At 39.0% G+C, this 137,290-nt stretch overlaps 1 protein-coding gene across 2 annotated transcripts; it reads right to left on the reverse strand.

The window, feature by feature from the left end:
• Positions 1–8,556: 8,556 nt before the first annotated feature.
• Positions 8,557–112,630, reverse strand: tox2 (TOX high mobility group box family member 2). 2 transcript variants are annotated; one of them, XM_059329240.1, is made up of 10 exons: positions 112,101–112,630; positions 75,831–75,923; positions 57,105–57,164; positions 39,174–39,461; positions 21,963–22,229; positions 20,286–20,516; positions 14,655–14,735; positions 10,227–10,625; positions 9,435–9,583; positions 8,557–8,703 (listed from the first exon to the last, which is right to left on the reverse strand). In XM_059329240.1, exons 1-10 carry the CDS (start codon positions 112,191–112,193, stop codon positions 8,661–8,663), a joined length of 1,704 nt encoding a protein of 567 aa, XP_059185223.1. In that variant the 5' UTR covers positions 112,194–112,630; the 3' UTR covers positions 8,557–8,660. The 2 variants fall into 2 exon arrangements, with proteins under 2 accessions (XP_059185223.1, XP_059185224.1); XM_059329241.1 differs by lacking the exon at positions 21,963–22,229.
• Positions 112,631–137,290: the final 24,660 nt, after the last annotated feature.

The raw sequence follows: 137,290 nt of genomic DNA on the forward strand, positions 1-137,290 counted from the left end.
GCTCACAGTGACAAAACAATCTAGTTTGTCCTCAGTACTCAAATTAACTATTTTACTGTATATTATCCAAAAATGTGACAGTAAGAAAGGAGTCAGAAAAGAAATCAGCCATTACAGCACAGACTGGGTAAAAGAAGTGAATGTAGTCACAATGATTTTTTGAACCACAAGTGACCATATTTGGGCGAGAGGTTGGAGCTGGGGAGGAAGATGCTAAACTATCAGCTAAATGTTAACACTAGCTAGCTTGGTTATTGATTGATTCATTCTATTAAGCGTCTATCTGAAGCTGACATTGGACAAGAGGTGAGTTACACCCTGGGCAGGTAGCCAGACTATCACAATGCTGACACATAAGCCCTTAAAAAAAATGACATTCATACTTCTGCTGGTGGTGTGGTGTAATATTGGCTTCCATTCACATTGCAATCCGGGATTGTGGAACAAAGTGGGAGGAGACAGTAGTGGGGTGTAACAGAGCGACGGCAGTATGTGTAAAATAAGCAATGGCCGCTGTGAGTGCATTTAAAACAATGATGGTGGAAGAACTGCCCATCGTGCTATTTCATGATGTAGAGATTCTCAGCAAAGTTGTTCTGCTGATGATTAAAAACTGACCCTTTTTATTTTCTGTCTTATACAGATTTTTGTTATTCTGTACGTCTGGGATTAGGAGGTTTAAAATATGAATGATAAACAATGTAAAGCTGTTTTTGTTTTAGAATTTTTCTGAATCCTTTATTGCAAAAAAAAAAATAACGTTGGTCACGTATTTTCCTTCTTGCTGGTACAAAGCCTGGATCACTTGGTACCGGCTGATCACGCCTCTTGGACGTTCAGATTCAAGTCTTGATTCATTTCAAATTCTCATTCATACCTACGGGTGATTTAAAATTGGAGACACAGGCTGACATGGGCAGAACATGCAACTCCACACCACAAAGCTGCAAGTTGGATTCAAACCTGAGGCCAAGGTGCTAACCACGACATCACTGTGATGCCTACCCTTGTGTACCAATATGTATCTTTTTGAACCATCAGGCTCACTGCATGGGAGAAACTGATTCTTTTCTCTGCACAAATGAGATACATGTATAAGCTTTTCTTTCTTCACTAAAAGTAATTTGCTGTCGCTTTTTTGCTATAAGTAGATAAGGAAAGAGGCCATTTTCATAATTCAATCACTGGGTAAACAGGCAATAACATTTTCCAAATAACAATTAAATGCTTTTATTTTCCTAAATGATTTGTGTGTGATAATTAAATGAGTAAATTAAGCAATGCTGTTTCAAATGGTACCATAGCACAGACAAAGTGAGGAGTAAGTCAGTGAAAATGCACTGTGAAGTTACATTAACTGTATATTGGCAAAGCATGTTCCACAGCTTGGTTGCTATGGTGCCGATTTTAAGAACATGGACCTTTTTCACCAACCAAATGCTACGACTGTCTATTATACAACATGCCAACATGCTGCACTATATTCAATTGAATCCTTTCCCAATCTCATCTCCCAGCCTATTTAAATAGCACTACATGCCATGTGCATGACAAAGCTGAATACCTTACTTCCTGAGTAACTATTTTGTATTTTCATAACAAGCCTTTAATCCCAAACATCTGGACCAGAACCTTGTTACACTAACACAACCATTTCTCTCTAACACTCCCTCCAACATGCAATTATTGGAGGATCTAAGGTGCAGCATGTGTGGGCGATATTGCTCAAATAGAGCAGCTGGGCGTTTAACACAACATCTGAAATGACTGCATATGGCTGGTCCCGTTTTTGTGGCTCTGGTGTGAGGTGATCCAGGGCATAAAGAGACCTGACTTTCACAGACGACTGCAGGGGTGATGAGAAAATAGTTATGTGTGTGGTTCTCAATCTGACTCATCTCCACTTCAAGTCAAGACTTAAGAACTGCTGAGATGGAGAAATGTGAGGCACTATTATTTTGCCTCTTAGTCAGTGAGCACAGTGGTTTCTCTTCAGGGATGTGGGCTCCTGCCCCGTACAGCCCACAGCCAAATGAGAGAGAGAGACTTTACTTCTTATCAAACAAGTCTCTCTTCCGGCCACCATTTACTTAATGCTCTTTCTCGACCACGATGTCCATGTGTCCGGAAAGATCAAAAGTCCAATATCAGCCTGTTCACTACTCATCTCTTCCTAGTAAGGTTTATGCTGGACTGCTGAAAATCACAAACTTATCTAAAAGAGAACCCACAGCTTTTTTAATTCAACCTTTATTTGTTTTATGTTACTTAAACAATCTATAAAATATTGCACCTGCTGTACTCATCCAACAAAGACTGCCTCCAATAATAAATGGGTCATGGGTTTATCGCTTTTATTTATAGGGCCACATGTTTTTGTGGTTTTTTTTTTTTGTGGGTTTTTTTTTTTACACAGACTCTTATGCAAGCTTTTAAATCTGGTTTTGGTCCCTATCAGATGTAATTTAGCCTATTTAGCTATTTAACCACAAAACATTGACACTAATGTTACTATAACTTTGTTTGCCAGCTGTTTGGTGCTGCTGTTTGTTTATAATCAATTTTTAGAGATATTTTACTAAAAACAGCAACTTTCTGAAGAGCAGTGCGGGTGATTAAAAAACTGTAAACAATTGGCTGCAATTAAGGTCTGCAGGACTGAGATGGGTGATAAGTTAGCAACTCCTTCCCCACACAAGTATCACAAGTGATCCATTTTCTATTAAAGTGGTTGATCATGGTTACTTAAAGGTTATATCACTAATGCTACTTGGTTATGGAAACACTGTAAAATGGTTCAATATTCCATTCTATCTGTCTATCTATGATGGACTGGTAAATCTAGAGCTTTGTTTTCTCGGTTCGGCTCATTCTTCACCATGATTGCCTGATACAGTGCGTGCATCACTGCTGACGCTGCACCAAATTTGGTTAAATATCTGAAACTGATAAATAATATCAAGGAGAGAAACACCTCAGTTGTAGGCTCAACCTTAAAAAAATAAAATAAAACATGTAAAAATAATTGCTTGCTTGGGGATTCTCATGAAGGCCGCTCCAGAAATAAAACACAGATAGCTGTATTTGCACAACTTGCCAGCTTGTTTAATTGTGATTTCTGTGTCAGTCACGTGTAATGAAGCAGCTGTGTGTGTGTGTGTGAACATGAAACTATTTTCTAATGATTGTGCTGTGTATCAGACAGAGAAATAAGCCAAATTGATACTGAGACATTCTAATTTGGTTTAACCCAGTCATAGAGAGACATCACCTCATGTTTCACAATGAATCTTAGGGGGAATTTATATGTAAAGAATTGCACCCCTGGTTCTTTAAAAGACAAAGCAACCACTTAAAAAAAAGTATTATCTGCAATATCAGCAAAACAGGAAATGGACTAAATTTGGCCACCGCAGGCAGCACCTGATGATCATCAAAGCTGACATAGCGTACATGGCGGATTACGTTAACATCTACAGGTGTGAAACCACAAGTGTACTTTATGTTGTGTCCTATGTGTCACATTTTGTCACCTTCAGTTTGCAAAGCTATGAGAAGGTAATCTGCAACTGGCATGTGAAATAATGATAAGCAAGGTTGTTCCAGATCTCTGTGATGAGATTATGATCAATTTACAACTTTTTCTGACTCGCTGAATGAGCTTATTCGACGTGTTGCAGCATGAATTCTGTCCAAATACATTTTTTTTGTGCCGTACAGTCAGCATATAAAAAGGACTTAACTGATTCTGAACACAAAGCGAAACCCATTTCTTGTTAAAACCACCCACATTTCCTGCTGTTTGTTGCTCCACCGCAGCACCAAAGTTGCAACTGAAACATTTTGCCTGTATGCTACAGTGGCTGGTCTGTGAGAGGTTTTGTGTGTTTGCTGCATGTGCGAGTCTTTAGTTCACCCATAACACTGACCTTATGGCCTGCACCACTTTAAACTCAAAGCACATAAACTCCAGCTAGCTAGTTGTCTCATGTGGTCAGATTAGCTATTTATATTCACACGAACATGAGAAGTAAGCAAATAAAGTACATTTTGGAGAAAATAAAAGGCTTTTGACAGAGTGGACCTTAAAAACCTGTTGGTGGTGGAACATTTCTTACTGTTGGCTGAGTGACTTCACATACACTCACACACACTGAGGTTGACCTCACATTCATCTACACACACACTCAACCTGTTGTACATGCAAGGTTGTATTTTTCATAATCAGTAGTATAAATAAATACATGATCTGGCAGCCTTGAACAGTTTCCAACACTGAAAAACATTTAGCAGATCTTTTTTCTGAGTTATTTGGTCTAACATAGTTATATAAAATTGAATTTCTAGGAATCTTGACACATTAATTTAACCTCAATAAAATAATTTGTTTGAATAAAAGGGAAAAAAAGTGTTTTCACATACACGTTCGACCATTAAGTTGTAATAAAAATTTTTTTTTTACCTTTTTCAATGAAATGATTGTGACAATGTGATTTATTACTGACAGATAAAGTGTATATCTTTACAAAACTTTATTAATCCATCTCTTCCAAAAATATTACAATGAAAATGAAATCACAATTAACAGAGGATTGTGTCTGAAAACAAAATTATTCCAACTTTATGGGTGACCATGTATTTGATATAGCTTGAAGAGCATCAATCATATACAGATCCAAAAGAATATACAAATGAACCTGGATTCATGTCAAAAATATGAAATATATCACATACAAAAAAATAGGTGAGGTGCAATATGTAAAATATGGCCAGATTTGAATGCTTACACATTTTCAATCCAACAGGTCAGAAGATTTACCAATTTAGTATCCAAGTATAGTATCTATAAAAGTATATGTATAAGTTTAGTATCTTGAGTTTTGGTGTTGATGGTTAGAAAAGCGGGGGTTTTTTTTCAGTTTTTTTTTTTTTAGAATATTATGATGCAAAAGTGAGGTTGACCTTTGACCTTTTGGTTGTAAATGTCATCATTTTATCCTTTTAGACGTGTGTGAAATTTTTGATTTCTTCATTACTGAATTCTTGAGTTATGGCCATGAACGTATTTTATGAGGTCACAGTGACCTTAACCTTTGACCTCCAAAATTGTATCAGTTCAACCCTGAGTCCAAGTGGACGTGTGTGCAAAATTTAAAGAAATTCTTTCAAGGCGTTCCTGAGATATCACATTCACAAGAATGGGACAGACGGCGCGGAGACATAAAAAATGTAAACCTTTTATTTGTTTGTTTAACTTTTCTACCCATAATACTTTGCTTCTGGGTAACTTATCTAGTCTGATGCTAACTGTAGGATAACAATGTCATCGTTACAATTAGTAAATCATGCAATTTTTGAAAGGCTGCCCCCTATCATGGGGTCAGAAATTACACATTGCATCTTTAAATGATTACACCTTTGATCCAGTATGAAACAGTAAGTAAATAGAGATTTTGCATCACTTTCACTGTGCTCTCTTCCAGATGGATACCACACCAACCTTGTCTTTGTCAACCAGCCTGTTATTACTGATGCCATCCATTTTGTCACTGCAGTGGTTTTTTGGATTCTGTGGAAACCAACAAGACCGCTGCTGTGTTCACCTCTCCTCGATGGCATCCTCCACCATAAATTGTAGCTTTTCATTCTCTGTTGGCCTCATGACTTTGACTCTGAGACGAGGGATGGGATTAAGGGCGCTGACGGGAGTGTCAAAGTGATACCGTCTTCTCGCACTATTTACTACAGTATTACTACAGACACGACTGCCAGCGCATCTGTGTATGACAGAGAGAAAAGGGAAATAAAATATTGTTACGCACAAATATAACGACAGCTAGAGAGGAGAGGCAACACCCAAACACAGAAAAGATAAGCAGATATTCACACAAACACATGACTGTATGTACACAAAAGGCTCAGACGGGGCTGTGAGGCTGAACCCAAAACCTCTTTTATCTTGCATTGCATTAAGAATGTATGACTGTGATTTTCATATAATGTGTGTCATATCACAAAGTGGCAGGTTCTCCAATTGTCCAATAATGATCTATTTGCCAATTCAATACTATTGAGGAAGAGACGGCAGGCAGACGTAGAATGAATAAAACATTGAATGGAGGGATCGTGACAGTTCCGTTTCAATCTCTCCTTCTCTTTCTCAGAAAGTCTCTAAGAAGACTCGTGTGCAATTGGGGTAAAATCAGTACTTGGACGGTTGCCTGAGTTTGTGTGCACATTGCATTTCTCTGTTCTCTTTATCTCACACTAGACGCCTACGATGCACCACTTTCACAAGCAAAGCAAACGTCTTCTCGCATCTGCTCTCTTGTTTGTTAAGATAGTTTACTGGCAGAATCCACACTGGCTGGTGTATCTGTATCCATGGCTAATTAGCTAATGCCATCGGAGCCTTGAGCTAAATATAAATATAGGATACAAATGTGACCCTCTTAAGTGCAAATACACTGCAAGGTACAGTAAGTTGGGGGGTGTTGGTGGATCTTTAAAACAACGATTACCATGTGTTTAAAAAAGAAAAAAAAAGGTGTGATCATCTCATTAGAGAAGAAGACAAAAAGCCTACAGGGAAATTAACAGGCATCAGGCATAATCACTTTTAAACTTTTTTTTATTATGCAGGTTTGAAATAAAAGAAGCATTGTGACACAAACAGATGCTGCTGGCAAGGAAAAAAAAAAGAGGAGCAGCACCCAAAATGTAAAAAATAAAGAAAAATCATTGTTGTGGTCATCATCATTTTTATCAAACCAAAAGAAAATGAAACAATAAAATAAGAATAAAAATACACCTCCATTGTAAGAAGCAAAAGTGAGCTAATTTTCTTTTATAAATAAGAAAACCTGTCAAATGGCTGATGGGCAACTAGCGAAAACAATATATTGATAACCATTTAAAATATTTATCATTACTGGCTTTACAAATAAAATAACTACAATTGGCAGGTTTTTTTTTTACACAACTTAAAATGTTATAGTTCTGTAACAACTAAAACTGAAATTATGCTACAGTAAAGAGATAAATACAGATGTCTTTGTCAGCAAAATGCATTTCTGTTAATCACACAAAAAGTTAAAAAGATGAGATCAACACAACCAAACACCAAGTAGAAACTTATAAAAATCACTGTAATGTGGATGTGATGGCTCCATTCACATATTTCATTACTTCACTTCTGCATGTCGAGGAGACAAAATTGACATTATGGTCAGACAAAATAAGAAAAGGGAGGTGGGGGGCATTTTGAGGCTATATCTTTTTTTTTCCACCTGCGACATTATATCTCATTTTATCTCACAGCGTTTCTTTCTCTTTTTCTATCTCTTTCCTTTCTATCTCTCACCTGGCTCTTTCCATTTAATGATCTGCAGGACACATATTGTGTATTCAGTTTTAGATTGAACTTTATTGGAAAAAAACACACCAGTGAGCACAGATTTAATGCAAGAACAAGAGTGTGAAATACTCCTCTGAAATCCAGCTGCACAAGGCTGTTAAAATTCACGAGAAAGACTCGACACTTGAACACTGAGACACTCTTGCACGCAAGTGTGTGCCCCGCGCGCATACACACACACACACACACACAAACACACACACACACACACACACTCAACTTCACACGTCATGAATGGGGTACATTCTAACGTCCAGACACACACACACACACACACACACACACACACACACACACACACACACACACACACACACACACACACACACACACAAAATGACTTACATGTAATATTAAAGAAGAAACAAATCTATCTGGACTTCCAATTCCCAATTTGATCCCATAAAAGTGATATTTACAATCACACTGTGACAGCTCAGTAGACCTCAACAGGTCTTTAATATTAAAAAAAGATTCTTTTTGTTTTGTTTCTTTTCCCCACCCAAGCTTTTTGTATCAATTTGCAGGCCCTTAAGCAAAGCTACCATAACATCAAAGCCTGCGCTGAACCTACTAGAAGTTAATATTTTTCTACAGTACAGGGCCCAACGCTTATTGGCAAAAAAAGAGGAACAATTTTGCAAGCCAGAAATAAATAAAACAGCAACAACAACAACAACGAAAAAAAGGGGGGAAAAACACAAAAGGAAATTGAAATGATTAAAGAAAAGAGAGTATTTTTTTCTTCTTCTTCTCATTCTAATTAAAGCTGGATGGGGTCCCTGAGGGGACTTCGATGGTGACACAGAAGAGGAGTGCTCCACAGCCCGGTCTGTATCGGCGGTAAGGGCAGAGACACACAACTCAAGAGAGGAGGATGAGAGCAGGAAGGAGGGGAGGGGAGGGGAGGAGGCCTTATAAGTGCTTGGCAAATGTTTTAAACAGCAAGAGGACTGCTAATACATTAAGTGGTACAGACAGCAGTCATCTAGTCAAAAAACTCTGGTCACAAATTCTTCTACGAACTCAGAGAAATAATAATTACATTGACAAAAAAAGGTGGTGTGATTGGGGAGGCGGAATGTGTGTGTGTGTGTGTGTGTGTGTGTGCATGTTACTGTATGTTAACTGTGTGTAAGTGTGTGCATCAGAAGAGGGTTGAGGGGAAAGGGGTGAGGGGGATGTGGGGGGTAAGAGTAGACTCCTCGGTGTCGTATTTGTCGACAGAGCATGATCTTCAGTTTCAGGTGAGGTAGAGTGGCTTGTCCCTGCCAATCATGCTGCCACTGGAGAGACGAAATAAAAAAACAAAAAAAGAACAGGTTAGGTTACAAACAAAGACAAAGACGGTAAGAGAAAAGAAGAATTCAAAATAAAAAAGAACAGAAAAATATATTCCCCATGATTTAACCCGAAACACCCGTTCTGTTAGCTTCCAACTTAAACCTGTAAATTAAATGCAACATTTCATAACACTTAAGCAAGAACACTTAGAATATCTCTCTGTGCTGCAAGACTGCACAGCCTGCCAAGCCGTTTAGTACAATAACAGTGAAAACTTGTGTTAGGAACATCTGTTTTTTACTGCTGTCTGACAAACACATGACAAGCTCTATTATCTCACCATTACCTCTCCAGCTGTCTCCCCTGCCTCACTGGAACAGAGCTGACAATTTTCAACACTTATATTGTGAAAGCAGCGGGAGAGACATCTGACAAGCCTATATATGCTTATATCTAAAGGAGGTCTGGTCAAAGACTTGGAGAGGTCTGTATCTATCCATCAAATTCCACCTGGAAAAACTTAATTAAACATCTTGGCATTTACATTTTCACACTATATCTATTTTACTTTTCACATCAAAAAAGAAAATGTCCATTTGGTTGAACTAATTTCCCTGTTTCCATTCAAAATGTCCTTCAAGACTACGTGATTTGATGAGTTTCTGTGACAAAGGTTATTGTAGAAAACAGACTGTGGGAAGCAAATAAAACAGCCTTCTCTGTCTCCACTGACCTGCAGTGGTTGCCACACTCCCGATTGCAGTATTCACTGTCCCAGTCATGGCTCTGAGCCACTCCAGGGCCTGGACCAGGGCCAGGGGCTCCTGGAGACTGGGAACCCCCAATGCTTTTCTGATACTCTGACTGGAGGTGGGAAAAACCCTGGGGAAAGAAAGAAAATTAAGCATCTTAAAGGTGACATATTATGCTCATTTTCAGGTGTGTACTTGCATTTTGGGTATTTTCTAGAACATATTTTACATGCTTTAATGTTCAGAAAACACTTTCTTTTTTAATACTGTCTCTCTGAATATATCTGAATTCACCCTTTGTCTAATATGCTCTGTTTTAGCGCCTGTCTCTTTAAGTAAAAAAAAAAGCCAAGTCTGCTCTGATTGGTCAGTGTTACTGAGTCTTCTGCACCTATGCCTTTGGTGTCTCTGCACTGTCACTGCAGCCGGGGAATGACTGCAACAACACTGTAGCAGCACTTTCTACCTATATACAGTATAGTTGTGACATCACAAAGTTACAGATGTCTTGATGGCTCATTAAAAGGCACAGTTTTTGGATGTGCATTAGTATGTGTGTTTAGCATTTAGTCTTTATAGAGCTGGATTGTGATTAAAATAAAAGTACCGTTTAAAGTTTACTATGAATGAATGAATGAATGAATGAATGAATGCTTTATTTCGGTTACAAACCCCCCCCCAAAAAAACAAACAAACAAAAAAAACAGACAACAAAATGAAATCATGTTTTTACAAAAGAATCCATCAGACTATGAATTTATTTTTTGCTATACCTGCTGTCCAGGAGGAGGGGAGTGAAGAGAGGCCTGCAGGCCCATCTGGTGATGGGATTGGACCTGCTGCATGCGGATAGGCTGGTTGAGGAGCGAGCTCTGGTGCAGGGAGAGCTGCTGGTGGGGGTGAAGGGGTGGGCTGATCTGGAAGGAGGAGGGGGGAGAGGCACTAATGCTGGGCAGCATCTGCGATTGGCTGAGTGTCTGCGACAGGGCGTGGCGAGGGGCGTGTCCTGCGTAGCTCTGCAGGTCGGCGAGAGGGAAGGCCCCGGGCCCCAGGTAGGGCGACGATGGCTGTGGGGGAGGTGGCACACTGTACAGGGGCGGGTTGGCTGGCATCATATGTGGAGAAGCCTGGCTTGTTTGGGCACTTTTTGTCTCCACTGGATCATTATATGTCTAGGGGGGATGGAGGAGAAAGACAAATGGTTACCAACATTGAAACAATACCTTTAGCTTTAATTAAATGATGATTCCAGTTTAATACAACATGGATCTTAGCCCGGAGCTGGAACGATTTTCATGAAACTTGGCGTAAGGGTGTGATATCAGCCAAGGAAGAACCCATTACATTTTGGGGCTGATCCAGCTAGTGGGGTGCATACACTCATTATTTCTCTCACCTTCATTAACTCTACAAGATAGGGCATGGCCTTGGCGGAGGTCTGCACTCTCTCTATTGTGAAATGAAGGATTTTTGTGTACTAACCTCCAAATAAAGAGGTTTTGACAACCTAGCTTAACGGTTGACTTGTTTATAACCGTTTCTTGTCCTGTGTGACTTAATTGATGTTGCCAAGCTACTTCTTTGATGAGAACAATGTTATCTTAATCTCAAGAAATGAAAATACTGTAAGATCCCAGCTGTTCCAGAAGCAATTATCCTTTATGGATAAATTAAGTATTCAGTGAAATATTAAACATGTGCACCTTGCTGAAGGGTTTATGAAATGACTGAGATTTAAATATTTAACATATTGAAATTTGAGTTCTTATTGAAATGCGGATCTTTAAGATTTGTGTTATTTCTTTTTTGGTGTAAATTAGCTGTAGTAGTTTTGCACTGCAACTCCCAGAAGCAAGAAAGTATCGCCAGTGTTTTACACCTCAAAACTGCTTCTTGTACATACTAATATGTGGATATTATAGGGGATATTTCAGTGTGCAAATATGTTTTGAGACAGATATGAGCATGCATACAGTGGCTGATGGAGCTGATAGTCACTTCATGATAAAGCTGTTCCATATTTTTTTTGCACCTCTTCAATCCCACAGAGACAGCTCTCTCAGGGGAAGATTTCAAAACAATATGTCAATGAAGCAAAAGAAAAGGAGCAGCTGGCATCGGCAAATTCAAAGACAATCATTTAAATGAAATGAACTGAAACGTGACAGCGCTCCTCATCCAAGAAACTTTAATTTCATGTGAAAATCTTCTAAATGGAAGTATTGTAACATGCACTAACTCTACGCTATTAGTATTTATAGTGTGTTTAGCCATCGTGGCTAATGCTACCCACGGCCTTTATTTATTTGTTCCACACAAACCACTGTTGATGCTCAAACACCCGACACACGCACACATTTATTCTGCAGGTCTTTCTGTCTGCCGTTTTTTACGAGGCGGTGTATGTATGAAATACATCTAGTGTTTCTCATTAACTGTCAGACGGGCTCGAGTGATGTGTGGTGGTCTGCTATTTAGTAATGGCTCACATCCATCCCTCTGAACCCATGAAAATAATCAATGGAACGGGATGGAGGGATGGATAAAAGAGAGGGTCAGACACATTTGCAGGGTCAAGTGGAAAATGAAATACTGAAGAAATGGTGTGAAAGGAGAAGGAAAGAGTGAGAGGATGGGTGTGATTTGTTTCACCTTATTTTAAGGGGACGTTTTAGAAGGGTGTACTGCAGCACAATAATGTCATATCCATCAGAAGAAATATATGAGCATTAAGAATGTAAAGACACTATGCAGACAATTTATTCACAATACGTAAGTATTTTACGATTTAAAACGGTAAGATAACAAATTAACTGCAATACTCCGTTTAACCAGTAGAGGGCGATATCTACATTTACCTTCCCTTGATCGGCTATTAAAATTGAGGATTCACCATCTTGTTTCAAATCGGACATGTGGCAATCATGCAATCAAAATGTGAAAATAAAATAAAATAATTTTTTACGTAACTTCCGTTTTTTACGTAAGTTATGTGACTCACATCACCCTCTTAGCTACTTCACTTCCAGCATTTCTAAACTGTCTTTTACATGGATCAGAATGTTTTTGCCTTAAGCCTATGTCGGTGGATTTGTAGCCTAAATTCACTGAAACTGTGAAACATATGTGTATGTATAATGACGTGTGTGCTAGTTTTAGAACGCTCTGCTCTGTACTGTGAGCTGCCAAATGCTCATATGGGTCATTTTGACAAACGCTTATATGTGTCGTTATGGGTGGTATTGACAAACGGTCTATTCTGTTATTTAATTTGGAGATCTTGTTGGATTTAACTACTAGCATTGCTGAGAATGCACCACAACTTTGCCTCGAGGAAAACATGGTCATATAATGAAATAAATAAAAACAGTGTGCACTGCACATGTCGAAAGATCTCATCTTCAATCTAAAATGTAGAAATGCTGACGTTCCTCAAAAAGAAAAAAAATTTCAAGCTAGGAACACTGGCCACTTCTGTTTATATGAAGATATATTCTTTTTAATTTGTTTTAAGATTAAATGTAGTCTTTGTTAATAGAAGACAAAAGACAATTTTAGTTCAGCTTTTACAAAAAAGGTAATATCCATTTTTTAAAATAGATAATACCCTACCCCAGAAGTAAAAAACTACTTTTTTAAGGAAAGAAGAGATAAGAAATGTCTGCCTGAGAACAATCAAACATAATCTTTTTTACTCTTTTGCCTTTAGTCTCATTCTGGGGGAAAAAAATCATGTAAAAATCATATTGTGAAGCCAGTGTGGTGGATTGTATCGAATAGTTAGCTGAGTGTATCATTACATCCCTGATGGACATTTCATGTGTTTAACAAGAATTTATGAGGATTGAAACATTCATGAAAATTGTAAAATCTACCCCATAGTGTGACTTTTATATAAATGTACTTTACTTTCACTTTTTCTACATTCTGCATTTGGGAGCTTTTTGGATTCGAATGAACACAAGAGAAGTGCCATGACATACAGTGGGAAGCAATCAAACTTTTGTTTTTTCTTCTTCTCCCAAACAAATGGAAATGCATAACCAAACAAAAAGGCAACAGGTGCACGCCGAAGATGTGAATCCTTCAAATGATACTCCAATTACCTCCAATTCCACCCACCCCAATTCACTTTGAAAAGACTCCTTCATTGGTAATTAAAAAAAAGAGAGTCGCGTTGAATCATGAGATTCAGTCCTGCATTCTGATTGGCTGGTCCTGAATGAGTGAGGAGGGGTGGGGGGGGGGAGGGGGGAGGGCTGCAGGTTTATTTTTGTTAGCCAGTTTTTTGACTGGCAATCTACCAACATATAGTATCAATCAAGCCTCTGTATAGGAGCTCTGACATGAATGTCTAATTGCACCAAAGACAAGAGATGAGAATAGTCTTTTTAGTTGAAAGTATGCCACAGTGAAGAGGCTGATGAATTAACTATTCATGCCTTAATCAAGGTGCTTGTTTTCGGCCCATGAGCACGAGAGGAAGTGTGGCACTGGTGCGGAGGGGGGGAGGGAGGGGGAAGAGGGAGGGGGAAGAGGAGGAGCTTGGTATATGCTAATGCAATTTAGAGTTGTGTTTCAAAAAACAATGCAGAAATGAAATGCGGTGCACCAACAGATTGAAACGCCCCTGTTCTGTGATAACTATTGTATAAAGCTGTACAGATGTACAAAGAATTTGGGGAACATATCACACCAGTTTTTTAGTAAAAATCTGAACTTTTGCAACGTGTCTTTATACAAACACGTGCAGAAAGGTTACCTGCAGCAAAGTGAGAGTAGTAAGTGTGAGCAAACCTCCGCCAGCACATTAGTGACCCATCAGGGAGGAAAGAAACACCAGGAGGATGGAAAATGATAGGTAATGCCCACTTCTATTCTTACATGTGCACACTGATGAGCGCTCACACACAGACGTGTACTGTTACTTTTCATTTCTCCCCAGGTTGCAAATTGGGTGTGTTTGAGGCCTAATTTTCACTGTTCTGCTCTGAGCACACACACACCCTCCCTCACTCTCACACACACACTCACTCACTCACACACACACACACACACACACACACACATATGCACAAACAGACCAACCTCCCTGTGCACCCTTTCCTTGGAATAAGAGTGAGAGGAATTCTCTGTCTAATTTATCATCCCTTATATCGCCGCTGACCCATGTATATCAAAGATGTGACCCCCGTGGTTACCTTGGAAACCAGACTGGCTCTGTAGGCGGCCAGGGCTTTCAGGTACTCCTTCTTAGCAGCCTCTGTTTTCCTCTTGTAGCTCTGCAGGAGCAAACACAACAACAACAACGATTGATTACAAGGTGATGCCAAAGGCTAAAATGACCCTGTGGTCCACACCGACTGATGTGGATGAGATTTTGGGAGTCATGGTGTGATTGTGTGACCCAGCGGTGTGCTCCGTGATGAAAAACATATCAAATACATTCATTGCACAGTGATCAAGTCAAGGACATTTGGTCATCTGCATGATGCTGCTGCTGCTGCTTTTGAATCGTTTTATTTCTTCAAAATGTCCAGAAAGAAATGCAGAGAAAGCTCAATAACGTGAAAAATGGAGTTTGAAATATTAGAGCAAAATGAGGAGTGAGAAGCTGTTTGTCATTTTGTGTGTTGCTTTTCAGCTTCTTCCGCTATTAGGGCTGTTGCTCATGTCTTAATCAGAGCTGTATCCCAGCAAATCATTCAGACGAGGAGGGGGAAAAAATAAAAGAATTCAAAACAGCATTAGCAAAGAGGCAATCTCAAGCCTTCTGAATGAACCTCAAATGATGCGTTAAGACAGGGAATTCAAGTTAATGTCATCACATGTCACTCACAGGCTCTTTATAGCTGCCATTGCCTTTTTGATGCGGGGAAAACAAGTCGCAAAAAGTCCACCCTTAAATCGAAGAGGAAGACTCAGATCTCAGCTCTTCTCTGGTGCATTTTAATATGAAGTGTGTTTGTGTGTGTGTGTGAATGCAGCGGGTAATTACTGATCCTCAGTGAGAGACTGTCTGTGGCTCCATGGACGGGGTCATTTCTTTCAAAGAGGTGGGGTAGAATAACCATTAAGCATTCATGTGTTGCCAAATGCACAAAGGCTGGCAGCTGCTAACACATACAGTCAATAAACAAACAGACATACACACAGAACAGCAAACAAACCGGGATGAAGACGGATACAATCTCTTGCTCAAACAGCTGATGTTTGTCCTCTCACTCATCCCTATTTACAATATTATTATTATCATTTCCCCTCCATGATATGTACATTCAGGGGCTTTGGAACGAGGCTGCGTTGAATCAGGAGCTCCTCAAAATACAGGAATACACTCAATTTATATTAAAAACAGTAATCCCCATTAAGAGATGAATTACAGTTTTTAAAAAAAGGAAAAAAAGAAGTGACAACCTTACGCCTCACCCCTTAAATATTGATAGAGGCATGGCTACCCCTTTAATGAACCCCAAACTTCTCCCAGCAGCTTTAATTTCAAATCAATTTAACACAGCTAATGATTCACGCAACGACGGATACTTTTAAATAAATTACCATGCCTAAGGATGTCTAATTATTCCAAAGTGAGTGGATTCATTAGCAATTGAAGCCGTCAGAGGCTGCAGGTCAGTATGAATTAAAAATAACAAAGCTGCAAGGGGAGAGCATATGCCTCCATCGTAATCCTGACACAGAGGTGTCCCGCCTGAATTAGCCTCTAATTGTACCTTAATGAAATGTTCTTGTTTGATAACCAGTTAATTACAGGAGACAATAACTCCGTACCCTGCTGACACTGAAGGGAGTGATTACCCCAACGACCGAAAAAACCGAGCGACCGGTGAGGAGAGGGAGGAGGAGGAGGAGGAGGAGGAGGAGGAGGAGGAGGAAACAAACGGGAAGAAGGGAAGGTGGAGAGATGAGAGGGATGAAAAGGAAGGTAAGAGAGGAGAGCACAGCAAGCTTAATATTAAAAAAGAATAATTAAAAAGAGAAAAAGAGGCAGAAACAGACAAAAAAAAAAATAGGTAAATCTTTGGAAAGATGCTAAAATGTAGCCTGTACAAGGAGTTTAATATCAAAGCACACAGTTTAAACAAAGTGACAGTGTTCTTTTTCTTCCATCTCTGACCTTTCACCACTACACAACTCCAACACAGCAGAGTCAATTAATAAAGCTAAGGTCTGTCCTCTCTCCTACCCAACTCCATTATCACTGATCCTCCCCACTGCTATGACAAAAAAAAAAAAAAAACAGAAAAAAACCCAACCCCAACAGAAAATTGATCTTAATCTTAAATAACAAAAACAAGAAAAATGTTCTTTTGTGTTTCTAGGGCAGCTTTAACATGTAGTCACCTTGAGGAATAACGCAGCCCAAATAACGCATTGATCTTGCACTATAAAACAAAGGCCTTCGGGAATTAAAAAACGCTGTATAGCATGCAGGCGTTGGAAAAACATCTTAATAAAAAAGAGAATATGAACATAAACATAAATAAAAAGAACTACTTTGTTCTACCAAACTCAAGGGCAACACTAGAGAATACACAACAACACAAGCGAAGTGGGGGGAAACGCACACTGAAGCTCAAAAAAGAAAAAAAAAATCACAAAAAGGACACAAATCACAACAACGACACTTCTGATCGTTTCTTCAATAAAATACAGCTATAAAACATGCTGCCTTCAATGCATTTATGTGAATTCTGCTGCACGGTGCGTTTGAGAAGTACTATAAGTAATTGGAAACAGGGGCCACGTTCTAGTTAAAACAAAGCTGTGTGTAGGGGAAGGGCTGTGTTTACATTCTGGTGCTCCTGCATGGCTCCAGAGGGTCTGACTGCGACATTATAGAACACACCTCATCGGTCCTATAGAGATGACGTGACAGCCAGAAAAGAAAAAAAAAAAGGCATAACTGCATATATATCAACAAGCCGAGAGCAGGGAGAGATAGAAACTGAAGCTGTATATTGAAAACGTTAGAGGTATGAGACCCTGACAGGAAACGTTTTCATGCTAAATGCATTTTACTTGAACATTACTGCTATAATATGTTGTTCAAATCAGAGACAGAAATTGTAATATCCTTTGACTTTAATGAGTATTAACATGCAGTAGCTGAATTGGTTCCACCCTGTAAATACATGGTTATCAAGTTTATCCATTTGTTGTGCAGGAACAAGTGACAGTGCTAGTCACAGAGAATAATTAGAGCAATCACAGTGTTATTGCCCAGACAGGGTCCTACATTTCATTCCATAATGACATCATTACCTCAAGTTAATTATGTGTCCTGTGAGGTGACACGTTTGATTAAACACACGAGTGCACAAACAAATAAAAAAATTAGCTGCGGAATGGCACAATAAATGGGCGGATTTTGTAATGCTGGAATTGCCCTTTTTGTTAGTTAGTCGTCTGTGTTTTCCAGGTAATGCAGTGAAGGACAAATGCATTCGGAAAAACAGAGACAGGAAGAAAGAGAGAGAAAGAGAGAGAGAAATAGAGTGAGGGAGAGAGAGGGAGAGTGTTGCATCTACAGTGCAAAATCTAAGGTGAAAAAGAAGCCGGGACACAAAGGGTTAAGAAGCACAAACAATAACATTTCAGGAGCAGATGTCCTTGAGGCAAAACCAAGGACAAGGCAATTGCTAATCTTGTATTCCCAGCATGATCAAATCACCAGGCAACAGATATAAATAAAAGGACAGGAAATGAGGAATTCACATTCAAGGGTGTCAGCGCCGAAATGAAGATTCATGGTGAAGAGCCCCGGTGAAGGCGGCAAAAATTAACTGCAAATAAAAGGGACAGACGGCCTCCAAAGTCCAGCGTATAAAGTAGGTTTGGTGGGAGAAAAACACACACATACTAGATAGGGTCTAGTCGACGGTGGCTGGGGCTGAGGAGAATGGGCTGCACTTTGTCATGGAGACAGGTGCTTTTATTTGACACCCAATAGGCTGCACCCTGACTGGATATTCTAAAAATATGAGTCTGCGCATGATCATCAGACTGTCTCGTTTTCCATTCATTTCACACCATCATTTGTTACCACAAACACATAGAAACTCCTTTTGACTTTGTCTGTTGGTCTGGAATGCTGAAATGAAATAGAAAACGTGCTGGATGGAAATGTCTTAAACTGCACTAAATGTTAATGCAGGTCCATATGCACAGGTCAGGCTGTAATAAAATAAAATTGACTCCTGAAAATATTCAGGGAAATTCATCTACACTGCTGATGGTAATAAACTTTCTTTCCATATGTGATTTTCACTGCACTGAAATAGGATAATAGTGTATTTCTACCAGTTGATTTTGCACGGTTGGTGCATGCAAAGCATTGGACGTATTTAATGTGATTCACTGTCATGCAAGTTGTCATTATGGAGAGAACAATTATCTCCTATTAGAACAATTTTCTGGAGCTGCACCATCATTCCACTCCTTAAATACATATTATTATACAGTTTTAGCACACAACTTACAAATAATAGTCAGTAATGTGCTTTTGAAATTAATCTACCCATGATTTCTGGATAGATGTACACAATATGTTCCCTAGATGCTTCAACACTTATAAAAACTAATTGACCAAAATTTAAGTTAAAACCTTCTACTTGGCTACTTGCCATGTGGCTATAATAACTAGTCAGAAGGACAAAATATTGTGAGAAGCAATACCAAACCTGCAAGCTATCTTGTTAAATCTTTTTAGCTGCATGACACAGATACATAGATACAATCAGAGTCTCAGTTTGCCCACAGTGTTACAAAAGAGAGCCTCACCAAGCTGTGAACAATCTGCTGAGTTTATAGTATGTGCGGCAAACCTGACCTGTAAATTTGCATGACCACGACCTAAAAAAATGAACTGAGTCAGACTAATTTTATTTATCCTGCAGCTGATCTACTGCCTTTATTTTCTATTTTACTCTAAGAATAAGACTTGAAGCTAGCATTAGAGGCCAAAAAAGGCTAACTGGGGTAATGAATCAAGTGAGAAGTAGTATCATTTTCAGATAGATTTCTTAACAGTCTGACTTAATTTTGTAACAAGGGGAGTCTCCCCCTGCTGGTTATTACATAGAATGCAGGTTAAAGGCAGTTAGGCATTCATTTCACTTTTCAGACCCAAATATTGCTGCTTGGTAAAAAAAAAAAAACAGACTACCTTGGTACAGCTAGCAGCTATAATGAATATGTTAATATTATTAATAGACCACATGACCAGCTGAAAGTGAAAGGGGTTGCTTGCATTGATGCAGCCACGGAAAATTAGCACTAACTTTGCAGTTCTCCAGCTCTATAAAGCCCTAAAATGATTCTTATGGTTAAATGTTTTGGCGTTCCAGCCCACATTTCTGGTGGTTTGTTCAATTTCTTTTGTTTGCAGTTGCAGCAGGCAGCTATTTTCAGCAAAAAAAACATCTCTAACCCCTCTCTTTTCTACTTTCACAGCATCTAATATTAGACTGATAAAGTTAGCAGCTAGCTGGTGAACATAAGAGCCAGCTGTTTCCGTCAGGAGTTGGTTGAGACCAAAAATGGAGCTAAAATTAGAGAGAATATTGGACTTAGTTTCACCATGGGCCAGAATCATGACTCCAAATGAATGTTAATGTTGTGCTCTATCTGCTAGAAGTGTAAATAGGCATTGCGAAAATCCCCCATATAAACAAAATAGGTGATGGCTATGTCAGTGTTATGTTTCCAGTCCTTGCAAATGACCAGACCCTTCTGTCATAATTTACATTGTCATGCTTTAAATATAAATATCAACTTACAATAAAATCAACATGTACACAATATCAATCTACCTGTTTCTGCTCCTCTCCCAGTCCGTCCCACATGGAGGCCACTATCTTGGATACGTCTCCAAAGGTGGCGTTTGGGTTCTGTCCTTTAATGGCTGCCTGGGTGTCTCTGAAGAACAAGGCGTAGGCTGACACAGGCTTTGTAGGCTCATTGGGATCCTTCTTCTTCTTCTTTTTTTGGGGTTTGGGCTTGGGCTTCATCATCTCTGAAGACGGCCGTTTCTCGCCCGTGATCTGAAAGACCATCAAAAACACACAAAAAACAAAGCGACTTATTGACACCGCAGAAACAAGGCCTGCTACTTCAACTGGAGTGAATAATTGCATCTCTGATGAACGCTTATCACATTGGGTCCAGGTGAAGCATGTAAACTTCATTAAATCCATAGTTCAGACTCGCTTGAATATTGCTGCAATGTTTCACTGGCAGTAACGCTTTGACGCCTTCTTTCCTGCCTTACTTTGTCAAAAATAACATCTGTTAGTTGAATTTATCAAACCTTTTCAAATCTTTATTTTTCAGTTGTTCAGCAAGTCATAAATTCTGACTCTTCATGCTAGGGGTGAAAGGAAATTTAAATCGCCTGCTGTATCTACTCTGGCTTTGATGTGGTCTCAGAGTGAATTGGAGAGAGCAAATGGAATTACTTACTGATAGAAGAGATGGTAATCATTTTTATTCACACACAGTGAGAAGCACAGCAGAGATGTATATGCAGGGAAATATATTTTCTTTAACTAAAAGATCCCCTTCTTGTTATACTGTATCACTGCAAGCAAGCATTTAAATACACCGATGAATCTGAAACACTGTGGATGTGGCAGATTCAATTATACACTCACTCACATTCCCCTGATAGAAACGAAGCAAATCCGCAGAGACATTGGTTGGTGGGCAATTTATGAAAGCAGTTTTACAGATTTACATAAACCAAACGAATGTAAACAAGTGTCCTTCTCCTCTCATTTAAATGAATGAGTGATTTAAATGAAGGAGTGGTAGCTTTCAAACCAGACTGTGTATAACTTCAATGACAAAACAAGATACGATTGCCAACACCTTGTATCAGTGTTGTGATCATCAACCCATTAAAATATCACATCTGTAAATAAAGTGTGTTTCTTCACTTTAGAAAGAAAATGTACAATATATCTAAAACTACTTAATGGGAAAACAAACATACAAACATGCCATGGTGGTAATGGATAGTCAGCTATTTGCAGATGTGTCATTGCAACAGAAATTTGTCTTTGAGGATGAAATTATCTTGCACAAAAGGACCAAAATGAGATTGTGTTTTTGGAAATGTGCTGCTCAGAATCAAGAAAAAAAAGGAACATTTTAATAACTGAAACCAAATCAAGTTGGTTTCTACACTTAAACTAAATTTATGAAGTGAATAATTTGAGTCAATTTTCTTTTCAAATGTGACACCACACTCCACAACACCATTACATACAAAATAAAACAAAATAAAAAAAGCTTCAGTTCAATCAACAGCAAAATTCTGCAACTATGTGAGTTTTTCCAGCCAACCCCAATAAAAAGCACAAGCATAGCAGCCCTCAAATTCCTGTTTAGACTCCAGTAAGCATGCAAACCATCTCTGAGAAGCACTGCCAAGCCCCTCGCCTCCTGCTACACTACTACAAGCCACACAAGCGTTGCTACATCAGTACCTTTGAATGAGGATCAGTCTCCTCTTCCTGATTGGAGCTGGAGGGGGAGGGTGTGGCCGATTTACTTCCAGGAGGTGAGGGGGAACCATGAGGCAGTGCACTCCTGCTGACATGAGGGTTTAGCTGGGTCAGTGCGCTCATGGGGTTGGGCAGAATCGGAGGTGAGCTGTTTATCAGGGGGTGGTTACGGGCGGGGTCATAATGAGCGCCATCTTGGTGCTGGTGATGGTGTTGCTGTTGGTGGTGGTGCAAAGCCATCTCCTGCATCTGGAGTGAGAGAAGAACACCAGCTTTACTATCTTCTCCACTCAAGGTAATAAAAGTTTGCCAATTAGCCAAATATGCAAAACTTAAAAGTGGAGATGACATCTTCAAATTTGAGAAAATATGCATGTATGTTGGACAGATATGTTGTAATGAGGGAAGCGTGTCTGTTTAAAGAAACTACAGACAAAAAGCACCCTCTTACAGATCTCATTGTTGAACTGACGCTGGTGTTTAGAACACTCTCACTTCTCAAGACAGTAACAGGCACTATTTTCAAACTTGCAGTTTCATGGCCAAGTAAATCTATGTGACTTTTTTTAGTGCCTGACTTTAGCACTGACCTTCATACAGGGGCACATTTTGAACATAGGTAATAAGGTGATTAATTATCTCGCTCTAAAAAACTGCTAACATATATAGTCTGTCATCCCCAACCAGCCAAGACAACTCACTCAGACAGTAAACGAGACATACAGTATACTTTGCTGCCTAAAGGCTAATACCATTCACCAACCAGACAAGAAAAACATGAATACAGGCACTGTGACAACATTCCCATAGTTTTCTGAAGGCTCATTTTGACGCCTGCTAGCCTTTGGGTTTATGGCGTGTGTCCATATTTGCATATTAGTGGAGCCAGAAAATCTAGATTTTCAATGCATTGGAGCTGATGAAAACAGCAGTCATAACGACTCGCTGTGATAGGCTTAGACAGCTGTCAATCAAGCAAATGTGATGTGATCTGATTTTTTTAATTCAAAATTATTTTGAAATCGTTGTCAAAATGCAAACTAGAAAAGGTAAAATGAGCTACTGAGAGCTTTTAAACAGAACAGCTCTATTACAAAAGATGACACATTACAAGCTGCACCAATGGTATGAAATAGTAAATGCTTTCTGTCTGCAAAGTAGGCGCGGCTGCTTCTCTGCACCCATCCAAACACCTCATTTGGAAGTGTTGTGAATGCCAAATCAAAAGTCTAACATATAGCTAACAGCCGTATTTGGAATTACAAAAAATGTGTTAGTTAGTTAATAGTTACTTAGTCAGTATTATATAAATGACATGACAGCTTGAAGTGATTTTGCATATTTTAAAGTAATTATTTTTGACTTTCTGGCCCACAATTTCACTGTTTTGGTTTTGAGAATTACACAAAAGAGTCACACAATCCCCAGAAGGCAGATGTTTTCAATAAAAATGCTCTAAAAGCTCACTGTACACTTCCTGTTTAGCACAAAATGCCAGACAGGAGCAGATCCAGATATTTTTCTTAGCAGTTGGTGGAGACCAAAAACGGAGCTAAAGTGGAAGTAAATATGGAAATTATATTAATCAGATGCTTTTCCACATTTTTGGGCCATTAGTGGAACTATACCGTAAGGCAAATGTTGCGTTGCTTCAGCTCTCTATTACAGTTAAAGGTACAATCCATAATTTATACCAACTTCTATTTACTTCTAAAGGAAATCACTAAGAAGTGCAACAAGGGCAGGTCCTAAAGGGTCATTAAGACAGTGACCTGGTTAGTGTTTGGGGAAAGACCCTTTGTTTCTGAAAAATAAGTTTCATAAAGCGAGAAATCTCAGCACCCTGTGAAGCAACCATTGCCTCAATGGCATCGATCAACAACTGTATTAACCCCCCACGGATATATTATGCTCACTGTGTGTTATGATAGACAGAAATATCACTTACTGGCATGTTAAATAACACCTTTTACAACACTTGAGGCCCACAAATAGAAACAAAAACGGTGCTCTCAGCAGGAGAACGACCCCTACACGGAGAACACCCTTCAGAGAATCAGACTCTCTGAAAGTTCTGCTCTCAGCCGACTTAAAAGATCTTTAATAATAACTACATGAAAGGCTTTTCTTCAAGATTCATCAGGACAGAACATGAGCACGGACCAAAGGATGCTTTTAATGTAGGCATAAATGGGAATGTTTGGCAATTTACAGATCAGAAAGTGATGAACTAGCATTTGTTAGCTCTTTTAAACATTTATGAGTTAAATAATACATTACACATTAGCGAATTGCTAAAAAGATCAAATTGAAAAGGCCCTAGCATATGAGGTCTTGATAAACACGAGCAGAGGTTCAAAGATGAAGGCTCGGCTCTCTAATCATAATTGGTCCCAGTAGATTGCTGGAATAAAAATGCACAACAAAGTAATGTTGTACGAGGCTCTGGCCTGCTTTTGAAAACTCATAATATTCACACGACATTAGATTCTGTGTTTGCCTCAGCAGCTGCACACAAAAGGCAGTCATGAACAAAGGCATTCCTTTTGCATTTCAAATAACCAAGCTCTAACCTCCCCCATCCACGGCAATCTCCAACTTCCAATCATAATTCAAAACACCATCACTACACTTCTTAAAACATGAGGAAATAGCTTCAGCAAAATAAGTAGTAAGACAGGGGAGGAAAAAAAGAGGAAGAAAGGGGAAAGAGAAGGAAATAGAAATCCATTAATTTTCCATTTTCCATGGACTTGCTCTTTAGGGTCCTCACAAACCAAGAAGCATTGAAAAACCAATTAATCAAACATGAATGGCCTATCATAGCTATAGCAGACGCATTTCCATAGCAACAGCCTCCAGGCAAAATTGTCACCCTTTAATCTGAGCCACACTATGTTTAATATAAACAAGAAGGAGACATGCAGAGCAGAGGAGTTCACAGGGGGAAGGCACTGTGGCATCGTGGGTAACGGGTTTCAGCTTTGTAAGAGTAGAAACAGAAAAAGGTCACTCGGAGATGTACATAAATAATTTTTAAGAGCCTATTTTCACCTTTTTCTTGTAGAGGACGGTGGAAATAGTAGTTGGGGGTGTTTCTTACTATAGAAATGAGCCAAAATACATTCATTTTCATATAATAAATTATTGTATTTCTTGATTTCTTCTGCCATTCTTTATCTTTACTCTCATTTTTCATAGTGTTGACTCAATTTTCATTAGAGCTGAGTGCCCTGTCCTTACTAATCAAGCAGTAAGTCACCACAAAATATGGAAACAAATTTCCTGTAAAAGTCTAATGAAACGTATCATCAACTCGCTACAGTTAAATCAAAGCAATGCACAAAGACACAGATTCTGAAGAAAAAAACATGTGCATTAGCTTATTACAGTTACTAAAAGCAGCTATATACAGATAACACCTACAGGACTCGTGCTCATAAGTAAAAAGCACTCCCACTGTTAAAGTCCACTCCTAATAGTCATTGCTGTGTAATTTTTTTTAATGTCTCCAGGTGCTTTTAGTTAGTGCTTTCACCTGTGTGAGACAGAAAGAGCAAGAAGTTATCACATAGCGCCATCAAGCTTGAGCTAAATAAGGCGAGCGGCAGACGGCTGTACAAATATTATGAAAGAATCTGACAAAGGTTGCCGGTTGCCATAGGTACTGTATGCTAATTCCTAATGGTGTCATCCAAATGGCTGGCCAAAAGAGGGGGAGAGCACTGTGAGTAACAGGACTTGATTGGTCACTGCTCTCTGCCTTTAGTGTTTAATACATACTGACTTTTCATTGACTCTTGACACAGACAGCCTATAATACTGGTTTTAATTCATGACTCAGTCGGTGACGCAGCAGGAAAAGTATGCCATGATGTTATTTTTTGAGTGGGTTAAACCTCATAGATGGTTATAGGATGAGAAAGCTAGCGGTTTTAATCTAAGTTGAAGTATCTTAGTCAGTTTGCTCATCTTTCTCCATGTGTTTTGTGGTGCAACTATAAACCAATAACTGCCAACTTGAGCAATGCAGTGCCCTAAATTTACATTTAGCTATATTTAGATTATTTATAAAGTTGGATTCTTAGTTCTCTTGGGTATTGTCATAGCTGTGCTTAACCTCCAGCAATTTAGTTGTTTGTTGTAAAGCCCCAGGAGATCAGAGTCTCTCATAAATGGAGAGGAGGAGGAAAAGTAAGAGGAGAGGAAAGAGGACGCTGGAACAGAGAGAGAGAGAGAAGCAGAAAGACATAACAGAGGGGAAAAAGTAGGGAAAGACACACAGAAAAAAAACATGACCTAAGTACTAAAATCCATCTCCAGAGTTAGCAAAGGGACAGTTAGATATTGCTTTGTGGTGATGAGCAGCCAGGCAGACCTAAACTGTGATGTAAAGCCAGGAAACTCAGTGTGAACGTGTTCCTCTGCCATCGTTACGCCTGTCGTGTTTGTATTCACATCTTGTACATCATAGTCAAATGGGAGTCAAATAACAAAGGCTTTCCAATTATGTGTAGCACATTGTGTGTGAGATGGAATATCACAAAGCCATTGTTCCCCTGCTCCTGCTGACCTTACCTTTGAAATGGTTTCACGGCCGCTCCAATTGCCTGCACCATTTGATTTAGCTAAGGGGATTTGACCACCAGCACAGAGATGAGAAAAGGGGAGAAGAGAGCCCTATACAGCTACAAGGAGAAAGAGGAGAGGGATCCACACCGGAGGAGAGTAACAGCAGCTAACCTTGCTCCGTCCTTATGATGATTATACCAGAGTGGCATCTGTTTCATCATTTAAATAAGCAGGTTGATTGCTATGCAAAGGTTTTATTGCCCTGGCATCATAATAAACCGGTCTATTGATGCTTAAAAAAAAAAATCAATAAATGTTTCAACTTGTATCATCATCTTAGAATAAATTAATTAATTTTCAGCATGTGTCAGTTTTTAATTAAGTGCAGAGTCAATTCACTTTTAGCACAACTAGAATGTAAATGAAAGGTGTTTGCTTACGATAAAGATTCTCCCCAAGAACGGTGCATGATAACGTGTAGTGTTTGGAGTTTTAAAGAAAGATTATGTGGCTTTAAATATATAATATCTCCATCTCTATTATTATAAAGCAGGTCTAGGTGCTATATGAATACTGTGACAGTATTAAAATGCTCAATGCACACAAACCGTATTCAGACACTGTGCCTTTAAATGAGCCTTCTTACTTGTGTTGTGATGTCACATTCATACTATAGAACTGAAGCTAAAGTCCTGTCACAGTCATTCCCTGGCTGCAATGATGGTGCAGAGATGCTGATTGTGCACATTTGGAAGAAAAAAAAACGACCAATCAGAGCAAACTGAGCTTTTTCTCGAGGGGGTCTTAAAGAGACAGGCGCTAAAACGGAGCGTTTCAGGCAGACGATGAAAACAGGTATATTTAGACGGACAGTATGAAGAAAATATAGTGTGTTTTGAAACATTAAAGTATGTAAACATGTTCTAGAGTATCAGCCTATAAATGATCATATGTCCCCTTTAATCTCATTGAGATCGCCCCTCTGTGCCGACCCGCCCTGTTTGAATACACGGTGATCAATGCTTCTGAGTCCTGAGACTTTCCCCTCCTCACTCCCTGCTTGACTGGAGCCATCTTGTTTAGAGTGATGGCTCACTCACACAGGTTCACGGCTGCTATTGTAAAATCACCCAGCGTTTAATTGAAACAAATGACTATAATAATAGAACATTATCCCTGCAGGCACCCAGCCATGACAGCTTTAATTAGAGGCGCGTTCAAGACTGATCCTTCAAAAGCACAGCCGCCGCGCAACACGGCGGTAAACACGCCTTTAGGTGGGGAGCCAACCCTGGGCCTCGCAGCCCTCAAAGCTACTTCTCATTCACCCCGAGGGCAAAGCACTAACAACTCTGTTCCTCAAAGAGCCTTCGAGCCTCCACCCCTCCCTCCCTCCTCCTCCTCCCTCACTCTTTCTCCCTCTCTTCTCTCTCCCTTCATCCATGTCTTCGGTTTATCAAGCTTATATATACCCAGGAGGGTCATTTACACAAGCTGAGGAGAATTAATAAGAGAGTGGATTTATGAATCATACGCTACTTAAGTATGAAAGCAAAGGCAAAACGCCGCTGCTGCCTTCTTGTGACATCAGACAGATGCTAAGTAAGGAGATATGATGGGCAGCAGATGCAGGGATGTTTAAGAAGAATAAACACGAGTGTATCTGTCTCGGCTTAATTGGATGATTTAAAAAAAAAGTAGTGAAGATTACTTAAAAACATATCATTTAATAAGACAAGGAGACTTTTTTGATTCAGCTGTAATATGATGCCATGATCCAGGTGTACTACCAGCCAACTGCATTTAGCAACACACTATTAAAATCTCGTTTTTATTTAACAGCTTGGCAGTCGCTCCATGTTGCCAAAACAAGACACTATAAGGTCATTTCAATCGTTCCAATTACATGCTAGTCAAAAAGGAAAAATGTGAAATACTTGCTCTTGCACCTCCTGCGCTGAACTGTGATCAAGTAATTAATCTGGCAGAAAAACAGCAATACCTCACAAACTAACAGCATAAGGAAATAATTACGAGTTTCAACGCAAACTTGAAAAGAGAGAAAAAGCAATTTCCAAGACCGTCTTAAGCAGGCACACTGTTGAAATGGACTTTGCCACTATATCTCTCAAAGCCAAACAGAGTACGTGCCAACGCATTTGATATTTTCATAAAATACCTAGGAATGACTTCTTAAGTTGTGCCATACAGATAAATGCTCAAATAAAAGTTATAACAAAAGTAAATTGCAAAAACCTTTGTGATGTACTTAACAACCTTTTTTCTGATTGTAATTTATTTTATTTTGCTTGGAAAGTACCTAATGTTTGCTGCTATTATTAACATTATTATTACGTTAAATGAAATGAAAGGATAGCTGGAAGCGTTTTCACAAAGAGGCTGATGTCCCCGGTTGTGATTGACTGTTGGTTTGAAAAGTACTGTACCACCTTGAACGCCTCTCAGAGTGAATCTGTGGCAGCAACAAGGCACTGGTTGATTTGCAGATAGTAATGTCATGATGTCCCCCTCGGCACCATCCTCCATGTTCCTCATTACTGCTAATGTCAGAACCTCCTTTGCTTTTATTTCCTCTCTCTCTCTCTCCCTCTTCCTCTCTCTTGTTCCTCAGTCTTTTTTATTCTCTCTCTCACTGTCTCTTCCTCCCCCTGCCTCGCTCCCTCTCAGCCCGGGCGTGTCTCGGAGCTCACCTCACAAAGCACGGCGTCAGAGAATCAGAGCCTTGCCTGACATGACATGTAGGAGACGGTTGTGAGGAGCGGTAGGGACACACACTCTTGACAGCAGAAGGCACGGCTCCTCTGCTCCCACTAATGAGACTCCTGACTGCCGTGTCAAACACACTTTGTGTGTATATGTATGTGCATGTGTGTGTCTGTGCGTGGGGGTGTGCCCGCGCTCGCACAACGAAAAAATGAACGTAGATGCAGAAATAATGAACACAAAAACAAGAAAGAGCACACAAATGAAACGTAGGGGTATACAGTACTGCATGTGCCACACAAGTGCAGGTCATGGCGAGGTGATTTTCATGTGTGTCAAAGCCATCTTCACCTTATTCTCCAGCTTTGAACTGTAACAAATGCTGCAGACGGCGGATTATCGAACAAATTAACTCACTGATATTGGCATGGTATATCCAGGGTTCTCACAAAATCAGATTTTCACCACACAATTATAGAGGGCAATAGAATTCATGATAATATTATAGCAATATCTAGAAAAATCCAACTCTGATTTTGTTTATTGTGCATTTAGTCTGTTTTTTTGGCAAATTAGTGCCAAAAAATGAAAGAGAAAGCGAAACAGAAATAAACAGGGATGATTTAATAGGCTCTGGATTATGTACATTATTAACATGATATCAATATTTCATGTTTTAATTATCTGGTGATCGCCAGTACTGGTACAACTGATCACCTTTAAGTAAAGGAGGTCTGAGACTTTATAAAGTCGCGTCACTTTAAACAGCTTTTCAACCAGATTATGTCTCCACACAACCAAATGTTGGATTTTCTGTGTCAAGTTAAGTTTTTCTTTGCTCCAAATACAGCTCAGTAAAAAATAATACCAAAACAAAGTTGAACATCAAACTGTTCTAAACTTGATTTTTCAATGTTCACCTGCTTTTAATAATCAAAACAGACACAAAATTCCCAAATAGAAAATAATTTGCCTCAAAGGTGACATATGATGCTCATTTCCTGGTTCATATCTGTACAGCCCAGATTTTTAAAAAGTTGTGATGCTGTGTAAAACATCTAAAGACAGAAAACATCATATTCAGAATGTCCATATACAGTTCTGTACAAGTTTCCCAGTTTGAGCATTAGATATCTTGTCTCTGTACTTTATTCAACTGAATGTCGCAAAGGATCATTTTCATATCTCATACCCTTTTTGAATAAAGTCTTTTTGTGATGGCCACACCTGCAGCCACACGGTAAAATGGTGGTAACTCTTTGTTTCTTTCACTTTAAGTTCCCTTTTCCTGTTAAATTATATTTTACACATAAATTACCAGAAACATTTTGAGTTCATATAATGTCCACTTTATTTGAGTTATCTATTTCCAGTGAATATCAATGTTCAATGTGTATGTGCTGGATGCTGTGCATACCTTATGAAAAGTAAGTGTTTTATCTACTTAATCTCACACTATATGAATACATACTTCCTAAGGGCACTGCACTAGTTTCTTTGAGTTACCAGTTCCTGGGAGTCACTCTGACAGGCAAAAGGGAGACTCAGCTCATTATCTGTGATTGCCAATTGGGCTAAACCATGTTCCTCCTGCAGCATGGGGGTAGATATAGTTTTTTTTCTTTTCTTTTCTTTTTGGATATTAGTGTAACTTCCATCTTAAAATTAATATTTTTATTTATTCGTTTGACTAGGTTGCATAAGGTCGGTGTGTGTTATTGTAGTTTGTTTGTCGCTCTTTGTTTGTAAATTGTTTAATGTCTGACCTACCTTGTGTGTGAACATGGCCTGATCAGCCACTACATATAAGTCCCCATTGTGTCTTGAGACCAGTCTTGCTAATTTTTTCTTAACATCCTGCCTTAGATTAGTTTTGTTTTGTTGATTTTGTAACTATTTTTGATTTTTGGAAGATTAAAAAGACATTTTTTTGCAATAAGCCACCTGTGTCTTTCCCTTTTTTTCTGCTCTGTCCCAAATAGTCCGCTCTGATTGGCGCGAACTAAAAATATGGCGCACCTTTGCAAAAGTAGTTCTCAAACTGCGGGTGGAGATGCTCAGATTTGGGCCGGTATATTCTAAAGAGCCTGCATGTCACACAGGAAGGTGAGCCAAATTTTGAATCCCATGTTTTCTGACCTCGGCAGTCCACAAGAACTGGTCTGCCTTACTTCAGTTTGTGGGTTGGTAGGGACTCTGTGTGCGTGCACAATCACGGAAGAAGTGAGCTTTTCGGAATAAGGCCTCTCTAAATCCTGTAATTGCTTCAGCTTACTTTGTGTCTTTGGTAGGATCTGGCTGTGACAATCATCTAATAATTTCTTCTACTTGGCATGATTAAGGACGAATGCTACCCATGAATTGTGCCTCTTGGTGCTGGATTACAGTAACACAGCACACAACGAACTGTGTTACATGAATACACAAAGTGTTTTAATCACCCTGGCTGGCTCGAGCCACTCTGGTGCACATTAGCAGACAGTGGTAGTGTTGTGATGAGCTGGTGGCTGGTGGCACAGCAGGGGAGACGTCCCTGAGTGAGATGACATGGGACGGCTCTCCGCCGCCACCAGGGCAGAATATTCCTGGTGGTGAAAGCAGAATGAGCTGATGGATGGTTGAGATAGGGCACAGTGCAATATGGACACGATTTCATGGCATGATAAATCTCAGCAGGGGCCCGTGGCTAAGTGTAATATGAAATCCCTTATCTATGTATCTGCTTCATAACACCGGCTATCTGCTGCAGCTGAATCTGCCTTTGTTTCTTTAGCTTCTGTTCTTTGCTTGAATGCCACTGTTGATCACATCGACAGTACGGAGGAGGACGCTGACAACAACATGTGTGTGATAACACATCTTTTACTCGGTTGTTTTTGAAATACGATGTGATGAATTATCTAAATTGAAAGTTGTCACTGTGGAGATCCTCTTCCATTACCTGTGATCACACTGATAGACGGCGTTATTAGAAGACATTTTGCATACACTCCATACTGTTTGTACAAAGGAAGTTTACATCATACCTGCAATCTAAAAGAAATGCAATTTGTCTCTCCGAACTGATCCCTTTTAAAGTTCAGTGTGTGTGTTATTTAACACCATCTCTTTAGAATTTCTGATTAAAAAGAAATAAATTAAGTCGGCACCTTATCCTCTGATTAGCTTAATCCGATAGGTTAATTGACTTTATCAGGGTGGAGAAAATAGATGAGCTGCCGCTCCAGACTGCAATAAAAATCCCCCCAAAACGATGAAATTGGAAAATAACCTATATTTCTTTTAAGATATTTCTTAATATACAACTACAGTTTCATATCACATTGCCAGAGAAATAAGGCACTTTCTCCCAGGAGATGAGAAAAGAATTGAATTTTTCCTTATCGGTCATCTATTTTTCCACAGAATGCTATTACTTGCTGCCTGCCGTTGCTAAGCAACAGGAAATATTAATAGGACCTTTTATTAGCTAGGCTTTACCAGTGGAGTACTAAAATGAGGAAGTGGAAAACATGAATGTGTTACATAAATCTCTGAACCTTTCAGGGTTTGCACAAGTCTCTGTTTGTCCAGTGATTTATGGCTGTGATGGTTCATTTATGGGAGAGGGAGGTGTGAAATGCCAAATGGAACATTAGCCTAAGGGACAATTTGAAAATAAATAATCACAAGAAAAAGTGAAAAAAGGGGGAAGCAGTTTAAAAAACAGCCCTTTTTCCTTTATTTTCCTGCAGATTTCAAGAGGCCATCAAACAAGCAAGCGATAGTTTTGTTCCGCTCGATGCATTGATCATTCAAAATCATCTATGCCTGAATCAACATTAGAATAACTAATACAAGTCCCATTCTGTCACTGGGCTTGTTGAACTGTGGTGGAAAAGCGACAGACATTCCATCATTTTCCGCAGACACTCTAATCCCTTTAAAAAATGACTGAAAATGAAGGTCTTTCAAAGGAGAAATAGGTTTTCTTCATCTGAATGAAAAGTATAGAATGAAGCAAAGCCTCAAAGAGCACGAAGTCTTTAAAGGCAAAGGTAAGACAAATTTAAAGTCCATATTGGAAAAAGTCTAAACACATTTAATTACAACATTTTCTGAGAAGTCACTTGATAACAGTCGAGGTGAGTCCTATTCATTTTCCAGCTTTTAAGAATTAAGATTCTTCTCTATAAAAGCATCACCTTATCTCTAATCCACCTTTTTCTCTGTTCCATGTTTATACAAAAACCAGCAGGTGTACAGTATGCGATAATACGTTTGCTGAGACCCTCCATCAGAGGGAGAACACATTAAAACACACCTCTGCTCTCTTATCATTAATTCATCCCAGCTTGTCTGTGACAAGTTCAGTTGACATTGCAGCTCATATTTCATTCACGCAGGCTTGGAGAGCGAGCACCTGCCAGGAGCACTTAATGCCTCGCGAGTAAAAGAAATAAAGAAAGAAAAGAAAACACAGGCATCCACCCAATTTAACATGACAATCTGTGTGGGATTAACACTTGATAATTAACCTCAACAACTGAAGATAAAGAGCTTGTGAGGAAATTCCTACATTTAAATGTTGGTAACAAAAGAAATTAAGAGTATCAATTTGAATATGAATACAGCCGGCAGACCACCCTCATTACAAATAAAGTGACCCTCATTCAGGCGGATTCACGTCTTGTATTCTGGGAAATAACAAATGAGATAATACCTGGGAGTTTGATGGAGCTAGGAGCTGCATATAGCTGCTAATACATGGCAGTTACGCATAACATCCCCTGGCTGATTATACATTCATCATCTGTTACATATTCAAAACATCACACCAGAGCCAGTTTGATGATGGCTAATATTGCATGCATCATTGAGGAACATGAAAAAAACTTAATCAAAGATAATTTATTCCAGTCGCAGGCACAGGTCATATGAATTTGAGGAGCATTTTAAACATAACATAATTGAATATGAGGCCTTTCCATTCAAACAGATTGCAGATGTCACAGCGCAGGCGTGAAGCTAATATATATATATATATATATATATATATATATATATATATATATATATGTATATATATATATATATATATATATATGTATATATATATATATATATATATATATATATATCTGGACGATAATAAAATGCTTTAGGCAAGTTTTGGTGTAAATAAAGACACGACGGACAATAACAACAACAACAACAACAACAACAACAACAACAACAATTAGGCCATTTCACTAGTGAGTCCAGAAATTATTCACAAGCAGCAGAGCAGAGATGTGTATCTTTCTGGCCAGTATTGATAAGATCAATGCAACCTGAGCATGGCTATTAAATGTCTAATGTGTTTTGGAACTTGTAGATGCTATGACAGTGGGGGCATTAACGGAGAGGAAGAGAGAGAGAGAGAGACAGACAGACAGACAGAGGGAGAGAGAGGCCCTGCCAAGTGCACCAGAGCATCAGAGGAAAGAGCTCTCTGAAAGATATCAGGTTTGGCCAGGAGGGGCTTCAGACCGCAACACACTAACCATCAGCAAAGAAAAAAAAAAGTTATGAATTAAAAATGCTTAAGAGCTTTACAAAATTAGGTACAGTCAATTATGTTCTTTCGTTTTTGAGAGTCAAAATTAAAAAGTGACCACCTGGTTGGTTGGGAATGTTCAACTCGTCGTTCCTGCTGATTTAAACCACCTTTTAAGGATTATGCTGCCAATATTCGATTGTTTCGTGATGTCAACAAATCCCATGAACCAAAACCAACATTGTATTGATCCTACTAACAAGTGTACAATTATTTTAACTATTGATTCATCTGCTGATTATTCATCTAACCCTAAACAAACCTTAATTAAAGGTATACTATGCAGGATTTCCCTAGCTAACAACAACAATGGAAATCCTTCTCAATCTTCACTTTTAACCCACTAGAAGTGTGTGTAGGTGTCTGTATCAAGACCTTGCCCTCAGCCTGTATTTTCTAGTTTCTGGGTGTCATTGTTTGGGCAAAACAAGGTTTTCGTTCACTTTCGCTGAGCTGGGGAGGAGGGGCCAAGTTTAAATGTGTTTACAAACACAAATCGATAATTCCTGCATAGTTTGCGTTAAATGGTTAGGTTTGTAAAATGTCAGAAAATGTTGGAAAAATGCCATTAATCTGGGTTCCAAAAAACCCAAGTTGCTTTGCAATCCAGTAAGCAAAAAACAATCCACCTAATTATCTTAATTGACGATTTGATTCAGACTAATGTTCAAATTTTTTTCTCAGGTTTAATTTCTATGAGTGTTTCGCAGCATGCAGTGCTGTGGAGCACAAAAATAGCACACACATCAATTTTCATACACTTACAGTTCCCGGTTAAAAAAAAAGGGAATTTAAACAGTAAATAAATGTACATAAATGCTGGTAGTGAAGTAGTTACGAGGGTGACTTGAGCCACAACAACGCAAGCTACATAAAAAGTAATTTACTTTTGTTTTCAAACGGGACACAAACCCCGTTCTCCTGGGTGAAAGTCCACTGTTTGTTCGGGGAGAACAGTCTGGATATTACATAAAATTACAGTGCCCAGCCATTTTAGGGGATTATGAATTAAACTACATATTTGTAATTTCAGAATGAAAAAATGGGGTTATGTCAGAAAACCCCAGACAGAGTAGGAAAGATTAAAAAAAAAAATATTTGAAACCGAATAGACTGTATTTGGTCTTTTAATGCGACACGTAGATAAGAAAAACACAGAAAAACTGATCGTATTCTCTAATATTCTCTCGTATTTATTCTGCATCTGATAGTTGCCATTGGTCCAGAGCATCCACACCCACAACCCACTCCTTTATCCAGCCAGAGATCTAAATCTGAACACCATTTAGTCCCACAGTTCACCCAAACACCACAAACAAAAGCACACACTATCTATTCTGTCTAACAGCTATGATCAACTGCTGCCGTAATACTGCTCTACTTTACATCCTTTTTGTTATATAATCGCCCTATTTACTTTATGTTTATATTGTTGCACCTGGAATGGAGTACTTTCAAATGTCCTCATACTTGAATCACGTAGGCACGCATTTAGAAACCAGGAGCTCTCAGCCTTTTGTTGAGACAGAATAACCTTATTTCACTCAACTGAATTATCTCGAAAATATCTAATAATGAAATCCAGGAGGTACAGAAAACTGGAGGTATATGCTCATTTTGAATAAGAGTTACCTCTTTCCTCTTTGCAATTTCTTCTTGCTTTCCTCCCCACAATGCCCCCCCACCATCTCCCCCCTCCTCTGTCCTCACCCCCTCCTCTCTTCATCCAACTCTATTGCACTCTTTTCATTGCCCAGCTCACGTATTGAATCTGCCTGATGAAAACAGATCTCACTGCAGCACCACAATAGAATGGCTGATGCAGGAAAGATGAACCCTAATGGATTTTTTTTTCAATGTGCTCAAGATTGAATATAAGGCCTGACCTCCAGATGTAGTGGATCCATTTCAACAGCAGAGATATTGTTTATAGTGAGGACACAGAAACACACGGGCACCCTTGGACACACACAAACAGTGCGTCAACGGCAGCAAAAATCCCTTTTCGATCTACATATGGCACTCAAATACTGTATTTTTTTGCACACGAAAACTGTCTCAAATTAGAATTAACCCTCGTTATTTATCTATCCATGTCAAGTGAGTATTCATTATGATAGAATCTCGTGTTTGAACTGCAGAGTTTGCTTAATTACTCTGCTCAACAGACTGTGTCAAGGTGAGGCTCCAATTTAATAGACACTCCGTTCTCAGCACAAATGAACCTCTGCTACGGTTTGGTAGTTTCGCCAGGCAGCCTATTTGACTTAGAAATGTCTGAGTTCGCTTTATATGCTGCTCTCTTTTTTGTGTTTGAAGTTGAAGCACAGCCCTGAAAAGGTCTCCTATATGTTCAAGAAGCCAGTTAGAAATATCAAGGTTTGGGAGGTTAGAACATTTTTTAAAGATCACTGATCATCTGGTTAAAAGCTGTAATTTCTTTTTGGCTTTTTCTTGATCTATTTGCCTTGAAATGACCCTGAACGTAAACTTAATTTGGACAAAATATCACATTCACAATATACTTTGCACTCATCTTTGTGTCCGCCCTTTAAACCTCCAGGTCTGCAGTCATGGCCATCTGTACTGTATGATTTTTTGATTACATGTCCATCGTGTGTCATTTTAAACATTTCAAATCTCATGCATTTTTATCACACAACCTGAAATACTCTCTATATATAATATATATATTCACACTATCTATTAAAAGCACAGAGTGTGGCCCTTCTGTAGCCGTAACAAATATCCTGACTGCTGAGAGAAAGACTGGCCAATCAACCACTGTCTCCACAGTAAAGGTCATGACCAAAATGTGAAATGAATATGAAGATAAATGACACATAAATCCAATACCTCGGGGGAATATTCCAACATTATATATAATATATAGTATGTTTATATTTCAGATCTATATCAAACTGTATTTTGGCTATGTGCTGACTGCTATTTAATCTAATCTCTTCTGTTTATGATAACCATGAGAATACATTATGCAACTGCCTCTATTTAACTGTATATAATAGATCATCTTTTCTTTTAATTACCAGATAACCTGTCATTTCTGAAGATGTGAAAACTAACAATATAAAATATGTACTATATAACGAACTGTATGCAATCTATTATATTAGCAGAAAGGCACAGCTGTCGGGTGTATATGTATCTTTTTATATCTCACTCAATATCACGTAAGTGATGAAGGAATGATTTTCTGACCTTCAAACCCTGAACACTTTGCATATGTTAATATCGTTGAACATATGTGCTCTTTCTGTTCAAAGTAATTTCACTGAGATCTCAGTGCTGCAATCAATAAAAAGCATTCACATCTGTCCATATTTTCAAGGAAAACATTGAGCTTGAATATGTATATTACTCAGTTCACCTCTGTTATAAAATTTACATTTTAGTCACTGAAAAGGATCCACTAATTTGAGCTCATTTTTGCCATGTGGAGGAATACATATACAATATGAGGGACTGCTTAATGAAGACCCTTTGCTTATTGCACCCTATACATTATGCTTCATGCATAAGCTTTACATACTGTATATCATCTGTTGTGATAGAAAACTGCTCCATTTCCTGCCATTCTTGTGAATGCAATTACAGTTTGGAGATGCTAATTTGTGGAGGTGTAGTTCTGTGTGGAGCTGAGGGAGTAATCAGCGCGTATTCATGTTTGAAGGCTTGACAGATTGACCGATGCATGCTGTCGAGGTAGATATGATGCTGATGGATTTACCCACAATCCTTTTCTCCATGCATCAGGAGCTGACATGGCAACCGCTTAACAATCATTCAGTTCCCCTATTTAGCCCGCTTCTTCACATCTTGAAAATTACATTTACCTTATAGGCTTGTAATCTGTTTCGTATTAGAGAGTTCTTTTTTTAAACGGCTGTTTTGGATGTTTTTGCAATATCCAAAAAGCTTTTTAAAAGTCAAATTCGTTCCATTTCTCGTGTGCTCCATCATCTTTTTTTTTTCCTCCATAAATTGCAGTTTTGTATCTGCATCGGTGTATGGTGTCTGTTCGGTGTTTGCCTTCATCACCTCCTGAGTATCTCCCACAAAAAATTACTTCTTCAAAGTCCTACAGTTTTGGTATAAGCCAGCACAGTTGAATTCACACCCCAAACTAAAAGGGCTTAGTTTAAGTAAAAACCCTCTTTCCTCTGAGGCATTAAATAACTTTTAGTTTTATTAAAGGCTTAAATTGTCTGAAACATTTGTGACCATTACTGAAAATATCCCAGCTCTCTGGTGCTACGGGGTTCCCCTTGGACCGGGTCGGTCCCTGCAGTGCTACTCACCGAGGGCATTTGGCTGGAGACGAGGTGGCTGTCCTGCGCCAGCATGTTAGACATCATGAGTGTGGGCAGCTCTGGGTAGGAATACGGGTTGATGAGCCCATTGTGTTGCAGCGAGTGGCAGAGGTAGCCTGTAGAGTCGTGCTCCATCAGGTGAAGAAGAGGAGGCTCGGGGTGGTTGGGTGGAGTGATGGGGGGGATCTCGTAGTCTTCGTCCCCGGCTCCATTTCCACTGCCCGAGCCGCCGCCTCCACCTCCTCCCCCGCCGCCGCCACTCTGACCTGTGTAGCTCTGCAGGAGAGACATAGAGAGATAAAAGTTTAAGGAAGTAATGGATATCCACAGATCAAAGTCATCACTAATTTCTACATGACACTATTCCATATGGGCTGCAGATGTAGACATTCAGTTTGCAGTGATAGAGGATAGATAGAGATAGAGAGGAATAGCTATTTCAGGCGCCAAGAGTTCAAAAGTCCTGTTCATTTCCTGCATGTTAGGGAACTGGAGCATTTCCAAAGCTTTGATGTGTATAAAACTCTCTCATTAGAATCATCAACGTCTCAAAAGATGAGCATTGTGTTTTAAAGTATCTAGTTCTTTGATAAGAAGTCAAAGATACAAGCCAATGTAAATAAAATTTGATAACAAATCCAAATACACAGCCGCCCATAAAATTAATTTTGTTTTCATACACAATCCTGTTAATTGTGGTTTAATTGTCAATGTGACATGTTTGGAAGAGATTCATTAAAACAGTTTTCATAAGATATACACTTTATCTTTCGAGAATAAATCACACTGTCACACTCATTTCACAGAAAGAGGTAAAAAATATTTTATTCCAACTTTATGGGTGACCGTGTATATTGAGCAATTTAAATCATTATGGGTCGGTTTTGGATGGATGTGGCAACTATGGTGAGTTTTGCCCCCAGCTGCAAAAACAAAGCACTCTGAATTCGAATGTGAATCCCCACCTCTAATTGGCTTCTTTTCCGAGCAATGGCCTATCAGAGCATTTAGAGCCGAACTTGAATAGTATGTTTTTGGGTCGTCTGTCCATAAACGTCCCATTCTGATGAGCACAATGTCTCAGGAACACCTGAAGGGTATTTCCTCACATTTGGCACAAACCTCCACTAGGACTGATGGGATTTTGGCGGTTAAAGGTCAAGGTCACTGTGATCTCGCAAAATACATCTTTTCAGTGCAAAGTTGCAGAAAGCATTGCAACACCTAACACTAAGCGATAAAGTGGATCTAGGGAAGGAAATGTTTTCCTCCCTAACATGCATTTTTGCTAAACTAGACAGCTTGTTGTTAACTGTTGCTTAGATTAAACTGCAGGTAATCATAATAAAAAAAAAAAAAGTACCTTTTGTGGTTGAGACTTTACCATTAATTAAACTGACAAAAACTGGAGTAACTTAAAAACAGCCATGCTAAAAAAAAAATACACTTTGAATTTTCCTCTGCCATTATTTTCATATATTATAACAGCTTGTGTGTATTGTCATTTACATAGAGTTAGATACGAAAAAGTAATGCTTGATTGAATACCTTTAATTCTCAATTTCTTGCTGAGTAACAAGTACAATATTTAAGGCTGAGGTCAATATAACCTTAAGAATAATTAATATGTTAACATCTTCATGAATGGATCTAGTTTCCTGCCATTCCACAAATAGCTTTGTAAACTGTTTAAATTCCGATCTGTCATTTTGTTAGAACAGGTGTAATTTTGTTTCAAATGTTGAACGTCTCATTTCGGAACAAAAACTCAATGCTCGGCGCACAGTAATAAAGAAGACCAGCAGCCTCTGTATTTGTGTGCTGTTGCGCTAACACAGTAAGTCCAATCAGATCAGAGTTCTGCACAGAGCAAGAAGAAAAGAAAAATAGCAGGGAAATTCAACGGGGAATGAAAAGCAATTTTGTCTGAGACGATCCAACTTGACTCCCATTGTAATGACTGAGTCAAATTAATCATCACAAATAATATTCTGGTGTCAGCCATTCAAGGGTTTTTTAATAGAATTTTTATGATTCATGTCTAGCAGTATACATCAAACAGTCAGTTCTGCAACATTTCTGAAATAAATTCAATATCATCTTTGTGTAGGCTGTCATCCTCGGTAGCAGAGTGGTCATTTATCTCTCAAACAGATACTTTTAGAAAATAAGGGGCATGGGGAGATGGAAGAAAGGAGAGAGGATACAGGGCACATTTTTTTCCCCTTGTTTCTCTCAACCCTGTTCTACTATAAAGGTGAGTGTAAAGGCCCATTCTGTCATGTTGTGACCATATAAATTACAGGTTTGTTAAGATTTATAACAGAAAAGGTTGACTTTCAAATGACAAATTAGCATTTTTAGCTGCTCAGAATAAAAAATATGCTGGTTTTACTGCAAACAAAAAACCCCAGTCAACTGGAGAAAATATTAACAGTGTGGATCTTGTCGTTGCCTAATTTCTGTTTGTTCATTTTGAAGTGATAGCAGCTTTAAATCCTTGTGTTTTTTGTGATTTGGCGGCGAGGAAAAGCCTTTTATTTCCATTTGGATCACAGATTGCGCCTTTAAGTGCATAGTAACCGACAATCTTCTTTTTTACAACAATAGCTTTCAGCGGGATTAAAATGTATTTAATGTCTTTTAAATGAATACCAATCTCAGGCAGTAAGCACAAACCAGATGAGAGGAATTTCATTAACTTACAATACCTAAAACACCCATCTTTAATTTGACCACAAAAAAGAGCGTTAGCGATGTTTTTATTGTGAGGCAAGAATGTAGACACAGCGTTTAAAGCACACTTTCATCTTCCTCCATGTTACGCCGAATGAAAAAGAAGAAGAGTAAAAGAAGTGTGATTGCCTCAATTTGATTTACTTTGTCCTGACATAGCCTGCGAGCCAGTTGATATTAATTTTCTGGACTGTCCTTTGAAGACAGATGTTTCTGTAAACCTTTGGGGACGGTGTTATTGTTTGGTCTAATGGACAAGAAAACGAACATTTCCTGAGATTCAATTTCCCTCATAATTGTTGGAAGGAAACTAAATTGTCTGCAGTAAACATTGGAGCCATTGTGTAAAGTGAGTCCCCGTGCGGTGTCCCTTGGAGCCTTTCGCATCCCCGTCATCTTTCACCGTTGCTTCGCTGCGACTGCGGGTGACCGCTGTGTAATCTGACGACCGCCGCTCTTAGTCATCATCTTGCGTGTTCATCAACCTTTTGTTTTTCTCAGTGTATAAATATATATCCACACAACTACAGAAACATTTCCCCCGTCCCATCCTTTTGCTTTTGATTGTGCAAAAGGGACGCGGGCTGAGGATGTGTCATGTGTTAGATTGCTGTGAGGGCTCATCCACTGCCCTTGATGATAAAATGTAAATACCAAGGACGTTCCCAGTTGGATTGTGGCAAGATAAATTATTCATATGCCTCTATTCAAAATGAGCTTGTATGTACAGAACCACACATGTACACTCCTGGTAATGTATACTCCTTTCTCCTTTAAAAGTAAAATCCAAACAAAGGCAATGTATTTGATGGATCGTGCAGACCAGCATGTGTCCTAGTATGGAACTAGCTTTTCAAACAAAAGCCCCCCCCACCTCTCTATGAGCTACTCGTCATGGGTTTATACTTTCAGCAGCCAGGGCCACATTCTTACCAAAAGCAGCATTAGGCAGATTCTATTTTCTCACTCAAACATCCTTTATTTTCCTCCTCTGATCAATACCACGCACTATAGGGAGGGTTATTTCCAATACACAGTATGCTCAGTCTGCGCAGCGAGCGAAACACAATCTGTAACATTTTAATTAAGAGACAGATCTCTCGACTGTAAGTGTTACATAGCAGCACACCTTTCATTTGAAAGAAACAGATGAATAGACAGTTGGTCTGGGACTGAGAGAGAAAATAACATTGATTGGGGAGCTTTCCAGCTTGTCTTTTATTTGGCACAGATCTCTCCCTCCCTCTGTAACACTGCCTGAGTATTCAAGGCCTTCTGGAGATGATATTGACTGTGGCTAATGGCTCATTATCTGTACATTCTTCTTCTTATTAGATTATTGTTGTAATGCCTGTAGAAATTTGGATTTGGGACTTAACCCAATTAATATAACATTGTATATTAATTCTGCATACGATTCGCTGTCAAATATAATTCATATGTATAATAAAAGAGCTGCTTGCCATTTAGTATTTGTTTATCTACAGCTGGGAAATATAGCCAAAATCTTGTAACCAGATACAGGTCACTTCATATCATGCTACAGATCATGATATAGCATGTTTTTTTGACTATAACCACACGGTAAATTTTCATCTATATACTGAATATGTTTACACGTAATCAGGTCAAGACAATAGTTTGATTTAACTACAAAGGCTCAATTGTTTTTTGGGCGTGGTAATACAAGAGTTGAACAATAAAACTGATTGAACGAATTAAGAATGAATGAAGAAAATTCTCCACACTGTTGGAAAACACTATTCACAATTTATTTTACCCAACACTTCCAAATGGACATTTACACATTATTCTCTACCATTATTATGCAAATAGAGCCCTGTCTTGAGTTGTATGTGCTATTTTATTCTGACTGATGGAGCTCAAAGGTTGGAGTGACTGGAAGGTTGCCAGTTGGTCTGTTAATCATATTAAAATAGTTGGTAATGTAAAGTATGATGTGAAAACAAAACAGCATTCTTTAGATTTTCCCTTAAAAAAATTACTTCAGATTTCTGAGACATTTGAGCTAGTATGTGCTTGTTATTATCAATATAGATGAGGGGATCATGATATCTCAATACAAGATTTATCACAAGTTAATTCCATTTAAAGTCAATAAATTATTGCCCAGCCATGTGTAAAACGCTACATGGTGAAGTAATCTTACATATAAAACTATCAACTATCTGTTACAATGAACCTTAAAAGAATGAAAATATAAGGGGCTTCTTTTGGCTGCACAACTCTATTAAAATTGAATCTTGAAACCATTTTGAATGGAAGTCAATGGTCACCCATAAAGTTGGAATACAATGGGGTTTTTTGTTTGTTTTTTTACCATGAAATAATTGTGAAAATGTGATTTCTTCTTGACAGATGGTGTATTTCTCTTCAAAACTGTATTAATCAATCTCTTCCAAACATATCACAATGAAAATGAAACCACAATTAACAGAGGATTGTGTCTGAAAACGAAATTATTCAAACTTTAAGGGCGACCTTGTATGTGTAAAAAGTCACCCTGTTGAAAATAAATGAAATATTTTTCCATACTGCAAATAAGCCAAAATCCATGGTATGGCAACCATCAATATATATACAAATGTACACTGTGGTACACCCTATTTATGCCATTATAGTCTGAATATATTTAAAATTTTTGGTCAGACAAAACAAAACATTTCGATACATCAGCTTGTGCTCTGAGAAATTGGTCTTTTTTTCCACTTTTTTACATTTCACAGACTAAATTGTGGAGAAAACAACAAGCAGATTAATTTTAATGAAAATAATCAGGAGTTGCAGCTGTGTTATTAACTGGCGTCTCACTGTTTTAGTACCTAAATCATTATATGAACATTATTTTGACAGGTGGTCCACACACTGTGAATATTTCCTCTTAAAAATAATCAGGCTAGACTTCATGTCACAGAATAAGAACATAAGTGCACGAGTGTACTCAGGCCCGGTGCAGACGCAGAGTTTGGAGTCCTCTCAAGTCAGCGTTTGTTTCAGGGAGAGAGGGCGGGACCGACAGCTCGGAGACAGACGATGACAGATCTGCCTTACCACTAATGTGCACTTATCTGCCTATTGGAGAGCTTTGTCACAGTGGTGATTTATGCTTAAAATCCCCCCACACACTACCACTTCCATCACCACCGACACTCTTCGTTCCAACACCTTCCCCTATCCGCCGTGCAGCACCCTGCGCACAGAGACAAAGTCAGGCCCCGTTATCTCTCCTTTCCACGCAGTCCAGTTTGCAAGTGAAAACGCTGGATTTATCTTTGGGAAGAATTTGAGAGCATCATCTATTTTCATTCCCTCTGCCATCGCTCTCCCAGAGGAAGATTATACTGTATATTTATGAATGATCCTGTTTACTAGTGTACACAGAGCTCTTGTTTTAATGTAACACAGCAGAGGCAAATAGCTGTTGTCAGCCAACAAAGATCGCTTACTTTCAAAAGCTTAATCTGAACGCCATGAACTGATCTGCTATTGCTGTTTATTGGGCTGTTTGTTTTTGATACTTCTCTTTTTCTTCCTCCCTCTCTCTCTTTCGCTCTCTCTTTATCCCTCCATCTCTCTCCGTCAACTCAGGCTTAATTAAAGCCATAGCTGTTCTTCTGCTACAATATCATGTCAGGGGGGTATCAACACACCACAAAGCCTTCTCTAGCAGAGCCCAAAGAGAGGGAGGGGTGAGCGCCAAAGATCCAGTTACAGCCACCCTACACCTCCACTCTCCTCTTCCTCTCTTGGCTGGCCCAGCCCCAGCCCAAACAGTTCTGGTCCCTGCTCCACATACCCCCCCCCCCCGATCTCACCCCCCACCCCCTGCCCCCGATCGACCCCTCCCTCCCTACCACCGCCGCCCCGCTCCAGCCCATCCCCCCTGTCATCTCATCTCCCTCTAAAACAGCCAGGCTGCATTATTTATCTGTCACTATGTTACTGTTTGGAAATCATGAAAGGGTCTGTGGGGATGGGGATGCTAAACCACCGTGTACTTGGTTTCTGTTCTGTGAATGAATGGGACAGGAGGGAGGGAGGGAGGGAGGGAGGGGATGAAGGTGGGAGAGAGATTGGGAGGCAGCGAGGGGGTGAGACAGTGAAAAAAAAAATGTCAAAGTCATGCTCTTTCTAGGAAATAAAATCCGGCTACTATCTCTGCTGCTCTGGCCACAGCTAAGTGAGAAGAAATGATGCTGCTCTGTGACAAAAAATGCTTCTTATTTGTCATTATGGGATGGAAAGTATGGAGGGAATAATTAAAGCGAATAACAACTGTCCATAGTCCAGAGATGCAGATGGCCCCGTTCACCCCAGATACTGAGTTGATTACTAACTAACCTCCCATTGACTAAAACCAGCCTTCTAATTGCTTATGTTCCCTCTCCTTTCTTTTATGTTTTCTTTCCCTTCTTCTCCCCCGTGTATCCTGTTCCCAGCGCTCGTCTCACTTGTCAGTCAAGGTCAGGAGGTCATCCTCATCTGATCGTGTGTCAGAGCAGATTAGAATCAGAGCTTTTGTGCCATGTCATATTTCATTATGCATTTGACTCATCTGGCAGGTCAAGGGGTCAGTGTGATTTGATTGGATGACAGAAATGATATAATTTGTGTTTAACCCTAGGCTGTATGAGGCTCTGAGTGGCGTACTAATGCATTTTGCAAAGACGGGGCAGGCCCTCTCCACAAGCGACTAATTTGAAGTGGCACACCACAGAGTTGAAGGAGAGCCAGAGCTATTGCACAACATGCTGAGGTTATAAGGGAGGCTTTATCAAATAATAAACACAACCTCTCTTGTACCTCTGTTTCCGTCTGTCTCTCGCACGCTTTCTTTTTACTCTGCAAACTGATGCGAGCGCCCAGACATTAGCTGCCTTCTGCGCTTCCTTTTTTCTTTCTTTATCAATTTGATTCACTGAAAATGTGTCACTGACCCTCTTCTCTCTTGTTTTTCTCTGTCTCTGCGTCTTCCTCACTGTCTAATAACACTTGATTTTGGCGAGCGAGGAGACTAATGGAGAAGTGCTGTCAGCAACAACAGCCGCATCATTATTGCTGAACATTCGACTGGAACACAAACAACATTTAAATAGCTCCCAAATGACTATAGAATAGAACAGAATGGGTATGTAACAGTGGCAAAAAATATCAACTAAGTTAATATTCTGACAACAGGTTTTACTGTTTGATAAATAAACATGTTTTTATATCTTTCTTCTCTTGGTTTTGCATTGTATGCACAGGAAGAGTTCAGGACCTCGCGGTAGTAATGATATGCAGATGCTGCACAGTGTCAGTGAAAACTCAACTGTGATCTCCACTAATGCGGTCAGAAAACAAACCATGGGTGCACACGATCGCTCAGGTTACCCAATAGTCATCTAGAATGATTGTGATGCCGATGTTGATACGGCTGTGTGTGATGGGGGAGAAGAGAGGAGAAAAAACGGAGAGGAAGGAGCAGAAAAGACGAGGAGGGGGAAGGGAAAGATATGAATCCAACATTTCAAATGAGCACCATAATCAAACTTATTGCCTGACAGGGTGAATCGAGGATTACAACGTTACATTGGCAGACATGCAGTATTATTTCCAGAGTCCCCTCTGTCTCTTCCTGTTTGCAGCAGCCATGTCTCCCGGAGAGGGAAGCCTTTTTAACTTTGCTCATTGGCACACCGCTGTCTGTTCCGAACAACAGCCACTGCTGCTGCCGAGTTCTGACCGCTGCCCAGAGACTCGACAAGGCCCAAAAAAACAGCAGCGAGTCAACTGTTTTTTTTATTTTTCTATTTTGAATGACTCTTCAGTTATCTACTTTTCTACGCTCACTGTCAAAATCATTATTAGCATGTGGACAATGGTGCTACTGTGTGTGAATGACAAAACTAATTATTGTTATAAGAGCAAGTAAATGGACAAAAAACAGCACAATAAAGGGTTGGTGGATCAGTACCGACTGACTCTAACAATGTTGAAAATAACAAAGGGAGCGCTGATGGCGCAGTCATCCAAACAAACGTGCATTATTCTGAGAATTGTTAGGATCCTGTCACCCACAAATAACTCTGCCATACACCAGGAGAAGGGGGGTTTAAAGTGCATGTGCATGGTGAGTGAGAGTGCGTGTGTGTGTCTGTGAGTGTGCCCGTAAGTGTGTGTGTCATTTTATCTTTGTGACAAATGTGTGTCTACGTGCAGCTCTTCTTGCACACAAGTGAGTGTAATAGCTCTTGAATGCTTTTGAGAACATTTTTGTAGGTAGCCATGGTTTCTCTTAAAACAAAAACTTACTGTCAGAGACTGCAGCTCTGTGTGTGTGTGTGTGTGTGTGTGTGTGTGTGTGTGCTAGTGTGTGCTAGTGTGTTCTTAAGTGTCTCCCCTCCCTGGTTCAGAGTCAATGAGGCTGTGTATCGGAGGCTGGCACAGCTGGTGGGAGCAGGAGACTAACATCTGGACCCTCGTACTCTTGGTGCCATTGTTAATAAGAGGCTGGTGGGGAGTGGAGGGGAGTGGAGGAGACAGCTCTCCAGTGTCAATGAACCTCCCTGTCTCTCACTAGAGCTCGCCACTGCAACTCACACTTGATGCTTCACAAACGTCCACCAAAGAATCACCAGCGACTAAGATATCAGAGTTAAACCCAAAACAGGAACAGCTTCATAGGTATTTTGTATTTTTTTTAGCCTCACTGGTGGTGAGTCTCATGTCGATTGGTTGGTTCACCACTTTGGTCCAGATTGAAATATAACAACTATTTGACGGATTGCTGTGGAATTTGTCTGAGACATTCATTTTGCCCCTGGGATGAATTGTAATAACTTTGGGGATCCATTAACTGGGATTTTAAATTGTCCAGTCCGGTTTATGACAAGTAAATTTACATTCCCATCTGCTTTTATATTTTGTGTGTTGTTAAAATAAGAACTTTGCCAAGGAACCTCCGTTAAACCTCTGCATGTTAGCATTGTATACTAGCAGCTATGTGAGGCTGCTAGTTTAGACTTTTACTGCTGTTAGTTTGACTATAAACAGCAGGTGGTAGTTGGGTGGTGTTAACTACATCAAGACGATTCACTTAGTGCACAAAAAAGTGCAAAAACTACTGGTCTGATTTTCATTAAGCTTTGAGGAAGGGTGTAACATGGGCCAAGGGAGAAGCTATTAAATTAATTTTGTAACTACCCTTAACACTGCAAAACATGTAATTTGTGTTGCATTCTTGTGATGTTACAATAATTGGAAAAATTAGTTCCCGGTCATGTTTCATGGCTCAACTGATCCATTTTTGCCCCCTTTGTCACTTAAATACTGGAAGCTATCAATTGTTGTGTTGTGTTGATGCTCAGAGGAATAAAATACAACACAGCTTCTGGTAATAATGTTGTTTCCACATTAATTTAAAGCTCATGAAGACACATATAAAATCGGACCAGCTGAGGAGCATGTAAACGCACCACCGACCTTCGCTCCGAGAGCCATTCTAGTTCTGTATTGTTTTGCACAGTTTGCTCCACCTGTGGAAACAAACTATACACATATATAATGTAAAGCCATAAAAGCTGCCTGCCTCGGGGCTAAATATCTTTCCTGTGTGCTGCTTAACCAGTTTAATAAAAAGAAAAAGAAAAAAGGATATTACCTCATTTAAACTTTCTCTCAGCAGAGGAAATAAGCCAACACGGATCGATGTCAGCTAAGGGCTTTCTTCATACCTTGAAGATACTGCATCAATAATTAACCAAGTATTTTTGCTAATGAATCTTGGTTCGATGAAACATTTTCCTCTCTAATAACCCATAACTTCTTTCTCTTTTTTCCCCTGTAGCCATGAAGGCAAACAAGTTCAAGGCAAACTTTGTACACTTTTATTTTTTAATGAAAGAAAATCTCTAGCTATGAAAAGGCTAAACACTAGGTGAGACACTGGTGTTGCATGTCTTTTATAATACTCTGTATTGCAGTGCATGTGATCGAGCACAAGAGTGAGTGTTTGGTCTGTCATCATTTTATCCAATGGGCTGAGAGGCCTACACAAACACATTAGGTTGCCATTAGTTTCATCTGATCACCTGGGGCAACAGGGGGATGGACAGCTTGGCAGAGCGCGGGGCCTTACACAAATATACAGCAGTGCATTTATATGTGGTGCCATGTCAGACGAGTATTTCAAACAGAGGGCTTTTAAACGGGGTAAGAGTGAGTGAGGAGGGTGAGGTGGGGAGATGTGGGGGGTGTTCCAAATGACTGTAAAAAGGCCACGGGGAGAGAGCTTTCCATCTTTCTGCTGCCGCGACAAATATGCCTGCACATCTTTTTGCATTGTCTCCGCTCCCTGCTTCGTCAGCGAACGGCTATAGAAATATTTTGGCAGGCTGCTCTTTGTTTTCATTTTCACAAAAGATGTAGTGAGGGAGTGAGTGAGGGAGAGAAAGGGAGAGAGGGGGGAGGAGGAGGGAGAGGTACTGTATGGGAAAGGTAAAAAAAATAAAATAAAAGGGGGTGTTGGTAAAGGTTTTGGGGGAGACATTTGAGAAAAGGAGGGTAAGGAGACAAAAATGGTGAGAAGGGGAGAAAGGGGAAAGGTGAGAAGAGAAGAAGAACTGGTGTGAAGCCAGGGGGATGTACAACATGAGGTAAACCAGGTGAGGTGGCATAAAAGGGAACAGACAAGGTATTGGGGTTGAGGCGCGAAGTGGGAGAATCAATTGAGAGACGAGGGGGGCAGGTGGACATGTAGGGGAGGAGGAGCCTGCCACTCTGGTCCCCAGCTCCAATCTAAACAGCAGGAGGAAGCTGTAAATCAGACTAATGCGGCCGAGCTGTAATTCAGACCAGCAGGGCCGGGGCGCTGGTGCGGGGACCCCAAACGGCGGGAGTTTACAAAACGCCGCCGCGAGGCTTTAATCAGTGCAACGATCCGAAGATACCGTCTCCCCCAATCAGCAGGCTTCCTGTCAGTCACACACGACTGAACCTGACCAATCAGGCTCCGCCGAGGTTCCAGACGGGCCGGCTGGGCTTTGGGCTGCTGCCAAACAAGAGAATTACTCATCTAAACTGGAAAGGTGGAATGGGCCTTTAATTCAGAGTACAGGGGGGACGAGGTGATAGATTTGTCAAAGGTTGGACATAAAAGACTATGGGATCATGTTCTACAATGGTTCATCAGAAACATATGGGAGAAAGATGAGAGACACAGGGGAGCTGTTGAGGAGGACGTAATCATATTCATCAGGCTGGAGTTTCTACAAGTTTAGGCACTAAAACTGTGTGACAGACATCGGATCTGCTCACAAAAGCTCTTACACCGCTAAATCTATCATTAAAAAACATTTTAGAATAACAAACATGAAGGGCCCATTGTAGGTTCAGTCTGTCGGTGTGTTTTCTAAACTTAATCATAATCACATCTGTTTGCTGCCATATTAAAAAAAAACTCTCATCGGTCTCCAATCTGTCTCTCAGCGTCTCACAGTTCTGCTGTTGGCACTCAAACACCTCCCTAATTACAATTACAACACCCAAGGGGCCGGTACAATCCCTGCCAGCAATGACTTACAATAAAATAACTGAGACGAGAAATAGCATCAAACTTAACGTTAAAACATCATTTGAACTCCCAACATGTAAAACAGGCGGACAAACTTTCAAATCACTCGTTACCAGAAGCCGATTTTCATACCTGCGTTTTAGTCAAAGAGGAAGGAGGGCAATGCATTAACTTAAAAGTGAGTGGAAAATGCAAATGCAGTCCACTTTATCATCAGGCATTCAAACAGACCCTTTCAACTCGGCAATCCATAATTTTTTCAGCTTTGATGCTCAGGAAATGGCCACAGCTCGATGGTAACGCGGAGCTGGATTCTGCTCTGGTAGTAGCAGGACTAGTGTGACTGGCTGGGCTACACACACACTGTGCATGTTAAAACCACATGCAGCGTCTTGGCAGCAAAGACGCTACAGCGGCAGCCAATCAATAAAACCTTGTTACGCTAATTGCAAGATCATAATCTCTGTTCCTACTTCTGCTGAATATCCAAACAGTCACTCCATTAGCCGAATTATTCCCTTGTGCAGTTTCTCCAATCCCCCCCCCCCCCCCCCCCCCAACCCTCTTCCATTTCCTCCTCGTGTTCTTTTTTTTTTCTGTGACATATTTCTCTCAAACAGCAGTTCTGCTAAATGAATTCATAAGTCAGGGAGAAAGACATCAAAGCAAAGCACTGTCAAGGTAAAGTGCTGATGAAGTATACTGTTTCTTTCACTTTGCCGCGGAGCTATGAGAAGGCATCTCTACAGTGCATTATCTTTGATCGCATCGCTCCACACTGTTCTGTTTAGCATTAGCAAGAGGAATTCCACTTCAGGTGAAGGTCTACCTTTGTAATAAGACCTTTGTGATATAAAAAAAGCTTTCTTTTTTGGTGCTCTTCCACTGTGGAGTGTTAAGTGAGTCTCTTTTTGTGCACGAGAGTCAGCTCTGCAATCTCCGCAAAGGCACCAGAACAAGCCGGAGCTTCTCTGCGTTGGTTACTCTGTTCTCCGGTGGTGCCACGACGATGGATAGTGGCCACAGGGGCAGACAAAGAGCTTGTTGATGCCAAGACCAGGGTCTGTGACCTTGTCATTGAATCACTAACACTTTGTCACTCTGCTGGGGGGGTTGAGAGCGACTGGAAGAAACAGTACGGAGAACTAAGCAGGGTCAGACTGCGATGCTCATGGGAACATCGATATGACAATGGCACTGACCTCGTTTCCTTGTGACTCATCACGAGAACATACCCACCTCAACATCTCACTGTATGATGCACGGCGCCAGAGTTAACTCAACAGAGCCATGCTTATGTCCTATTTCAATGCACCTTATGTAAAAGTATTTATATAGGTGAGACAGATTAAATAGAGCGATTACATGCAGAAACTGAAGTGAGAGACAGCAGAGCACTGAGAGACACACTTTCACAGTTTGGAGGCGGAACCGCTGACCCAAATGCATTTAAATGCAACGGGGGGTAAGAGAGAAAAAGAGAAAAACCGAGTGAGAAAATGAGCAGAAGAGGGGGAGTCGGAGAGAGAATGGGAGGAAGAAAGATAGAGAAGTAAAGTGAGATAATAAAGCAGCGAGCTGAGAAAATGAGCTTTAGGCGGAATGATTTGTTTTTATTCAAGCTGGAATATATTGAGAATAATGCAGCTACTGTATGTACTGTACAACACATTTCTTCAGGAATGAAACTAGTTAATAAAAAATTCGCCCCGCAGCTGTCTTATACCTCTGTTACTTTTCACCAAGTCCATTTTAATTTCAGCACAAACAACACAAGCATAAACACATTTACAGTCAAGCACCCAATCCAATGTTACACACTTAGTTGGATGGAATATGAACAATACCAGCGTCTGAATTGGACCAAAACACTTGCCAGTAACCACATTCAGCAGTTCCATGACATGATCATCGCAATTGTCTTGGATATATTTATATTTATATCGTGTACTGTGGATTGTTGACTTTGACGAGTCGAGTCTGATTCGCCTGTCAATCACAGTCAACTTGTCAAAGTGGCAGAAAATGTGGTTATGGAACAAAGGATTATTTGGGCTATATTAGGCTGCTGAATGTCTGATTTTACATAGAAATGCATGCTTTCTCACAATATAAATACAAGCCTATTAATAATACTGTTAATAAAAATGAAAAAGGTACTAATATGGACAAAAATCAAAAGTTCCAGTAATCAGTACTGCCTTATTTCAGGCACTGATATTTATTCTAATTGGCTTTACATGCTAGTTTCAGTTAACATATAATAAATCAATGCATGTTGCTACTTTGTATTACTGGAACTATGCAGCAAATGCACAGGTTTTGAGTATGGAGTATATATTCACTCTGGAAAAGTGAGAAAACGATGTCATGCATGCTTCAAAAACATTTATTTATGAGTGTGCTATTGATGTATAATAATCTCCCACAATGCAGTTCACAAAGACATTTGAGAAGCTTCTCACAGCTGGATGAAATTTCAAACTAATAGTGGATAGTATTGCTCCACAAACATCTAGCAAAGCAAAAATGTAACTATTAAATATTCTGTTCTGGTTTGAGTGATTGTATAAGTTTGATTATTGTATTATTTCCTGCTAAAATAGTATTTTTTGCAGAAAATAGTATTTTATGCAATGCAAAAAAACATAGATCATGACTATTAGTATATTGGATTTTACATGTATATAATTATTTTTATAGCATGGATTTGAAATAGTTGCAACACTGTCAAGTATAATAAAGATATAAAGATTTCAAAATGTTTATATTCAAAGATCCTCCTGGTGCTGTTTCTGCACCATCCACAATTGCTGCATTATTGGACAATAGTGGCTCAATAGTATCCTCACAAATTAAGCATTTTTGGTCTTTTTTTGGTACATTTTGCAACTTATCCACTGTGAACACAATACACACATAAAATCTGCCTTGAATTAGTATGTAGTATGGAATTAGGACACAGCTAGGTGCAGGTCAGTGATTCTCCCCATTTCTTCTATTTCTATGTTTTGTTGTCGGAGTGTGTGTCCACCCCTAAGGCCCTCCCTGATTCAAGCTGTCAGAGGGAAGAGGAGGCTAAACTTGGTGAAGCGGAGAATAGAGCAAGGCACATGTCAAATATGAGGGGATCTTGAGTAAACAAAGTATAACACAGAGCAAAGCAAAATCGTCTCTCATCCCATCACCGTGTTTCACGCTATTTCCCTCTCTCTGTCTCTTTCTCTCTTGCTTCCTTGATCCCCACCTTTCTCTCCCTTTCTTCCTCTGTCTATCTTCCATGCCACATTTGCGATGTTTTATCTGTCCCTCAGTAATTCAGCAAAGAACATTGTGCACATCAGCACGACTTGTAATCAGTCAATCAGCACTGCAGTAAAAGTACATGCGCTGAATCAAAATGGGCGATAAAAGCATTGGTTCTTGAGATTTTTTTTTTTTTTAGACAGTCAAGTACCAGCATGAGAAATTTGTCAGATAACGGCACTATCCTGCTGAAAATCACTTTGTAACAGACATATTTGTTGTCAGTTATCTAAAATAAACTTAGGGAACCATGTACAAGAAGCAGCATACCAGCTCTGCCTCTCAGTCTGGGCCTTGAGCCACACTTTAACAAACCAGAGCATTAAGAAATTAAGCAAAACAGCAAATGCAACAGAAACACAGAACTACTGTAGCCTACGGGTCGGTTCTAATAATTGCAATTGACAGGGACAAATTCCCTGCTCCCCTGTGTATGTCAGATGGGCTTATTCCCGAACTCTACAAATCCCCCTGTCCAAACACAACCATATGGTCTCCCAGTTGTTCGCGACCAGCTGTGCTCCAGTGTATCTGGCATGGTTGCCATGTACTGTAAAAGAGCGCTGACTCCCCCTCTATTCTAACTTAATAAATCCTTTGCAATGAGGCCAAAACTCACTCCGACTGAAGCAGCATTTTGTGCTTGGCTTTTACCAAAGTGAAAATCGTGTGCCACAGAGGATGATTGCATAATTGGAATAAAGTGAATTTGAATTTTATGATGGCAGAGTAAGCTTTAATGGTTGACACTGTCGCCTCACAGAAAGAAAATCCCAGCAGTTTCTGTTTTGAATTTGGGTATTGCTGGTTTAGGTTCTCTGGTTTCCTCCTACTGTACACAGCAGAAATGCAATTATAACCATCTGACAAAGACAGGGATCAACTAGCAACCTCACCAGTGGGTTCTTTCTTCTTTTTTTTTCTTCTTTTTTTTTAACTTTGTTTTCCGGCTTTATTAAATAGTGGTAGAGATACGGATTGAAAGGGGAAGACAGAGGAGAAGATGGACCCCGACCCACTGCCTTGCAGGGTCTAAGCCTTAGTGTGAGTGTTAGTATGAGCCACCGGGACAGCCCGACCACTATGTTTTAATCAGAACCAAGGACCAGGATCAAGTCATTATATTGCAGAGTATCAAGTCTTTGCACTGAAGTTGCAAGTCCGATGAGCTCTTGACCAAATGTAATACCATTTTAACAATAGAGGAAAAATAAGTTAAACTTACAAAAAAGAATGCTTGTTCAAACATGTTTGCTAAAACAAATGCGAACAATTAATGAATTAATTGTATGTTGTTAACTGCTGACATTTAACTTTCATAGTAAGGTCAAAAGGCTCAAGTACAAGTGAATTCATGATGTTAACATCAAAATCGGGTTGCAAGTCTGTTTTGATTTTAACGTTTCGAGTCTGAATCGAGTCAGTCATGTGACTTGGTCCACACCTCTAATTTCAATAACTTCTGCCCAGTTGATACTGGGACAGATTGAGGGTAAGATAGACTAGCTAGACTTTTTTTTTTATCACATTTTATGCCACATTTTAAAACAACCATATCATCTGTATACAGTGTCTAGTAAAAAAATAAATTAAGAAATCCATCATGAATAATGCAAATAACTATGTGGACATGCAAATAAATGTGGCTTTAATATTATTTTTAATGTTTTACTAGTTATATTGTATGTCATGTATTTGGTTTTAATGACATTATACTGGGTTTTCTATTGGGGTGACACTGTAGCTGTTGTACAGTGTTTTCTTTATTGTAAGTGCAAACAGTATGACAGTATGTACATTTTAATATTGAACCCCAGGTAAAAATGAGTAGTTGTTGCCATGGTAACAACTAATGGAGACCCAAATGAACAATCAACAAAAAACATTTTGTAATATCTGGCAGTTATTTGACTGTATTTAGACACCAGGTTCTGGAAGTAGAAGAAATGTGTTTGTGTTTATTCCACACTGTGACCACTGACGCTCACACTAACAATCCTGAGAGAATATTTCACCCGTATAGAGTGCAGAATGCACTGAATATGTTTTTTCTGTCAGCATAAAACATGGGTGAACTAATTGGAATATGTTTTGAGAGCTTTCAGTCCCTTTTGCTTTCAGCTGATGTCATATAACTCTGCGGTTGTTTCAGTAACAACAATTTGTCGTCCTTTCTAACAAGCCTGAACAATGTAGGAATGAAAATGGCTCCGAAACAACTCGGGCAACAATCACAGGAACAGATGAAATAAGAGGAAAAGGGGAAAAGAGCAGGTTTTCCATTAGAGCCAATTTGAACTCACCTGGTTTGGCGGGAGGAACTCGTGGTTGTTTTCATTCATGTACATGTTGTCACCATCAAACTGTAGAGAACGAGAGAGAGAGAGAGAGAGAGAGAGAGAGAGAGAGAGAGAGAGAGAGAGAGAGAAAGAGAGAGAGAGAGAGAGAGAGAGAGAGAGAGAGATGAGAAAACCGTTAGGCAACAGAGACCAAAACATCACAACAGGGACGGAAAACAGAGATTTCCAGTCAGTCAGTGGAGACACAGAAACAGTGTAACACAGCAGCCTAATGACTGCAAGTCCTCGGCTTATAGACCTTGATGCTCTGGTGGATGTCAGTAATTACAGTTCATTAGAGACACGTATAATTAGGCCCTGTCAAAGCTTGTGTAACTCACACTCCTCGTCTCAGCTTGCCGACAGCCCGAGATTGTGTGTAAGTGTGCGCACACCTAACAGTGCTGTGATTCCATGGGTATCACAAGGCGACAAAGGCACAACAGAGTGATAATCACAACACTGAGAGCTCAACGCTCGCACCAGCGGCCGTGTAGTTAGTCAGCCAGCGAGTTGGCCAGTCAAATCAAATCAAAGGCGATGTTCGCATAATCAAACGACACATGACAGGTAAGTCGGCCGGGAGTCGACCTAGAAATCGTTTCGCTGTGCCGTGCAGTTCACTGGAGGAATTTCCGGGGACCTACTTTCTGTGTTTGCTCTGGGTCAGACTCAAAGACAAGTGTTGAGACGATTTCTATTGAGTTGACATCTTTTGGAAAGCTGGAGGAGGTTCAAGTTCATCACTCGAGTGCGGGTTTTCCAGAATCTCTAGAATGGAGGCGGTGATTATTGTAATGGTCATCAAAAGAATACTGACTTCACATATGTGGATGTGGCCAAAGTGGGTCATTGTGTGTGTCATTTCATTCCTCGATAATTACACGTATCATGATTTAGCTAACATTATTTCCTTTTGATATAAAAAAATATTTTATTTATTTATTTTGAAAATTTGAAAAACAACATTGAGGGCATAGAATGTTCGATTTTAAAAAAAAAGATAAATGCTTTAATTGTAATATGACATTGGGGACTTTTTGTCTTGGCTAGTACTAGAAAACAGAAGAATGACTGTAGTAAACAAAAACAATAACCTTTTACATTAATAAAAAAGAGAGCAGCACTGCAGAAAACTAGTATTAAATCACTTCAGATATTCTGCATTGATATGTATCAATATTTTGATGTTTTTGACAATATTAATACCGTGTGTTTTGGGAATTCAAAAAAATAGTCAGTATGAAATAACCACATTAACTATTGTGTGAATAAAATACTTAATTAAATGTATTAAATATTTCTCATTTAATGTTGAACTTGAAATAACAGAAATAGAAAATAACTTGAAAACAGTTTCAAGTGACAGAGAAAATATATTTGTAGTTATACACTGACTACATTTACATGCATATATACAAAAAGTATGAATTAGCAGATTAATAGGAATAGGAAAATATATTCTCCAAAAAATGTTAACATCATATGCCTGTAATTATCAATTTAGACATTATAATTGTGTATTGATAAATGATTAAGTCATGAGATGATTCCATTGAAAGACACTACATTTTCATAATGAATTATTGCCCAGCCCTACAAATACGGAAATACAAGAAAGTCAGAAACACAAGTAAATTTTTGAAGATTTCTACACTGTTTTGGCATTTTTTTAAAATGTATTTTTCCTCAAAGACTTATTTTTAAGAAAGACATAAGCACATCTCTGGGTTTTAAAGTGTCGCTTTTGCAATTTTTCTTTCTTTTCTTCGGAAAAACAGTTCTTTAAATCAACTAATCAATTAGTTGTTGTGGGAGTGTTAGTCAACTACCAATTGTTTTTACTCACAGGCGACCATGGTAGCAACCCTGGTAGCAACCCAGCCTCCCAGCTCGTGACCGAGACTACAGAGGTGAGAACAGCCTTTAGCGCTGTACCAAAGAAACGAGGACAGGGCAACCCCGCTAATCCAGAACTCAGAAACACTGAGCTCAAGAAGTCTAAAGGGGAGGCTTAGGCTGGAGGAAAGGTGACGGTTTGAGGTTATAGGGATGAGAAAGATGAGGGTGTATCCCTGAGCTAATGGTGAAGGAGTGGGTAGAGATCATGTATAAGTGGGAGTAAGTACAGTAGGAAAGATAGTGTAGGGATGGGGGAGTTACAGAGAGAGAGAGAGAGAAATAAAAACAGAGAGTAAGGACAGAGAGCATGAATGAGAGAGAAATAGAGTCGGAGAGGAGGAGGGCTGTAGCAGCAGTAGTGGCGATAGAGCCTGTGGTTGTTCTGGCTGTAGTGTGATTAACACTGGGGTCACAGCCAGAGGCCGCAGCTTGAAACACACAGGCATACAAACATGCACACACAGACACACACACACACACACACAATCCCAGAGGCCTTCCCTGCTTCTCTGTCTGACACTATTTGGCACCAGCCATTTATGAGGAAACAAAACACACCTCAAGACAGCTAGTAGAGGCTGAGATGAATTACCGCTGCTACTGTAAGGTCAAATAACGGGATGGATATGTGCCTACAGTAACTCACTGCCGGTGTTTCTCAAGCTGTGGGCAGGGACCAAAACTGGGCCACAATCTTTTTTTATAGCCATGTTTCACTTTGTGCAATAAGCTATGTGTTCCAGAGACTAAATCTACTGCACCGTAGGTAATCAATAAGAGGATTTTATGTGAGATTCCTCTACTTGCACTTGCATTTTTGTTGCTATCTTTATGTGTGACACAGTCAGAGCACCAAACAAACTACACTACAAAGACAATACTTTGCAACGTTATTCAATTCAAAGCCCCAATTCCATTTCCACGTTATCATTCAGACTCTGATGGAGCTGTTACTTCTAGTGCAATGATTTCTGTCTGATAGCACTATTAGTTTGCTGGAGGAATAATCATTGTATTCTGCAATGAAAATGAAATCATTTTCTTTATTGCTCCAGGAAAATGATTTTACATGCCGTTCTAATCACATCGTGCGAGGAGTGATGACATCTTGGAATAGGTTATTTTCACACCTGCAAACCAGATGTCGATGAGCAAAACAGGGTAAGTAGAAAACAATTATACAGAATGTCAAAGAGCAAGCTGGAGTGTGTGGTGGTGCTCCTGTAGCACAATATGAGAGAGTCATTGAGGGCACTGTAGTTAGAATAACAAATAATATCTAAATCGAGGGAAAATGTAGAAGTAATTATTTCCCGCCGCTTTGTGGTTAGCAACTGGCCAGCTAAGTGTACGCTACTCATGCTACAGCGGACTGTGGCTAACAAATATATCTGCAGGACTCTCTGTTGGCACCAATTTAAGTTTAATAGCCCTTCTCCAATGTGAAGTATATAAAAAGAAGTAGGGCAACATTTTGTATTCTTACTGAAAGTTACAAAGACTTGAAACATGCAAAAACAGATAGCCTCAAACTCTACATTTTAAAAAACAAACCCACAAAAAATCACAAAATGTATTTTACCTCTTGTTTATCCGAGCACAAAAAAGATGTAAAAATAAGAACAGTTTTAAAGGTCAAGCATTGGAAGATTTTTTTTGTTTTTTGGCCAGTGATTTCCTGGCTAAGCTAATTGGTTAGCTTTAGCTGAGCTACTTCAAGTTGTCAAATTACTTATACCCCTAAACATTTTAATTTTGTTTTTAATAACTATGAATTGTTACTTAATCAGCTAAATAAAATCATATTGTACCTTACACCATCAGTTCTACATTACTAAAGTGATATTCTGGCAGAAAAAGTTGTATAATGTTTAAAAGTTTTGTTTCTTTTGTGTTGCCAATCATATCGCAAAAAACTATATCAACTGGTTTGGAGAGAATAAACTAGTCAACAGTCAGAAGATGGTGCTAGAGGCTACACATGGATCTAATCAGCCAGGAAACAGGAGTAGAAGATGTGAACAAATTTGAAACAAAATGAGTAACCTTGGCCATCTAACCCTTCCAAAAGAGAAATATGGAGCGATCTTGAGGAATTTGTTTCAATTTGTCAAGTTTTAATTGTTTTGTGTCAGCAAGTGTTAGCCCTGTTTCATGCTGCCTGGAGACGAAGACACATTAATATATTATTCAGGAAGATGCCGTCAGTGGAGAATGTGGCAATGTTTCCATTTAGCACATTAACTCTTTTAAAAAGACAAAACCACTTCAAGTGAGCATTAAAGCTTTTTTGCACGATTGAGGAATATTTTATCAAGATTTGCTGTTTCTTTTACTTTTAAAATGTGATACTATAAAATGTGCATTAAAATAAGTGAATAGAAACACCTAAAAGTTAACCATATTTCACCATATTGTGTCCTTGAGCAACACCTTCAACGCTCTGTGTGACTAATTTGACCTTTTGAGCAAGAGGTCATTTCATCTATAGTCTCTGATCTGATGTTCATTTAACATTGTGAACAAATGGAAAATTACAAAATCTCTGAAATGTTGGGAAATAATGTCCAAACGCTGAACATGCACTAATATAGATTCATGATATCATGTAGTGTATACAATTATTTAATGAGCCAAAAATAATTACTTTTTTTAAAAAAGCACTAGGAACAAATTAATAATGCATGGGGCTTTACAGCCATGGTCTATGGAAGCTCTTCTGTGTGCCAGGTGGTGGTTGTTTTCCGCAAAAATCAGATAAAAAAAATGTGTGCATATCAAATCTTCCTCTCGTGTAATCTGACTCATATTATGTAGATCTTTATTTTTTATTTTTTCCAAAAGTCATAACGTGTTCAGTGCGAACATGCGAGCAGTTGACATATGAGAAAAAGGGAGGTTTGTAAGGGAAGGGCGAGCTTGTCGTGTCTCTCTCTGTTTGCTTTCCTGAGGCTTTGAGGTCATTAATCATAGCGGTCAAATCTACAGCAAAACAATTGAGCAAAGGAAAACACAGACAGAGAGAGAGAGTGAGGGAGAGGGAGAGAGGGTGAAGCAGGGAGGGGGGAGAGGGTGAAGGTGAGAGAGAGGTGGAAAGCTACAGTGAGATGGAGGAGAGGGGGAGTCATGTCGAGCAAGGGAGCAAATTTTTGAGATAGATTGAGGCTTGAGAAGGAAAAGGGACAAGTACGGCCTGTACAACTGACGCACTTGACACCAGACTCCTGTTTGCATAGCAGAAATGCAAATACATGAGAGGGAGAGAGAATGGGAGGGAGAAAATAAAGTGGGAGAGATGCTATAAATAGCCTTGTGTTTGCGTAAAGCCAAACCAATGTCAGTTTGATGCAGGAAGTGCACCACAGCCATAGAGGTTATAAAACAACTGTTGACTGGAACACAGCATATCAGAAATGTAGCCTTCTGACAAGGACTCTCATCTATAGTGGCATCTCCAAACTTACAATTTGATCCATCCACCAAATAATAAGTTTCCCTTGGTAAATAATATCATAGAACTGTATTTAAAAAGTGGGAACAATTATATTCAGGGTCAAATTTGTAGCATTAAAGGGACAGTTCAATGGAAATTCTAATTTGCATGTTTTTCTGTTACCTGCAGTGTTATCTATCAATCTAGATTGTTTTGGAGTTGCCAAGCTTGATATATCTGCCGTAGAGATGTCTTGAATATAATGGACCTTATATTACATGAAAAATACATGAAAAAACTCCTGCTCACTCAAAACTCACTCACAAAAAGTCTATGAGTCCTCTTGAGTAACCAGGTCATGAGTTCTGGAAAGAGACATTGCTGTTGAGTTGTTGTCAAATTCATTTTTTTTGAGTACCACAAAAGTGCCATCGAGTTCCATTATATTCAAGTGAAGGCAGACATCTCCAAGGCTTATATCTCCAACACTCAGCAACTCACACTGAAACAATCTGGACTGATAATAAACAGCACTACATGTAAGATATGAAATATGTATATGTGATATGGGGGTAAAGTGTCCCTTTAAAAGAAATTGGGTCAGTTCATATTGTATTCTAGATACAGTTTACTGCTCCAATGTTTTGGATTTTTGTTATTAACCAGTATATTATGTTCAATGCCACAATGGGGGAAAAAAAGAAGAACCATAGTGTTTTAGTCCTGTTCCATGCTTTAATTTAATGCACAGCATCTATTTTGTCTTCCATGCTGCTTATGAATTTGTGTACATTTGAAAAATATGTTTTGTGCAGCTTGGTGTGATCTTACAAATAGGGTTACACACCGATCCATTTCTTTCTCTCCTGGAGCCAATTCCAATACCTAGACTCTGGGTTTCTGCCAATGCTGAGTACTGATTGGATATCATGGCTATCTTTTTCCCAAATTAACAATCTGTGTAACCTCATGATGTGGAACTCGTTGGGATAAGCAAGACATGGATGCCGAGGTTTATAACAAAGTGGGTGAGCACCCTCTGTTACTCACCACTTGTCCCTTTTCTTTCTTCACTTTAAACATCACACCATATTAGTTCCTTGTGTACATTTCATTATATATGTTAAAACACACACATTCAGACTTAAGTAAGTTTCTGCTATTTTTTTATTGATTTGCAGGTTTATTGTTGTTCAATTGTTTGTTCCTTTGTTCAGTTTCACCATGCATGGAGGACTATTGTTTTGGGAGGTGCCGGCCCAGCATTTCCTGGTTTTACGCTGTTGATGATGTCACCACTGACATTACTGGGCCAAACCAAGTGGAGGGTTTTTTGTACCTTTTAAAATGCTTTTGAAATGTTTCGTTTGTAAACTACAGTGTAGGTTGGCTGATTATTCTTTTCTTTAGCACATTTACTCAAGAAAATGTGCTTAAAGTTCCTGTGTAGAAGCACCCATGGGAGGAATGGTTTTGGCCAATGAGGGAGGTGTGAATTGACCTACCCTAAAGCAGTTCAGCCTTAACATTGTGCGGTGGTGGTAGTGATGATGATGAGGAGGAGGATGATGAGGAGGCTGTGAGGCTGGTTTTTGGATTGACTTACATTGAATTAATGTACTTAAACTTTATTTTTGTTTAGTTACTTGTTGACCATCAATGGTAATCATTTTGAATAAACTTTTCACCTCAATGCAACAAACATCTGCTGAGTCTAGTCTTAGACTAGTTTACAAGGTACTAAAAAAATTCACCTGCCAACTATGGAACTGAAAGTGAATTTTATTATGGCATTGATAAATGAGGACTCAATGTAGATAAATTAAATTGGGCCAATAGGATCAACAAACTGAGGTCAGAAACAGGGCGGTGCAGCCCGACTTACAAAGATCAGCTCTGCATCAGTTCTATATTCCTTCTACGACCGGTACTGTGCTGCAACATTGCTAACCTGCATTGATCTACACAAGATGCTTTTCCCATAAGGTCGCTGTGAGCCAAGCTGTGCTTTACTGTACGTACTGAATACCAAATCGCACAAGCGGTAACTGCGGCCAGGGATGTTTTAGATTTAAAGAAAGATGAGGCAGGAGAGAACAGGACTTAACCCTCCTTCTAGTCTCTTCTCGTGGTTACAGTGCGCGCCTCCCTAGTTTTGCACCCCAGCGTAACTAATCGCATGTCAGTCAATGTGCCGATGGAAAGAGGCAGCAGTCAAAATACCTGTGTCAGGACTGTGGTCATTAGAGCATTCAGTAACTTGCTGGCAGGCACACACACACACACACACACACACACACATATACAGACATAACCAAAGCAGAGTATGAGGGATGGTGTGGTGTAAAGCAGATATGGATTGCCTGTGTGTGTGTGTGTGTGTGTGTGTGTGTGTGTGTGTGTGTGTGTGTGTGTGTGTTAGTGTGTGTGTGTGTGTGTGTGTGTGTGTATATCTATCTCTGCTGCTGCACGCGTATTTCACCTTTATGTGTTCCGTATGTGTGTCTGCATGCTGCATAGACAACTTGACTCTGAATGTGTGCACGTTGCATGCGTGCCGACGTGTTTGTGTAATGTATCCTTTCCAATAATACACACATTGATCCCAGCGAGATAAAGATAACAAAGTTAGACCTTCCATAATATTTATTTTCCCATAACAGACCTGCTCAGCCACGCCCAGTCATATAACTCCATGCAGATGAAATATGGTCTTCATTACCTTTAAACCACAACACACAGGAACTAGTGAGGAAAAACAGAATTGCCCTTCTTTCTCGACTGAAAGAGCACGAAATGAATTGGAGCAGCTGAGATTTTTTACATTACCATGACAAATACGGCGAAATGGGCTGGTGAGAGAGAGAGAAAAGGGAGAGATAGCGAGAGAGGGGGGGGGGGGGAGAGAGAGAGACACATGACGACAGACAGAAAAGGGCAGATCAGACAGAAAGACCAAATTGTGTGAAAAAAAAAACACATCAGCTCAATTTGTGCTCGACTGTAAGCTGTGAGCTGAGAGGAGAAATAAAATAAGGGATTTAGCTGGGAATCATGTTAAACCATGCAAGTGAATGAGTCCCCAGAGAAGAGTGTTCCCTCTCTCGCTTATGATGGACTTAATTGCCTCTATCAGTGTTAAGATATAACATTCATCTCAGGTTTATTGCTCTGCTTTATGGTCTTGTCCATCACACTGAGGGGTTTCAAGAGGCGGGCCACTCCTCAAATGGCACCTTAAAATAATGAGACAGATTACAAAGCAACAAGGGGAAAAGAGAGAGAGATAGAGAGAGAAAAAAAAGCATCATTTATATCTGGAAAATGAGAGCATTTTACAAGCAGATCTGGTATGTGAGCGAGCCGGCGAAGCAGAATGGTTTTGATGGTATGCTGGTTGGATTACTCTTTGGTTTCTGGGTCTTTCAAAATGCATGGTCCGCCGGGCTAAAGGCACACACATCTCCCCCACCTCTGACCCCCGAAAGCTCTGGGTAGGTGTAGGGTTTCAGATGGCCACACAATCGTACCATTGTGCTCCTGTTAACACAATGAAAACAAAGCTAACACATCGCTGACATTCAACTCCCCCCACTCTGCCTAACCTTGACTTCCAACACAAGTCAGGTGGAACACAGAAATGGATCATCAAGCGATACAGAAATCTGAAAATAACTCAGATACACAATCCTACTGTTGCAAATGTAAAAATACATGCAATGGATTCCAGCAGCGATGAAGAATATTTACCATTATATCACGCGTCAGGAGCAACATGACATTGACATTTCATTTCTTTAAGATGTGGTTCTGATCTCCTAAAAACAGGCTGCTTTTCATCACATGAGGGCCTGAGAACCATGTCTGCATGTTCCATTAAATCTATTAAATTCACTTGCATTATATCATAGTGCTTACCACACAATAGGAGCCTTTCAAGGGCAGTCCCAGAGGAAGTCAACAAAGGGCCCTCTCTTTCAGGGTCTAGTCAAGTAATTCAGAAAGAGCCAAACACGATTTCTCTGTGTGTGGATCTTCTCCACCAGACCCACAAGCGGCAATTTCACCAAGTCAAGAAAAAGACTGTCAGAAAAAAAAGGGAATAGAGTGGAAAAAGAGAGCAGCAAGGTAGCTGCTTTTTTTCACTCACAAGTGCCTTATTTAAAAAGACACAGGGTCTGCTGGAGAAGTGTCCTTCCCTAAAATAGTGAGTCTGAGACAGAAAAAGCACCAGCCTAGAAAGAAATAGCAGGCAGGGATTTGAGAACAAAAGAGGGCTGATTACATTCAATAAAAAGTCTTATTTTTTTCATATTTGTTACATTTACCCCAGGTGTGTCTAATCTTATCACCACACAACGTCATTATGAGATTATTAAGACTCCAGATTACGTTTAAGATATTTTTTGACAAGTGCTGACGTTTTTTTTTTATTTTTTTAATCTTCGCTTTTTACAGTATTGGCACATGACAACTGTAGTGTGACTATGTTAATTTAGAACAGATTGTGATCATGGATAATAAGCTAAATTTAAAGGTGCAATGTGCAGGTTTTGTTGTTTTCGGTTGGCTCCTCCTCCCAAGCTCAACTACACCAGAAGTTCTCAAGCAAACCCCAGATTCGATCCCATTTTTGGAACGAGCTTTGTCCACTTGCTGCTTCACCTCGCTGTATTTGCATTTTTTTATTTTATTGTTGTTTCTACCAAGTTTGTGTCATGCATGTTTGCGATCTGTCATACCATCTGTATACAATCTGTTGCTACATTTGTATATTCCAGCCCTCAAACACGTAAACTGTATCTGGACGTTACACACCCAGTTCCCAAAACGAATGAAAAAAAAAATCATATTTGGTCAACACTCATCAGTTAAGCAAAGCAAAAGCTGATTAATGGTGCAAGATAGCGCCACCATGTGGCAAAGAGTTTACTGCTTACATGATGATTCATCTTTCTAATCATTTTACAAGTGGAAGTGCCAAACATTCTCTCCATTGCGGCTTTATAATTGTGAAGATTTGCAGTTTTTCTTCGTCGTATAGATAAGATGATGAGTTAAAAGAATATTATTGACTTTTTTTTTTTTTTTTTTGGTCTGACAAAACAAAACATTTGAAGACATCTTGGTGAAGTATAATGGCTATTTTTCACTATTTATTTTCCAGATTTTGTAGACTATAGAATACACAAATTGGTGAATAATGAAAATATCCATTTGTTGTAATCATAATGTTAACTATAGATGGTGTTACAGCAACATAATGAAGTTATATAGCCATAATTCATTCGTCCATCCATTCCTGTAAAAAAACGTTATTGTGCTAGAGGATGATTTAGGTTTTTTTTCTTAAAAACAACAAAAAAGCCATCTGTTAATCAGTAGAATTGTCTTTCCTTGATCACTGTTTCAATGTATTTTGTATTAAAATAACAAATGTAGATGTGGGAGAGACATATGTGCTTTGAAAGTTCTCTCTCTCTCTCTCTTGTTTTTAATAAAAACCTGCTCACCTATTTTATATTCTTACATCTAATGACATTCATGACCTTCTCCATTCAAATCATTGTCTTTTGCTTCATTTCGCAGCAGTAAAACATAACTTCAGCTGTTTAAGAACTGTTTTCCCAAGAACCCAATCTGGTGTGCACAAGTACAGTAATTTGAAAACACACAATATAGCAAAAAAAACTTCTTTCTGTATTTGGGAGCTCACCATGTATTTAAATCTAAATACAGCATCCAGCACCGTCTACTTCTGTCAATAGAGCTCAAAATAATTCACTGTTCTTTCATTCACTGCCATGCTGACTCCACATCCAGCCTCTGCCACGAGCATCCAGGCAGAATTTTTTATTACCAATCTAATTGCACATTCCACCCTGACAAGAGCTCATTAAACCTTAATTATACACATGTTGTTTTCTACAAACATCTCCATTTGGGTCTCTCTGCCTTGTAATTGTTCAGCAGGGACAACCAGTTGAGATTTCGCAGATTGAGAGTGAATAAGAGAGGGAGCGAAAGAGAGAGAGAGAGAGGTGGGGGTAGAAAAGGGAGGTAAAGGGAAAGAGATGGGGGGAGAGAAAGAAAAAATACCAGAGAGAGAGAGAGAGAGAGAGAGAGAGAGAGAGAGAGAGAGAGGAGTGTCTGGAAGTAGGTCATGCCTCTCCATAAACAAGGCATGGTTTCTAAAATAATATACCCATCCAGTGGAAGTAATGCCAAACAACTGAGCGAATGTGGAGCTCATGTAATATTTACAGAGCACTAATACATAGATGGCAGGTCTTTTTCTCAGCAACCACCAACCTTCTTTTTTTATCTGCTTTTTTTTCCTCTTGCCATTTGAATTTCAGAGAAAGCCAACTACATTGATATAACTGGAAGGGAGGGGTGGGGTGTGGGGGGTTTTGGGGGTGTTAAGATGTTGAGTTTCCCCTCACTTTCTTTCTCCCCTTTTTTGCCTCTCCTATCTGTCCCTACCCTCTCTCTCTCTCCCTCTCTCTCTCCTCTTCCTCTCTCCATTGTTCCCTTCGCATTGGCTTTGGCTGTGATGTTTTTTCACACATTTGTTACATTTTAGCAAGGGAAAGTGGGCCTTAATCCAGACTCTTTGAGGCATGGGCGATGATATTACTGTGGAGAATCGGCCTTTTAAAGACTTCTTTTAACTCCAGCTGGTGCTGTAAGGTCACCAAGCACTTGTTCGACATCGGGCCCAGCGTGATGCTTCTGGGCTCCGGACTAACTGGCTGTGTCGACTCCAGGCCGGGCTTTCTGGGCTTTTGACAGAGGCTGGCAATGTTACTGCAAGAGGGAAAAACCCTCTTCAGCATGTTCTCCAATAAGTCCAGGGGGACAAATACCCTCAGTTGTATATTATGTGAGATATGCAGGACATTTCAAGGAGCCCACCTGCTACCAGGATATGCTGCTTTTCTCTCTTTTTTTCTATTTGACATGATAGTAAACCAAATATTTTTTGGGGGGGACTTTTGGTTGGAAATAAACAAGGCACTTGGGGTGAGGTCACATTGGGAATTAAAATGGCTGTATGCCGTTTTCCAAAAAAATACAAACATGAATTCAATCATCAAAAGGAATATGACTGAAAAAAATGTGGAGATTCAAATTTGTGAGATGAAAAAATTCATTTTGATATATTTTTTAACAGCAGGGGGTGCTATGTACTTCAACATCCGACCTATAGCTATATTTAAGTAGGAAAAACATGGCTACCACAGTTGAAGATTTCGACATTAAGGATGCTCCATACCCTTTGTATTTTAGCTACTTTATAAGTGGAGAGCTGCTTCCAAAAACAGCTTTGTTTTGCTTTTGGCTATTTTAGCCAAAATATATTTTTAGTTTTACTTTTACAAAAAAAAATTGGAAATATTTGCTGCATAGATTGTTCCCTACCTAAGTGATGAAAAGGGATCATTTAATTTGAAAAAAAGAGAAAAGAAAATATTTTTTGTAGATTTTTGTCTGAGAAACAAAGGAATCTTTTTTCCTCAATCTCATATTCTTAAAAAAAAAAAGAAGATAAAATTGAATAATGAACCCAGTATCATGAATTGTATCAAATCTTGACCTATTTATCAGTAATATTGGGTTTAAAATGTGTCTGAAAAAATACATAAACATTTTGTATACACACAGATCAATCTATAATATGTGAGTTTACATGCATTTCCATATTCATCAAACGAGCGTAGAAACTAGCGCAGTTCTGAGTGTATATTTCGTCTTACGACAGGGTTCACGTGTGATTTATCAAACGTTCGTATCTCACCAATCACAGCGTGAGAATGATCGGCTGTTGATAAATGTGGAGGCTCGAAACAAGCGTCATTTAAATGTCACGCCCTAATATATATAATATATATATAATATATACCCGATTCAGATGGCTGAGAGTTTACGACACCGAAGGACACAATACGGCCAAAAAGAGTATTTTTTTTCCTTTTCTTCTTTTTAACTCAGCTTTATTACCAAAGTGCAGCGTCACAAATAACAACAGGAGCAAAATAGGTTTATAAAATAAAAGTATTTATAGTTATAAAGCAAGGTTGGAATATTTCATTTATACATCATGATATACAAAGCCTAATAGCCTATATAATATCCAAATATTGTTATTATTATAATAGTGGGATATTTTTCACTTCTTTACATTTAGTATGAGTTCTGTCCCAGACAGAGGAGCTAATATTTTTTTCCTCAATCTCATTTTCTTAAAAAAAAGGAAGATAAAATTGTATAATGAATCCAGTATTTCGAATTGTATCAAATCGTGACCTATTTAGTTAGTGAGTTTAAAATGTGTCTGAAGAAATATATAAACATTTTATATACACACAGTTCAATCTATAATATGTGAGTTTACATGCATTTCCATATTGTGTTGTACAGAAAATGACTGATATTGACTTCCGCCATGTCACCAAGCACTACAATGACTGAGGTTTACAACAGACGCTACGAATAATAGCTGTTATTATATTTTAAAACTGTATTAATGAGGCTTATGTTCATGACACCTTAAAATCAGATGCTTCTGACAATCTGTGGCGGCATGAAATGAGATGTCTCTCACAGACCATCCAGTGTCGCAGCCACTTAGCACCCAAAAAAAGCATCAAGTGTCCACGCTGAGCCTCTCAGTCATTGCTGGGGACCTTCTCAGCCTGTCATTGTTGACACTTGCTGTATGCATCATTGATATCCACCCAGCAGCAGAAAATAAATAGCCTGCCATCAGATCACTCCAGCTTTGCAATATCACAATTATCTTGGCAACATTTTTTTTTCTTTTCTTTTTTTTTTTACAGCACGCATTTGTTTTGTGTCTCTGTTTTGTTTGTTTACTCAGTTGGTTAGTTAAAATATTCCATTCTTAGCACAATTACAGTGGAACATCACTCAGTTCTCACCAACATCAAACACGCTCACTGTACGGCGCAATGTGAGCCATGTCAAGATAAACAAACATGACATATTAAACAGGGAAATGAGTCACTCTTATTATCCCACCAAAATAAATCTGGAAAACACTAATTATAACAACCTGTGCGTGATCCCGACTGATTCACCCCTGCTCTCTGGCTGTCTGTGTATGTATGTATGTATGTACAGTGTGTGTGTGTGTGTGTATGTGTGTGTGTGTGTGTGTGTGTCTGTCACATTCTTCTCCTGCTGCTGCCTTAATAGGCAGTCTCTTAGATATTCGCTACAGAATAGCGCTCATGCAATATTAATATCGCACCAAAATATGGAAGCTGGAGCCCCCACTCCATCTCTCACTCCCTACATAATTGACTATGCAAGGCTCCAAATCAGCTTGGAAAAAAGAGAGAAAGACACAGAGACAAAGCAAAGGAGAGAGAGAGGGAGAGAGAGACAGAGAGAGAGAGAGAGAGTAAGAAAGAAAAGGAGTGCTGAAATGATCCTGTCTTCTCTGCACTATAGCAGATTCTGAACCTTCACCCTATGTATCACTGTCAAGCCAGCGGAGCTAAAACAACAACAACAATAACAACAACTACAACAGTAGCTCAAACAGTTTGACTCCCTGCAAAGAATACACTGATGCTTATCCAACCTGCTCTTAAACAAACCTTCACTCCAGCAGCTCTGAGAGTGATTGTGCATCACCGTAAACACTTATTGTTTCTCGTTATTTAATTTAATTCTACAGAATCATGGAGTTCGGTTGCAGATGATAATAAAACTTGGGACACATTGCACCATGCATGCATTCAGTAGGTAGGCAAACTGAGCTTACCTATTAAAGCTCACTGATCCTCCAGTGGGTCAGTTATTGCAGACTCATGCTGTGCAGCCAAACACTGCTGAAACCCACCGAGTGCTGTATTGAATTCTAGTGGATATCCTAAATGTTCTGGAGATAACAAATTGTCCAGATGATACTGGAGGATGTGTCGAAAATGCTGCTGAAGAAATATTCCCATTTGATGAAATGGCACAGCTACGGTGCAGAATAAGATAATAACATCACAAATGCAAAGGTAGCCTATGGTTTTACACAATTCCTAGTCCGACTCACTGGATGTATAAGCATATTAGTATAAGCTTGCCATTGGCCGCCTATTTCAGATCTCCTTCCGCTATTTTCGCTTTCCAATTTTTAACAGGGGCACAGTTGCAACTGTTACTTATAACTTGTATGTAGATTTACACACACCTGGGCCTATGCTTCCTATTTCATGTTTCATGTGTAGCTTAGTTTAGCTTAGTTTAGCTTAGCTTAGCTTAGCTTAGCTTAGCTTAACATAAAAACTATTGGGCTCTCTCAAAAATTCTTCCAATAACAATAACAATGTAAAAAGATAATTACTAGTTTTAAGCCAGTTACTGTCTGTGCTGTAACTATTGTTTCTTAATTGTGTAAGAATAAACAAACAAGATACGTGTTGGTCGGTGTTTCAAAATAAAAGCCCTGTAGTGTTACTGTGGACAGAAACACCTGAATTTGGAAAATCTCTGCATTATTCCTCCTATTATCAAAGGCAGACTCAATAATGGTACACAGTGCCACAGCAGCACAGCAGTAGCAACACTGTTTGTGTAGACATTGCTCCGGCTCAGCGAGGTAGTAGTAATGCACTGCTCAGGCAGGCTGTGTGGCCCTGGGTGTAAGTGGTTAATAATCTTAGTGTCTCAAAAAGTTCCATCGCCCAGTCCTATGCTATATGCTCATCCTCTATGCAGTCACTTGACAAACTTTTTCTGCCTAATGGAAATGAGGTACTGTGTTCTTGTGATTTGGGACAGATTAATTTACATTTTAAAAAAGGATTCATAAAAACTAAGGGCTGCAGCAATAAAGAGTGCACTGTATTTTAAGACTGAGATTCCCTTCAAAGCCACTAATACAAAGCCCCCCCCCGCCCAGTTCTTGTACATGCTTGGATGGCAAGATCACTGCGGAGCGCTGGGGGTCAGGCCCTCTGCACCGAGCATTTTAAAAAATGAACTGTAGGCATTTAGAGCCATAATAGATGTTGAAAGAAAGAAAAGAAAAAGGTTGCGGGGGCAGAGCCGGTGGTTGGGGGGGGGGGGGGGGGGGAGGTGGGCAGTGCACCTTGACAGGAAACATAGAGGTGAAGAGCAGGAGTTGGGGGTTAGTTTGACAGAGAGAAAAGAAGTGGTAGTGGTGGTGGTGAGGGTGGGGGGGGGGGGGGTCGCTGCGGAAGTGCCAAGCCCACTTTTAACTGAACCGAGGGTGGTGAGTGGTGGTGGGGGGGGGAGGCAGGGAGGGAGGGGGGGAGACAGAGATAGAGATCAGGGGAAAATAAAAGGGGTGTGCAGGGGAAGGAAGAGGGGAGGAAGGAGAGGATGGAGGGGTGAGAATGAGGGGGGTGCAGGGACCTTCTGCACCTTGACACTTGCTCTCACCACAGCACCTGATAAGTGCAATGGAAAAACGTCTGGTTTCCTCCTGCATGTTAAGTGGTTTATATTCTCCTCCTCTCCATGCAGCCTGTAGCTACAGTCTGCTACTGTACTGACGCTACACCCAGGTAATAACAGACAAAAGGAAATGACAGAAAACCAAAGTGAGAGAAAAAAAATAGGACATATTGTCTCCTTTTGTACTGCCATCAGTTTCATTTTTTTGATGAATTCTAATCTGTGTGAGAGATGTAATCTTTAAGTTGGTGCCTGAAAAAAGCAACTAGGCGATTTAGAAATGTTCTTTCCCTTGCATTAATGTTTATCCATCTTTTTTTTTTACACGTCCCTCTTCATTTCAAAAACAATTTCTGCATAGAGATTTAGATGCAGAGTTTTATTTGCCCAACAGAGGATCAGATGAAAGTGGATATATATCTTTACTACCTCATGCATGTACTGACAAGGAACTCATTCCCATGATTTGTAAGTGGGTCTCTCCACAGAACAGCATTAACAATATTCACTTTAGATAACGTATGATTCCAGGCCCTAGGAGAGGATGGGTTTCTTAGAAATGCTTTGTTAGCACTCTCCCCCTTGATAAATGATTGAGGACATGTGGCCTGAGACATCAATACAATCTCTGTTGTAATTAAAAAAAGGTGCGCACCAACAATATTACACAGCTTTCACTTTGTCTGTCTCCCCCTCTCTTTCACTCCCTCTCTGTCTCCCCCCTCTCTCCCCCCCCCCTCCCTCACTCACCCACTCTTCCTCTCATTGAGCCCCGGAGCAGAGAAAAGATAATTCAAAAAGCACTTGCATGGAGTGAAACATGAAAAAGGGAGACATATGAAATTAAATTCTCTCTTTTCACTCTATTGTTCTTTCATTTTCTCTCCTTTGTTACATAAATGCATAAATGCATAAAAGCAAGGCCAGCTAGATTCTAATTATGATTTTCACAATACTAAAAGATTTTTTTATTAAAAAAAATGAAAGAAAGGTGTCACAAACAAAGCAGACTTACTGTTCCAGCACTTTGTCAAAGTCAAAGTACTGCAAGTGCTGCATCACTAAACTTCAATAAACTTAATGCTTTTCTTTTTTTCCTACCGTCCTTTCGAACAATTATATAATAAAAAAAATGAAAAATGAGACTTTGATGCCCTAATACAGCTGCTTTACAACAAAAGAAGTAGGCATAAAGGCAAAGTCGCCAAATTATTGTAATTTCTTTACTTAATCAGCATTGGCTTTCCTTTATTTTTAACCTAAAAAAGGTCCGAAGCAGATACATTGTATCCTCTGCAGGCCTTTTGTTCAGTGTGAACACAGACACTGTCGGAGGCGGTTGGTTGGCCCATGAGCTGTAGTGAAATGCTTCTGTTAGAAGATACCAGCAAGATACCACACAAACCACCAAGTCAGATGGGTGTTTCACTGGGAGTCTTGCGGTGGCCATCGATGGTTTGAAGATGGGGGACTGAGCAGGTCTATCAGGGTGAGAGTGTGAAGAGCCCATGGGGTGACTGGGACGAAGGGTTGAAAGAGGAAAAAGATGCTATGGTAGCTGAGGAAGAGGCTAAGTTAGAAGCGACAAGTTGTATTGTTTCCTGGCCATGATTTGAATCCAGATGTTGGCCATAGTCTTCTAAGCAGAAGCTTTTAATCACAGGATCAAGAACTTCCAGCTACGGTGCATCCAAGAGGTGCACATTTCAGTAAAAACAAAAACTTTGTCCCATGAAATACAGTATGCAATGCTTCTGAACTGTCCCTTCTATGCTAAGGCCTCTTCGGTGGCTCTCACTATGAATAAGGGTTCAATGTGGCATGTCGGTACATGTAGGTGTGTAGAGACTAAAGAGGTGAGGGAGCAGGGGTGAGGGGGGGGAGAGAGGGCTGGGAGAGAGAAGACCTACCCCAGTAGAGGGCAGTCTCTTGCCGTCAGGGTTTGGGCGCATGGGCAGGGAACTGTAGAGCCTCACACCTCGATCTGCAGCACCGTATCTGCTCTGGAAGAGGAGAGAGAGAGAGAGAGAAATTTTAAGTATTTTCTTCCCTTTTATTGCAGAGAACTCAGTGTGAATAAATGAAGCACTTCAAACTAAATAATTAAATCACAATCAAAAGATCCAGATGTGAATTAAATTAGCTTCAAACATATTATGTTACTTTAGTTTTATTTATTTTTTATCCAGACTGCAGGGATCATACATGCTGTGGTTCTTTTTACAGTCCTCATTTTGTTTACGAGTGCTGCTTTCATAAATTCACGCCAAGTCGCAGAGCCTGCACATTGGCTGCCATGTTAAATCACATCACCTCATGGTGAAGTCCCACACATAATAACTGGATAAGGTTGGCTCAGTAGCGGCACTAATGGAACTAAGCTGTTGTGTTTGGTCGCCAGTGTTCCTGTGCTCGGCTCCACTGTACTCTACTGACTCCATCTTTCTTTACGTTACACAGCTGATAATTAGAGTGCGGAGCATTCGGAGCTTGCCGGCTCCTCCCTGTGCTCGCCTACGTGGGTTTCAGCTGTACAACACAACCTGAGGGAGCAGTAGTTGGTGAGCTAATGATTCACAACAAGTGGTCCCTGCCAGGGACTGACAGTGCAGCTCAGCGTGGTTCACACCGCGGTCCCACAGCCTCGGTGGGGGGTACATCCCAGGATTCACTTCAAATCTCACTTTCTCTATCTCACTCCTTGTCTTTATCTTTCTCCTCACTCAACTAAAAACATCTCACAGCACCCCTATGAATTCTTGATATTCTCTTACATTAGCATAGCTCTTCTGTAACGCTAACAGTATACATTACCTTTTGTCATCTGGTTTGAAGAACATACTCTATTGCATATGCATCAAAGTACATTTACTGTACTGAAGAACACTTTTCCAAAATCTGTACTCTATTTGAGGATACATTTTTTCTTGGAAATGTACAACTTTTATTCCGCTACATTTGAAAGACAAATTTTGTTCATTTAGCTGATACATTTTTTCTTGTTTAAACTGTTGTGACTATATGCTGGGTGGGTACCAAAATGCATTATTAAGCTTGTAAAGACCAGTATTGGCTAGCTGTTATTTAATCTGAACATTTTTACATTTTGGTGTAATTTCACGATCCGCACGGAGCAAAGTCAGCTAACTAAGAGTAGAGAGGCTGTTGTTGACAACACACACATAACCATTAAGTGAGTGCAATAAAACCTTTGTTGGTAAGAAGCCAATACTTTATATAACACAACAGGTTCTACAAGCAAGTCAGTGCATTCAGTAGGTTGTTACATAGTCACAAGGTTCTATAAATGCATTGTTTAAAAGACAGCTCCAGTACTTTACCTAAAGTAGAAAGCAAATGACTGAGCGACTTTAATTTGTTTTGGCGTAATATTTGCCTGGGAATATCTATAGTTTGACTTAATTACTGGAGTACTTTGTCCATCACTGATGTGCAAATTAATTGATAAAATGATCTGCTTTTCTTTCTTGTGTTAGAGGGTCTATTTTAGCTTCTGCCTGCTGTTAAAATAAATGCTCTAACCGGTGATGTGGAAACTGGTTTCTCATAAATAAGAGGCTGAAATATGAATTTATATTTGCTAATGACTAGGGCTCCTGCCTGCAATGTACAGTGCTTAATGCCTTTGCCACACTTGATGCATACACTCTGCTAATGAGGATGTGATGTAGATTATTGGGGGAGAAAAACACAGTGCAGCAATCTACAGCAAATATCACATTATCTCTCGATCTCGTGGTTAATTTTTTACTTGCTTTGCTCTTTCTCCCCTTATTCTGTCACCTCAAACAAACAAATCACACACAAAATACGTCCAAGGGCATGCCTCCAGCGAGACATGCACTATTTAACTATATTTAACAATTGAGTGAGAAAACTGTTGGTCGCTGAATCAACCAAAACTGGCCCTGCCTTTCACTCCTAGCCAGTCACATGGTGCAAGCAAACATCCAGTGCACACATGAGCAGAGCAGGCCTCAGCTTTTATAGTGGAACCGCCATAAAACACACCTTTGCAGATTGCGTTTATGAGCCTAAATGCATAGTGATTACCACCACGTATCCAACGGCTTATGCAAGATGCCGTGCATGAAACATATTTAAGAAGGCTCAAAGAGGCTGATTTATACCCTATAAACAACGTTCTATGCAGAACAGCATACAGTACAGTGTGTTGTTCTAATGGCCTATCACAGACAGTATACAGGCTCTCCCTCGAGGCAGAGTGAGAGTACTTGCTGTGTAAGGTTTTGATTTCCTGCGCTCATTATGAAAGGTGAAAACAGATGAGTAGACAGCAGCGGCCATCTCGTCGATATGGTTCGCATAATGATGACACAGCGTTATTAAATAGAACTCTCATTTACAACTTTCCCTGATGCTGCACCACCCTAACGACCGACAATGTAAAAAAACAACTATTTTTGATTTGCAACATGTTTTTCCTAAATAAGGATTCATAGTTTTCCTTATTTCAAAATTTGCATTGATTACATTTTTGCAATAAAGGCCTATTTATCTCCTGCTTTTATTATGTGCAGTGGCATTCTAGGTCGTAATGAGCAGCATGACCCAGCCTGCTGTGCCTTGTACATCCTCCAGTCAGACATTTCTTTTTCTTTCTTCCTTCCAGAGGAGCTACTGTACACTAACTACATCTCTCAATGGAGACTTTTTCTTTCGTGGCTTGTTAGGTAGCTTGCCAGCATTGCAGCTAAATGAATGCCTCGCAGAATAGCTGCTTTAGCCAGCGAAGGAGCCACAGTAAGTGAATGTTTGATATTTCTCCAGTGTGCCAGGCTAATCTGGCCCTGTGGCATGCCATTACGGGGCTAATAACAGCTGTCTGCGGCCTGGAGGGGACACAAGCAGGCCTGGCTGCGCTAACTGGCCCTGACAGACTCATTAGGAGTGCTGGCACCCAGAACAGCAACAGCCAAACTCCTCACATTTCCTTGCTGGCTCACAACAGTTTGCAAGTGCAAGAAGCATTGTTCTCTACACTTGTTCTCTGACACCTTTCTTTTGTTTTCCAGTCCTCACTTCAGAGGCTCTCACCCTTGTCACCTCTCTTTCACTTTCTGGCTGGCTTTAGGTGTCTGTGATATTTCTACCAAAACCAGATGCTGCCAGCCGTTTACCATCTCTGCTCGACACCATGTTGAGTCTAACCACTTATTCTTGTTTTTTCTTCTTTTTTTTCTAAATCCCACACACCCACACTAGATCTGACCAAAATAGAGCAGAAAGCAGAGTTCACTTGTTTGCTCACGCTACTGTTATACTCTCTGAGAAAAGTAAAGGTAAAATAAATAAATACATAAATAAATAACTCACTCAGAGCTTCTAACTGACTTTAGTGTGCAGCCACAGGAAGATGCTGCACCGCACCAGGAAGAGGCAGGCATCCTCTGAACTTTGTATCAGTTACTGTAGCCGGGCCTGGCTGGGGACAAGAGGGACTTCCCCGGGCAGACAGCAAAAGCAAACATTGTCCTGTCGCTTGGCAGACTGGAGCCAATCAGTACAAGCTGAGCAGGCAGACAATAAACACAGCGAGCCAATGACGGCCGTCTGGATGTAGAACCATTAACAATAGAGGGGGAGGCAGAATTTAACGCTCATAAACAGATTTACATGATACTGATTGTATGATGTGTGACAGTTTCAGATTATGTCTGACAAAAAGCTAGATATGATTTGCTTAAAACCAGGTAAAGTGTAATGTCACATGTTTCTACCAACAACTGATACTAATTATCTGCCAAAATAGAGTTATCACTAATATATAATGGTGTTAACAAGTATATTGTCAGATTTAAAAAACAAATATTAGCAATGAAAATTATGAATATATGTATTATGAACGTAATGAATGTTTAATTTGCAGTATTTTTATACAGATTTGACTTATACTATATTTTTTATTTATATGTATTGTATTTACAGTTATTTATATAGCCTGACATATCTGTACCCATCAGGATGGTACCTATGTTTTGTCCAAAATGTACAGATATTACCATTTTTATAGGACATATAATGCAGAAAAAGATGCTTGAGGTGATTCGGAAATGTAATTTGTTATTTATTTTTTTATTTAGTTATTTATTTTTTTATTTATATGATGTTGTTTATCTGATGTTTATTTACCTTTTTTTTATTTATTAATATTTAAATGTTTTTGTTCTCAGTCTCCATTTCTAGAAGTGGTTATAAAAATGTATAATAATGTTAAATATCCTTTGTTTCCCCTGAATCTGGCTTTAAATATTAATGGTAAATGTTTAACAATATATAATATCTGTGACTCTCATCTCTGAAGAAATCATACAGATTTGAGTTTGACTATAAAATATCTCAACTCATATCTTTATGGTTATGTTGTGATTTTATATAAAGACAAAGAATTAAAGGAGAAGATTGGCTGATATATTCATGACAGATTTTTATTGTTTTTAATATCCCATAAAATCTCTCTCGGGCTGTTTTATCTAATAAATATTCATCATCTTTATTTGTGTCCACATCAGAAGCCTAAAGCGCAGTAGACGCTACGATACATCTACTCATTAGATATCGCCGTTGCCTTTTTATAGGCGGGGGGTTGGCGGGGTAGTGCAAAGCCAGCGGCACAGCTGTGGGGTATAGTTACCTGTAACGTTAGCTGTTGCATGTTATATTATTTACGCAGATCTGGACTTAATGGAACACATGTGTGTCTGCAGCCGACATTCTTCCCAGATTAGCTGAAAGGCCTGCACACATCAGACTCCGATGAGAGGAATGCAGGGCCTAGACCGGCTTATGAGGAAACCCTATCACTCATCTATAGTGTACAGTAATGTATGCACACACACAATCATGCATGGACTGTATTTATACATTATGGAGACAGGGCTCCATACTGTATGTACAGTATGCACTCAACAATTCATGCACATTGACATCAGAAGATCAATGATGCAAAACATTACCCTCATTCCAAATTCAGTCCCCACACTGTTCAATTCGCTCCCTTTGGTGCTGCTGTTCCTGATATTTCAACCAGTAACATACGTTATCCTGTCAATTGTGTTGCATAAACATATTACATAATATCAGCCGGATTTCTAGCTGCGGTGGTCTGACAGTCAATAACAGAGTATGAATCACTTTTTCAGTGGTTTTTAGAGACATAAGCCTGAGACAAAACCAACTGCAGGGTGCAACATTGGTTTGCATGCAGTGATGAATCATTTTCTTTCATATATTTGCACTGAATGTGACATAATTGAATTTGAACAGATATAAACGGTAGAATTAACATCTAAACCTTTACATACTATTTAGCTTTATATTGAAATAATAGCTCAGTTTGGAAAGGTGAACAACAATCATACTTTTATAAAAACATTTTGTTTAAATCCTTTTTTCAGTTTCTTAACTTTATGAAACCAGCTTTACTCTGCAGCTACTTTACTCTCCACACTTCTCGACACAATCTGTGAGTTCTAGCCTTCAGACCCTACAGACAATGACATTTAAGTGTTGTTTATTTCACAGGGAAGGACGGACTTAAACTATGATATATGAACAGAGGTGCATTAATAAATGGCTCAAGGTTCATGTGCAGAAATGTGTCTGGACTCTATTGTTGAGCCAGTACTTGTGTAACATAGTGAATCAATAAAACGCATTGATTACTAAAGGCTGGAAGCTACTCGCAAAAACATATTGATGCATATTGTACGTAGCCATGCAGATGTTTACTGTGACTGTTTGTTTAGATATTTATAGTTATTTGCAGAAAGATTAGAAATCACGTTCTATCCTTGCGTCCTTGTTTATTTATTCCCAAACACCTGCAGTGAGAAAGGCCGAGAGATGAGTGTGTGTTTGTGTGTTCTTGTGTGTGTAAAAGAGATGTCAACTGAGGCCTAAGCTGCTCGACCATAACCAGGACATGAACCCAGGGGCTACCTGCCTCAGGCCACTACTGACACTCAAACTACTGATCACACCATTGGGAATATCCAGCCAACACTAGCGTTTGAGCCGAGGCTATTTATAGCTGACCGCAGCTTTTACAGACACTCTCCATCCACTCCTGGTGTAAACTCATGTGAGTCTGTATATGCTTGTGCTTCTAAGGCGGGAACAAGTTTTTATATAATATTCTAGTCTAGTATCTGGAACTCTGCGTAATTTTGCACATAGTAGCATGTTTTTATGGGAATTTTTAAATTATATTTAAATTTTATCTTTCATATTTGCAACCTATGGTTACATTTTCAAGTTCCACAGTTCATTGAGCATTTTTGTGGGTTTTATTGTAATAAATAGTTGAATTTTTCAACTGGGATTTCATGATTTTTGTATATTTTTGGGCTCAATATGTTAATGCAATATTTGCACTTTTGCACTTTTGCTATGTTACACCTGCTGTTGCCGTACGTTGTGCAAATTTTGTCTTGTAATAGTTTTATTTATTTATTCAGGTACTGACATTTATATTTTTTATATATATTTTTATATATTTTTCTATTTTAATCCTAGTAACGTTAACCGAGACCTGGGAAACTATACTTTATTCTTCCATGCTGTGGTTTGGTTTGAATGACAATAAAACTGTCTGAGTCTGATTCTGAGTAAATAAAGAAGGTGAAAGTGAAAAAAAAAAATTGTCAGATCATATACATGAAGTTGTGCTGAAAAAATTGATACCAAATATGGGTATGGTACATAACATTTTTCATGACGTATATAAAGGGCAAAATCAGAACATCAAAACAACCAAATTAAGCTCAGATCCCAGAGGGTTAATAAACATTATAACACATTAAACAACTTTAAACAGCATTAAACACAATATATATATATAATGTGTAAAAATGTGCTTATAGCGTTGCATAATTCTAGTTTATAAGCACTCAAAAATACCAGCAATGCCTTCAATAATCATAACATATTATAAAGCCTTTTATAATGACTTTCAAGGTCAAGTACCTTGATGATAGGAAATTATTTATGACATAGGTCAACATGTAACAGGATTATGTTTAATAATTAGTTGTTCTCTGGACACAATTCGCCACTACAAGTAAAAACTAAAACTTTTAGTTTGGCCACATATTACGGATAGTGTTATTGCTTCTGCATTCACAATGGAACTGTATTTTTTTTTCTTTTTTACTGGTGCATTTTGTGTTCAGTTCAGTGTTCACTTAGATATTTTTTTTAATTTCATTTCCTTTCATTTTTTAAGTCAGCAAGCAATTTGATGGTTAGAGTACAGCTAAAATGCATCTGAGAGGCAGAACTAAGTATACCTCTGTATCTGTTTTTATCGCAAATTATATAATCATTGTAATATTCAACAATGTTCTCGCATTCCCTTTTTTTTTCAAATTTACAGTGGAAATTGAAGGCGAGGACACATTTTTCCTTTCAGTAGGGTTATTAATAACTCAACTCATGCCACAATGTTTTCAACTGTAGGTGAAAGACAACATAATAATAGCATTATCAGTATTATAGTAGTTCTTTACCTTCACCTTTCCCTTAACCAGAGATGCTGTGTTTGTCGAAACACTTTTAATAAACAGATGAAAATGTGATGCACAATTAATATAAAATGTGGAAGTTACACATCTCCAACGCGGTTTATGTTCCCAACTTTGTGCTCAATTCTCAAACTTTTCATGACACCGCGCTGCTCTCCTTTCTCTCCCACCGACTCTTTCTTGTTCTTTCAAACTTGACTCTGTGTGTCTGTACCTGCAGCTACATACGGCTGTCACAGAAAGTAGATTCTGTATCTACTGGAACAACAATGCAGAGCTTGGGCTGCATGTTTTTCAAGCTGGTAGATAGGAAATTCAACAGCACCATCTAAAATTGTACCAAAGCATAGATTGTACGTACAGTTGGCTGAGTGGATTATTGAGTGGATTAAACGCTCCTTTTTTTCTTTTTTTGAACTCTTTTTAAAAAAAAAAAGAAAACAGAATAAAAGTCTTAGATGTAATTAAAGATTTTTTTTTTTTACACCAGTCTATGGTCAAGTACAGTTTGTTGTTGTAGGGTTAATCAAAGTGCAAAATTAAATTGGTTCAGTTGAAATGAAAGAGAAAGTAATCAAGCTTCAACTGCAGTGAAGCTGAATGTCAGAGACAAGCAATCAGTTTATGAATTATGTCTCTTATTTGCATCAAAGGCAGTTTTAAGGCTGCCACACAGACCTCTATAACACTGCACCTCTTACCAAGGATAGCATGTACTGGAATAACTATTGAAATGCATTCGCTCTTTTTACTGTCACTTTCTGGCCTTTGTGTTACATTTGACATGAAAAGCGGGAGAGATGGAGCGCGTTAATAAAGTGCAGTCAGTGCCCTTGCTCTCTCTGATAGAAGAAAATGGTGGAAAATAAACTTTTCATTTTCATATATCTTTTTTTTTTTTTTAAAAACTCATCTTTTTGATGCCGTTTCCTGAAGGCAAAACAACATGGTTTACAACAATACAACATACAACCGACAACTGAGGAGCAGAGCCAGCACCTCGGCTGTGTTCTGGCCAAACTAGTATGTTACAGGCACGAAACAGATGGTTGGGAGAAGATTTAGCTAATACAAAAACAGGGGATTTTCTCTTTTCTTTTTCTTTTTTTCCCCCCAAGCAGAGGTACACGCAAAGGCTAGATTAGTTTAATACAGGCAGGAGCTGAGGAGAATAATTCCTTAACAAATTGGGAGAGCAGAGGCTCCCGAATGTCAGTTTGCATTTGGCCTCTGATTTCATGAGAAATTCTGGAACTGTGATATAAACGTTCTCATGTTTCCTTTAACAGAAACGTAGCAAATATAGTGACATCTGCATTGCATTACAATGATTTAAAGAAACAGTCAGTGCTGAAATTATAAGTTGATAAGTAGCCGTGTCAAGATTTCAGATCTAAAACTAAAATGAAGCCAACTGAGCTTTGAGTTTTAACTATAAAAATCAAAAGCAGGATCGGACAGCTTGGACATTTTCCCACAAAGTCTTAGGGGGGCACATTTCAAAACATGGTTACATGGTCTAAAATCACAGTTGAGACCATGCAGCATATCTTTGCATTTAAATAAAACCAATGGTCTGTTAATCTTTACGGATCAAGACCCAATCGTCTAACAATTGCATAGCCTTCAAGCGCTGGAAAAAAAGTAGTATTAGTCAGAAGTCTAATCGAGTCGTGGATTTGGAGAATTGTGACACCTCTGTTGATTAGAAATGGATATTTTTATATTGGACAACACTTTTGATGGTTGATGAATAATCAGTTTTTAAAACAATGCCAAACATTTTGTGATTGCTTGTCAAATGAGACAATTTGCTGCCTTTCTTTGTTTTATATGGTTGTAAATTGAATATTTGGGGATTTTTGACTGTTTGTTGGACAAAACAAACACCTTGAAGATGTCAACTTAGGCTCTAGAAAATCATGATTTCTTAATACCTTCTGACATTTTTTAGACTGAATGTGGATTGATTAATCTGAAAAATCATTAACAGATCAGTCAATAATGGAAACAACTGCTATTTTTTTTTGTTGCCATTCAACGTCCCAAAACATTCAAAACATTTTAAACTGTAGATTGTACTGAGACAGTATAATCCCCTGCATCACTCAGTATTGTTATTAACCATGCTATCCATCCCAGTAATATGGTAAAGTATTGTTTAAATTGTTATCGAATATAAAACAATAGAATCTGATCAGTATTAAAAAAAAAAGTGTTGTTTCATACGAGATATCAGCTGCATGGGAAGTCGCTACCTGTTTTCAGCAACATTGTACAGTAAGTCAGCTTAAGCAACATATTTAGAAGTTCAATCACACATCGGAGGGAGAGAGAGAGAGAGAGAGAGAGAGAGAAAGAGAGAGGACGAGGGGATGGGAGAAGACCTGGCAGGAGACAGAGAGAGAGAGCGAGAGAGAGAAAGAGAGAGAGAGAGATGGAGATAGAGAGATAGAGGTAGAGAGTTAGTTGAGAGTTGATATGCTGACTACAGGCAGTTGATTTGGTTTCAGAGAGCATTGTTACGGTGCTTTGAATTAATGCCTCCCAAAGAGTCCAATTGTGATTCTTGGGCTGTGCTGACAGAATATTTGACAGCCTAGGGTGAGCTGCTGATCTCAGCTGAATCCTCTGTTCTGTGTGTGTGTGTGTGTGTGTGTGTGTGTGTGTGTGTGTGTGCGCGTGCGTGCACAGCTGTGTGCATGCCTCTGTGTGAATGTATGGTTGATACTCAACACATTCATACACCTACACATGTTCAGATATGTGTGGATGTGCAAAAAAACGTCCAAACACCCACACGAATATGTGTACAGACTCCCCCCCCCCACACACACACATGGACAGGCAAAGACAGAGTGGACAGTATGTGATACAGAGACTAAAAATGAACAAACACATAAATCAAATCCTAAATGACTGTTAACTAAGCACTAACACACAGAGAGACACAAACAAACCCTCATATGCAGCTAAAATGAGCATGTTCACTTAATCAAGATGAAACAGTTTGACCAAGTTTTTTTCTTTTCTCTTCTCTGCAGGAAACATGTTGTCCCTTCTGGGCTGCTAAAAGAATAAAAAAATCTAATAAATAACAAAAGACAAGCACAATGTGTCATTACAGTGATGGGAAAAAAGAAGCTCTATCAAAATAAAACGTGCTGCACAGTACTGGTTCAGTTTGACAGCAGCAAGACATCATGAAAAATCATATGTGGAAATGCAATACACAAACCTGCACATACTGCAACTCTATTTATTGTATTCATCAAGCCAAACACCACTTTCATCAATTCCACTAATAATGTGCTGTAAAAATAAATAGATGGAATAATAAATAGAATACAAATGTGTTTACAATGTTGTCACCAATATAGATAAAATTTAATTTTAAATATTGGTTTGCATAATTGAATAGGTTTTTCTATTTAATGTACACAAATGCAAATTAGGGGGTAACAACAGAATTAACTAACTAAGCAACACAGAGAAACATACATCTTATCAGTCACTTTCATTCTGCAGAGTTGCCATGTATTTGAATACAAATGCAGAATCAAAAAAAATTAAATTTGAAATATTCCACATCCCTATTGAATCCCTATATTAAGGCAGGTCTAGTTGATGTGTAAATGATAAGTAACAAAGTTCTCAATCCATGCAGACAACCTGTATTCAGAAACTGCCATTAAATGAGACAGAGATATCAGGACTATATATATATATATATATATATATATATATATATATATTTATATATATATATGTAATTATTTTTTATGATTTATTATAATATATTATTAATATTATAATTATTTAATTTAAATATATAGGTAAACATGTTGGTACAGTGACATAACATTCATTACCTAGCTGCTATGACACTGCAAAGACGCTGATAGCACAGATGTGTAATACTCTGAAACGCTGACCAATCAGAGCAGACTGGGCTTTTTCGGGAGGGGGGCTTAAAGAGACAGGCGATAAAATGGAGCGTTTCAAACAGAAGGTGAATACGGGTATATTCAGACAGACAGTATGAGAAAATATTGTGTCTTTTGAACATTAAAACATGTAAACGTGTTCTAGTAGAAACCCCAAATACAATTTTGAACTTAAAAAAGGCATGATATGTTCCCTTTAATATCACCTTGGGCTCTTTAGGAAACTGTGGTGGTCGTTTTTGCTTTTAAACTATTTTATGACATTTTATAGAACAAACAATTAATGGATTGTTCAAGAAAATAATCTAGACCTTAATAGATAATTATAAATAATTGGTAGGTGCAGCCCTTTACTTAAAAATGCATTATTTCAATGCTTAACTGAAAACTCACTTATGCTCTGTCACTCTTACCACCATGTGGAAATTCCTGTAATACAGCAAGCATTCCAAAATGACTCAGAGTTAGATTTAAAACATGAAACCCCCTTTATAAAGTGTGTGTATGACTTTCTACAAGCTGTGAATGTAATGACATTCGTAGCAGATGAGTCAAAGGTAGATATTTATAGTTTACACTAAGTAACCCTCCTTTCTCTTATGTGAAACCATCATTCTGCTAATTTGAGAACACTGCTCACCACAGTTAGTATCACAAAAAGTTTAGTATCATTGTGATTATGAAGTTTTTCCTGTGTTTTGCAGAGGTTTCCCACAGAGAAAACATCCTAAATCTTGAGTATGAGAAACCTGCTCAATGGATCTTTTTTTTCTAGGAAAGCTCCAAAGCTATGTCTCTTCATTAAAATTAACTGGATAAGGAAGGAGAAAAAACAAAAAAAACAATGGGAAGAGCAGGAGGCAGGAGACTCACAGGCAGCTGAAGAGTATAATTGTGATGCAGGTGTTGATTTCGTGGATGGATACTTCTGTTTCTCCCTCTTTCTTTACCTCTGCTATCCATTTCCAGCACCTCTCTGCCTCCCTCCCTCCCTGCCTTTACATCTTTCTCTCCATCTTGAGTGCTGTGCCTCACCCTAATTAGAAATTCCCCCTCCGACCAACTGAAATTGAATTGCCCATCATTTGCATAATGATAGCTCACCGGGCTGACGGCCGATTTACCATGAGATGAAATGTAGCAATCACTTAAGAGAGTGACCATGAGGGAGTGTGGGTAACTGGGGGTGCATGGGGAAGAAGGAGAGAGAGAGAAAAGGAGTGAGAATATGAGGATGAAATGGGATCACAAAGATGGAGAGAGGTAAAGAAGCAGAGAGAGAAATCCGACAGGTATTTAGGTTATTGTCTCATACAGCAATATAGCTGGAGGGGAGGCAGTGTCCTCAATACGAAAGCAACTGGACACAACAAGGACACATAAGGACGCTTATATAACACTGTTCCCCTTGTCAATGGAAGCACTTCTGTCTTTCAACTCTAATTATCATAGAGTATGTTTCATACAGAGCTACTATTCTGTCAGAGTGCTGCAGAAATCTCGCACTCCCCGGAATCCTAAATTATACACTGATCTTTACCCTCCCACTTTTGTATTATTCCCAATCTCCAGCTGCCTTCTCTCCAGGGTCATTCAACATTTTTAAGTGGCAAACTATTCATTACAATAAAAAAAGGAGCAGCACAACTGGGACAGAAATTAGACTTTTTTTCAGTGTCCAGAGGTTACTCTTTTATTTCACAGTTGCTTCTATTCAAAGTGTAATCAACTCATTCAAGAACCTGAAATCTGTCAAGCTAGGTTAACAGCTGGCAGCAGTGCAAGTGTCAAGGTACATTCATGATTCAGAACCAACAATTCATACTGTTTCTGTGCCTTTTAATTTTCCTACTGATAGCAAACATTCATCTTTAGGAAATAAATGATGACAAGTAAATGTGAAACCTACATATTCTGTCAGGCATTTCATTAAAAATGGTTTATAGATACTATTTAATTTTTTCATTCACCTACTTTATTGTATCCGTGTTGTAATTTTACCCATATTTTATTTTATCTGTGGTATTATTATTTTATTTGTCTTTTTATCTATTTTAGTCTAGATTTATGTTGTATATCTATATAGCATATGTTATAATCATCAATTTTATTTTATTTATTTTCATTTGTTTATTATTATTTTGTTGCTTTGCATTTTATTATATTGCTTTAAAATCTTTTTTTCTGTTTAATGTTTATTCTTATATTCATTTACTTGTCTATTGTATTGTGTGCATAAGTCCCTGATTGTTCAAATCTTTGTCTTTTTTATATTTTTTCCTGTTCTGTCTCATTATGTAATTATCTATGAAGAACTTTGTCCTGCACTGACCTGCATGAAAGATGTTATACAAATAAAGTTTGTAATGAAAAGAAAGTTAATCGTTAGGATACAGGGTTATGTTTCTTTCAGAACAGGAATAAAATACTTATAAACAATTAATGAATGTCAGTGACCTCCATTGTTGATGTTAATGTTAAGCTGCTGCACTATTCTTAGTCTCTCGAGTAGATGTTTGGCAAGATCTGACTTTGTTCCCTGCACAAGATCTGACATGGGAACTCCTGAACCACCCACGGTTTATAAGAAGTGGTCAGACTGTCAACTGTGTAGCTGTCAGTGAACGCCCTATCAGTTCCACAACTGCCACACAGCGTACAAATTACTGTAATCAACAATATGATAATCATCTCGTTGTCTCGCCTCTTCTGGGGCATCGATCTCTCATTCCACTCGGCCTGAAAATTTGATTTGTAAAAAAATCCCAATAAATCTTGTCTCGGTGAGGTCACGTAAGTGCGGGGAAATCAAATAATGCGGTGTGATGAGTGTGATGTGGCAAAATGACAGCGTCAAAGCAGTCTAAAATCTTAACCACCGAGGCAAACTTGCCACTAAGGGTCATTCTTTATCAAAATTGCTTATTCATAGGAGTGAGTGGGGTAGAGGGCATATTTGTTTCTAATAGTCAGAGTGATATGTTGGGCTATCAGGTTGGAAGCTCTGTCCAGAGTCTGATAAGGCCACTGTTTATTGTCTAACTTCCACTCTTTAACCTGAGGAACCTCAGACTCTCACACACGGTACTTTCCACTCCTTAGCCATTACCTCAACATGTGTGTGTGCCGTGTTTGTGTGTGTTTGTGTGAGACAGTCCTTGTGTGAGTGAGTGTGTCTATGTGTGTGTGTGATCTTTGGTTTCCATCACAAGTCTTGACCTAATTAAAAAGTCCTGTCGATGCTCAATAAGTGACAGATCATCAAAACACAGAAGTGCACACACTAAGACACACAGCAGTGCATGCATGCACACACACACACACACACACCCTCACATCACTCTGTGCTCAAATCATTTATTCAATTCTACAATCTCCTCTTCCTCTGTCCATCTCTACATAAGTGATCAGTGATCACATGTCGCATGTTAAAGTCGGCGGGCCCAGACAGGAGGGAGTTAAGTCCCTTATCTCTCCTCCCCAGAAGAAATTCCTACTAGAGGCCTCGCTCTGCTGGTTTCCTGCCTTCTTGCCCAATGCCCTATTTTTACTCATCGGCTCTAGAATACCAGGGGCAGCTTTTTCCTTGTCACTAACATATTTCCTGCCATTCTCACTCTGACATTTCTCCCCGCTGCACGCTTCGCTCAAATCGTTCCCCCTCTTTATGGGTCATAACCTTTCAGTCGGGGCCGTTCATATTCAAATGTACCGGCCGACGCCGGAGCCACTGCGAGCTCACCCGTCATTCTGGTTCGTCTCTTTTTTTTTTTTTTTTTTGGTGTTCACAGATTTTTAACATCAGCTTACGCTAGGTGTTAATTTGAGATCTTTCTGAGAGCTGCCAGAAACAATCAGGTCCTCTCTGTGCTTCGCTGTCAGCTTGCCTGACTGTAGTGTTTGATGGCTCATCCACAAAACCATATGCAGTTTGGTGTTTCGGGCTCCATATTAAAATAATAAACAGTATAGATAGGGCTCAATGTCAAATAATGCCATAAAAAACTGGCACATATTCTGCTGTTCATTTGCAATGTCTTCTCATTTTTCTCTTTCTATTAAAGTAAGCATTTTCTGACAAGTCAACATTGCAAGTGGATGTAATTTATTGCAAACTGTGCTGATAAGTATCTTCTTGTAGATGAGTGCTAACGTTTCAGACACACAGATACAAAATCTCAGTGGAAATCTGTTTAAATTAATCTCCTTAAAAAAATAATAAAACGGTCACAACTGAAAATGATCAACATAAAGGTTGAAATTTCAACAGTCCTCACATTGTATGTTGCTATTATGCTATTGTTAGACAAGCTTAAGCTTCTGAGTGGTCTAAGCTTGTCTACTGTAGCTAGCACCAATTCACAAACGAGCAGGTTAGCGCTCGCAGTCTTTCATGTGTCTGGTTGGGTTGATGGCCAATTAACAAACTGTTGTGGCAAAGAAAAGTCCTGTATGGACATGGAGTCACAAAGTAACATAGAGACCATTCAAATGCACAGCATAGCTAACATTTTCCTCCAGTTAGTTAATTGCTTGGTTGGTTAAAGAATGTAAGTGATTCTACAAATTATATTTCATGCAAGCACACAGGAACTGCACCAAAAAAAAACTGGTCTTGCTCTAACACAGTCCCAGTTGTAATCAGGTGGAGCACATGGTTTATGTTGTAAATTCAAACAAAACTTCTTGGTTATGTTTAGGAAAAGAATCATGGTTTGGGTTAAAATAAGTATATTTCTAGTCAATGAAAAGCTACCGTAACTTTCATTTCACATGGGACACAAATAGAAGTCCCCTGGGTGAAAGTCAACCACCCAGTCCTCCCTGCTCCACTGGCTGTCTTACTCATTAAATTACTTTGTCTTACTACATATTGCCATAGATTTGTTTAGACTGGAGTTACTTGAAATGCCGGTTTGTGTCATATAGACAATAGGGTGGCTTATGCGTTAGTATCAGGTCTGTATTTAATTTTTTTTATCCAAATGACTAAATCAGCGATATGATACCAAGAAATAGACTGATTGTTTAAACACTTAATTTAAAAAGTTTTTTTCTTACTTAACTCTTAATATACTCTCAACCTTTTGTTGCTACAATGTTGCATTTCGACAGCTGGAACGTCCCGTCAAAGTTACAAATCAGGATCCAGGTTTTGGTTCTCAACACTACTAAAGCATTTTATAACCAGGCGTGAGTGACAAGCTGAACTCAAATGTACTACTTCACTCACAAGGAGTCTGCGGTACAGAATGTGCAGTTAGAGAATTCAAAGTAAGAGGCCTAAGGAGGCCTGAGGAGGAGAATGAATGGCAGTTTAATGAAAGCCTGGGGAGACATGATATCAGTGACTGGCTCGTTCACTGCAGCTTTCATCCTATTCATACAGCAGCATGGTTTAAATGCAGGTGGATCGATGCTGGTTAAAAACACTAATGGCACATAAAGGGAGAACACTTTGCTACTGTGTTTCTCTCTCACCAAAGCCTGATCACTCCTAGACTATTAATGGAATGCAGCTCTATGTAGAGAACATCCAGCCAGCTACAGGTGAAAAAAAAGCTCCATTGTCTACATTTTCATGGCTACATTTCTTACAAAACGGTGACATTGACATTCCAAATAAAGACAGTCTTTCATTAAATTTGCAATAATAAACAGGCTAATATCCATTCTGATGAGAGGATATTGTGAACCCAAGACGGCAGACACCTGTGCTTGAATCACATTGTCATTGTATTGCTTTTTTTTGTCCCTTTACTGGGTACATTTATGAATATCAATATTATTTCCCAGTAGGAGGTAAATGGTATTGAATGGTTGCCAGGCTGCTGGAGGGGGAGACTGCTCAGCTGACTAAAAGAGCCATTCTCCATTTTATCTCTCAATCAGTGTGTATTTGTGCATGTGTGTGTTTCTGTGTGTGTGTGTGAGAATGTTATCCTACTGGTGTGTGTATGTGCAAATGCGTTTTGACGAGGAGCAGAGCGAGCCGGAGCTTGCTGCACCAGTAGGCCATGTGAGAAAAAGTTCACGTGATGCAGGCAAATACAGCCGGTCTTCAGCAGGATGGAAAGACTGTAATCAAACCATAAATCAGAAATCACTGAACTGCCATCCACCCACCCCCTCTCCCTCTCTCTCTCTCTGTTTTTTTGTTACTACCCTCCTACTCCCTCTCTGCAGAGCTCCCTATAGCATGTTATGTTACATACAGCCATGCATAAACTGCTCTGGGAGAGGTGAATAGCAAATCGATGAAAAATGCATTTTCCCCATATCAAACGTTTTTGTCATAAGATGCCTGAAATAGTATAGTGAAAGAGAAATCCAATACTTTCAGCTTTTTTTCCTCTGTGCTCTGTTAGAGGCCTTGTGTTTTGGGCTGTCGTGTGTATTAAAACCATTTCTATGCCTCGAACAAACAACTCTGCAGTCACGTGTGCATGTTCATGTGTTTTTCTGACTACTCACGAACACACGCAGTCCACATTTGTCTGGCCGTGACTTTCATAGTGAGCCACCTGGTGTGCTGTAATATCAGGAGAACAGTGGGGTCATTGTGAAGGAGCTGTGTGATATCAAGGAGAGTGACCCATTTAGAGCTCAGCCACAGAGCTGACAAGCCTCTGTTATGTCTAGGACATCTGGAAGGCCGGAGCCGCTCACTCTCCGCTGTACTCCACATACGAGTCAATCCTTTCCAGAGAGGAAAAGACATCTGACATGGTCACGGATATTTCACACGCACACCTATAGGACCTGTTCAGGAGGTAGGGGGCTGTAAAGTGTTGCTGATACTGGGCGAGGATCTGTTACAGTACACTGAGAAATCTGGATGGGATCCAAACAATATCTGAAGCTGCTCCGGTAATCTTGCAGAGATTTTTTTTAGAGGGCTGAAATAACGGTGCAGCACGGTGCTATCTGCTGCTCAGCAGAAGTGCCCTGCAAAGATCAAGTGATCAAGGGAAAAAAAGTTCTATCTCATTATTCAAATGAGAATTACTTTTTCAGTAGCTGATTCAATCCAGTGATGTTCAAAGGGGGCCTTGCATATTCTGCAAAATAATGGTTGCAGGAGAAACTGACTGCTTGAAGTCGGAGGAAAAAAAAACACTGAATTCAACTCAAAGAAATGTTAACATTCATGTATCATACACAATGCTGTCCAAAACGACTGAGATTTGTCCAATGAAGCTGCAGAGTTGCGCATTATATAAACGAATACATGAATGCATAATGAGAGGCCAAAATGAGCCAAGGAAAGCACACTGAAAAAATCCCCCAGGGGGAAGGAAATTATTCAGAATAGACGAGGACACAATTCATAATAATATTGGGAAGGGAAACTTTTCTCTCTCTTTATTTAAAATCCATGCTTTAAATGTAAAACCAGAACTACCCTACATGTATTGAGTGGCTTACTTCAGCAGCATGATAAGGATTCTAAAGGATCTGTATTTTTTCACTCAGTTCAAAGCCTCACTTTCAGATTATGGCCTGAGGTAAGACTGCTGAGATGACTTCTAAACAAAATATAAGATAGTCTAATACATGTATGGTTTAAATATAAGCATTTGTGCACACAATAGCTTGTATAAAGCATTAGCAAATGCTCTGATTATTCCAAAAAGAATCCCACTGTCATTTCACTTTCTGTAGCCCAAACAATAATTCTGTATCATGAGGTAATTCATTTTTGTGTGGAGAGGCAATTGGCTGCAAAGATTGAATCATCGGCCCTTGTTTCATTTTCCATGTAATTAAATCAGCTTCTGAAAAAATAAAAAAAAACAGAAAAAAAACGATGTAAGCTGGCGTACGATTTAGGGAAAATTAGCATTTTTAATCACAGTACATTACTTTAATAACTCAATAAATCTGTGGCAGCTGGAGCATCTGAGAATGTTGTCACAGCCACTTAGTTCTGCATTTGCAACTAATACAGGCTGATGAGAATCAGCCCGAGAGAGAGAGAGAGAGAGAGAGAGAGAGAGAGAGAGAGAGAGAGAGAGAGAGAGAGAGAGAGAGAGAGAGAGAGAGAGAGAGAGGGAATAAAAAGAGGGTTAGAGAAAGGAGAGGAGAGAAATCCAGCAGAGTGAGACAGAGAGGATGAGAATCCAGGGAGATAGAAATAACAGCGTGGCAGGTGAGAAACAAGGGTGAGCAGAACCAGGAAGAAAGAAAACATCACGGCAGACTTTGGCACAGAGAGGGGCTCAGCACTTGTCTCACCTCTTTCAGTTATCAACTGTTAATCCCCAATTAGCTCATCCATCACCTCTGTGTCGTACGCAAAAACCTGCTTACCCCTCGTACTGCATTGTTGCCCGGGTTTGTTTGTGCAGCTTAGCGATAGTAGTCACCAAATACACTAAATGAGCCTGAATGACTACAGAACATCCGCCAACATCTCATTTAATTGTAAAGAATGCATACGGTGCACAACGGAGCTGCAGGAGTTACCCGCAAATTGAAGCTGACGTACCGAGTCATGACCCTGGAGCAGACAGAGTGGGCTCTTCAAAGTGAAGGGAAAAAGAAGAAATGTTATTGTAATGTGAGAAAAGATGGAAGTGTTGCTGAAAGGTCAAGCACCGGTTCATGGATTACCTCTCTGTATCTACATTTTCGCATTATTTCTTTCCAACACTGTTTCACTCTACTCCAGGGACACCTTTTTGGTCCAAACCACAATACATTCACTGGCATAAAAGCCGAAGGCTGCCCTCTCCAGAAACAGGACTGATCATTTGTTCAAAGAGCTCACAAAGAGCCCCCTCGCATGTTTGTTTTACACGAAAAGTAAGGAAGAGGAGGAAGGATGGCTTACGTCCGGTACACTGGTTTCTTTTAGGGCCTTTGTTATTGATTAAACTGTAGATTAATTTCGCCATGGATAATAAACAGTTCAAAATCCACTTTAAATTGCTTGTTTTGTCCAACCAACATTCTAAAACCTAATAATATTTAATTAACCAATGATATAAAATAGGGGTGTAAGAAAAAAATTTGATATACTTCCTATATTATGTTTTGGGATTTAATAGTATACATGCATAGATCTGTAGCAGACAGATGCACAAAAAGTAGTGCTATAATATTTGCTGTTAGAGATTGCAATAAATGCAAATCTTACTTTTATGATTGCATAAAAAAGTAAACCTTTTTAACAGATTTTATGCATATGGTGGTGTGTTCTCCGTATTATGACAGTTTTCCTAAAACATATCGTCTTGCTTACAGTATGGCAATAAATCCCACAACTCCTGTATCGTGATACGCAATATATCGCCTATTTCGTGCCAATACAATACAATACTAATACAATACTGAGAAAATCAGCAGCTTCACACATTTGAGATTTTGAAACCAGTGAATTGTTTTTTTTTATCAGTGATCAAACTTGCTAGCAATGATGTTTTGTTGAGCAGTAAATCAGATAACAATTTCAGCTTCCTTTAACATTTAGAAACCTTAACTTCATCCATAAGGCTGGTTTTTGATTGCGCTAACAAATAAGGCCCAACCAAAACTGGATCAATATTCGGAAGTAAATCATTTTGATGTCATTTTATTGGCCAACATTCTTGTTATATGTAACATTATACTCCTGCTTATGTTGTAACGCACTGGCCAAATGAGGCAAGTATTTCCAAAATGCATATATTACTATTTGTTAGTGCTTGATCCAAAAATCAAGGTTTAAGTTGATTATTGTTCTTTTTTGCTCTAAGCTCTTGTAAGTCATTACGCTATGCTAGACAAACTTTATGATGGTACAATTTCTAAACCCCAAGCATGTTTTTGTGCATCATATTCATAAAGAAAATATTTTTACATTCTTCTTTTACATTCAGGATGATACCTATATATCTGTGATAAGCCAATATATCGGCCGGGCTCTACTGACAAAAAAAAAAAAATTCGTCGTTCTGTTTAGTTGTAGGAACTTGTTGAAAACTACCGTATGATCACACTGAGGTAGGTATGTTTGATGTCAGCCGACACTGTAGTTCACTCTGCTGTAATGAAAATAACAGTGTGAGCAGGTGCATGTGCACAAATGAAAGTGAGAGGTGGTGTCCTGTCAGCACATGCACGCCTGAGAAAAAGGACTCGGTTTGTGTGTGTGTCAATGCTAACGTGTGGTATACACCTATTCTTTTTTTTCTTCTTTTCTGTAAGTTTGCAGAATTTGCTCGTCAGGCCTCTTTGTCTGTCTGCCAGATAAAGCTCTATCTCTCTATCTCCTCTTCCTCTCTGTCTGATGTTTGTTTTCTAGTTCCTCGCACAAGTACAGGGCTGTAATAGTAGAAACCTACATCATTTTACAGCTTAACGGTGCATCCCTAAGTCTGGGTTCGCACACACACGTTTACTCGCATCTTTTCACATCAAAGTATCTGGCAAGGCGCGCGCGCACACACACACACACACACACACACAGACACACAGAAGACAACATAAGGAAAATCCTACGCCTTATTGAGATATGATTTTGCATTCGACATAGGCAGAAGAGGCACATGAAAGCATTATGGCACACAATCAATGCCCTGAAGGTGTACTGGCATGCGTCTGTTCCTGTTCGCTCTATCAGCGCAGCTCCATTGAGGAGTCTGAGGAGCCTTGTTTCCACTGATACACAGCTTTCTGATTCACTTAGCAGGCTTTGTCATGTGCATGTTGGATTAAGCCTCTGACTAAAAATCAACCGTGCAGCCTGAGCGCGCACACGCATGCTGCAGCAGCCGCAAACCCGCAAACAGCCATTAGCAGGATGGTGGTAGACCCCTGCTAATTAGCTCATCATCTCAACACCTCTCTCCCCTCGCCCCATGGATCTGGTTTCTAAGTACATTTTTCCAAAAGTGTCATGCTGTAATGAAAGCATTACAGCGTTGGACATACAAGTATATTTCTCCGTGCTCTCTGGGGACAAGAGGCGACACACAGGACTTGTAGTTTCCTCTATCGTCTGTGTGACTAACACTAAAATAGCACCCGAAGAGGCTAAGTTGATTTGACAGGACACGTACAAGGAAAAGCTATTATAACGCCATGCCAGGCTGATTTTGTGAGAATGGCTCGGCTGGGCAGCTCGATCCATTTGCAGATCAGAGGCAACCGGATTTTTTACTCCACAACAAACACACACACAACCAAACAGCTCACATTTATAGTTCAGTTCAGAATTCATCTACTGGTTCCTCTTTCTCTCTCTCTCTCTCTCTCTCTCTCTCTCTCTCTCTCTCTCTCCAATACAATTGTATGGGCGTTTTCACACTGTTGTGATTGGTCAGAAATTGCTGCTATTACTCGACCTTAAAAATGGAACCCTGCATGTTCTCTCGAATGTAAAAACTACAGTTTAGCAAAAAAAAAAAAAAAAAATCTCTTGTTTTGTTTTTTTGTGGCTCATACTGTCATGAGGTCATTGAAAGAAGAGGAAGATCACTTTGTTCTTTTGTGAGTGCCAAAACAACCTCAAACGTCAATTGCTGTTGATCTTTACGGAGCTGAAAGGAAGGAAGAGATAACACATGCGGTTTCGGCACACTTTGCTTTTCATACAATCGTCATTTTGGATAATGATTAGTTTCTTTGTTCAAATGATAACTTTTGTTTCTGACATTTTTTTTGCAACAATTATTAAAAACAAGACGATCAGGATGGAACAATTATTGGGCTGCATTTTTTTTTTTCGCAACGATGCTCTTGTTTTGTCTTGTGTTAATAATCCAGCGCGCCCTTTTGCTGAACAGTTTCACACATCAAGGAGGTTGTGGAACTGTACTAAATTATAAGAGAGTTGATCTTGTTTATTTTCTCTAATTTACTTGTATTGATTTTTTTTATCATTGTATACATATTTAGTATTATTTATGTTCCTTTTTCTTTTCAAATTAAAAAAAAAATAAATTCAAGAAAATCCACTGACAAGAGTTTTTCCTTTTTTTTTCTCCCAGTACAATGAATGCGTTATGAACCTGAAGTCAATGAGTAATCGTGTTGAATAATTCTAAATAATTGTGATAATGATTTTTGCTGTAATCAAGCAGCCGTTGGATACGTGAGAACATTTGCAGACTTTCCCCACCACAGATTTTTATCTCCATCTATCCTTCCTACATCAGTCTCAAAGATACTTTCACCTTCTATTGTTTCTAATGTGTATTTTTTCTCTTGTGCATGTGTCTTTGCGTATAATTCAGTTGGTCATTACTTTCGAATTAGAACGGTGGGTAACGTCATAAAGTTGCATTCTTTGTAGGTATTGGTTAGTCTGTGCTATTGAGGAGCTGCTGAAAGATTCACACACACTCTATATGGTAAACAGCGGTCTTGTACAGTTTCATATGTAGACTGGGACCAACAACTGGGGTTTTACATGTGACTATATATAAACATTATTACAAAGTGTGTTTCTGCACCGTGGCCTCGTGGTTTCTGATATGGCACAGCCAGTGAAATGGCAGAGAAGCCAATTTACAGTTTATAACTCAACCACACATCAATAATAGAAAAAAAAATAGATTACAGTAAATCCATGGTTCAAAAGCTGCATACCTTTGAAATGTCAAAGGGGAAACCACAATGGATAACTCATCTCAAAACTCATTTCAACTGCACAGTGCAAGCTGTATTACAAATATTCAACAGCCTACTGTTCCCTCCAGGTATTTTTCAGCAAAACACTCTATACATTTTCATTTGAGATGAGAAAAAAAGGAATGTATTTTTTTCACTGGCAAGCAGCCAAACCAATTTAATTACATTCCAAATGGGCACAGTCTCCACATAGCAACCAGCCCGTGTTGTATTTCTCAAACTTCAACAACCTCCTTGACTTTCTCAGAGTAATTGAAATCTTCCACTCTTCCACCCTCGTCATTATGCGGAGCAGCAGAAAGTACAACAAACCAAACCAAAAGGAACAAGGAGATCTGGCTCTAGGAATGAGCAGCTTTAGCCAATTTGTAACTTCATCAGCACGTCTTGATACAGTTTCTCTGAAGTCAATTAAAAGAATATTAGGTGGAGTGTATCTAGAAAGAACTAACGCCTTTCTCCTGCCAAGAAGTTGGTGATTACCCGTGACTGGTGTCAGCAAAATCCTGTCAAAGTCTGATGAGAGGTCACCGCTTTTCATTTTGTATTCACTCTTCTAGCCTTCGAGCCATTTCCTCACAAAAAAGAAAAACACAGGAACAATTCTTTTGATGTGGAAGTATTAATTCGATACATATCTGAATGCTTCTGCATCTGAAAGATATCAAACTTTGCAATCAACAATCTTGGGTGCCAAGAGGTAACATTTTAGTACAAAAAAACTGCAGAACTGCGATAATTAAGGAGACAACTCTGGACAACATGACCAATTTGGAAATAAATACATGTTTTTTTTTCCATTTTAAAAATGTTTGCTTCACCATTTCCATCACTGCAGAGGCGATGAATGCATTTTCAATTAATGTTCCACAGCTTGATAAAACATCAAAAGATCCTTTAAAAGAGCTTACTGCCAAATCGTTTAAAGAGTCTAAGGCTTTTTTTTTTCTTTTACTGCAAAGACAAACTATAATCTCAGAGAGGTCCTCCCATCTACCCGGCTGGTAATTATAGGATGGCAGGCAAATAAATCATCCATCAAGAATGGCAGTAGTGTGGACTTCTGTGTATACTACGGCTCAGAATAAGGTCCTGAGGTGAGCAAAGTACCAGGCATGGTATCAGTCACATGATGCCGTGTTTGCTTCAGGAAATCCTAATAACTGACTGTGATGCCCGAAAAAGAGGCAATCTTCCTGTCTAGATGACATTAAAAAAGAAAAAATAAATAAATGTAAACGCTTTAAAATGTGAGATCTTTTAAGCAATTATCACGCTATTTATGTACCCACACCTCTCTCTCTCTCTCTCTCTCTCTCTCTCTCTCTCTCTCTCTGTCACTGAATCTGTCTGAGAGCCCAGCCACATGCCAGTGCCTTTGTGTCAAAGATTAAGTGAAACCAGGAGTGCCAGCAATGCTGTGTTTGCACAGTGAACACACTCGCTTTCAGCTGCACCAACACATCACATACCAATCAACGTACTGAGGCCTAAAACAGACCTGAAGCAGCTACTGTACATCCATAATCAATGTACAAAAGCACAAAAAAACACAGTTCAAAAACATTTCATGTAATATCAAGCTCCTTTACACATTACTGAAGCATTATTCTGTGTCAAAAGAAGCTGAAAGACGGTAAAAACAGATTCAGCACTCATAGAGAAAGAAGGGAAACACAATTATATCTACATTTAAGTACAGAGTGCCGTTCTTCCATAAGATTAAGTGCTCTTATTTGACGCTGTTATCTTGAGGGAGCAAAAACTGACTATCAACACGCGGCGAATGGAATTCCTGGAAAGTAAAGCAAAGCTACAATGAAAATATTATGAACAAAGCCCAAAAGTGCCAGAGGTGGTTTACTAGACTGAGGCAAAAAAAAGGGGCCTGGGGGGACTGTGGGTTTGTAGTGATAGGGAGGGGAGTCACACACACACACATACACACACACACACACACACACACAGACTTGGCCCAGAGCGGCACAGACACAAACGGCACACAGCGGAGAGGACCAATCCTTTGTGGCCAACCAGCGAACTAACTTCCTGTGCAGTCCTGAAGTAACTCAAACATGATCTATTGACATTTAATAAATCACAAGCGGCACTAGTTTCAAAAGTTTTTACTTTGGAGAGGGTGTATTTTCAATGTCAACAATTTATCTGACTTTATCATTAATACTGTCACCCTGCAAAGAGGTTATTCACACATCTGATTTTTTTTTTTTTTTCTCCTTGTGTTGACAGAACAAAGCTTGAAAAGTCACCGTGACAGTTAGAGAAGATGTGTGAAAGCTCATGTACATTTCAACTGAATCTAACCTCCTAACCAGATCTCTCACAGTTTACTGAATGTGTCTGTACTATAAAAGTACAGTAATCACTTCAGCAGTTGGTCGGGCTGTTGCTCCACAACAACACAACAGCATTTCTGTGGTCTGTGTCCTCACACGTGTGCACTGGTGTTTATTTATGCTATGCGAGTGTGGACATGCTTGCATCTGCATGTGTGAGTGTCTACCTGTGAGAGTGTATGTCTCTGTGTACTCAGTGGGCCCGTGGTCTCCGAGTGTGGGCCTGAACCAGTCATCTCCAGTTCTGTTTGCACAGGACATGCCTCACGAAGCTAAGACAACTGTTCATGTTTGCCCATGTTGCGAACCCCTCTTAATACACCCGACAGCTGCATTCTTAGAAGTCGCAGACACTATGTTTATCACTGTTTTTATACATTCATCCTATGGAATCTGTTGGATCACGCCATCCTCGCCGACCTTCTCTGAGGAAAACGCCCCGTTGGGAGTGGAGCCAGGGGATTGTGCCGACAAATAAACTGCATGCCATGCTGCTACTGTGACAGGCATTCCCTGTACTTCTTATATAATCTGAAACTTTATCACCTGGACCTGGATCAGCTGTCAGTCAAACATACAACAAACCTTCCATACAACAAGGATCGAGTCAACAGTCAGCCCCACAAAAACCTGAATTTCCAATTTTTGATGAGTGATTAAGTGCTATCACAGACTTACTTAAAGGGATAGTATGGATTTTTTTTTAAGTCAGGTTGTATGAAGTACTCATCCATAGTTAGTGTATTACCTATAGTAGATGGCAGTCAGCATGCCTCCGGTTTGGAGAAACAGGCAGGAATACTGGCACGGAAGCTAATCAATGTACTGCTGTGAATGGGGGCAGCAGCAAAAATGTATTTTAGCTACCAAGTGTAGACTATATTTAGAATATTTTCACTGCTTTACCTTGTCAGACATTCTTTCCCAAAAGGGAGCTGGAGCTGTTAAATGTCAATACTTTCTTCTAAGCCACCAGACTCCCTTAAAAAAATAATAAAAATATTTGCAGAAAACGGGTTGCTTTCTTACTGTTGCCTTGATCGGTTAGTTTGTTTGTGATTGTGTGTGACTTTGGTGAATCCGAACTAACCCTTTAAACATCACAATAACACATAGTGAGGCACCGGGGCAGTGGTAGACCAGTAACGCCAGTGTTCTGCAAGGTAAAATTACTGTTTTTCTCTGTGGAGTCTGGTAGCTTTGAAAAGAGCATTGATAACGGCTACAGTTTGCCATCATAAAGGGCGTTTGACGGCAAGATAAAGCAGTAAAAATATTCTTGATCTAGCATACAGAATTTATAATTATTTTTTTAGGGAGGTGAAAATCTGTTTTCATCTGCAACAGTAAATTGTTTTCCGTCAGTATTCCAGCCTGCTTCTTAAAACTGCATGGGCCATATCAACTGCCATCTACTATAGGTTATACACTAAATTTGGTTAAGTACTACATACACGCCCACTTAAAAAATCCAAACTATCTCTATAAGGTTGATAGAAACACTGTCCCTCCTGCCCTTTTGATATCCAAGGTAGATCTTATCTTTTCAGTCCCCAGCTTGTCAAAACGTCCCCTCTGATCTGTCAACATGCCCAGAAAACACCCTTACCCCCTCTCCTGCACTCCTTCCTCTCCTTAGTGTTTCATTTCCTGCTAATAGACTAAACGGCAGTTTCATACCATTTCACATAGAGCCTTCACTGAAAAAAAAAACATGAAAGTACAAAAACATAGCCTGTAAAACATCATTCCCAGAGAGATGAAGTGAAAAACAAATTGTTGGGTGAACTGTGAGATCTTTGCAGAGCGGCGAGTGTGAAAGTCAGAGATGATGAGCTCCGTCTGTGCTTATGTGAAATGTTGATACGCTTTTCTCATACAATGATTACGTTAATTTATGTACCAAAGCCTGTTTTACACAAATCTACCAAGGCCAATAACTGCACTCATAATCTCCAGCATCTAGAATAATCACTTTGTGGTCTATTTGTTTATGAATGAAATGAAGCAATTATCCTAATGAAGATCAGCTTTCTTGCTCTGGGAATTGCTGCATTTCAACACACCAAAAAAAGGTTTTTTCTTTGTTGCATCCATCTTGGCAGTGCTGATACCTTAACCATAAAAACAAAAAAGGAACAACAGAAATGTTGGTGTATGATAATTAAGGACACGCGGTTCACAGCAGGCCAGGGATGCTAAAACTGTTGCAAAAACACTGAGCTGCGCACTTCCTGACCTACAGTCTAAACCACATGCATGTGGATGATGCTAAATGTCAGCATCAACAATAAGTTGGGTTTGTGAACCAAAGGTATACAGTTGCATAACAGTAGGTCACAGTTTCAGTGGTATTGTTGACTTTGGTTTATTGTTATAATCAAATACAGAACCTACAGTATAACAACAACAGTTATAGTTATAGTATAGTAGATATAGTGTCTTGCTGCTAAGTATGCTTACCATACTTATTCCTATTAAAGCAGAGTATTTCTTTCAGTTCGTATACTTTCTAGAAATATCAAGGCCACATTTTGTAGATATCAAAAGAAAACATTATTGGAAAGGCTTGTATTATTTCCTATTTGTGTGCTGATATAAAGAAAATGAATTTGCTTTGAAATGTTACTGTAGCACAGTGAAATAGACTCAGTTTCCCCTTCTCATCAGCGGGCAGAGTGTACAGCCGAGCACAGAAATGGTTAAATAAATCACATGAAGCAGATGTCTCTCTCTCTCTCTCTCTTACACACACACATATTCATCAGTGAAATCCATCAATCAGCATTTCATGCAGTTTGGGTTTGAACCACACCAAATGCACTAAAACAATAAACGTCTGTCTTTCAAGTCGCTATCTGGACTGGAACACATCTGGTGGCAAGGCTCATTTTGGTTTCCACATCGTTGAATGACATTACAGACTCAAGGGCGAGCTGAAAAATAAAGTACCCCTAAAAATCTCTCTCTCTATTTTCACTCCATCTACAGCCCTTTCTCTCTCTCTCTCTCTCTCTCTCTCTGTGTCTTTACACACACACACACACCAAATCTACTTCCCCCTCCGTGCACAAACCAGCTAACCTCTCAAATGCTATTCCACCACCCCATCCCCCAACCAATCAAGAACTGAATATAAAACAGCACAAGGAAACTGGGTGGTGGGGGGGTGGGTTGGGTAGACAGACAGGGAGAGAGGCAGACAGACAGCTACAGTAGGCTACTGCTACCGAGGAACCAGTGGCCTCCTGAGGTGAAGACAGTTTAAAGTGGCACATTGGACTCCTTTACATAAGTCTAGGGGATGAAACACACACCCAACATCCAGCTGAGGAGCCACGAGTCAAGCCTGACTGTAGTATTTGGGTTTCAAGGGGCAGTGACAATAATTAGGGTTAATGTGATTTAATGAGGGGCACGGGTTGGGCAGGGGCCGGGGCTGCTTGGATTCAACGTCAAAATTGGAATTACTCTGACGTTCTTGTGATATGGCTTCACGTTACGTTACGGGTTGCCATGCATGTCGCCAAGCCTGAAAACTACTGCTATCAGTCTTAACCTAAAAGCAGTCTGGTGATTTCTTACAATAAAGCGACTTTGCGGCTGATGGATTGCGATGTGATAGCAGCATAGAAATGATTTGGATAGCAGTAGTATATCACAAAAGTATATTGGGAAGAGTTTTTAAAAATGCACTGTCATGACTGAATTCTTGGCAGTTAATACAATCAATCATTGGCATAAATAGCCTGTTTCTACGGACCTAGGTGATTAAGTAGCTAACCAGGCAGGATAAACTATACTATCTATTTTCAGCCATACATGACTTATGACCCTCTTAACACCTCTAGTAGCTCTGAGTCATGTCTGGTCTAGATTATAAAGTAGAGAGCAGAGCTACACAAGTGCTGCAGAGTCTGGTTGAGGCTTTGCCACCTTCACTATTCTGTAGGTTAAACTGAAGTCCACGGTGGTAAATCTCTGCTGTGGACAGTACTGTATATTCACGGCTGTTCTCTATACATCAACTGCCGTCCTCAGCCCCCTATGAAATCCTATGTGGGTATAGCTGCAGAATATCAACAGTATCAGGGATGTGGTGGCACCATTGTGGGGATTTTCCTGTGTTGCAACATAGGTGAAGAAACATAAACAGATTACGAGGAAGGTGAAGTTGTGTATGCCACTCAATCATCCACAATTTATCCATCTGATTCTTTTCAAAGCAGCCAAGTCTCCAGCTAAAAAAATGGCATTTTATGTTTCTACAGACCACATTTAGGTTTATCTGAAACATTGTTTTGTGCAGGGATGAAATAATATGACAAACAAAATCTGGTATAGTGATGTTGTGCCCTATTGTTGTCCGGAGGGTGTGTTTTTTAAACCTAACCATAATCTTCAACTTAACCTTAACCAGGTAGTTTAGGTGCCTAACTAAGAAGCAAAGTGTTTTTAAAGTGTTTAAAGCAGCGGTAGTCACATGCCACAATGGGAACAGGTTGAAGCAGTTCAGAAACGTTTACATCAAAAGTCTTTGTGTTGAGATTCAACGTGTCCTGGTGTACAGAAACATAAAATGGCTACATTTGTTATGGCGGCTACAAAAATGTACTCAACATTCTGTATTTTTGTGTTTTAAACAAGCGATCAAAAAAAGGAAAATCATAAATAGTGCCGTCTTCTCCTACTGTACTAGTCTGTGCAGAGAACACAATCCAAGCCCCACAGCTCCGGAGAATAACACTGTAGCTACTTATCATTAACTCAAAGACACAATCAGCCCCAGGCGATCCGGCTTCCCTCCATAACCTTTTGACATTGCTGCTGGGAAGGTAAATGAGAGAAGAAGTTAGACACAGAGAGGGGGAGAGGTGGGGAGACAGAAAGACTTGATTATGAATAGTGCCAGGAAGTGGTTAGACCAAAAAAAAATAACTTCACAAAGAAGACTGTTTTAAGGGTTTTTTTGTTTTTAATGCAAAAATTATGTCCATAACTCCTTTTTATGTTATCTATTGGTTGCTCTGAGTTAATTGCCTGGAACTGTGTTAGAACAATAAACTCACCACTTTGAGTATTCCCAGTTCCAGCAGCTTTAGTCTGCGTTTTCCCTCTGGTGTGCATTAGTGCCATGCATGGGTTAACATTTCCCCAGTGAGAACGGTTGGGATATTGCAACTCGGACTGGCCAGTCAGCAGAATGTTATGAATGGGCACAATGAAAAACCCCAAGTCCACGCTGTCGACCCAAGAATGCTTGCCTCCATGTAATTAACTTTTCTCTGTGTACAGAATGAGGTACTGCTGGAATAACTCTTTACTTTTTTCTGTTTCTATTACAGTCATGTTTTGAAGAGAGAGAGTGAGAGAGAGAGGGGGGGGGGAATACACATTCGGAGAATTCAACATGGAAAATATTTTCGCCTGTCCATACTTTGAAGTATCCCATGACTAATGCAGTGATTTGGATAGTGGTGGAAATGGAACGGACCACTTGAAAAGGGGTGGAACGTGCTCTGCAAAAGCTGGCCTCATTGCTTTTTGGATGGACAAATGTCAGCTGCTGGTTATTTGTGCTCATATAAAGATGTACACTGAAGCATTATAAAGTATAACACATGGGAAAACCCAGATCAATGTATAAATGAGGGTTATCTTGTTAAACATGGTTTATACATTTCGCCTCAAGGTATAATAGCAATTAGATATGCACTGCACACACACATGCATGCAGTCAAACACAGTAATGCTCTGATTGAGATATCACTTCTGTAAGTACTTGCACTGCAAAAACTGTGTATCAATAAAGCATTTGCTCCGCACTGCGGTGAAAACGGCCTCAGAATATATAAATAACATACAGTAACTTGGAACAGGCTGCAACTATGTAAAGAATAACATCTGCAAACCATTGGATTATAAACCTACAGAATAACTACAGTATAATTACTTGAGAGCCTCTCTCTTGGGCACCGTGTTGTTAGAGGGAAGAGGGATGAGGAGAAAGTGGAACAGCTACAGTAATCTATCCAACTTCATTTCACCGGAGTGATTCTGCCTGGGGGTATGCACAAGTCATAATGCATTTGACAAATAGTCTCTCGCTAAAACAGGCATTTGCGAAGAAGTGGCCTTCAGCGCTGGTATACACAGCTGAGTGTACGCTGAACAAACAAGCCTCCCACTCAGTGAGGAAAGATACAGAGAGGCTTCAAAAAGATTAGGAGAAAATCTTGGGCGAAAAAGTAAAGATGACTCACGGTGATTGTGCAAGTGCAGGACAATGCAAGTTGGATGGAGTTGAGAAGAGCAACAGTGCCGTAGGGTTCATAGCAAAAATACAAATCGATGCCTCTCTCATGTGTTGTTCTTTGCATTGTTCTCAAATGTGGATACACAGGTCGTTTTATCACGGAATTTACAATGAAATGTGGCGAAGAACAATGGCATTTTTGTCTTACATAATCTCCTTCATCAGTTTGTGTTGAAATCAGATTTTGGTTTGACAAAGGGGAATTTAAGCTTATATTGACTCCTTTTGATTCATACATTTGTGTTACTGTATTTTGTTGATGTTTGATGTGTAATTGCAGGAAAACCGGCGCCTAAATTCAAAGGTCAAGTGCGTTCATGGATTTGTGGTATTGACTTATCCTGTCAGTGCAATCCATATTCCTGGCAGGCATCAATCAATCATCAGTCTGAATGTGGCCGATCAGTTCGAACCAGTTTCAACTTACACATTCTTTACGTTCCTCAATTATTAACTCCTTCAGGTAGAAAATAGCATGAATACAGGTTTATGCACACACACACATCATTTTCATAAAGCCTAATAGTCGCTCTCAAAAATAAATGTGTTTGAGTTTACACCACTAGAGCAGGAAGTGCTGGGCTTTTAAAAATACTTAGTATTATGCTCACTTCCTGGTTTGCTTATTTATTACTGTACTGTAATGCATAACCACACTAGTGAGGGTTAAACAAGCTATTAATATATTCTGGGTGTTTTAAGTGTTAATGATGGTGAAAAAAACACCTTTCAAGGAGACATGATTAGGTGAGTTTAATACCTTGAAGCTGTTAAAACTGAAGCTTAATGGGGCAAAAATTGTGACTATGAATCATCTTTCCAGTTTCCAGTAAAATGATTAGGGCTGACACTCACAGCATTTTGTCAACTAATCAATTCGTTTATTTATTTATTTTTTACTCCACAAATAACCATGCAAAACATCAATTTAAATGTTGTGTTTACCAGAAATACGCTCATAAGTTTATTGGAAATAAGTCTTTCAGCATAAAAAAAATGACTAATCGACAAAAGCAATCTTAGTCGACTAAGAACAAAACAATCAAATAATTGATTAATCCAAAAAGAGAGGGTAGACCTAGAAATACTGCAACAAAAAACACTTAAACCCTGCATTCAATAGCCATAACTCACTACATAATGACTGTGACATTAAAAAATAGCTTATTTTTTTATCATCTTTGAAAGCTTCCTAGTTAAAACCTGCTCACACAGTGCTTCTCCAGTGGGTCAACTCCATCCCGCTATCGAAATGAAAGTGCCATAAAGAATGAACTACTGCCAAAATGTCATATAAAACTCCTGTATCATTATTCAACAGTTATGTGTAGTAGTGGCGGCGCAGCACAGATAATGTGTCACTTTACATCTTAGTCACAGCTGTTACTTTAGTAATGACAATGTTATACGATTCTGTCCTTGAAACCCAAACCTCTTCGCACCGGGCCAACAACCTCTACGCTCGCTGAATCATGATAACTAGTACGGTTCATTGTGTTAACGCTACAAGACCTGAGACATGGCCTTGGTCAGAGAGCCAGGTCTCATTGTGATCTTAAATATACATCCGGAGCAGCTACTGTGTGTGTATTACACTTACACACACACAGATATGAACGTTGTAACATTATGACAGAAAGATTACAAAAAACATTCTATGTGAGAATATTTTTATACATACATAACAGCTTAAATGTATAATTTAAGATTAAATTCAGACATAAAATCAGTTTATGTTGTTAAAGGGTGGATGTTACAGTAGGTTAGGGGTTAAGAAATGACTGTAGTCTCATGTATTGTAATTCAAAACCTCTCTGCAAGTGAGTGTGGCTGGGAGAGAGTGTGTCTGTGTGTGTTGTCCGTGTATACATACAGGTGACTGTGTGTATGGACAGGGGAGATTAACAATTCAAATATTGTACTGTGCTATAATGTTTCACTTTGTCATCAGCAAATGTTAACTGCCTGCTGGCTTCCTTCCAGGTGCTAAGGCAAGCAAACCTTTTTGAATGGCTGCGAGTATAATGCCTCCTTCTTGGTCTGCCAAATGTTTACACAAGTTTTACCCTGACCACATGAAAAAAAATGCCTTGTTGCCTGTGACTTGTAATCTTGGACTATTTGGCTGGTTGTGCCATTTGTATAAATGCAAAACAAGGATCGGCAGTGGTGTCCACCACATGGAAAGAGTGGAGCGTGAAAAAGTGATCTCTTAACAGTAGGCCTCATGATATGCAACAGAAATATCAATAACTGCATAATTTAGAAAACTTCACAGTATTTAGCTTTCCAAGAAGGAGTGATGCAAACTGGTTTTGTGGTGTTTTTCTTCAGATAGAAGCTTGTCAGTGATAATAATTGTATTGCACCTAATACCACTTCAATTTAACATAAAAGTGCCTGAGGTTCTGGAAATACTGGATACGATTTCGTGCGTAAAAACGCATGAACATTTTTGATATGAACAAAACAGCTGATAAATAAATTACAATATTTCATCCTGTAGAATCTCAAACAACGATGTGTGGTTTCTTTATGGGTTGCGCATGAATTATTGATTCCTAAAAAGTTATTATGTGCGCACTAATGGGACTGGGTGTATGCGCAAAAAGGTGTTCATAACCAAGCGTGTAGGAATATGCTTCATGGAAACACTTTTATCGAGAAAAAATAAGACCAATTAATATGCAGACTGGACAGATATAAACTGCACGATATGCAGCGCATCACAAATGGCCCCGATCCATAACATGCTGTCACCATCACATTTAGAGGCAATCTTGAAAGCTGTTTATTGCACTAATTGCGCATTGACCCGTGTGGGAACCTGTGTGGAGCAGATAAGATAGCGTGTTTCCGCAGTTAGGTCAGCAAGGCTTAAATTATACAAAGGTGGATTTTGCTGCTGTACATGTATATAGTTTAAAGAAGAGAAAAAAATGCACATATAGCCAGTAGCTCCAGTGCGCAGGAGAGGGTCAGTGCGCTCGAACTCAGCTCACAGGACAGCTACAATACAACGCATCCATAGTTGTTTTCCCCCAGAAAGACACATTAGCAAATTCTAATTAAAGGAAAACCCGCGTGCACGAGTTCAGAACAGGTGTCATGTGTGCTTTTCTGCAGTTTTAAACAATCTGAACATCAGAAATACAGCAAAGTTCAGTGATAAAGCAGCTTAGTGACTAATTTCAATCCAATTCATCCCCCAAAAGTGCAGCACTCCTCACTAATGGTCTCCCTACACATTGCGCCTGATCATATAGCTATATGACTGCACCATGTGTAAGCAATAGACTTGTGCGCGCGTGCATCCTCACACCGAGTGCTGCACATCAGACCGACTATAAGCCCATAAAGTAGAGATAATGGTTACCTTGTTGGCGTGGTAATAGTCCAAACCGGAGTCAGTAGGTAACGTACATGAACCCACGCTTGAAGGGGGAGCTGGATAAAATCTGACGTCCATCTCAGAGTCCGCAAGACTGACGGCATGAAAGCGTAGCTCCAAAAACCTGTGCGACTTCTCTCTCTCTCTCTTTCTCTCTCTCTTCTGCTCTCACTCACACACACTCTCTCTCTCTCTCTTTCTCTTGTGTATTAAACCGAACAAAAAGTAGTAGAAGAAGAAGAAGAACGAGTCTCTGCACTCTTCACATCCGTACTACACTTACTTCAGCACTATCTGGGCATTCAGCACGGTGATGCTCTGATATAACATCCCTATAAAGTTCACTTGCGAAGAGGGGAGAAAGAAATGGGAGCTGCCCGCCTCACCAAAAAAATAAAAAGTAAAAACGGTCACTGAAGTTGTTTGTCAGCGAGCCGAGTCGAGTTGAGCTTGCAGGTAAAGATGCAGAATGGATCTTGTCGACGGTTTCTCCCAAAACGCCCGTGCTCCTTTCCTGGTTTCCAGACGCGCTGTAGCTTTGTCATGTGGGAGCGCTCGGATACATCCATGCGTTCCCGGCCACAGAGCGGCTGCTAGGCTGCGACCTCTACCGGTCAGAGGAGGAACAGGCGGGGAGCAGGGTCAGCGGGGCTGGGAGGGTTGACAAGTGGAGAATGATGAGTCCTGCCAAACTGGGGTCAAGCCCCCTCTGGGTTGGTGGGACAGTCTTTGCATGGTAGTGAGAACATTGCACAGTTAATTTATCTCCAATCAGTCTGATCTGAGTTGGCATCAAACTTCTCTAATGTTGTTCCTGGCAGTTTCACCAAGATCACAACCAACTCTAACCTCATGTTGACTCTATTTTTCTTTCTCTATCTTTATTGTGTTCATTTATTTGACATTGTTACATTTAATTAAAAGTGCGACTGATGCAATGTACATATAATCTATATATAGATATATCTCGCCAATTTACAGACAGTGTCCCTGGTTAGGCTTTTAATAAATAAACCACATTATACACCAGTCTAATGAGCCTTCCCTTGACACTAAACTGGTATAAAAACTAGATGAAAGGATGCATTCCAGTCCCTGTAATTGAAGAAGTATGGTGGAGGAAGTGTTTGAATTATTTGCAGTAAAAGTAGCAATGTCACACTGTAATAAAACTATGAAAGCAGAAACATGTCCTTTGTGTGTGTAATTCTATTTTATTATATTGCATTATACCAATGGAATATTATAACTGACATTGCTGTAACTGGAGCTAAATTTGACTAGTTTATAGACTGCTAGGTGGTTTAATCTATCTCATGTCATCACATTTTATAAGGTGACATGTTTTCCATGTAAATTCTTTATTTACAAAGAGCCATCAGATTAGAGGAGTAAAAAGTACCGTTTGAATTGGGTGGAGTTGAAGTATAGATTGGCCTAAAATGGATTTACTCAAGTAAAATCACCTAAAGATAGAACTAGTCTACAGTACTTGAGAAAATATTATTTAGTTACACTCCAGTACTAGACTATACATTATGTCACATTTTTATGCTAAATTATACAACTCCACAATTAAAAGGTCAAAGATTACAAATACAAAATATTAGGCTGATTCTTGGAGAATTGTGTACAAATTTAGGCCTAAGAATTAAAAATATTTTCATTAGATGTAATAAAGCTGCGGGTTAAGAGTGACGTGACGTAATTACTCAATATCAAAACAACACCATCTTGGCAGAAAAGCGCTTCCGGGGCAAATTACTAACTATAGTTTCTTCGCCTATTGTATTTATAAAGTACAAAGTCAGCATGGTAGATAGCTGTTGTGCACCGGGACGCCAGAAAAATCACGGACAAGTGAAATTGAAAATGTTTGATGGCACTCCTAATGATCTGAGAAGGCAAAAAAGAAGAAGTAATGGATTAGCCTACTGCGGTAAAACGAGCTGGAAACAGAAGAAAACTGACAGACGGGACCTCAGAAGCAACGCCCACTTCATATCAGGTACAGAATACAACGCTCACTAACGTTAATATAGTATTTATTTATTTAATTATTAATTCAACTGATTTTTATTTTGGTCCAAACTGACACCATCATTCCTGACAACTAAGTGAGGGTAAGTTAATCGTTGGGTTTACCTGTAATAAAACTTTAATTGCACTCTCATGATAACTGCTGTTTATAATAAAGATATAATTTTATGTAAGAAGTGGTGTCTTTCGAAATTAATACAGGCTAGCTAATGCTATACATAAGTTTGCACACCAGTCACATTAACTTTACACTGCCTGTTTCTATGCTAACGGTTACTGAGCAGGCGGCAATCTCCGTGTCTGAGCATGGAGGCAAACCAGGAGGTGCCTTAAGCTGCATTCTACCGAAAATTCCAGCAGGGGGCGCTAAGTTTGGCTGCAAAAAAAATCTGTCCATTCATTTCAGTGCAAAATGAGAAAACTTCTCACTTGATTTATTACCTCAGAATTTTTTTTAAGGGTAACACTATGGTCTCAATCGCTAGTAAAAAATCTTCTCCAAGACAATTTGATGTTAATAGTTTAAATAATGGCCCCATTTAGAAGAAAATAGAAGATAAAGAACTGTATGATTTGGGGCGTGGCTACCTTTGATTGACAGGTCACTAACAAGACGAGCCGTCATCAAGAAATAAGCAGAACAATGCATATCCACGGCAACAAGTCAATAAAGTTATATATAACGTTATATAGATATAAAAAAGGACATACTGATTTGGTCTCATAACTTTGACCCTTTCACACTGTATTTTCACTTAATAACATTTTGTTCAGTAAAAATGTCTTGTTCAGTGTTTGGTTGGACTAACAGACACTCCAAGGAGTCGTTCATTTTTCTGAGGTAAGTAACATACATTTTGTTTTTGTTTTTTGCTAGCCAAAACTAACATCCCAGTTAATGCTAACATGAATTAGCAGCGGCTTCTCTCAGTCAGGTTGAGGTGTAGAGAGGCTGTAGTCAGTGATCAGATCCCTCTCCTCCTCCACAGTCCAAATATGGTCTGCTACACGTATCGGAAACAAGATGGCGACGAGTGTAACGCTGAACTCGATGCTTCCAACGGGCAGTCCACAAACCAATGGGTGACCTCATGGTGACTAAGTCCATTATTTATATACAGTCTTTGTTACTGAGCAATTTTTACCGGTAAATTCCAAAACAGCATATTTCATATTTCGTTCATTCATATTCCAGGCTTTTGTAGGTATTCAGCAACCCTCCAGAGAAGGATGAGGGAAAGTTGATCAGTTAATAGTAGCTGTCAGGATGCTGCAGGTCTGCGACGCTGCAAAAAGAAGTCCAATCGTATAGAAGTCTATGAGAAAATGACCCTACTTCTTACTTGATTTATTACTTCAGTTAACATTTTCCCAATAAATTAATGATGTCAATTGCTAGTTTTATATCTTCAGTACAATATGATGTTTTTTTTGTAAATTATGGTACCATTTAGAGTAAATTAGACGATAAAGTAAGGTATTTAGACTTGTTCATCATAATGTAGCCATGTCTACATTACCACTTCAATCTGTCAATCAGGATAGAAGTGTGGCAATGCATATACACGGCAGTGTGTACATAAAAACAGCTCTGAACTTGTTTTTGTTCTGCCTTGAATTACAAAAGCTAACTTTGTTAGCAGCGACTTTACACAGTGGAGCCAGGAGTCAGGTGCAGTCAGGTTGCCAGTAAAGGTGGGAGTGTAGAGTAGGGTTGAGTCAGATACTGGGATGAAATGACTATGCCATACAGATTGTGTGGTTTTTACAAGCGCAAGTATTATATGAGTATAATGTGTCAACGTTATATTTCCCAGGCTTAGATTGTTCAGGAGTTGCCAAACTCTGGAGTTTGTGGTTTGTGTCAGGAGAATATTTGGTGGATGGGCATTTCCTTGTCTCAGTTTCTCCAGGAGTTGCCAGTTTTGGCAGATCATGCTGCAAACCTGACTGACTCTCTCATCATTGGTACAGTGAGTACCCAACATAGCTATTTATTATATATAATCACTGTTATTTCCTGATTTGTGTTTTGTTGAACTGTGAAGTCTTTTCACCATCTCTCTCTCTCTCTCTCTCTCTCTCTCTCTCTCTCTCTCTCTCTCTCTCTCTCACCAATATTGCTTTGCTTGCTTAATTTAATATGCTTATTGAAAACTGAACTGAGTTTCGGTCCTTTTTATCGTTTTATAGAGTCCTAGTATAGTTTTTGCAGTGTTGGCTTTTGGTGACATATATCTTGTTTCTACTTGCTGTCTGCAAGTATTGTTTCATAGAGCTATTTCCTTTTCTTTCTATATTATAATTATTATTTGTCTGCCATGAGTCTGATTGACACCACTCTTCATTTAAAAGTGTCAAAACCCACCACACTATAATCGTGAACAAGAAAAATCCTTGTTGAGTTGTGTTCTGTAGTTTTCTTACTCACTTGATCAAAATCGTTGATCTGAAGCAGAATTCCAGATACTCTTCTCTAAATAGTTTTTAATAAGTAAAAAATATAGCAACTTCTGATCAAGTTAAGGCTCCAAATATCAACTTGTGGTTATATCCCACCCAGATCCAGTTCAAACCACACCCACTTCTGATTCAAGCTACATCCATTCCCAGTACAGATTCAGATACAAGTCATTTCATTGAATCAGTTCCACCTTCTTGTCCAAATATGGTCACTTGTAGCTGAAAAATGGCCAAAATGCCCAACTCGAGGTATCAAAACGGTAGTAAACAAATCAATGGGTGGTGTCACAGTGACTACTTCCATTTCTTTTATACTGTCAATGAAGGTAACACAATCAGGGTTTTGAAAAAAGTTTTCATATATGCATGAATTTATGTAATATGTCCATAATATAGGCCATTAAGTTCATGCTAAAGTCCGTTTCACCTACTCCACACTACGAAATCACTGCCTACAGCTATTTCGGAAATTTACTTTTTTCCACTTTATTCCATTTTGATGCTTGTCTTCTATCCAGCAGGCAGTTGAATACACACAGAGAGTAGATGGACTTCTCATGGTAGCTGAGATGATATACATTACTACCGTGCTCCAGCTTTGACCCTTACACACACACACACACACACACACACACACACAAACACACACACACACACAGTCACATTTACACACAGCTGGACAAACGCAAAACATACTCACGCAGCGGTCAACACAACAGGATGTAAACACAGAACAATGTCCGAGCGGAGCTTCAAATAGGTGCAGAGGAGGAAAATAACACCGCTCACAGCCAAATGTGTATGGCACTGTTTTTAAGAATGGGGTGGAGTTGTGTTATATGCTCACTCATATGTGTAGGGAAGTGGCATTAATGTGTTTTTGCAAGGCAGAGCAACATGTAAGTTACACATTCTGGCCAGTATGTCTGTCTCTTGTGTTTCTGTGCTTTTGCTGCATGTGTGGGAGGGTTTTTTTTGTGCGTGTTTGTGTTAACCAAGCTGCCATTGTCATCCCAGTGGGTGACTTGTTGGCCCCCTCAGGACTGTGCCTATGTCCGTGTAGCTATTACACCGCATGGTGGCTCTGGCCCTGGGGTGTGAGCCTTCTTTAATACCAGGCACAGATGGGTCTCACCGTGGGCTTGCTGCGGCGGGTTTCCATCAGCTGCCAACTCAGGCTGTCCTGACTCCAAGCTCATAAGGTTAACTGTCACAAAGATGCCGATTTCTCCTCATTCTGTACCTCTGTGTCAGTGTCTGTCTGATTCCTCTCTGCCCGTCTCTCACTTTCTCTCTCACTGTCACTTGTTCCCTCAGTCTCTCAGTCACTGTTACAGCAGAAGATACAGTACACAGGGGTATCTGGCACGGGCTGACTCATGGCTTCATGGGAAAGGAATGCGTGTTGTTTTTCGTGTTGCAGCGCTGCGTAACATCGAGTATTGGCCAGACAGAAAGGGAATTATGCCACACAGAAGGAAAGATGTTTGATTAAACAAAAGAGGGGGTGGAAATGGCAAATGGAGGGAAAAAAAGAGGTGGGAGCATGAGAAGGATGAGACACAGGGTGAAATTAGTTGTGGTTTAACGTGTATAAAGGGGAGATGACACAGTGAGAGAAAAGTCCAAATCTAACTTTGAAAATGTGTAACACTCAAGAACCACTTCTTTCCAACGTGGGATGCAAATCATATCGTCTAGCCGACCATCTTGAAATACATTCATCCACTCAGAGCAATTAGCAAGAACAAACACATTTTATTGCTTTGGTAAGAGCTCCTGCTAGCACCAGGAAATGAGAGGAAAATATAAAACAATATTTTCCATTAAGGGTTACGACCTGGCCAGTACTTAGATGATGTCAGCAGTACTGGTTTTATAACTTCTTCTGAGCTTAAGTGATCTTACTTTCGAAAATTGAAAACTAATTTTTCTTAGAGATAACTGTGAGACGTGGTGACTTTTTCAGTTTCTCCAGCAAAGGAACTCAGTAATGCTTCATGCTTTTACAGAAGCAATTAGCTTTGGAGAGAAAAATGTCAGTTTTAGTTGAATTGTTGTACAATCTCACTTTAAAATAACACATTTGCGAAGAGTGGTACAAGACAAAGACAGAAGCATTTTCTGTCCTTTCTTCTCAGGCCCTGAGATTTCTCCTCTTGCATATAAGTGAGCTGTTAATTCTTGTTATTCTTGGAAATGTGCAATGATTACCACCAATGAGCGATAAACAGCACCAAAGAAATAATTCTTCCCTTTATCTCAAGACACAGTCTGACTGGGGTCTGTTGCTGATTTTCTGCCTTTGCTTGTTTATTTTACATCACTGTATATCATTTACAAGTGCTTTTTCACACTATGAGATATATGCTAGTTTTCCCTTATCTCAGTTGTTTTTAAAGCAAACGTGGAAGAACATATATTACAAATTAGAGAACACCAATTCCATGCTGTAATCATCATGTGTGCTTAAATTAGATAAAGTCGGTATCACAGCAGGCTTCAATAGGCCCAGTGAATACAATATGCGGTATTGTATATATAAAAATCATAACATGCTTATAATATACATAGATGTACATTTAATATTTAAAGGGGACCTATTTTGTTTATTTTAGGTTCATACTTGCATTTTGGATTTCTACTAGAACATGTCTGTCATGCTTTAATGTGAAAAAAACTTTTCTTTTCTCATACTGTCTGTCTGAATATGCCTGTGTTCATCCTTTGTCTGAAAAGCTTCGTTTTAGCCCAATCTGCTCTGATTGGTCAGTGTCCACGGGTCTTCCGCTTCTGCACTCTTGTTGTCTCTGCACTGTCATTGCAGCCGGGGAATGACTGTATTAGCACTTTATCTGTGTTTTCTACCTATCTATTGTATAGTTATGACATCACAACCTTTTGTAATGAGACAGCTTTTTTAAAGGTACAGTGCCTGAGTACAGGCTGTGGGCATTTCTCTGTGAATTGTGCATTTTAATACTTTCACAATATTTTCATTGCACTTAGAATGTGGACATTTCACTGTTTGCAATGAAGACAGTTTCACTGGAAATGTAATTGTCAGCTATTCACAGTGATAAATCAGATTTGCTAACTGAATTTGTGACCTTGGAAATATAAGGCTCCATCCGCATCTGAGATACTGATGCTTCCTTTTTATTAATCAAATAACAGGCATCCTGAAGATTTAAATCCCATCACATCTTTCAGTGGTGTTTATTAGAACAGGTGAATAGCAGATGGAACCTTCTGATAATCATAAACAAGAGTCACACTAGCTGTGCTTTGAACCTACAACTAAATGTTGTTGTTAAACCTGATAGGAAGACATCTTTAACTTTGTTGCATGCATGTAAATATGCTAAAAACTATTATTGATTAAAAGGACAGGAAGTAGAAAAAGAAAAGTGTCAAATACCTGCACACGCAGTGTATTTCAGAGATATACTGTACATTAATTCAGTATTTCTTAAGTAGCATCCTCCTCCTTCTCCTCTACACGAGAGAAAGCACATTAGCCTACTCTCTCATCTGTAACAAATAAGCAGAGTTATGCAAGTGTTATTTTATGTCACTATAATAAGACCTTCAGTTCCCCACTAGTTATGGGAAGTGAAGCTGTCAAGGTGCAGTTTCGTCACACCCAGCAGGACCTTAGTTGTTGATAATTTTTGTGTGAAATATTAATGCTCATTCTTTGGTAAAACAGGTCAACGCATTCATGTTCAGAAATTACTGTCAGAAGTTTTAGAGGTCAAGTAATATCTTCACTTACATCAGAGCAGTGTGAGATAATTTTCACATGGATGTTCTTTTCCTTTTAGCTTAAATTGGAAGCCCTATGTTGCTACCTTTCTCTTTAATTTAATTCAACACTAATGTAAATGTTGTAACAACATCAGCCTCGGTCCACTGGTAGCAATTCCATATAAGGCTGTCCGGAGAAAAGCAAACAGCAAAGTAATGGTAAACAGGAAATAGTTCAATAGGTCCATTAAGCAGAGAGATGACTCATTAATGGCCTACATTTACACAGAAAACACACTGTTTGCTAAGTATTGCAAAGAAGCAGCAAATTTGAGGGTGGAAAAAACATAGAAACTGATTATGCTAAAAAAGACTCACCTTTGCTTTGATTTGTGTCATTTGTGTTCTGTCAACCACTTTGTGACCGAGCAGCTTGTAAAAATGCTTTGTAAATGCTTTTATAAATGACTTTGCCTTTGACTTTGGTTTGCATACAACAAATTTCACTTTATGTCAATTTAAGCTAAATCAGACCGGTACTCAGGTGCTTAATTTTTCACTTTCACATTTCCACTCGTCTCCCGCTCCCTAAAGATGTTGAATGAAAAAGCATTCAGCTCAGTAACTTTGCCATGCACGTCAAATGATTCCTATTACTTTGTTCAAAACTACCATGATCATAAACAGAAAACAAGAAAATGAATTTAAATGGGACTCTGAGGAAGTCTAGTGAGGACAAACAATGTAAATGGATGACATGACAGGGTTTGCTGGAGTACAATTCTGGGTTAACAAGGCATATAATGGCTCCAGACGCAACATCCAGACTCTCCAGACACAGCAAGTGGCTTCATATTGCCTAAAACTATCACACTGACCAAAGCCTCACAAAAGGCTTCATTCTTGTCTGGGGATATTTTAATGCTCAGTCTCACTGACCCCCAGTAAATTTTATTTGTTCCCCTATGAGATCATATTTCTGTACGTTCTTTCAGACTGTGTATGGCGAGCAAAGTTCACTACTAAGATGTACTGAACATGAAAACCTGAAAATAACTTAAGGAAACAGACGTTTCAAATGACAAAATGCAAGATATTTCCTGACAATTGAATTTATATGTGCACATAAACTAAAATGTGTGACAGTTCCAGAATAACAACAATTACAGAATGCTTTGCAGAATTTGCACTTCTCTTTACCCAAGCACAGTTGAGTTTTGTATCAAAGCTTGTGTGAATAAATTGTGTGTGAGGCCGTGCAGGCTCGCCACAAAGGGCTGTTCAATGGTGAACCTTTGCTAACCTTTTCTAGCCACTGACCTTCAATAATGAGACTATGTTGTCTCTTGTTCCTTTGGACAATCAGCCATTGAAACAACTGCCATTCATAGAGTCCGCTCCACCCTCTGCGTGACCCTTTTCCATACTAGTAATTAGCTGCTGTTGCATTTCCACCAGATGCAAACCACATACAATATTTACCACTCATATACAGATTTATGACATTTTATTAGATTATATATTATTTGTCTTACCATTCCCATGTCAAGTATATGGACAGTTTTTCGGGGGGTGAATCAGAAACACAGATAATGCAAATCAATTCAATTATTCAGTTGATCATTAATTTGGACTTTTTACATGAAATTATAACAGATGTGAGGCAAAACTATGCAAATTTCTGATTTATGCAAAACAATTACAGCCTTAAGATTTGTTCCTAGGAAATGTTATTTCAACTCATGTTTTCACAGCCCCATCATCCCCTCATCCTCCTATTCCACTGCTATATAAACCCTCCTCTTCATCATCCTCTCATTCCCCGACCTTCTACTTATGTTGCACATGAGAAATGAGAGGGGGATGGGAGGGAAGATGAATGAAACAGGGAGTGGGGAATGAAAGGGAGGGGGGAAAGAAGAGAGCAAGATTGGGAAAAATGCCCTTTGACTGGATTTAAAAGTCTGTGGCATTTCATTTTCAGAGAGAGGGGAGCTTCATCTCCTTCAGATCCTTTAAGGGCCAACCTAATTGATTAATGTTTCCATCTCATTGAGAAGAGGAGGGGGGACCATTTGAAGCTTAACCGGAGCCTTTCACATTCCCAAGTCTTAAAACAGAACCACCACAGAGAGAGATGATGACAGAATGAAAGACAGAGTGATGAAACAAAAGTCTCAAATTCCAGTAGATGAGTGAAATATGTTGAAGGTCGAAATCATTTCAATAATATACTGAACATGGAGGAATGGAGACGTGTCATAGCCACTACTATAAGATCCCCCTGTAATGAAATAATGTACATGGTTTTAGCAATGAGGTATTCAGTTTTCAAAGAGGCTGTTTAGGTTTCTGCACCTGTCACAGGGAGCCGGTAGCAGGCACTTTATGTGATTGGGAAATCTAATATAAGAAAATCCATTGAAAGTCTGAGGGGAAAAACATGCAAGTGACATTAAATCTCTGCTTGAACGGGAAAATATATATTTATATGTGGATAATTTAGTGCTTTGAACAGGTGACGTTTACCCTGATAACAAAAACTAGTTTATTCTCAATTCATGACACATGATACATTCAGGTCTTACACTAATTTCAGGCTTTGCATGCCCTAGACATCCAGAACACATAGCTGATCATGGCTGAATAGACGTAATGGAAATTAATGAGAGAAGAAACTCACAACATTGGACTTTGCATGCTCAGGTGCAAGAGAATCAGCCTGGTGTGATTAGAAATCACACAAAAAAATCACTTCCTGAAAACACACCATGATTACTTGCCCTTTGCATGTTTCTGACAGCAACATGGAAATATTTATATATCGAAGACTCTGTGGGCATTTTCCAATCGCACAACAAAACCAGTGGAGAGAAGCCAAAACAGTAGTGACCTTTCCCCAACATGGTATACTAAATATGAAAGGTCAGCTTGCATGGTGGGGGGAGGGTGGCACTGAAGTCTAGCACATCGCTACAACAGACAAAATACTGTAATATCTATCAGGCAGATCCCCATGCTGCCTTCAGAGGTCATTTGAATGTGAAGGGTGTCGAGGCAAGAGGGAAGAAAAGATACATGGTTCAATCTCTCTGTATCCTTCTGCTGCTCTTGAATTTGAGTCGTGCTGCTTCTCAGTATATTGCCCATTTTTATAAACCTTATTAATCTTGCAGCTCTTAAAGCTGCTGTTAACATCTGCTCCATGTCCTGAGTCCAAAACACTGTAATTTAATTTAAAAAAAGAAGCTTATTTGTGAATTCAAAAAACTCATAAATAACAGCCATGCAAATGATTTCTATTCACCATAATGAAGGCTATGTCAATCACTCTGCCCATTGCAGAAAGTGTTCATTAACAGAACAAAAATAATTACCTCCGATGCATTTAGTTGTTGTTGTTCTCTCAGCATTAATTACTGTACAATAGGTTTGACAATAAATGTGCAGCTTTCCTAATATTTGACTTGAAAGATAATACCATATCTTTAAGTGACAATTTGTCACTTTGGCTATAGTCTCATATTCAGCATTTTCTAATAGATCATACAGACGGGAATTATGTATTTATGTCTTACAAAGATTGTCTATGAGCTTGGATTGAATTGAACATTCATGTTTTTTTTATTGACTTGCTTTTAAATGAGATCTGTAATATGGCATAGGCTTTGATTTCACTTAGTGATTATCAGTGAACAAGTAGACAACATTGCGTTTTAACTTATCTCCCATAAAATCTAATCTAATCTAAATCCATTAAGTCAATTAAAACATTCACCTTTGAAAACTTTTGCTTTAAGACATGGCGTTTTTATACAGATACTGACATTCCCACCATCAGAACTACAAAATTCTATATACCTGCACCACACACTGAAATATGATATGCCAAATGGCTTTCATCAGCCAATGTATATTAATATTGTATTGACAAACCTTAAATGTTAACAATTAATGGCAATGGTTATAGCTGTAGTGTGCATATACAGTGTGGCTTTTATTATCCACTTAACATTAATGTCCCACTGACAATCCTTTTAATAAACTAATGACATTGGAAAGGAATGTCTTTAGTGAGACTTATATCCAATATTTATTTCCACTCTGTAGTTCTGCAGCTATTGTGACAAGTGCTTGAAATTATATGGACACAAAGAAGCTTTACCATGATTACAAAATACCACCACAGCTCCAAATGAGATCAAAGGAGGCCGGTCTCCCCAGTCACTCTTGAGCCGTGTCCCAGTTTTTTTCACAGTCCAATATTTCTAAGTTTATCACAAGGAAGTTGCTTTCAAAAAGATGACGAAGTCTACATACCAGTGGTAGACTTGGACTAGTTTCATGATACTCATATTGATATTTTCATGGATCATATTTACAGTAAAAGTTATTGTACCAGATAAATTGTAAATAATAAGCATGGAAATGGAGATAAATCTGTAAATAGTCTGATAAACATCACGTACAGGCTGCTGAAAAAACAAATTAAAACAATGGCTGGCTGGCATTATTTACACCTAGTAATTACATCAAAGTCATACTTGGTCGTATGACTTTGATGTAATTACTAGGTGTAAATAATGCCAGCCAGCCAGTGTTTTAATTTTAACTATTGTTATTGTCTGAACAAGCCATTAAATAACTGGCTGGTCCACAACATATGTGACAATGATGGCTGCAAAGAAAAAATACATTAATGTGCCGAATTTGAGAAAAATATTTTTTGTTCACATGTTTTTGAACCTTTGAAACAGCCTTGTTGCCCTGTTACAACACATTTGGTCTATAAAAGCTGACTGTGGAGGATCCAGCTCCTGTGTTGGTACTTGCTGTAGCTTTGGTTATTGTTTCATAGTTTCCACCACAACAAATGGCAGCCTACAGGAAGCAAAGAACTCAGTAACTTCCTGTCTTACAGTATCTCTTGTCTATACTTACAGCTTTGTTGAATGTGGGATTTTGCAGTAATTTGGAAAAGAGAGACAGACAGTTGTAAAAACAAATATAAGAGTGAACATAGATGGAATGCATGGTGTTTATTTTGATGGTCAACCAATCCTATGCTAAACTAACTAAGCTCCATCATTATGAAAACAATCAATCACTGCACTATACAACAAATATTTGATTTGCAGATATGACTGAATATTAAAGCACTGAAATATCATTTGAAATTTAGCATGCACTGCTGTTCAAAAGGGCTCAGTAAGTTGCTTTCATAAGCGGACTGGCCATCTGGAGAGCCTGGAGTTTTCCCGGTGGCTAGCCGACCTGTGGGGCAGGCAGCGAGCCAAACAAGGCTCATACAAAAAGATTTAAAAACGTCCCCGACTGTAGCCTGGTCTGACAGCTAGAGTGGCAGGGGACCCAGGCTGAAAAATGTGGAGGAAAAAATGAGACATAAAGTGTAAAAAAAGATCCAATTAAATGCCACAAAATGATTTATTTATATGGTCGGCTAGAACAAGAAGTGCCATTAGTGCAACAAGTGTTCTGCTTCAACTTCCTTTATGGCACATTAATGTTCACACTTACTAGTTGTACTGCAGTATTCACCACACATGATCCACCCAGCTGACTAGTAAATATGAACAGAAAACATTGTAATTATAGTGATTAAAAATAGTTTCTGCCTTTAGAAGTAAACATATAGTTGCACTAATCATGTTTTTGTGAAATCAAAGTGTAGAAACCCAAATAAACTTTATTGTGTAAATTAAAAGTCCATATTGTGAGGGTCAGGGTGGTGCAGTGTCAGTGAAAGGGTACTTATTTATGTATAATTTAGGAACTTATTTGATTCAATTTTAATACATACAAGATTATTATTTAATTGAGTTATAACGTTGCATTCATTGCTTTTTTGGTCACTTGGGGGCAGGAGAACTCAGAACACGCACCACTGATCTATTCATTAAGTTGTTATGGCAATATGTTAGCATACAGGAGCCTTGATTTAATCGTATACTTTTTCTCAACAACAATTTAGTTTCCTGATACCTACCTTTGCTATGTTATCAGTGATCTAGCTCTAGTTTGATAATCTATGCAATATCTGCAAAATAGGAAGCAGGTCGCATGCGGAAAACAAAGTGATTACGTCAATACTACACCACAAAACCACTCTCTAAGGTGAGGATAAAAACATCCTGGTTAGGCTTTATCAAAGATGGTTTGAAAAGTGAAATAAATGCATGTTAATGCTGGAAGTTAACGTGTTAAAAGAACAAGGCGAGCACCCGAGGTGAGCAACAAGATCTCCGGTCGTTTGTCAATACCACCCATAATAACATATGAGCATTTGTCAAAACGACCCATATGATACATACCACTGATAGGTGTAGGGCAAAAAAATTCCTGGCAAGACAGTTTAAACAGTAAAACCTGTGACTAGAACCTGTGACCCTTTTGCTGTGAGGCAAGAGTGCTAACAACTACACCACCATGCAGCCCGGAGGAAAACATGACTACCAGAAAGTGACATAGTTATGCCAAAACGTGAGACACGGAAATTTAGTAATGTTTGAATCACTGCGTTCACTTCTGTTCCCACGTGGGACAAGAACCCCGTTTTCCTGGGTGAAAGTCAGACGTCTGTTTGACCCATCCACCACCCGACCCGAGTGCAAGTTCTGTGCTTTATTCATTGCCTCTGGGTCAGTCATAATTACTACGGCCACTAGAGGGCGGGGGAGGACAGTGTCAAACATAAATAGGGGTCGTATTTTGCTGCCTATGGGGTCATTTTTGAAGGGAGACCAGTCTCGAAGTGACATTGTTACGTAGGTCATGAAGCACGTTCATTAATAAACGTCACTTAAAATAAAATTGTCGATTTTTGTTTTGACATGGGACATGAACACTGGTCTCCTGGGTGAAAGTTTGTTTGACCTGGTAATATAAAGGTTAAATTTTAAAAAAAGATCAATTGGCATTCTACTATTCTTCTACCTCACCAATATGGAACTAATTAGATTGATTCATATTTACAAGTCCAATTAACTCCCCACCAACACCACACTGTCAGATCGGAGACCATCGGAGGGTGATGACTGATAGATTCATAGTCAGGCTCTGACTGCAGATTGGCATAGCAAAAAATGTTTTCTATCTATAAAGAAGTCCCTCCTTCAGAGATGAATTCAGTTTATAAATCACAATAGACAGAGGTAAACAGTCCCTTCCACCATACTCTAGCTCTATGAGTGTGAGTGAATGCCTTTAGGTTATGTAATGCTGGAGCACGATCCAACAACTCATCCAGAAGCATTCACAACGACAGCTTTATATCTCAGTTTACTCTGAGGGAAGGTGGTGGTGGGGTTTTTTTTTCGGAAGCCAAATTTTTTACAAATTAAGAGGCAAAATTGTACAGAAAGACAATCTCTCCCTTTAGATCTGTGAATGACAAATGAACACGCAGCCATCAAGCAGCTCTACTGTCATCAAAGGACTTTTCATTCCTTGTGTGGTGACTTGGAAAACATCAATAATGAATATCTGAAATAAAAAAAACATCTTTATTTCTTTTCTCACTTTGTGACAGGAAACATTTGCAACTAATACTGCACTGGATCACTATAATTGTGCGTTGTTGTTTTTTTTTAAATACATAAGTGGAGACACCAACCACGTTAGAGAAACTAATCTCATGCACGATAATCAAGGATACTTTCTCCCAGACTCTCTGCAAGCAATTTCCATCAGCACAAAAGATGTATCTTGGATTTTAGATAAGTGAAAATAGGAGAGGATCTGTGGATTTATACCATCTTGTAAAGTTACATAAGCCACTCTCGGCTCATGACATACTTAAATAAGCAAAGGTTATGTAACAGCTCTATAACTGCACTTTACCATTGAGTAGCAAAGCAAATTAAGTAGGTGCACAGGAATTTACAAGTGAAGCAAAACATTGTACCAGATTCCTGCTTTTGTTCTCTGTGTGCATTAAGCCATGTTTTCACATAAAAATAAAGGTACAGCTGTAAAGTATTTCCTCCACTGCTGGTGACTCACAGGAAGTTAAAGGGAAAAGTGAAAAATAAGTCGGAGCTGCACAAACACTGAGCACGCGCACGCACGTTTTTTCTGTTCCTGAACAGAAATTGTGTGTGTGTGTGTGTGTGTGTGTGTGTGTGTGTGTGTCAGAGAGAGAGAGAGAGAGAGAGAAACAGACAGCATGCAACTGCCTGTGTTGTGTACCCATCTATTAAAAGAGAAAGGGGTGTGGTTGCGAGAGCTGTAAGAAGTTATTTATCACTATTCTGTGTAACTGTGCTCTCTTATAAATTCAGTATAGCTGCTGTTATGAGTAAAGCCTTTCATGGAGTCATTAATATTTGACAGAAAACACAGCTTTTTTATCAGACGAACATTTTCACCATTTCTTTTCTCTTCTCTTGATGTGAGCCTTGTGTCACAGAGCATTACAGGCTTTTGCTTTTATCTCGCTCGGTTCTATTACTGAATCAGCCACACACCTCCATGCGTCCCATTCTTCCCCTCCGAGATCATGAATTAAAATTTCTACTTGTGTTAAAAGGCCGAGCATTTAGTCCTCCTCTTTGATCTTTAATTCCATCTGCCCCTGTCACCGTCCTTCGCCTCAGTCATAAATGTTTCCGTTACCTATATAATCACAACATTAACCAGATCACCTTTTTTTATTTCAAACATCTGCATCAGTGTCATTAATTCTGCCATGGACATATGAGTGATATTGAAAACAGATGCAGTCAAGTGAATAACAGCATTACCGGACGGCGTTTCCTCATTCTGCTGAAAAATGTAAACAACCTGTTCTGTTTACTGTGGTGCGTTCATGCTCACTATTAAAAGGAATGGAAAAATCACAGGCTTGCATTTGGTCAAACACAGGACCTGTCTCAAGAGATTTTTCAGCTTTTCTTATCAAATATGAGCCACTCTTACACATCTTGGACACATTTTTAGAGCTGAAATGATTTGTTGATGAATTAATAAGTTGATTGGAAAAAAAATCATGGTAATGGCAAGTCAATTTTTCAGTATTTCTTGGTATCATTTTGTCAGTTTCTCAAATGTGAGAATTTCTTTGAAGTAAGAATGAAAGCTCTGGGAAGTTTTTATTCTTTTTTTTGTTTGTTTGTTGTTGTTTTTTACAATTTTGCTCTAATTGTATAGACACAAGAAGATTACCAGCAGATTAATCAATAATGATCTACCAGCCCTACAATATAAACAAATGTCTTACGTAATGGCCGGTCAAAAATGCCCCCTGTCCTCTATTCTCCTGCTCCTTTTTCACTTAACATTGTAAACAGGTTGATGATAACATATGTGCAATGTATCCTGATTCTGCTTCAATACAGCCTATATCATAATGTACAAATTGGCCCTTATAATGGCTTTATGTTCATTGCCAGTTTAGTTGTGTAAATTAAATATTATCACATGTGTGCAGTTATGAAACATCCACATGGCACTTTTTGGTATTCACATTTCGAATAAGATTATGTGTTTGTATAGTATTTGTGCATAGATGTTAACATTCTGTATTTATGCCATCTTTAAACGAAGATTGTGAGAGATGGTGAGACATTAATCTGTGCAGAAAATGATCTTTTTTGCAGTGATTAACCAATCCATAATGCTGTGATGTTTTAATTATAGTTAGTTAGAATAGTCTTTCTTTGCTGATGACTTAACTTCATACAACAAAATGTGGCCATCCACACTAAGAACCATGCCTATAATGATAACTATAATAATGTGAACATCAAGACTGATGAACAGTAGCGTTCTGTAAACAGCTGCGCCTGTGTTGGAGCCCCATATAGCCATCATCTTCTACATTATCGTTTAAATACTATCAATCAGTTTACATAAAAGAAGCAGTCTTTCATCAAATCGCTCTGAAAGGGATCTCTAGAGTTCTTGGTGTGGACGGCCCTTAAATTTGAAAAGTTTGGGCTGTGAAACCTAAAAAAAATGATGGCAACATTTAAAAAGGCCACATTTCTGCTACATTTCTTAGTATTTGGGTGAGTCAGTTCTATTCTGCCAAGATCAGTTTCAGTTGACACAGATCTATGGCAGTTTAACTGACATTATTACATCCACCATTAATCATCTGTGTATACTTCTTTGTTATCTCCAACAAGAAGGTCATGTGTTCTGTTTGTTTGTTAGCAGGACTACAGAAAAACTACTGGCCCAGTTTAGGTGTAACTTGGTGGAAACTTGGTTTAGCAGGGTGAAGTTGTATCTGTTTTGTTATGTGGTTTATTAAGCCATTATACTACCCGCCCGAGGCTAATGTGCAGCATAACATGTTTAACTGTAATTTCCTGTTGAGATAACTGTTAAGTATTTTATTCTATTTTTACATTTATTCTTGTGTTGAAACTTCATCTTTACCCAGCATTCACACTTACATTCACACTTTATTCTGTGTTTACAGAACTGAAACGTAAGCTCATTTCACCCCTTCTATTAGAACTGCTTATTAAACTTATTTCGGTATTTCCAGTTAAACTACAACTGTTTCAGTATTCACTGCTAAATCACTATTTCGCATGTCTCAACTGCATAATTTTGACGTTGAGCACACCTACATCTTTTTCATGAACACTTTTTACGGTATCACATCTTTTTTCCGTTTGGCAATAACCATCAATAAATTAGTTATAAAACTGTTTCACAGTTTCACAATTGCTGTCACACGCTGTCTTCAGCCTTTATTAGAACCGTGTTTATCTCATAGTCGTTGTGCACATTGTGCACATGCATGTTGAGCGCAGAAGGCTTCAGATGTTTTCCCTCAAACACTTGCCGGACCTCCTTACGGCCATCATAAATACCAACCTTGTTGTTGGCCGTCGTGACTCATTACAGCAGCTATTCTCAACCTTGGGGTCGGGACCCCAATTGGGGTCGCGAGATGATTTCTGGGGGTCGCCAAATCATTTTGGAAGTCAGCTCTGTCTCCACTGTGTTAAAGTGTTCATGTGTTAATGTGTTTTAGTCTTTTTGGTCACTTAATGTCTTTTTTTTTGGTCATTTTGTGTGGGGTTTTTTTTTTTTTGTCATTTTGTGTCTTTGTATGATCATTTTGTGTCTTTTTGTGATCATTTTGTGGTCAATTTGTGTCTTTTTTTTGGTAATTTTTTTCTTTTTTGGGTCATTTAGTGTCTTTTTTGGTCATTTTGTGTCTTTTTCGGTCATTTTGTGTATTTTTTTTGTCATTTTGTGTCTTTTTTGGTATTTTTTTCTTTTTTGGGTCTTTTTGTGTCTTTTTTTGGTCATTTTGTGTCTTTTTTGGTCATTTTGTGTCTTTTTTGGGTGATCTGAACTGTGCGTGTGAGATTCTGTTCAGTGAGCGGGGGTTGCGGACAACATGCATGTTAAATTGGGGGTCGCGGCTCAAAAAGGTGAACTACTGCATTACAGGACTCTATGATAATTCAGTTTGTATTTACAATAGATGAAGGACCGCATTTTCAATAAATGTCTAAAAAAAAATGTAATGGTAACTTAATGTTTACTAACTGAACAAATACCTTCTGTTTAAATTAAACCAAAAAACACAGAGAAATGTATGAACAGCTCTCAGTCTTTCAACACCTCTTGAATCTGTATTTTATATAACCAGCCTGGTAAATAAAGTATCATCAAATATTTATTACAAATAGCTGTATTAATCATAAATATTCATTGGCACAGGGCAGTTATCCTCTGAGAAAATGTATTGACAGAGCTAGCATAACATTCCCCAATTATTGGACAGAGCAGCCAGTGTACCAGAGAGAAGGCTGTCCTTACCACATCTTATTCATCTTATACATCTTACCATCGGTTGTGATCTATTATTCTCTGTATGCAGCTCAGCTCTGGTGCCCTTTCCACAAATCAGGTGTTTAGTTTCATATCCCAGTGGTAAACAAATAGTTAACAATGAAGCAATTTATTTGAATGTCGGCTTCTTCCATTTGCATCATATATCCAGTAGTTATTGCAAAATATAGTCTTATTCAGAATGTATTTATTTTGTTCAGGAAAAAACACAAGCTCGGATTTTACAATCATTAACATGTAGCAGAATAATAAAGCAGCTTCAGACATGACAAATGGATTGTACGAGATAGCTGATTGAACATCAGGGGTTTATTTTGAATAATAAAATAAGATATTTTAGTCATTTTCTCATGAAATACTGTAAACTGACACAAGAAATATGAAACCGTTGTTATCTAGCCATCATTTCTGTTTATCAGCTATTTAATCTTGTACTGTTATATAGTTATGAATCATGTCTGTCATCTGTGAGGGAAAAAATATACTCCGTGTTCTCATGCTCAGCAACAGGCTCCATGTAAGAGCCTTTAGTCTATTATTTCCATCCATAATGTGCACAGGTGCAGCTTAATTCAATTGGAAGATGTTGCTGTGGTTATACACAAATACGTCTCCATGTTACCAGTAAAGCCGTTGTCATGGAGATGATGAGGCTTATATAAGCTCGAATGTATTTTTGTTCAAAACGAGTGTATTGTTTTCACTGTGCTCATTTCATTATGATTCGTTTATACCCACACATATAACTGCAATTGATTCAACTGTCTGCCCATCTGAAAAAAGAGTATAAAGCAATACACTTTAACTTTAACATGCTTTTTTTTTTTTTTTTTGGATGGCTAGTAAGGCATGAAGGATCTGCTCTCAGGCAGAGACATTTTATGCCATCTGCAAAAGTTGATAACAGGCATTTTGCATTTCCCCCCTCAGTATCACTTTCATCAGTATCACTGTCACAAGCAGAGCTACAGTCCTGATATTAAAAACTCAGATGTCTGGTTTCACGAAAAACAATGAGATCCTTACCTTTCAGCCAACTATGGAAAATGCTCTTTCAGTGGAGGAGGAGGAGGAGGGGCGGGGGTTGTCATTCACTTCACCTTTAACCTTCTGTCTGCCTCCAGATCCAGGATCTACCAGCTTTCAGCACCGGATTAAACAGCTATTGACAGAGGAGAGACGTGATTGACAAGTTAAGGTTTCCTTGCTTGTCAGAAGGGCCCTCTGTGTCTGCCTGGGCCCATGTCTTCCCAGAACTCACATTTCACATTCCAGCGTGACTTGAACGACTTCTGAATTTCCACTGCAGTAAAATAGAAGGGAAATTTCTGGAGCCCCGCTTTTTTTCACACCATTTGTCTAGAATGTACATCGAGAGAAGGGGAATAAAATTCTTCAATAAACTAGCATTTGAGTGTTATGTAAAGTTTTGCGTGGCTTGAACGGGGTTTCTCTCACAGTGCCTGCATGTCCAGTGTTCATCAGTGCAGCAACACCTTCAGTCTGCAGCAGACACTTGTCTCAGATGAGGGAATTTTCAGCCTCAGTGGAACATGTGGGAGTAGGTAGTTACTGTATATTCATTTTAAGCCTTTGAATGTATTTCAACAGAAAGAAGCCCTTGTGCTACTTCAAACAATGACAAAAAGTTTTGAATAACCTTTTTTAGTTATGATTTTGTCTGGAGAGCCCCTACATTCACACGCACATGCTTCGTTTATACACCTTGGTTACAAAGTGATAAGCATTGTGTTTCTTAACATTTTGACAGCTAAGTAGAAAGAAAACAGAATGCAGTGGGTCAAAAAATGAAGCGACGTTTCCCTTAATGTTCCTGTCAGATGATACAATATGTATGGCAGGTAAGTTAGCTCTATATCAATAAGCAGGGACAGAGAGTAATAGCATGAGGCGTAAAGCTGGAAGGACTTGTCTCTCTGTCTCTCTCAGTCATCTGGACCCACCTGTCCGCAGTCAGAGCCTCTCAGAAGATTTGCTGCCGGTTGGGGAATTCGTAGCTGAACGATGCGTCAGGGGTTGTCATATAAAATGTGAGTGCTTTCCCCTGAGTAATTTAATCACAGACTTTTATGGAGGCATCAGCCAGCATACTGAGAGACAGAGTAAAAGGATTGTAATTGGACTTCTTTCATTCAAAGTAATATATGGAATATGTGGTATAATTACAGCGCCCGGTAATGGTCTGTGGACGACTGAAATGCTAACGCGCGGTGATTGGTTTAATGTGTATTCATCAGGGGGAATTTGCACCATATTGACTTGAGACTTTTCTTGGTGGTATTTCGTTTAGGCTTGTCAGACATTATCGTGTGGCTTTCATAACCTCCCAACTACTCATTGCAACCATCTGAGATGATAGAATGATTGAAAACTTTGTCTTCTCGATAAATGAAACTTAGCAGAAATGGTCTATTATGTGACAAATGAGTAGTTTGTGTGGGCGCTGTCTAAGGTCAACTCTACCATCATTAAAAAGCTCTTGAATCGTCTGGAGAGCGTCTTATGAAATAGTGCTGTTTGTATAGAGAGTTTCTGTCTACTTTATGGCTGGTTAGCTTCTTTCATTTCATCATCATTAATATGAAGTTTTTGTGACAGCAGATTGTTTTTGTACAGCACTGCCAGGAAGGAGGACTTTTTAATTTACTGTAACTGAAGGAAATAATTAGTCAGTTTATATAAATCTCACAAATAGCAAAACAAGTTTTGTTTATACTTTCAATGACACCGATATCAATAATGCATTCTAAACAAACCTATAATGCATTATAATCTGCTAATAGTCCATTTAATTATAGTACTCATAAATATTCCTAATGCTTTAGACCAATAATCATAACATATTATAAAGCATTTTCTAATAACTTAAAAGGTCAAGTATCATAATAATTTATAATTGCTGATCATGAAGTTTTTTAAGTTTTTTAAGAAGCATATCATAATTCTCATAGTTTTGATATATTAAAACTATTTGATAAAATGTTATCTGAAGCGCTAGTCTATGCAATATAAACATACTTATAATTCCTTATTATCTGCTTATACACTGTATAATTTAAGTATAAGCACTCATAAATATTCATAAAGATTTATAAGAATTACCATAGCATATGGTAAAGCATTTCATTATTATAATGCATTATAATACTATAGGGTGATGTTATGATGTAAGGCTATTCCTCACACTATAAGGTATGTTTATAATGCATTATAGACATAGAATTCATAGAATATGCAACCCACGTTTTTAGTACAAGTGTATACAAATATTTCTCAGTTTTCTCTGATATTTTACATAATAATGCACATATTAAAAAAAAAATACAAATATAAAATTATGTTTGAAGTGCTTATTACCTTGTATTCTGAGCTTATCATACAACCTATACACAATCAATATGTTACTAATCTTTATCAGCGTGTGGTCTAACCCCCCAAACCACAGTGACACCTAAGTCTTTGTTCCTGACAAATCGTACATCAAACACTAACTGCGTTTGCGGTGACAGGGAAATAATTCTTTACTGGAAACCAGGCAGTTCCTGGGCGGCTTGGGAGTTGTCATGCTGTAGCTACATGTTTACGGTACCTTGGGCCTTTCCGCTCACATCAGCCAACTCATTTTTCTGTTTCTCAGCTAAACCAATCAGGTGAATCTGCTGTTCCACAAAGCCCTTGTGCAGTGTGTGTGGGTGTGTCTGTGTCTGAGTCTGTGTGTGTGTGTGTGTGTGTGTGTGTGTGTGTGTACTAATACTAATACCAGTTATACCACATTGTAAAAATACTTTGTTACAAGGAAACTCCTGCATTGAAAATGGTACTTAAGTAAATGCAAATATATTGCATCAGCAAAGAATAAAAATTTAAAGCAGTCAATAATGAAAAAAATATATATTTTACAAAACACCCTAAAATTCAAAATTATTATTTTTTTAAATCAAAAAAGAAAGAAAGAAAATTTTCCCGTCTGTGAAGCTGGAATAATACAATATTTTTATTTAATAAATTACTTAAAATAACAAAAGAGTTGATTCATTTTCTGTCGATGACTGATTAATTAATTGCCTAATCATTACAGCTTTACTCATATAAACGGTTGCATAGTTTCATTATTTTATAAAATTGTGTTTTATGTGCAAAAAATATTAATTTACGCCCGATAAATGTAGTGGAGTAAAAGTACTTTTCTCTGAGAAGTAGTGGAGTAGAATAAAGTGACGTGAAAATAAACAAATCAAGTTAAGTACAAGTACCTCAAACTTGTGCTTAAGAACAGTAAAGTACTTAGTTACATTCCACCACTGTGTGTGTCTGTGCCAGCACAAGCATCATTTTAACTATAAAGCATGCAGCATATTTTATGTAACAGTGATATAAAACTTAAACTGACAGAGTGGTGTTTTATAGTTATTTCCCTCAACATGGACTTGTCAGAGAGATTTTTATTTGTGTCATGTGACCTCATCTAGATGAGATCCAGACCTCTGCTCCATGTATACAAGGAGGAGGAATGCATTTTGCCTAACAATTAGCAGTGTAATGTAACCTGATGACGGCGCCACCCAAACGTTCAAAACATTAGGTCTAGTCACACTTTCCATCATCTTGCTCATCATGAAACATTACTGAAATGAGATCCAGGTTGGGAGTGAGTGAGTGTGTGTGTTTGTGTGTGTGTGTGTGTCTCAGAGAGAGAGAGAGAGAAGAGGACAGCGTTTCACAATCCTCAGATAAACTCAATGTGACAAGATGGTTACTTTCTCCCTCTGCTGTGACAGTTAATTCTGGACTAGGAAAAATGTCAAAAATGTTTAGCTGTGCTTGAGTGGAGTTAATTACAGAGCCCAGGGCAACTCAGACTAGGGCTGCTAATGGCCTTGACTTACAGATAAAGCTCCATTTACCAAGACTATTTTTTTAGCTACTGATCTAATTTACTTAAAATCAAACATTTTGGCAGCAGCAATTAGATTGTTACTGTTTAGGATAGAATTTAGATTAAAGAGCAGACTGCTTTTGTTTCACCTGCCATTATCCAGATTAATGTTAGTACCACTTTA

Source organism: Centropristis striata, chromosome 3 (assembly GCF_030273125.1).
Source record: "Centropristis striata isolate RG_2023a ecotype Rhode Island chromosome 3, C.striata_1.0, whole genome shotgun sequence".
Taxonomy (NCBI): Eukaryota; Metazoa; Chordata; class Actinopteri; order Perciformes; family Serranidae; genus Centropristis; species Centropristis striata.

What these genes read in the sequence shown, in the direction of transcription:
- tox2 (XM_059329240.1), bottom strand. Translation starts at nt 112,193, where the DNA reads ATGGACGTCAGATTTTATCCAGCTCCCCCTTCAAGCGTGGGTTCATGT. An exon ending in GAGCCAGTCTGGTTTCCAAG is followed by an intron (nt 10,626 to 14,654) that starts GTAACCACGGGG and finishes CATCCCCCCTAG; the next exon opens with ACATATAATGATCCAGTGGA. An exon ending in GAGTGTGGCAACCACTGCAG is followed by an intron (nt 8,704 to 9,434) that starts GTCAGTGGAGAC and finishes TCGTCTCTCCAG; the next exon opens with TGGCAGCATGATTGGCAGGG.